General features: G+C 41.1%; 3 protein-coding genes across 7 annotated transcripts in view; 1 reads left to right on the forward strand and 2 right to left on the reverse strand.

Moving 5' to 3' along the window:
• The first annotated feature begins 608 nt into the window (after nucleotides 1-608).
• On the forward strand, nucleotides 609-39,291 carry EMILIN2 (elastin microfibril interfacer 2). 2 transcript variants are annotated; one of them, XM_075416392.1, is made up of 8 exons: nucleotides 609-793; nucleotides 948-1,070; nucleotides 14,655-14,830; nucleotides 17,733-19,667; nucleotides 25,686-26,018; nucleotides 26,580-26,618; nucleotides 34,087-34,221; nucleotides 34,970-39,291. In XM_075416392.1, exons 1-8 carry the CDS (start codon nucleotides 669-671, stop codon nucleotides 35,305-35,307), a joined length of 3,204 nt encoding a protein of 1,067 aa, XP_075272507.1. In that variant the 5' UTR covers nucleotides 609-668; the 3' UTR covers nucleotides 35,308-39,291. The 2 variants fall into 2 exon arrangements, with proteins under 2 accessions (XP_075272507.1, XP_075272508.1); XM_075416393.1 differs by lacking the exons at nucleotides 609-793; nucleotides 948-1,070 and adding an exon at nucleotides 12,552-12,640.
• A 5,509-nt stretch (nucleotides 39,292-44,800) lies between these two features.
• LPIN2 (lipin 2) lies at nucleotides 44,801-89,844 on the reverse strand. Of its 3 annotated transcripts, none has more exons than XM_075416396.1 (20): nucleotides 89,663-89,844; nucleotides 74,450-74,650; nucleotides 71,897-71,992; nucleotides 68,826-69,124; nucleotides 65,570-65,677; nucleotides 61,279-61,402; nucleotides 60,331-60,652; nucleotides 59,990-60,089; nucleotides 58,663-58,850; nucleotides 57,391-57,484; nucleotides 56,948-57,017; nucleotides 56,748-56,837; nucleotides 55,870-55,952; nucleotides 54,602-54,746; nucleotides 53,553-53,701; nucleotides 52,997-53,083; nucleotides 51,507-51,659; nucleotides 50,352-50,466; nucleotides 49,557-49,660; nucleotides 44,801-49,264 (listed from the first exon to the last, which is right to left on the reverse strand). In XM_075416396.1, exons 2-20 carry the CDS (start codon nucleotides 74,639-74,641, stop codon nucleotides 49,120-49,122), a joined length of 2,664 nt encoding a protein of 887 aa, XP_075272511.1. In that variant the 5' UTR covers nucleotides 74,642-74,650; nucleotides 89,663-89,844; the 3' UTR covers nucleotides 44,801-49,119. The 3 variants fall into 3 exon arrangements, with proteins under 3 accessions (XP_075272511.1, XP_075272509.1, XP_075272510.1); XM_075416394.1 differs by lacking the exon at nucleotides 89,663-89,844 and adding an exon at nucleotides 80,913-81,226; XM_075416395.1 differs by lacking the exon at nucleotides 89,663-89,844 and adding an exon at nucleotides 80,377-80,400.
• A 10,906-nt stretch (nucleotides 89,845-100,750) lies between these two features.
• MYOM1 (myomesin 1) overlaps nucleotides 100,751-144,179 on the reverse strand; it is a 73,875-nt gene continuing 30,446 nt past the window's right edge. Inside the window, exons 11-38 of one of the 2 annotated variants that reach the window (XM_075416398.1) lie at nucleotides 143,363-143,504; nucleotides 140,958-141,157; nucleotides 139,272-139,328; nucleotides 138,769-138,893; nucleotides 136,973-137,156; nucleotides 135,772-135,946; nucleotides 133,084-133,205; nucleotides 131,826-132,152; nucleotides 130,053-130,249; nucleotides 129,151-129,277; nucleotides 128,250-128,434; nucleotides 127,081-127,195; nucleotides 122,115-122,271; nucleotides 121,156-121,262; nucleotides 120,990-121,034; nucleotides 117,009-117,145; nucleotides 115,851-115,995; nucleotides 115,176-115,235; nucleotides 114,847-114,914; nucleotides 114,177-114,290; nucleotides 113,421-113,508; nucleotides 112,472-112,510; nucleotides 112,273-112,378; nucleotides 110,303-110,466; nucleotides 108,816-108,852; nucleotides 108,478-108,500; nucleotides 106,803-106,858; nucleotides 100,751-101,729 (exon numbers count right to left, since the gene is read on the reverse strand). In XM_075416398.1, coding sequence (XP_075272513.1) covers nucleotides 101,436-101,729; nucleotides 106,803-106,858; nucleotides 108,478-108,500; nucleotides 108,816-108,852; nucleotides 110,303-110,466; nucleotides 112,273-112,378; nucleotides 112,472-112,510; nucleotides 113,421-113,508; nucleotides 114,177-114,290; nucleotides 114,847-114,914; nucleotides 115,176-115,235; nucleotides 115,851-115,995; nucleotides 117,009-117,145; nucleotides 120,990-121,034; nucleotides 121,156-121,262; nucleotides 122,115-122,271; nucleotides 127,081-127,195; nucleotides 128,250-128,434; nucleotides 129,151-129,277; nucleotides 130,053-130,249; nucleotides 131,826-132,152; nucleotides 133,084-133,205; nucleotides 135,772-135,946; nucleotides 136,973-137,156; nucleotides 138,769-138,893; nucleotides 139,272-139,328; nucleotides 140,958-141,157; nucleotides 143,363-143,504 — 3,596 coding nt within the window. In that variant the 3' untranslated portion in view covers nucleotides 100,751-101,435. The remainder of the gene's footprint in view (nucleotides 101,730-106,802; nucleotides 106,859-108,477; nucleotides 108,501-108,815; nucleotides 108,853-110,302; nucleotides 110,467-112,272; nucleotides 112,379-112,471; nucleotides 112,511-113,420; nucleotides 113,509-114,176; nucleotides 114,291-114,846; nucleotides 114,915-115,175; nucleotides 115,236-115,850; nucleotides 115,996-117,008; nucleotides 117,146-120,989; nucleotides 121,035-121,155; nucleotides 121,263-122,114; nucleotides 122,272-127,080; nucleotides 127,196-128,249; nucleotides 128,435-129,150; nucleotides 129,278-130,052; nucleotides 130,250-131,825; nucleotides 132,153-133,083; nucleotides 133,206-135,771; nucleotides 135,947-136,972; nucleotides 137,157-138,768; nucleotides 138,894-139,271; nucleotides 139,329-140,957; nucleotides 141,158-143,362; nucleotides 143,505-144,179) is intronic. The other variant, XM_075416397.1, reaches the window with a different exon arrangement.

Below are 144,179 nucleotides of genomic sequence, written 5' to 3' on the forward strand. Positions count from 1 at the left end.
GTCGCTCGCAGAGCTTCTCGCCAGCAGCCCTCCCGGGCAGGCCCGGCGGCCACCACGAGCCAGGGAACGGCCACCAAGGCGAAGCGGTGGCGTCGAGCGGGACCGCAGGGCCGCCCCACGGCAGCAAGCCCGCCAGAACCTCCCCGGCCCCTGCACCCCCGCTGGTTCGGGGCCACCCTCAGCCCCGGGACCGCGGGGAGAGGGCACGGCCGGCCCCTCTCTTCCCCAGGGGCCCGACCCTCTCCCTCCATCTGCTTTCAACCGGGAAAACCGGGCTCGGGGGCTGCCGTCGGCCAGCTCGGGCAGCGGGGGCTGCCCCCGGGGAGCCCCGCTCATGGCGGACGAGCGCGATGCGGGGCCGGCAGCCGCCCCTCCGCCCGCGCACAGCGCCGCGGCTCTCCGGCCGAGGGGCGAGAGCGGGGCCGGGGGCCGGGAGCGAGCGGGACCGGGGTCGAGGCCGGGGCCGGCCGTGCGGGGGTGGAGGGGAGCGGCGCCTCGGCCGGAGGGGGGTGCGGGGACGCCGTGGAGGGCGGAAACCGGGTGGGGGGGATTTGCGTCAGTGAGAGAGCTGGGAGCGGGCGGGACGGACGGACGGACGGACGGAGGGACAGACGGACGGAGGGAGCCCGCGGAGAGGCACCGTGCCTCCCCGCTCGCCCGTTCTGCCCATGGAGCTGCGCCCGGGGCCCGCGGCGCCCTGGGGCTGGGCGCTGCCGCTGCTGCTCGCCCTGGGCGCCGGGCTCAGCCACGCCAGCCCGCACCTGCGGTACACCCGGCCGGGCTCCCGCAGCAAGTGAGTACCGCCCGCCCCGGGGGGTGGGGGGGCTGCGGGAGCCGCTGCCGCCGGCGGGGCGAGCCGGGGCGGGCGGGCTGGGGCGGCGTGTGGGGCCCCTCGTCCCGCTGCCTGTCCCTGACGGCGGTTCTCTCCCCCCCCCCCCCCCCCCCAGGAACTGGTGCGCCTACATCGTGAACAAGAACGTGAGCTGCTCGGTGCTGGACGGGACGGAGAGCTACGTCCAGGCCCAGTACAAGTGCGCCTGGAACCAGTTCCCCTGCCAGCCCACCCCGGTGTAAGTAGCCGAGGAGGCGACCCCGGGAGGGGAAGCGCCCGGCCACCCCCTGCCAAGCCCCGGCGCAGGAGCGGGGCCGCGGCCGCTGCGGGTTCCCGGCCGGGGCGGGAGGGCGCGCACCGCCTGCGGGCCCCCGGAACGAAGCGCTCCGCTCTGACCGCGAACATCGGGCTGCCGGAGCTAAGGAGAGCCAGACGGAGCGGCTTGCGGGTTCGGGGCCGGGCCGCGGGGCGTGCGGGCTGCCCGCCGCGGGCACCTGCCGGTAGCGCACCCCCGCACCCCCGCCCGGGTCTGCCGGGGCGCAGCGGAGCCCAGAACCGGTTTTACGGTTGCTCTGCGTGGCTGGCTGGGTGCGTAGCAGCAAGGGAGAGCCAGCAGCCCGTGCCTGCCCGCCAGCCGTCCAGCGAGGAGAGCAGCCAGGGCAGAGGTATTCACAGGGGGTGATGCAGAGCTGCTTGTTTTTCGTTTTCAGCTTTGGGCGAGTGAACTTGGCCATACGGTAGCCAGTAGAGCAACCACCTGCAGCACGGTGTGCTCTAGCGGGGCTGCGTCGGCCCGCAGGTACAGCAGGAGTCTGGGAGCAGCCACATCTCACCTTCTGGTTGATCTCCAGCAAACCCCCTCTCCTCAGTTTCCCGCTTGAGAAGCGGTAATATTTGCTCACTTCGGTTTGAAAGCTGTGGGTGACAAGCACTCTGCGGAGCAGTTTGACCTCGCCCCAGAAGCCAGTGGAAGGACACCCTTTGTGGGCTTAGGCTGAGAGCTGGACTGAGGTGGTGGTGAGGATTCTTTTGCGACAAAGAATAACTAGTTTCTATTTTGACGTGGAACGGGCAGGATGAGACTGATACTACCAGGTCCTGGGTGCCGCTGAAATAGGCTGCAGGCATGGATGAGGCTGCCGCCCTGGAGCCTGTGACGATAGGTGTTGGGCGTTTGGCATTCGAAGGTGCTGTTTTCTGTTTGAGTTGTTATTTTTGTTAAAAAAATAGCTTTTCTCTATTGGAATATATAAACACTGTAATCTGGGGGGAAATAACAAAGGCAGCAGACAGCTGAGTAACACTCTCTTGTGTAATTTCCCTGGTTTCTCTTTGGAGTGTCGAGCTGGCCGTGTTGGATTTCTGACTGAGCTTACGGGCTGTGTAACGGGGTGTGCCCTCTGTCGTGCGGAGTCTCAGTAGTGGAGCTGTGGAGGAGTGAGGAGGGGTTGAAACCGAGCACTTTGAACACATAAATCACCGAGCATTAAGATAAGGAATTTCAGAGGCAGTAAATTAGGATTTTCTTGGACTATCTGCTAGTAGATGATGAAGAAAGTGCAAAGGCATTGCTTCTAGCTCAGGAAATTCCTGAACTGAGAACTGCTTGAGCGGGTGAGATCTTTGGCAGGAGTCAGAAGGGGAAGCCCAGGTTGATCAGGGGGCTGGACTGGATGACCTCCAGAAGTCCCGTCCCTGCCAGATTACTCTGTGGTTCTGTGAAATGGCATTGTCTGTCCTTGTGCTTCTCCTAAACATCTGGAGTTGGCTGCTGTCAGAGAGGGAATATGGGGCTAAATAGACATTTGGTCTCTCCTGCTGTGGCCAATCTCATGGGTTTTTTTTGTTCTTTTGAGAACAGAATTAGATACTTACTGTAAGCCTTTGTTTCCTTAATTTGACCTTCTTTGGTGAACATCACTTATTTTCTCCATAACCATAATGGCAACTGCAAAATAATCCCTTATTCTTAACAGAAAATATTTTAAGTACCTATCACAGCATCAGCTGAATAACACTGAAAGCAGCTGGAATATCAAAATCTTGAAATTTCATTGTGTTCAACACTCTCTGTTTATAGGCTTGGACTTTTATTTTTCTGCCTGTTGCTGGTATACAAATTCTTGTAGTGACAGAGTAAGAAATGAATTAATCCAGAGTGTTTGAAATACATGGTTCAAATCCTGCAAACCCCTGTGAACAGGAGTAACTGAATTTCTGTGAAAAGTATTGCTTAATTCAGTAGGAGTAGTGGTCTGACTAACAAAATGTGTTTATATATGTTTGTTAGCTAATGTTGACTAAAATAGGACAGGAAGGAGCTACAAGAGCAACAAAGAAATGACTGTGAGGACTTCTCTGAAGTGATTCTCTTTTTTCCTTTATACACTTACTTAGAGAAGTTAAAAATGAACTAAATAGCAGATATTCATCGGAATAAACTACAGTCCGTGTGTAATGTCCTTCTGATACCCGTGGTTCATCTAAGAGCTCATTCTGCTGCAGACAGTGGGGACAGTGAGATCCAAATCAAAAAAAGAGTTTGTTAACAGTATCATAGATGTACGGGTTTTATTAGTACTTAAGTACTATTAGTGTTTTTTTTGTCAGTCAGTGGATTTACTGTTGATTTAAATTAGTTTAAGAGTAGGTTTAAAGAGCCCTTCTAATGTTTAGGTACAGTCTAGGTTATGCATAACAATTACTTAAATGGCTTGCTGCTTTTCACATGGGAGTGTTTCACTGCGTTAAACATACCGTGTGCTCCTGAATTCCACGTTCCTCGCGTACAAGAGAGTGTGTGTATTGCAGATATGGATTTATAGTCAGCACTGATTTTTTTTTCTAATTTTTTTTTTTTTTTTAGAAATAGAAAGGTCAGGTGATTAAGCCTAAAAATCATATGCATGCATGAACCCTTTTTATCTACCCTTTAGGCCTGTTAAAATACCATTTGTCTGAAAAAAACCCCCCGCACTGTTGGAATGGCTGTACTTCTAAGAGTGTTAACTGTAATTTCAGTTTGGCTACGGGGTTTATTTCCTGAAATGTTAAGCTGAAATTCAGGAAACTATTACACTTCATTGTTTAAGTGTTTTATAGGTATTTGGGCTTGATAGTGCATTTCCTCACTGAAAAGTTAGTGAATGTTTTGGCTGATTAAAGTGTCAAGGATGAATGTGAGGTGAAGTGTGGCTGCTTGAGAGATAGGAAGAGAGGGAGTAGAAAGAAAAATCAGAAGGGCCCTTTGAAGTATGTTCTCTTTGAAGTATTAGGGGCTCCTGATTTATTTTTCTTAAAACTGTGGCTAGCAAAGGAAGGATTAGTGGGTCATTGGACTGAAAGATACTTATACAAAAATATTAGTGTTTTTACTCACTAAAAAGAACGTGTGTGTTTTGAAATTCGATATTGCTTCATAAATAACTGACCTCTCCCTACTTCTTTTGTTGTGAATTTCCTTTCCTAGCTTGCTTATGAACGGTTTAGTAACTTAATTGGTATGATTAGCAATTTGTAACTAATAACATTGTCTGATTCTAAAAGCAAAATGTGTTGCCCTTCTGGCTAGATCCTACACACTCTTTAGGGTTGTGGCTTTGCTTGGACATCCTTTGGTCAATGTAGCTGCTTCAAGGTAGGATGTTGTTAACTTGTTTGCCTCTTATGCTGTAGAGTATGTTGGGACACCTGGCTGTACCTTAGGTGCTCCAGTTTATGGCCCAGCATTTTTGAGCAAACCCAGTTTCACCAGTAAGGTTTTAATTTTAAAATTTGAAGTGAACTGAAGCAGAGGTATGTTTTCTGGCTTTCTATCTTTGCTACAGAACTGGCAAATGGGACCACCCCGTATGAGGCAGTAAATCAAATAGAAAAAAATTTAGATTAGGAGGAACCTCTGGAGGTCATGTAATTCCCCATAGCCCCCAGCTAACAGCAGAGCTGGCTTCAAAGTTAGATCAGGTTGCTCAGGGACTTGAAGAAGGGGCATTTTATCACATCCCCTAATTCAAGCACCAGCCCCTATTAATTCTGCTCATGTGAGTAAAGGTATTTGTGTGCTCAAGTGTATAATGAGTCAGGTCACCTGTCGTAGCTGGTGGGTAGTGGATTTCATGATTTAATGTGAGCTTCTCATCTTAACACTAATGATAAACATATAATAAGCAAACTCATTATTTCACTAGGTTGTGTGTACTTAGAAAATGGTCAAGAAAATGATGAATGAATCAATAGCTAAATTACCAAGCCTCTCCGAATCTCTCATTGAGCAATATTTTCCAACTTCTTGTCATGTAATACTTTCAAATGACCATAAATAAGCCCGCTGCCAAACTAATCACGGTTTTAATCATTACCAAGAGGAAGATTTAAAGCAAAAGATTGGAATAACTTTAGAGACTGTTCCTGCTAGTTTCCTGCAATCAAAATATCAGGATAGGTGACTGTACTTATTACTATCACACAGCTTGTAATAAGCAGTATTCAATGTTTATTAATAATATTGAATAACAGTGGAAATTTTATTACTGAGAAACAGCTTCCCAGACTTCCAGTTCAGGTTTAATGTCTTCATCGATGTACCATTTTCTGGCAACCCCAGAATGACCTGAGTAGAGCACGTCAGCCCCAGTCTAGGAACATGTAGGAAACCCACATGTAGTTTTCTCTGAGACTGTTCAGCTGCTAGAAATTAAGCATACAGACCAGTGTCGGAGTGCTCAGCACCAGGCAGGGTCAAGCCTAAGATACACGAGTCAGCACAGATCAGAGCCTGTGTTTGCCACTGGCTCCTAGCAATGCATATCTCATAAGAAAAACTTTCAGGATGCACAAAAAGTTGATGAGAAAGTGAGGGCTGTTTAATATTTCCCCTCCAAAGGGGGGTCTTTAGGATTTTTTTTTTCTTCTACTGAGTGTATTTTGTATGAGGCAGAATTTCTTTGTACAGGCTCCAGCTAGCTGACTGCATAGGGAGGTTAGCCTAAGGCCTTGTGCATTGAAAGCAGTAAGGAAACTTAAAAAACTTCAGAACGTACTTCAGTTTCCTGGAGTGCTTGTTTGAAAATCTATGAGCGCCTGCTGGGTATGGTAAACTTTCCTGGCTGTCTCTCGGAGCCTGGGATTGTGCATCTCTGCCTCCACGCACTGAATGCAACGGAGTCTTTCTTCTCTGTGAACTGGACAGGGAATTTTTATTTCACACATCATTCAAGTTTGTTGCAACAATTCCAGAAAATCACAAACTGCTCCTCAGTTCACATTAATGTAAATAATTAGAGTTTTTATGCTTTTGTGGTGTGAGAATTGTGTGACCTGGAGGTCTGGGGCCTCTTCTGTTAAGCACCAAACTGTTGCCAAAACAACAAATTGTTAATTATAGGGAGCTGCTGACCTATTGAAGGCCTGTTTTATCATAAATCACCCAAATAATCAAGGAACATTCTGCACTGTTAGAAAGTGGGCAGTGCCATTTTTACACGTTGCAGATTATTACTCTCATCTGACTTCTTTTTTTTTGCGTTCATGTCTCATCTTTCCTCTCCCTTCTGGTTCACTTTGGACCTGGTGTCTGGAAAAGTATCAGCTGCATTTTATTATGAAAGTTGGGGTCCCAGCTAATGCCAGAGGTACTTGGCCTTTCCACTCGTGTGAGGTGAGAAACTTGGTCTCTGCTGCTGTAAGAGGCAAGTGAAGATGTAGTTAACACATAACCTGTTGCAAAGTCACTCCTGTTCCATCACTGGAAGACTACATCACAGTACTGCTCTACAAAAGTTTTCTGAAATCCTTTTCAAAGGATGATATTTTCAGGGTTCTCCTATCCTGTTTTATTTAGTGGGTTTTTAGTAGCTTACTGTTGGTCCCTCAGCATGTGGTTGACTGGCATAGGTTTATCTTGCAACAAAATGGAAGGAAGCACCATGTAAGGTAATTCAAGATCATAAATTCCAACAACGAAGCTCTGCTTTGAGCCTTGCCATGGACTGTCTGTGGCTGTAAGTTACTTCAGTGCATCCTGTGTCTTGGTTTCTGTGCTCGTAAGAAGAGGATGCCTACCTAGCTTTCAAGAGTGGTCATTCGTGAACATTAAGAGTACTGACATTTTAAACCTGAAACTTACTGTTTGGGCATTTGCTACTGGATTTCAGTGGTCAGCTTTTTCCAGATAAAATCCTTGGCAGCTGAGAGAGAGTGTTAGACAGATGCGTTAATATGTGTGTGTGCGTATGGATGTATACACACAACAACTAGAAATAACTAGTATGAGGCATGGGGGCGTGTTTCAGAGTGTGCAGTCCCTTCATTGTTTCTTCCCAAGAAGAAACATTTCTCTCCCAAGAGAGAAAATTGCATTTTGAATCTCAGTTTTCTGAATAGAATAATTCTGAGATGAGTGACATAAAAATTTACTGTATAAACAATGAACAATGGCACTTCTGGAGATCTTGAATGGAGCTACAAATGAAACCTTGTGGTGTTGTCTGATAAGAGTTGAGCATTTTTGCCTTCTACCAGTTCCCATAATCTTCTGCCCCTCTTACTGGAAAAAAACTCTAAACTCTGCAGTAAAATTCAGCCAGATTCTCTCAGATGTATTGAGCTGATGTGCAGCATTAGAGAACCATGTGTGAGAGACCAGGCTGTAGTGAGCTGATTTGGGCGCCGTGATTCTCTGCTCCTTCCCTGGCACCAGTAGATGAGGGGACAGTGTTCTTCAGAGGTACAGGAAAGCAACTTTTCTCCCTCCATCCTGAGAGCTGATATGCTGGGGATGGAGTAGGAGGGAGGAAGACAAGTTGCCTGTGCCAGGCCTCCATGCAATTTCTTCCAGACGGAAGGCAGTCTTTGCCCTCACTGTGCTTCTCAGGGGGTGGGAAGGGACAAAGCAAACAATAAGCACTGGAAAAAGGACGTAGTCTCTAATGCTCATTCCCATTTATGCCACATTTAGTAAAATTACAGTGCTTTCGTAGTCTGATTTAATTTCAGCACTCTTCACAGTGACCTGGATGGGGAGTTTCTTGGTTGTGTGCATCACAGGCGGTTGTATTCCTGTGGATGCATAGCGCTTTGACTTGTTCTCTTGCTTTCCTTTGGTTTCAGTCCCCATTAATGCTCACAGCCAGTAGCAGTTTTTTATTCAGGATTTAGCTCAGGATAGGTCTTGTGCAAATGTTGGCCATGCTGTATTGTTAGTGCAAACCTTATTAAAAGCACCCTTACATGCCTGTGTGTGCCCAGAGAAGCTTGGCCTCCTTGGTGATATGTGCTAGCGGAGGTCGTCGTAACTTGATGTATTCCACAGGGGTGCCTCAAAATTGTGTTTTTCCCAGGACAAACAATTTCAAAACATCATCTGCTTGCTTTTGAATATGTATATTAGGGCCTGATTATTATGTTATACAAAGACCTGACCGTGGCCTTTTGGAAACTTCAGTTGAGATGGCTGTGACTGGGCCGGCATTCAGCTAGTGGGTAAAGTCAGTGGCAGGTTTTTGAAGGACAAGTAATTACCCAGACTTCACCTCCTGCAAACACGTGTGCTGCCATTCTTTGTATAAATTTTTGGAAAGAAAAAATGCCAGCTAAAGGAAGAGTAGCAGTGAAAAGACAAGACTTTAAGTCCATCAGTAAGAAGAAGCTTTGTGTCTCTAATGCAAGATCAAAATAAAAATTTATTTTGCGGTTCACCGGATTCTTTTTAAATACATTTTTGCTACAGTGTATAATTTGGATTTCTTACTGACTCCTTGGCTTTCTTTCACTGAACACGTAGACTTTTGTTAGACTAATCTGCTCCTGTCAAAACATATTTCCACTGCTTGCTGTAAATGCCTTAGGAGAAACTCTTAGTAAAGCCATACTCTTCTCAAATTCTGCTCATCTGTGAGCTGAAACACCAGCTAGCTGGCAACGCTGCTGTGTGGTAGAAAAAAGAAAAAAATCCAGAGGTGGGATTCAGCTCACCCTAACTTGTGTTGTCTGCCGTACAGGGGGATGAACGTGAGCATGCGAGCTTAGGTGCCTACAGGTCAGTTGAGTCCAGCATGCTCTTTAGGTAATCGCATGTAAATAATGACTTTAGAATGAGATGCAGCCCTGTTTCGACTCTGCTGTCTGTATCAACTATATTTCTGTTGGCCGTAATGGAAATGCAGACAGCTAGCTCCTGTCCATACCTGCAGAGTAGGCACCCAGCATTCAGGTGTACTGAAACTCACTGTTACAGACAGTCGCTAAAAGGCTCTGGGATTTCAGTGGAGCTAGGATTTCTGCCACCATTTGGAGGGGTTGCAGTTAGGCCTGCATTCTTGGGAGACAGAAAACTTGGGATCAACTGGTTCCAGTTTAGTAACTGTGTAGTATAAATGACCGACTTAGGTATATTTTCAGCGGAAGCGTTTGCAGCCTACAGAATAAAAAACACTTCATCAAAATATGATTGCATATATCTCCTAGGCAGTACTTTTGAAGGGTGTCTGTGTGCTACTTCAGCACTCCCATTGCAATATATTGGAGATTTGGATGACTGGGAACATGTGAGATCAGACTATGTAATTTACAAAGAATGGATTTACACTTAATAAAAGCATTAAATAGTGAAGATTTGTTATCTTCTATTTAATAAGACTGTGATTTGCGGGCTGCTGAAGTTATGGGACCTGTTCCAATGAGTACAGAATTTTGGACCAACCTTGAAGTTTTGTGCTCAGAATAAACATTTTATACGCTGCTTATGCAGAAACATATGCTGATTCCACAGTCCCTTCCTCACAGTGAGTATGTGGTGGCACTTATCTCCTTGTGTTTCCCAAAAGATTGAATGTTAATATGTAGTTACAGAACTGAGCCATATGTTTTCCCACCAGTTTCATCCAAATGTTTCTGATTTGTTTTATCGCTATTAGGTGACATTCCAAATATCAGTGCTAACTGCTTCCTTCTGTGGTTTAGCACCATGAGAAAATTATAGCTTGTTCCCTAGTCAGTGTCTAGCATTTGCAGCAAACATGTATTTTCAATTAAGCACTTTCCTAAGAAAATAGTTTTCTCTCAAAGAGAAGGAATATTTGAATGCTATTGCCATACTACACAACTTTGTTTCAGCTGCAGATTACTTTGATATTAAAAGTGGAGATTTGTGTTAGCGTTCTGAATGTGTTTTCTCATTTGATCAGCATGTTGAATTCATGGTGAAGGTAGTAGGAGTTGTTTGTTACAAGGCCGTTGTGGAAAGACTACTAAAAAACAGCTGTTCTTATTTTCTCTGTTGCGAGGAAAGATTAGAGACTGTCTAAATCACCCTTTATTAATGCTTTCTCAAAGAATTATTTCATTTGTAGTATTTAGCCCAATTCAGCAAAATTATATGACCATCATCTTGCGCTGGAAGTCCACTGGAGGTTGGGGTTACTGGGCACAATAAATGCTGGTGTATTGTATGTAACTTTTAACCACATAATAATTTTGTTTTAAAAAAATCTTTAGGACACTATTGAAAATAATTGCATGTATTTACATTTACTCAAATAGTAGAAATCCAAGTCAATGGGAGGAAGGTTTAATGTTTTACTATTTTTTTAATTACATTCCAGCATATACAGGCATTAAAGTGGAGCCTCAGACTTATGAAACTTTTGTGAACCCTTTTGACCAAATTGCCTCACTAGGTAACTATGTAAAGACTCACACATACAAGATAAAAGATGTGAAACTTGGGCATGTTACGTTCTAACCGTGTAACTCTAGCCAGCTGCATAGAGAAGCAACATTTCATCTTTCCTGCTACACTCAGTGCATTCTGTATGTGTGCTTTTGTATGTTATATGTTTGCTGTGACTATGACTGAGTAATTGGATTCAGAATACTACAAATATAAATAAAGATGTGGCTGATTTTTATACTGTAGTAGCTCCCAGTCCTGTGTCGTTAAAATATGTAGAATCACAAATTATTCTCAGGACGCAGTCTGTAGCAGAAAGTTAAGGTTTCTTTTATTAGAACTGTAACTAAGAATATAATTGCATTCAGTGCTGTTAGACTGTTATATTCTAGCAAAATCCTGGAAGTCTCCAGCTCCTCCACTAAAATCCACTGAGCAAGCGAAGTTCTGGCTTTAAAAATGCAACAAGTTTTTTGGGACTGGGAATCTCCTTTGGGCTGGATGCGTGCTGGTGACTGTCGTTTGTCAGTGCATCTGGACGGTGCTGGCACAGTGACACCGTTCCCTGCATGGGCAACTTGCACAGCTGTGCATGAAGCATATCAGCAGCAGAGAAGCTGTAGCAATGGAGCTGTGATTTTTAAGAAACTTTTTTGTGACTGGATTCAGATTAGAAAAGTGTTAGGGTAAGTTTCTGTTTCCCAGCCTTACGTGACTACCCTTGCTGAAGTAAATGGGACTACCTGTGCGATTCATTCAGCTGGGCTGGCAGTATAGAGGAGCAGTAGTTCTTGCTAAGTAAATCCCAGTTTAATTCCTGAGCCATCCATGACTATAGCTGTCTTGTTACCATCGTTCAAGATGTAAACTATGAAAGCTGTTCTACATCCAGATTCTGCAGCATTTTGATTCTAGCTTATTTTTGCCCTAGGAGAATTGTGGTTTAGGATTCAGGTTAGTCTGTATTTGATGTGCCGTAGCTGAAATCAAAACAGATCTAATTCGTGCATTTGCTTGAGCTCTCAGACCTGCAAGAATTTGTAAGGAATAGACTGCTGCGACGTTTTAAAAGTTGTAGGTACGCAATATTTATATTTTATAATTTAGAATGGGAGGATTCTTCTGCAGTTCAAGTAAGTTTCGTATTAAATCATATTAAAACATTTATGCCTATTAAGATCGTGAAAATATGAAATAAAAAAGAGTGAGAATGTCGAACTCACTATTTTTAAGATGGAGTTTGGAAAAATTTTATAACTTGCCTATATGAAAAATAGTAAGCTTGATTTCTTTTAACTTATTTATATTCTTCTTTTGTATTTGGATGTGTCTTATGATTTGTCTGAATGTTGAAGTCATCTGAAGGTGTCTGCATTGGTGAACATGACTACAGAGAAGGTATGCAATGAGAAACTTGCCAAAAATATGATAGGAAAGGCAGACAAGTTACAAGGAAAATCCTCATTTTGTAATTTGAGCAAAGAAGTGCACAATATGCATAAAATTATTTCTTATTCCTTTTATAAAATGTGTTTCAACTATATTTTTAAAACTTTGTGAGGAAAAAATAGAGAATTGTAATGGTGTTTGAAGATAATTGAAATACTGTAATTTTCAGGAAGGAGTTTGGCCCTGAAAGTATAGAGAGGAACACACACAAAGTTTGGAGCAGTTAAGTGTTTTACGGAAATCAGAGAAAAGTATGTACAACCATTTCCAGCATGTGAAAATTGATCTGGAAGTTCAAAGTTTGCATTTCAGTAATGTGGTGGTTGTGAGAGAAGTTGTAATGACTCTCAAAACCACTTCAAAACACTAAAGCATTTAGCTAATCCTGTGGCTCCTCTGACTCTGGCAGCTAGTTGGAAGGAAAGGAATCAAACCCAAAGTACCTACACGAGATTTTGTTTAATTCTTTAGATAAGGAAGAAGGAAGAGGAAGTTCCTGGGTGGCCAGGATGTGTCCTTGCCAATGGTGCCCTCTGCATTGCACTCCTCATTAGTTTTTAAAGCACTTGACCTTGGAGATGTCTGTACTTTACATTCGTAAACAGGATTCGGCAAATGTTTTCGTGAAAATTGCAAAAGATGTGATGAGCTGCAGGGCAGTCTACAGCTGTTTCATATATGGTGTTGCAAAGGTAAAAAAGGATTGGAAACCCACTCTTGAGTTTACGTGCTCCAAGCCAGAATGTGAAAAGCTGACAACCTCAGCAAACCCCTGCAGTTACAAGCAGCTGGTAGACAGAGCTACAGCCTAGACTGTCCCTGCCTTCCTATGAAGATGCACAGGAGCAGAGAATCTAGAGAGGCTTATTAGGGTTAAACTACTCCTCGGCCCGAAAATAGTTGGGGAAAAATAATGACGTCTCTAGTCAGAGTAACTTTTTCCCCTTAAATGAGAAGTTGGAGGTAAAGTAATAATGCAAAAGAACACTGAGTATTTATGGAGTGCAAAAATTAGTATATATTACAGCAGAATTGGGAAAGATACGGTTGGAAAAGAAACTTATTCGTAATTAGTAGTTAACATTTATACCCCACTGCCCCAAGTTTGTTAAGCAGCTTACAAAAGAGGGATAGCAAATGGCTGTCTGATGTGGGGTGTTATATTAAAATTATGTCTCTGAAGGTGAAAGATGTTGAATAAAAAAACACAGAATTATTTCAGCAATTATTTGCATGCATGGCAAGAGAAGTTTTGAAGAGTTAACAGTTAAACTCTTACTCTGGGGCTTTCAATAGCAACTGTTTCACAGTCAGCGTAAGCTTTGAAGATTTAATTAAGCCCATTTGGTAGCTGATCACTGATTATTTTTAAACAATAAGGAATTTTGCATATTAATACAAGACAATGTTTAACAAAACATGTAGCTGATTTTTGTGTGATACCATGGCTGCTTCTGGTGCCCATTCTGTACTGTATTCTCTCTGTCCCAGAATACACTCCCTCTGAGCCCAGCCAGGCTGCCAGAGAAATCTCTTGCAGAGCTCCTGCTGAGTCCTTTGCTGCTGTCCTGTGTTTATTCTGCTGGTATTACTACTTTAGGGACGTCTCAGCTGTGCATTGAGCGCATCGCTCGTTAATGGATGCAAGCTGTTGTTCCAGTCTGAAATAATCTTAAGAAAAAAAGATCTGAAAATGCTGTAGGGGGGTTAGTACTCAGAGAAAGGAATTAATGTAAGAAATCAGGGTAATGTTTTTGTCTCTGTGTGTTCCAAGTATACTAATTTATGGAGGTCAGGTGGCAAATCCCTGTTTCACTTATTTCCTCACTGCTCAACCCAAAATGAGCTGTACCTTAAGTTGATTTAGTTTTTATAAAATAGCACAGCCTCTGCTTATGGTCTGGTGGGTTACCATAGTGTCTGGGTGCAGCTGAACATGCAGTACGCGTACTGAAGGAAAATTATGGGAGAAGCCTGTGATTAAAAAAAGTTGCATAACCAGATTCAGTTTGACATTTATTAACTTTTGAGTGATTAATTGGGGAAATTTAAGGTTGTGTGTACATAATGTGTCTTCAACTTAACTAGTGAAGTAGGCAAGAGTTGATCCCTTTGTTGGTTGTAGCCTTTCATCTGACTCCTTTCATGTCCTTATCTGACTCATGCTCTCAGCATTTTGTCCTTCCCAGGAATATCCCTCCTAGCTCTGACTGTTCCGTACATACGGATTCCGAGGAATGGTTTAAGTGGAGACTGTGGGAAAGACAAATGGGATAGAGCAGGCAGAAACATTTTTTATGTCCAGAAGAGTTGCTGCCAGAGCAGCCCTGTGGGTGGGTTTGCAAGGAAGAGTTGTTAGTTAGAGGAAAAAGGTTTTGAATTTATAGAGTAATACACTGGTGATCACTGTTACTCTCAACAGTGTCTGAAGAGTTGAACCTTCACTTCCCACAACATGTTATCACTCTGCTTATACAGGGAAGCCCTTGTTGCTGTGGCCATACTTGCTCTTCCTGGTGTGGCTGTGTTGAGTGCAGGTAACTTTAAAACCTAGACAGAAATATTTGTTAATTTGGTGTTTGAAGGAAAAAATGAAGCGTATATGAAATTAATTGATTTTCATTTAAAACAAACTGGTTAAATTTTAGGTTTAATTTAAATAGAAGATTAGGTTATGGATTTTTGAAATGCTTTCTGTTTTGGCAGATACCGAACAAGTTTTAGACCTCGGTACACAGTTGCGTATAAGACAGTGACAGAGCTGGAATGGAGATGTTGTCCCGGGTACAAAGGGGAAGACTGCAGAGAAGGCCCAGCAGAAAAGCCAAACACTGCTCGTCGTCCTACAACACCAGCGAAAGCTGTGGTGAAGAAAGGCTTGGGTAACTTTTTGTTTGGATTTTGGTATGCGTGATCACGTCTGGTTTCTTGTTTTTTCTTTTAAGAACCGTTATGGTTTCTATTAAACTCAACTACTGGAAGATACAAATCCATGTGGAAGACACTGTGCAGTGGGAAAATAATAGCCAGGCAATAGCAGTCTTGATACAGAGAATTTCCTGAAGAATAACAAGGAGGTGGGAGTAGAACATTGGCCATAAATGCCAGCTGGCTACTCATGGTTGAAAATCTTTGCATTAAGGTTGGGTTTTTTGTGGTTTCTTCAGTGTTCAGCAAAAAAAAAAAAAAAAAAAAAATCTATTTGAGAGGAATTATTATGAAAACAAAAAAGAACAGGTACTGATGTTAACAATATATAGTGCTCCCTAGCAGTTTCACAGTGTTTTATTTGTTCAAGGGCTTGTGCAGATCTTACAGATTCATGTTAGATTACGTGCCTTAAAACTAAAGGAGTAAGGGAACGATAAGCCTCAATTTTTGAAAAAATATCTTAAAGAGTGAATGATGTTTTTTTGTATAAACTAATGTCTTCTGAAAGGGTATGAGGAGTGCTGTTACTGCATTATTACGCCTTTTCTACGTTAACAAACAATGTTAAACAGATGTTTCCTTCTGAAGGACTTTTTCCCAACATTATTGGAGATTAGTGTCACGTATAGCGCTTAGTCAGATTTCTACTTGTGGCTTTTGTAGTGGAGTGAATTGGGACTGAACACATGGTTTCAAACCAGTCCAATTAATTAGGTACCTGCTTTAAAAATAAGCTTTTTAAATATTTTGTTAGCCCACCTAAAATATTATTTCCAAAACATGATAATAAAACACCGTGATATCTTTAAGTAACTTGCACACTGCTTATGTCTAGAGATTTTCTTTCTGCTCTGACCCTAGAAGAACTATAATTCAGTGCAAAAATAGACCAGTGTGTATGTAATAGCTACACACTGTGTGTGCGTACTTTTTTATTATTAAAAGAATCAGCCACTCTGCCAGTCTTGAAGAGTACATTTGTGACTTCCTACCTTCTTTGTAATGTCTTTACACTGAAATCCAGTTGAAAACTAAGAGAAATTCCAACTGCATGTCCTTCAGACCCTATCTCAGTGTTGCTCTTCACTGTGTAGCTAGCATGCATAGCTTGGAACCAGTGCTAAAATTCTTTTGTCTGAAAGTTTAGCTGTTAACACCACTCCCACACAAAATAGTCACGATTTGATAGGGAACTTTTCTTATCCTTAGTTGTTTATTTGTCATCTGAAAGAGTTATCCTAATGCTAACAACTTGTATGTCTATTTTCTGTTGTATTTAAAGAAGTGTGTTTTCTTCTTTGCTTGTGCTTCTTACCTTCGTTGTTATGTTGTTTTTTTTTAATATCTGTAATACTATGCCTTAACTGCGCAAAGGTCTTTGGAATATGAATTGTATAAAAGTTATCATGCAGAATCACAGTTAGGAATATATGTGAAGTTTACCCCACTGTGCATAATGGCAAAGATATATGGGAGTATGCAAATTAATGTGGTCATGTGGATCTACACATGGAAGTGGTGTTAAACGTTTGTTAAACTAAAACAGTTAGTGGCCTAGCTGCAGGTTTGATTAATATTAGATTATTATTTGGGATCACACTCAGTATCTTGATTTACTAGGGCCTTGTTGCTAGAATCCCAGAAAATAGGACTAGAGGGATCTTGAGGGGTCTGTTTATGGACGTTTATATCAGGATGTTTATCCATCCCTAAAGCAGGATCAGCTATGTCTGCCCAGCCTCCAGTGGTGGAAATTGTGCTGCTCATGTGGACAAGATCTTCAGACATTTCACTTTCTGTACAGCTATCAGGCCTCACCGTCACTTGCTCCAGTGGAAGCCCATTCTTCTTGGCCTGTTCCATCAGTAGCAGATGGGGAAAACAGTTTATTCCCTCACAGTTTGCAGATATCTTTCAGAATATCACTCTTCATTCTCCCCTCCTCTAGCCTAAATAACAAATTACTTTGACTTTTCCTGCAGTTTATACTTTCTTGACCTCTGATAATATGTATTTATTTCTTCTGGATTTTCTACAATTGTTACACGTTTTGCTTGAAACTGAACATCCAGAATTGTACATGGCTCTGCAAAAGAGGAGCTGCCAGTGACAGATGGATTGGAAGGATGGTTTTGGATTCATTAATTGATTTGTGCTAGGTGAAAAGTAGATATGCAGCTAAAAGTCTGCTTTTACTTTTTTAGTTGCATGAGGATGGTGGTGCTTGTGTTATTTTAGTCTAACAGTTTTCGATGTGTAAAGCTTATGCTTTTATACACATTCTTATTGCCTACTTAAATATGTGTCAGATAATTAGGTATTTTTGAAGCAAACGTGACAACTGGAATATCTTGCAGAACCCCACACAGTATATGCATTTGGACCCAGTTCAGCAAAATACTGGAGCACAGCCCCACTTGAGGCACATAAATTATTGACACTTGTTTTCAATGGGAATTCAGGAGTAGCATCTCCCAAATTATTGTTATGGGAGTTGCAGTGGCTCTAAGGTGATTGTGTTGTGCTGTGTATGGATCTATAGTGGTCTGTTATATATGCTATAGCTTACATTCACTGCTGAACAAGAAGAGGGGTTCTGCTTGCTAAAATATTTATTTATTGCCATTGGATCCTGGCAGGAATTCGTCAGTGTGCGAAAACTTTTAGTTTTGAGTGTTTTGATAATGTTTTAATTACAAACTACTGAAAACAAGAATAGAAAAGGGAACAAGCATTATGCAATTTGAATCATTATTTAGCTTCAAAGAAAAGTGAAATTAGTCTCAACTGATCAAAACAGATACTGCTGGGAATATTCACATCCAGACTTTGTCTGTTATTTCCATGCAACAGATGCAGAACCAACAGAAGTGCCAGAACCTCCACCATATGAGAAGAAATTGCAGTTTCTTGAGGACGAATTGTTTAGACTTACACGATCAGTGCTTGAACTTCAGTCCTCTGTGGCAGGTGTGAATGAAAATCTGAAGTTGACTGTCCAAGAAGATGCTAGTAAGATGTTGGTCACGTGGCTGAACAACCTTTATGACCGCCCAGAGCCTGATAGTGCAGTTGGTGGTGAAACAGACACTATTCATCTGCCTGGACTCTTCAGCAATAAAGATCAAAAAGACCCTTTTATTGATTTTGAAATGGAAGACATAAAATCTGAGCTAGCTGAGGTCAAAGAAGCCTTGAAGATGAAGAATGATAAGCTGGAGGAACTGAATGGAAAAGTAAAAGGCTATGAAGGACAATTAAAACAACTGCAGGAGGCAGCACAAGGACCTACAATAACAATGCCCAGCAACAATATATATCAGGAGTATATAGACTCAAAATTTGAGTCCCTCAGACAGGAAATACTGGAAGGATTTGAAAAGAAGATGGCGGATCTGAAGAACTCCTGTGAATACAAACTACAGGATATCCAGCAGCAGTGTGATGACAATGAAAATAACTGTTTAGGAATAATTGATGTTATAAGAGGAAAAGAGAATGACTTGAGGAAAGAAATAAATACTCTCCGAACTCAGATTCTGTCAAACAAGTCCAGTTGTTGCAGGGAGGGTGAGAGAAATGACTTTGAACAGCAGATAAAAGATTTAGATAAGAAGATTGACAGAGTTGCGGAAGCACACAGGATCTTGAACGTCAGAATAGATAATGAAATCAGTCGATTGTCAACTCCAGATCTAGAAGACGTGCTGGGTGAGAGGCTGGAGGAGCTAGATGCGAGGATGAATGTTACAGAACGAAATGCTGAAGAACATTGCTTTTACGTTGAGGAGACTCTCCGCGGTGCGATAGCTGCTGAGGTGGATGAATTGAGAGACTTGTTTGACCAAAAGCTGCGGGCGCTGGAAGATAGGCTTGGTGGCACTATTTTAGAGATCGCTAATACCACAGACCCGGATGGAATGTATATTAATCCTGGACCCATCTTGCCCAGCGACGCAGGATTTGCAAATGAGCATTTTACAGCAGAGATTAATTTCCTGAAGAGCAAACTGCTGTCACTTGAACACCTCTGTGGGCAGAAATGTCAGTCTGCACCACAAGGAATGGAGGAACTTCAGAAAGAGCTAGAAAATTGTAACAACAAATACAATCACTTGCTTTTGAAGGCAGAGAACAACTCTGTTCTCCTGCAGTCTCTAAATAGCTCTCTTAACGAGGAACTCAACTTAATTAAGGGCAACCAACGTGACATCCAGAAAATGCAGAGAGACGTACGTGTTTTCCAGTATAGTCTAAATGTCATGGATAAAGATATGAAAAATCTTCAAGATGGCTTGAGCAGCTGTAGGGAGCAGCTTCTGGGTGTCAATTCTACCTGTAGAAAAACACAACGAGGTGTCTTCCGAAAAATCGATCAAATGCAGAGGACATTTGCAAATCAAACTGCTCATCCCAGTGACAATTGCTGTGGTGAAATGAAAGAGAGACTAGAACAATTGAACGACCATATCCTGAATGATCTTACCAAGTGCAAAGAAAAGACCCAGGGTGTCCAGGACGGTGTTTCGGATGTTGAGAGCAGAGTCTCACGTGTTGAAAAAGTTTGCGGCAAGCTAGACTCTGTCTCGGGTAGCTTGCAGAAGATAAAAGAAGGTCTGAATAAGCATGTGAGCAGCTTATGGAACTGCATCCGTGAAATGAATGGAACTATAGCATCTCATTCCACTGATATTTCTGGCCTGAAAAATTCTGTCCAACAGTTTTATAGTCAGGTCTCCAAAATCACCACGGACATTGAAGGCGTGCTGAAATCTCAGTCTGACACAAGTAAGGTTTTTTTTTTTCCTTTTTAGTGCTGTTTTGTTTGTTTTTCAACTGGCTTTCTTTTCTGAATGATTTATAAAGGAACTAATCATGGGAGGAAAAATTTAGTATTACACAATTTCTACTTTGTTTTTACGGTGACTCTAATTTTGGCTCTTTGCTCTAGAACACCATAGAGGACTTCAAGTGCTTTTAAAAGTATATGCTTATATGCTTTCATGTTTACTTTGAGCAGGAATAAAGAGAGTGGAAAAGCTAGTACTTTTGGATAGTGAGTTTAAAATGTGTTTTAAGTAATAATTATCTGTGGGTATTATTCTAGTTTGTTTGATTTGATTGGGGTTTTTTTTTTGTTTTATTTTGTTGTGTGAGATTATGCTTGATTCCTCAGGGGAAATTGAAAAGTGAATGGAGAAAACTGAAGTCAAAGTAATTCAAATTTATGATAAGAAAGATTCCCTGTAAGTTTTGTTCTTAGCATGAGCTAATGATTAGAATTCAGCACCAACTCTTTGATTTAGGATTTTCACAAACAAGCCCTGGCATATCTTGTGTGGCAATATAAAACTTCTGCTTCATAGCTCTCCCAGAAGTTTGCATTCCCACAACATAGTTGGCAATAGGTGCGCTGCCAGCTGCAGTGTTTTCACGCCTCAGCTGCTTCTGTTTGTAGTCCAATGTGTTAACTCAAATCTACCTTCACAGGTGGTTTAAAGTTTGCATTAGAGTGGCTGAAAAGCAGAGGCACATTCCCCTTGGCTGTGAAATGGTAACCTCAATGCGCTGGTGAACCTTGCCATGAAGGTTTAGAGACCTTACCAAATGCCACTCAATTCCCTCTGCAGTTCTTGCTCCAAATTTCAGCAATGGGTTGTTTTTCTGAGAGAGTCGAAGTTTACAGAGGGAATCTGAGTTCCTGTTTCTGTTAGCATGACGCAAAAACATAGGAACTGGAGATTGTTTTGAAACCGTGCTCTCAGTTCGTTGGTGCTTCTGGTTTTAATTCTATGTATGTGTGAGATAAATAAGAGGCTGATTTCTGTGACTGGCCTTAAATCAGAGGAAGAGGTGCTGAGGGAAGAGCCTGTGTGCTGTTGCAGCTGAAGGTGGTTGGGGGAGATCAGATGCAGGACCGTGGGTGCTCTTGCTTGAATGGAGAAGTTGTGCTTCACAAAAGGTCTGAAAGTAACTGCTTTAGGGAAGAATACCCTTCGCACTCCGAGGCAGAGACTTGAAAGCCTATGATAGATGTGTTTCTTTTGAATGTTTAATTGTTTAAAACCAAATGTATTGCAGTACTTGACACAAAAGTCCTTCTGAGGTGAGAGGCTCTTGTGTGAAATTAAAAAATATACATTTCTCTTCCTTTAAAGGAAGAAGTGAAGGGGAGTGGACGGGGTCTGTAGTTCTCAGATCATTCTTTTGGTGAAATCTTGACTTAAATTCAGCAGGGTTAGGACCTTAACCCCTACATCTTGCAGAAGCAGACTCGGTCCCCGTTAAAATGCAGTATGATGTATATATGTAATCCTATTTCTCATCCATCTTGCCCAAAATAATAAATTTGCACTAGGGACCAACATTGGAGAAATGTCCAAGATACACATAGTAATCTTTCTTCTGCTATTTAATGCAGGTGTTTGAGCGGCCTCATGGGTTGTATTTATCAGCCCCTATTACAATGTTGTAAAGCATGAAGAAGCCTCAGCACGCCTGGGTTTGCGTGAAATAATGCCGTTTCAGGGCAGAGCTCTCCATCCACCGTTGGGCGTTAAGAGCCTATAGAAGTATGCTGCTGCTCTTGGATCTGGGGTGCTCGTGCTCTGAGCATCCCTCGCTGCTGTGGGGTGCCTCTGGTCCCTGAAGGACTTGTGAAGCACATGCTTCAAGTCCCCACGTGTTTCCAATTACAAGAACACTGTCTGGCACGGCAGTCCAAGTAAGTTTTGATGGCTGGAACTGCAGAAAGATTTTGGCAAAAGAGCCTTTTTTGGAAGCAGTTTGGGAACCCCGTTTCATGAGTCGGCATATGGCTTGAACTGTTTTTACATCCGTGATCTGCAGCATCGTCTCTGATACCGACATTATTTGAAAGGAAGGCTGTCAGTCCTGGCCGTACGTCGGTGCAGAATTTCTTAGGGACTATGCTCCAGCGTATCGTAGCATTCAGATGATGTCATTTGACTTAGGAAGGGCTGAAACAGAAACAAGTTGTTACTGATAGCAGTTGTTGAGGGCAGTAAGGCAAGGATAATGTTGCAAGAAATACAGTATAAAATCTTATCAAGCAGTGTAAGCCCAGCGCACTGTAAGCCTGAGTAAAGTCAAATGACCGTGATCTTAGGAATATGGCTGTGTTTTCTTCCAGATTTTTTATTACAGAGTTTCAAGTACCTTAGTCCAAACTAACCAGCCAGGTTAGTGAATGACTGTATGCCAGATACGGACCCAGAGGCCAGAAATGTATTTAATTTGTTACAATTTCTGGTGAAGGTAGTGCAGCATCCTGCCACACACAAGGCAGTGGTCTCCTCGAAGTGTGTAAGGGACCACGCACGATGTGCTCACCCCGGTAATGTCATCCAGTAGCTCTTCATCCACATTAAATGGTGACCGCCCCCAGCTCCACATCTCGTAGGGTAAGTTGTTCTCATTGCACTCTGTGCCTCTCTGTGAGCGCGTTTGCTTTTCTGGGGACATGGAACTGAAAGCCATGTTAAAAGTTAGTGGTCTCTTTTAGCTTACTGCCTGTTTATACAGAGTCATGAAGTTTTCCAGGAATCAGAAGTATGGTCTTGCAGCCAGATACCGTGCTGGGAGTGCAGTTTGCTTTGGTTACCGTTTTTTGACCTGAACTGCAATTCCTCTGGTAATTGTCTCTGTAGCAGAGCTTTGAAAGCAACAGCAAAATGCTGTCTGCTGAAGTTAGGGTCTAAGAAACCGAATGTATGCTCTGTGTTACAGCATCAATAAAGGGCAACGTAAAATCTTAGTGTTGTAGCGTAATTAGTCACATAGTCAATAGGCACCCTGTAAGCTTGTGCAAAATGGTGCTTTGTAACCTAATTGTCAAATCCCTTTGGCATCTGTAAGAAAATTCACGTCAGGTATTCTTGGCTTTTTGTGAGTGTAGTCACAGATTCCTTTACTTGCTAGTTTGTTTTATGCACTTTGTTTCTGTGTGTTTTGGCGGCTGAGGAGAGCATGACTGGGGCAGAACGATACTAGAAACAGACGCACCATAAAGATTCCACCCGCCTCACGCATCCAGGACGCTGCTCATCTTCCTCCCCAGCAAATCCTTCCTCCTTCAGTGAAGTAAATCGCAGGTTAAAGCTGCCTGGCTGAACAAACTGAAAAAAAGAAAATGTTTTTAAGAGGGGGAGGGGAACAAAAGCATTCTTATTTTCAGCTGAGGAGGGAAACTTTTCCTTCTGTGTCAGTTGTGGATGGGCATCTGAGTAGAAGCTGTTGTGTGACATGATAACCCAGTTGTCACTTACACCAGTGATGACAACCGGAGCAGTAAGGACACCACTGCTGAGGACAGTGTTACTGTTCTCAGGTGGGTAACAATCTCAGCTCTGCTCTTTGCCTTCCCAGATAGATGGGAAGGTGATGGGGAAGATGTCTGCTTTGTCCGCTGCTCAGCAAAGTTTGAGCAAGTCCAGCTAGATTCACCCCAGCCTTTTTCAGGGGTTCATTTTCTTATTGCCTTGTGAATTGAAAACACGTGTTATGGAATTCAGCGTCAGGGTAGGGTGGCTTCTAGTGATTTATTGGTACTTGTCTTCCTATGATGCATCTCAGTAGAAGAGGCCAAAAAGCTTGGCAAAGATGGCAGAGCAGATCCTTCTCAACCTACACATACCTGATTACTGGCACTTCAAGTTGAGCTTTGGACAGGTAATTTTAGATTTAGCTTTATGGAGATGTAACTGGATAATTCTGAATATTGCAGTATTGATGTTTCATGCAAGGAAGCGGTTTGCACAGATTACGGGATTTGAGCTGTCGATTGTCATTTAAGGGGTTAGAAAAGCAAGCAGAGAAATGTATTAATTTTCCCTGTGTCAGCCCAAGTTGTTGTCTTAATAAAGCTCATCTTAATTGATTATAGAAATGACAAGTATGTGCATGCCAATGTAAAGTATTTTGTCAAATTGTGTTTTGAATGAGGTTAATGTGAAGATATTAGTTGAAGGTCTAAACCTGTGCCACTGTGGACAGAAGATGTTGCATTAAGTTAATGACTCTGTGAAACAATTAGTTTTGATACTTTAAGCCTTTTTCTGAAAATTTTTATAATTTTTTTTTTTTTTAATCCTGGGATTTTTACGAAGATAGTTTTAATCTATATAAAGTGAATTCCTTTGTCCTCTACCTTGTGGATAGAGTAACTGAGTGAGCTTCAGTCCAGCTTTGTGGTGCATTGCTTGTATAAGTTTCAATTCTCATGACAGTTAAAGCCAGCCAGCAAAGCTCAGGAAGATTTTTTTCTAGCAGGCATATCTAGCGAGTGAACGCAGGTGGTGGGAGACGATGACTTCAGACAGCCTCTCAGTATTCTGGAAGGCTTGCGTGGCCTTTTTATGAGGCTGGAAACAAGAAATGAGATTCACAGGGGCAAAGTGCAGGTGTCCAGTGGCCACGAAACAGGCTGTGGGTTGCCATCGACACTGTCCGGACCCCAGCTGTGCAACACTGACCATATCTGAGTGGCTTGGTGGTAAGCTCTCCCCCAAAGCCACAACCTAAGGCCCTCACAGGGGTCCTCAGCCGTGCAGCAGGGCCGGGGGAAGCCTCACTCCACGTCTGCTTCTAGGCACAGCCGTTCGGTTTAGCCCTAGCCACAGCTGAATTTACCCAGGCTGATTTTGGGCTGTGCTGAACTGAAGTTCTTCGTTCTGACCACTGAGACCTCAGAGCGGTGGTCTTCACTGTGGACCATGGCAAGCATCTCTGGTGTGACACGTTGCATCAGATAAATTTGCAAGGAAACGTTTGTCCATCTCCCCAGAAACTCACTTCCATCCCTGCGCCTAAAGCCATGCTTTAGTCTCGAAATGCGACCAAAATAACCAATGCTAATGTTTAATTTCAAATGAAATTCTAATTATTCTGTGTGAAAGCTGTCATTGCATCTGCTGAAATCTACACATTTGTAAATTCCTGTTCTTAATGTAGTTGTAATTCAGCTTCATTCTTGGGAGGACATTGCATCCTTAAATGTCATCTAGTACTTCATTTTTATGAATAAGCTGTAATTCCTATAAAGGGCTTAGAACTGGACCAGATGCACAAACGTAACCATGTCAGTGCTGTTCAACCCTGATGTCATATGTGTTGGCTGCCCTCCTGGAAAAGTCTGTTAATGGTATCTCTTCTCTTTGAACAATAAAGACTTTTCTGGTAGATTATATCCTAGGGTTCTGCCTGCCTTCATTGTCAGAAAATATTAGTAATGGGAGTACTTGGAATTTTAAGTTTGTTGCTTTTCGAAGTATGGGAAGAAGTCTGTAAGTTGGTGTTCAATTACTCAGTTTTTTTGCTGTGGATACTTTTCTTTATGGTAGTGCTAAAGGGTCAGCCTTGTGCTTGGTGTTGCATGAGTAGAGTGGAAAGTTGGAGCAATGAGCGGGAGGGGTTTGGGAGAACTGAAGTGAAGGTAGAGAGGGAGCACGCGAGGGAGATGGAGGCGCCGGTGGGAACAGGAGTGATGCACAGCCTGCTCGGTGCACAAAGTCCAAGCTGGACTAATGGGTTATTTGACTGCTGCTTGTCCTGTCTCCAGGCTGTCCTCAGGCCTCTCCCTGTGTCACAGGCTGGGGAAGAGGGGAGTCCGTGGTATTGCAAGAGTGGAATGGAGTTTTGCCAGTGCAGTCTTGGGTCTGAGGGGAAAGGTGGCCTCAAATTGAGCCCTGTTTTATTTTAAAGTATTTTTTTACAAAAATACACAATTTTATATGCTGTTTTAGGCGAATACTTCTGTCTCTTTCCTCTTCTTTCATAATCTCAAAGGGCGATCAGAAGTACCACGGCAGCCGTTGCCACCCAGACCACCCCTGCAGCCCCAGCCAGGCATATCCCTGCTGCCATCACGGCCGAGGATACAGCCCCCGCGACACAGGACCCCCCTCCAGCCACTGCAGCCGAGACCTCCTCCGCGCCCAGCGCTGCCGGGGTCAGGAGTGGTGCCGTTTCTGCCCGGAACAACCGGGATCATCTTGGAGACCGGAGAGGCAGGGCCTCCTGGCACTGTTTTAATGTCAGGAAGAGGGCGGCTTCGAAGCGTGGATGGTCAGGCTGGTCAGAGTACCATGCCCATTGCGGAAGGGTATGCTGGAGCACCAGGTGAGAGAACCAGAATAACAGGGGATCACTCCTGTCGAAGTGCAGTGGACATGCCAGGTCTTGCTGGAGGGGTGGCATGGAGATCTGCTGTGCTTTACCAGCCACCTTTCGGCCTTCCGTAGCTGTTGGGAGCGGGCTCATGGCAGAGGTGATTTGTGAACGGGCCTTTGCAGCCTCCAGCTGGCTACAGAAGTAGGGGAAACGCAGTCGGTGCCAGTTTTGTTGCCTTTGCCAAGGCTGCACAAAGTGTGAGGTCAACACAGGTAATGTAAAATCCTTGGTAACTGCAGCAGTCTTTGCCACTATGCAAACTTAAATTGTGTTTTTCTTGCCATAGTGCTTGCAGTGGATTTAGTACTTTGAAGTAAGAATTTGGTTTTCTTTGCCGTGACCACCCCAGTTTAGCAATAACTGAGCATTTCATGGGAGATGCTGTTTGGTAGCTATTTTGATACGTTGCTGTTTGGTAACAAAGGATGCTTTTTAGAGGACTGCAGTGATATTTTGTCAGAATATATTCCATTATGTACTGTGTCACACATAACTACTTTTCCTTTGTAGGATATCCAAAGTTATCTCCTCCTACCACAGACACGCAAGGTAAGGCACTTGTTTCCTAGAAATTCTTTACACAGCTACTTAATATTTATTTCAGTCCCTGGAAGGTCATGGTTGAGAGAACAAAGTGTTGATTTTTAGTATTTAAGTTTAGCATTGATGAAAATCTGACAGATTTTTCCTATACCTAAGCATGAAACATAATCTGCATACTTTCAAAATACGGGGAATTTTGAGATTTTGAAAAATAATTCATTTTGGATTGTTGTTACTTACTTTGGTGTTTTTTTAAATACAAAGGGTTTCTGTTTCCTGGCAAATATCAGTACTGACCTTTTTTTTTCCTTTTAAATGAGAAAATACATATTTCTTTCTGACGATTTTAGTATTTCTTTAATAAGATATGAAAAAGGCCAAGACTAAGATCTTGAAGCGCTGTTAGTGTCTGAGGTAGTGCATGAGTTGGTCCTCCTCCTGGGAGAGTTTCTGGTGTTGCTGGAATCACGAGGGCTTATGTTCCTGACTTTGGGGAAAGCAGGAGCGCTGCCACTGACAACCACAGTTTAAAAAGATTCAAAATGCAGTTTGCTTGGTGTGGTGGGAGGGTTTTATTTTCTGTAATTGTTAATATCACAGTTCATTTATGGATTTCTATGGTAAACAGGTATAAATCTTGTGTGGGACCTACTAGTTGGCCTTGATAAATATGTTGATTAAGTGCTGCCTGCCCTACAACCTCATACTGAAGAGATTGTCAAACCCTGGGGAATGGTATCCTGGATCAAACTGAATATTCCCACACTCTCTTCAAAAAGAATGATTTAATCTAAATTTGTTTAAGGAAATATGAGAAATAGATTAAAATAAAACATCAGGGCTTTAAGGCATCCAAAATCCTACCGTTGGGACTTAGTTTGATGGCCCTAACAAAATCACACATATATATCCTGAAGACTAGTCTGGGGACTGACAAGAAGAGTTGTAAATAGTTCACATTGTAATTCTATATTCATACTATGTAATTAAAAATCCTTCATAGCCATAAACCAATCTTTTTGCATTTGAGGATTGTGGTGGTTGGAACACGCAGCAGTAGGTGAGGCTTCTGGAAGAGGATGAGAAGTAAAGAAATGTTTGTTTATCTTGATGCCAGCAAAACCAATATAGATGTCTAGATTTCTGTGATAAATGGATTTCCTGGGGGTTTTCTTCTACTCTGTACAGCCTGCTGCTCTTTATAGACAGCAGTATTTTAATAAGTTTATGTGAAAACTGTCTGAAACAGTAGGTGGCTGTTAAGTGTTGCAAAGGCAGGGTGCGGCAGGCAGCGCGCCTGTTTGCTGCTGGGTGGAACGAGTTGTAAGAAACGATACCCCCTGGGATCCAGAGAGGTGGGCTTGACCACGGAGTTCCTTTTCCTGAGCGGTGCCCCTGAAGACCTATCTAGATATAAGATACACCTGCTGATCTGTCCTGTAACCCCCGAAAATGCCTTGCAAACCCTGGTGTCAGGTGGTCATAGAAAACAGAGAGGTGAGGATGGTGCAAATAGCCATTAGATTTCTGTGGAGCTGGAGCATCTACACCCACTGTCCCTAATCGTCAGTGTCTGCTTATAAACAGCAAAGAAAGAGAGCATTCTGAGGCAGAATACAGCAGTTAACAGTGTTGTAGAAATTAACAGCTGGGGAAGGGAAGACTTTTGGCATGTTGGAGGAGGAACTTAATGCTTAAATAAGTCATCAAGGAATCCTTAATAGCCAATTTGTTCAGGACTGCAGTTTTAGGACCTTTGCCAGTCTTCACCCAGTACATTTTGTGGCACTGAAATTCAAATTTGAAAAAAGATCAGACCTTCTTGTACTATAATTCCTAAAATAAGAAACTTGTGTTATTAAATGTGCCTTCCGAGCACTCCTTTTCATTTCTGTTTCTGAATATCTTCTGTGATATAAAAGCACTGCTCAGGAAGAAGTTGAGGGCTCCAACTCTGTCCTCTGGGATTAAACAGGTCCACTGCAGCGCTCTTCTTGAATGCTGAGACATGATTTGCATACTTCCGATACTGAAGAACTTCTTGAGTTGTTCAGATTCATTAGCTATCTGTTTGCATGCATCTTACAATATAACTTTATAGGTAGAGATCTTCAAGGACTTACAAGTATTAGTGAGAGAGTATGAGGCACAATATTACATATTAGCTCTATTTTCACAGGCAAGGAGTTTCTGAAAAAGGTAAGTTAAGTGTTGGAACCGAAGAGAATCCACCTAATCCCTTTTAATACAGAAGGAGGTGAAACAATTGTTATTTAAAGAAACATCATCAGCAAATCTTATTGAAGCATAGCAGTTTTACAGTTATGAGAATTTTTGTTTGCTGGAGCAAAGAAAATTGCAGAGGCAGAAGTAATGAATTGGCTGAATAACTGGTCTGGGAAGTGACAAGAAAATGCTTGTATGATCCCCAGGTCATACAACTAGGCAAGGACAGAGCCAAGAAGAGGATTTGGATGTTCTGATCAGCATATAGAGAGGGTCACAGTGAAAAAAATTCACTGAAAACACAAATTGGCTCTCCCACCCTTCCCCGTCATGCAGTCTGCAGTGTTGCTTGTGTCCTTAACCCTGCAGCTACAATCTCCTCTCTGAAGGAAACAGTGTAATAAAGAAAACAGCTGAGCTAGTGAGCCCTAACCACTGTGTGAACGCTGCTGTGTATGTCCGTTCAGATAAAGGGCTAATTTTGGTTTGGGCTTTTTGATTCTTCTTACTTGTCTGATACTCAGCCATCTTTACTTTCTCCATGTGACGCCAGGCAGCCAGCCTGTAGGACATGTTTCAAATTTAAAGGCATGAGGTTTATTGTAATGTAAGATTTATGTTGTTGCAGGTGGTCCTTGATTTGAAGAAAGGGTTTGCTGAATACATAAACTACGCTGCTGTGCTTGTGACGGGTGCTGCTGCATGTTTAGCTCCTTTGGCCATTGTACAGGGGGCAGTGTTCTCATTAGTACACATCAGTGGTGTAGCACAGGGGAACGCGTGTCTGCTGACTTTGAGGTAAAGAACGTGTGGTCACCTGCAGCTGCGCCAGTGGTTGTGCTTTGCTGCTGTCTGCAGGAAAGAACAGCACAATTCACAGAAGCATGCTGAAGGATGGGGCAGGACATGGTTAGTTATGTAAGGAGTGGTAGGTAAGTGCTGGGGCAAACCTTTTGACACTGTCTCCCATAACATCCTCCTAGGGAAGCTCTGGAAGTGTGGGCTGGATGAGTGGACAGTGAGGTGGATTGAGAACTGGCTGAATGGCAGAACTCAGAGGGTTGTCATCAGCGGCGCTGAGTCTAGTTGGAGGCCTGTAAGGAGTGGTGTCCCCCAAGGGTCAGTACTGGGCCCAGTCTTGTTTAACTTCTTCGTCAACGACCTGGATGAAGAGTTAGAGTGTACCCTCAGCAAGTTTGCTGATGACACCAAACTGGGAGGAGTGGCTGATCCACCGGAACGCTATGCTGCCATTCAGCGTGACCTGGACAGGCTGGAGAGTTGGGTGCAAAGGAACCTGATGAACTTCAACAAGTCCAAGTGCAGGGTCCTGCACCTGGGGAGGAACAACCCCATGCACCAGTACAGGCTTGGGGTGGACCTGCTGGAGAGCAGCTGTGCAGAGAGGGACCTGGGTGTCCTGGTGGACGACAGGTTAACCATGAGCCAGCAGTGTGCCCTGGCTGCCAAGAAGGCCAATGGGATCCTGGGATGCATTAGGAGGAGTGTGGTCAGCAGGTCGAGGGAGGTTCTCCTCCCCCTCTACTCTGCCCTAGTGAGGCCCCATCTGGAGTACTGTGTCCAGTTCTGGGCTTCCCAGTTCAAGAAAGATGAGGAGCTACTGGAGAGAGTCCAGTGGAGGGCTACAAGGATGGTGAGGGGACTGGAACATCTCTCCTACGAGGAGAGGCTGAGGGAGCTGGGCTTGTTCAGCCTGAAGAAGAGAAGGCTGAGAGGGGACCTTATAAATGCTTATAAATATCTCAAGGGTGGGTGTCAGGAGGATGGGGCCAGACTCTTTTCAGTGGTGCCCAGCGACAGGACAAGGGGCAATGGGCACAAACTGAAGCATAGGAAGTTCCATCTGAACATGAGGAAGAACTTCTTCACTCTGAGGGTGACGGAGCACTGGAACAGGCTGCCCAGGGAGGTTGTGGAGTCTCCTTCTCTGGAGATATTGAAGACCCAGCTGGACGCGTTCCTGTGCAGCCTGCTGTAGGTGCCCCTGCTTTGGCAGGGGGGTTGGACTAGATAACCCACAGAGATCCCTTCCAACCCCTACCATTCTGTGATTCTGTGATTCTCTTGCTGCAATGTGGAAGGCAGGAGTTAAAAGAGCAGAAAGAGCTGTTACTAACAGACTCACGAGAAAAGTAGCTGTGTCTTCATAATGCAGTGGGTCAGTTACCATCCGCATCAGAAACGCTGTGACTTAGCAGAGCAAAGCTAATGGCTCAGCTGCATTGAGTGCTGGCTCATGGAAATCAGTGTGGCACTGTGCTGTGCTGCATGGCCACCCCAGAAGCAGAGGGAGTGTTTCTGAAAATGAGATATATTAGGGCAAACTGAAGAGTTTAAAAAAAAAAAAAGGCAGGGAGGTGGTAAATTGCTGGTATTTTTGTCCCATTTGTTCTATCAGAAATTATGCGCTTTGCCCTCATTTAGATTTAGGAGTATTGGCCAAGCAGAGGAAATCTGACATATCCTCCCTACTCCTGACATGTGCAAAGGAGTCATAGTGCATACTGACAGATGAATTGCATACTCATGGTCTGTCTTCTGTGTCGATTCGTGAAGAGTCCTCATTCCAGTTGCTGAGCAATTGTCAGCAGCAATCTTGTTATTTTTTTTCTCCTTTCATCTTGATAGAAAATGCCTATGCTGTGCACTGTTTTGTTTTGCTTGATGGTTTGTTTTTTTTTTCCTTCTTTCTCTCCTTCTGGCCCTTGGGCTCAGTGGGAGGCAGGAACTGTGCTGGGAAGGCAAAAGAGAGCTGGAGAACCAGAAATAAAAGTAGCAGATGGGTGGAAGTAGGTGTAACCTAACAAAGGCCACCCATGTGTCTTCTGTGGTCTTTTGACTCCCCAGACTGCGTTATACTAGGTTCGATTGCCATGAGCACGCATACCTGCTCCTGCTTACGTGTATATATATCTCTCAAGTGAAACCTTCTTAAATATGTCTGAAGTAAAAGATTTTTCTTCCTCCCCTACAAGCTGTAAAACCGTGGTTGAATCTTTTGTGAAACTTTTTGCCTGCCTAGAACCTTCTTCATCAGAGCTGTGCATGCAGTTCCTGGCATTTAAAAGCTTTAAAACTTTTCTTCCTGATTTTTATAATTCCACAGCACTAACTGCTTAAATGAAAGCAGTTTCCAGGCCTGGATCTTGCCTAGAGAAGCTGAACTTTGGTCTTTGCATGAAGAAGAGTGTTTGCAAGTGAGGACATGTAGGAGAATGTGGTTTGCCTCTCTGTTAGGTTCTGTGAAAGGACCACTGAGAGCTGTCAGTAGGGCTCGTGAAAGCTTCAGACGGGCACAGTTCCAGCTGGGAGTGGGGAGCAGGGTAAGAGAGCAGAGACACGGTGCGCTCTGCTTGCACCTCCCTATATTGCCCGCTGAACTGATCTGCAGGATATTCAGAGGGGTTTAAGATTTCTCCTTTGGACAAACACAGGTGGTGTGCTGAACTAGGCTGCAGATCTGAAGCAAGTCCAGCACAGCAAACTCTAATAACTATTCTAGCAATCAGTGCAGGAAAATCCTGAAGGAAGCATGGTGAGCCAGGGCAGGAGTTGCTCCCTTATCCAGACAACACCATAGCTACTGCAAATGGAGAGGACAGAGTTTCTGGGCAGGCATCAAATAGTTTCTGCCATCTGTGCAGTAATGACTGCGGCGGAGAGAAACCTTTCCGAGTGAGCCAACAAGAAGTTACTGAGGTGCAGTTTCAGCTGATTTGAGTCTCTGGGTAAGCCGAGAATACAAAGAGATGCGTTCTGTAAGTAGCATGGTGTTAAGGTGGTGGAGCTTTACAGAAGCTGCTTAAGTAAGTAGGCTTCCTGCAATTAATTTTGGTCCTTTCAATCATCTCATCTTAGCTCACAGGAGTACCTGCAGGCGCACTGGCAGGTAGGAGTAATGAAAAAGGGCTTCTGTCTGTTTTCTGAGCGTGAGACAAAATAGTGAATAAAGAGATTTCCAGAGATACACGAGGTAGCTGGTTACTAGCCCCCGAGGGAAATCAAGGTAGTTATTTGCCATTTCTGAAGTTGCAGGCATGTCTTCCCCTTGTCTTCGCTTCCTGGCCCCCCCATGCCAAGTTATTCAGAAAAAAAGTGGATAGCAGAGCATTTGTATGTCCACATTTTAGATAAAGTTTTGTCACTTTCTAGCTTCAGTTTTGAAGTGCTATGATCTGAATTGAACATTGGTTGCTGATGGGCATCTCAGATTGAGAGGAAGAGAAAACTAAACATTTATTTTAAGGGAGGCAGAAGAAGGAGCAGAGGTGAAACAGCGCGGAGAAGACAAGGATCCTAACCTGAACAGGGTAGAACGGAAAGACCAGCCGAGGACAACTTTAGGTGTATTCATTGTTTGCCCAATTGCCTGACCAAAGCAACAAGAGTTGACTACTTTTAGCAGTGTTCCTGCCTTAGGGGGAATGTTCTAGAGGGAAGGGACCTAAAATGGGACTAACAAGTGATTGATCATTAAACACTTGCCATTAAGTCAGTCTGTTAAAAGTAAAAATTTGTCTTAATTGTCCAGATTGTATCTCGTCTAACAGCAGTGTTTAGCTAGTAGGCAGGTAGCCATGATAAAATACCCAAGAGTCTGTCTGATCTGTTGAGAAAAGAAGAAAAAATTGTGGAGTGAGAAGTACCCCAAAAGAGAAGTGCAAGAAAGAAAAGCGCCAGTGGTGGTTCTCTTTGCTTTAATACCGAAGTGTTACTTCTTGTAGCTATTTTCACTGCCCTTCGGCAGCGAAGGTAAGAGATCTAAGCTGTGTGCAGCTTCTCAGCATGACTAGGAAAGCTGGCGCGAGCCATACACCTTATCACTCCTGTTGCCACTGTGATAGGGACGGAGACCGGAGATGTCCGAGGGCAGCCTCAGTCCTGAAGAAGGTCTGTGGCAGAAGCATTGTTGAATTGAGGGGTGGCAGGATTTCCACTGCCAGCATTTACAAGCCGTGTACCTTTTCCTTAGAAGCTAAAAAAAAAAAAACAAAACCAGAGGCTGTGGCCAAGGAGGGAATTTTATGGTGCTCAGTAAACTTTATGGTGAGACACCTGGGACCTGGGCCAGCAATACGTATTCTGCTAATTCTGGCATCCCACAAGTGCCAGGGTTAGTCCAAGTGGAGTATGTGCAGGAAGAGAGACACTGGGTTATAAACCATCACAGGGAGAGGCGGTGTTGTCATCCTGATGTGACTCTGACTCATGTTGTTACCCATTTTAGGACCTGCTGCTGCTGCGGCCTCTCTGGTGTCATTTTCTGCTGGGCTCACGCAGAAGCCTTTCTCTAGTGATGTCGGCGTGGTTCACTTTAACAAAGTGCTTGTGAATGACGGGGACTATTATAACCCCAATACAGGTAACAGCCAAAGCAATGGACCCACAGAGGTGCCAGATGGGCAGTAGAGTGGGTTGCCGGTGCTTGATGCTATCTCGGGCCTTGCTGGCACATTGAACAAACCAAATAAGTCCATCTAAACCAGACACGCTCAGGCAGAAGCTTCCTGTGGACGTGGACAGGCATGTGCTCTGCCCCTGCTGGTGTTCCACAACTGCCCAGTGACACTGAGGCCCCACTGCCCAGGACCTCTGCTCTGCCGGCACAGCTGGTTGTACTCCTCACCCCGCCTCGGCCAGCAGAAGTGGGGGTCCTTGCGCACCCCCGGCACTGCAGCCCCGGCAGCCGGCTTGCCCCGGAGAGGAGAGAGGTGATAGTACAGCCTCTCCAGGAACGGTGACTGCCGCCTCCTCAAGCAGAGTGTCATGTCACTTGGAGGTGTTCGGCGTGCATTAACCTCTGAAGGCCCTGCATAGCATGCAGGTGCCCCTCGCTCTTCACCCAGCTCTGCGTCACGGCAGCTGCTGACGCCGAGAGGTTTCCAAACATGGACAAGACCTGCGTATGTCCTGACAGACGGGTGGGCTCTGACACAGAAGCAGCAACCCTTTGCCTTCATGGCTGCTGTCGGTTGCTCAGCTGCCCAGGCTGTCCTCTGTGCGTAGCAGTGGGTAGCCCATGTCGCTTTATGTTTGCCATCGTGCTTAGAGTGCTCAGGTCTCTCCATTTTGAGTAACTCAGAAGAGCTCAGCCTGTCTCTTTTCTGCAGGCATTTTCACATCACCGTATGAAGGGCGCTACCTGATCACTGCTGTGCTGGCGCCGGAGAGGGACGAGTACGTAGAAGCGGTGCTGTCCGTCTCCAATGCAAGTGTGGCTCAGCTCCACACAGCTGGGTACAGGAGGGAACTGCTGGAGTACCACAAACCTTATTCGGGGAAACAGACCTGTGGTGGTCCTGGGACTTTCCACCTTGTTCTTCACCTCAAAGCAGGAGATGAAGTAAACGTCGTCGTAACAGGAGGCAAACTGGCCTACACAGACTCTGATGAAATGTACTCCACGTTTAGTGGAGTTCTCCTTTATCCTTCCATTTCTCATGTTTAGGTTTACTTTAAACAGGAGAGAAGGGTAAGATATTCAGAAGAAATTAAGTGTAATAAAATTCAAAGCTTTAATATATTCATTTTATATATTTGATTTCAGTGATGGGTTTATAGGCTGTACTATTTCCTTATCCCCTGTTTCCAGAGGTAGCTACAAAAGAAGTCTCTAGCTAAATTAACTCCTTCCCAAGCCCTTGTTTAGCTGTACAAGCAGAACTGTTCAAACAACAATTATGTTCTCAATAGATACTTCTCCACTGTGCTCTTGCTATTCCCTATGAAATTGCCTTTGCAGTCTTCTGCCTAGTTTATCAAATTGTCCCCAGTGTATCAAAGTTTACATCTCTGCCGAAGTTTACAGTTGTGGTCAGCTATGTTCATGTTTTCAGTCAAGCAAGGCAAGAAACTGAGGTTGTATTGGACATGGCTGATGACAACTTAGTCCTTGTGTTATTTAATAATATGTTGAGTCAAGTGCATTTACATAAACAATTTGTTCAATGCAGTTGCTAACCATGGCGGTGCAAAGCAGAACAATACTTATCTGCATCAGTTTTCTTTTTTCTTTTAAGGGCCAAAGAGCCACGGTGAGTGACCGATTCCAGTCAAGCGGAAGCAGCTATGCAGGGAGAAATGTAGCTTGCCTCAGCTTTCCGCTGGGCAGATGTGAGCATAAGGTGCAGTTGTTACTACTGAAAGACTTAGAAGAGTTATTTTCAAATGATACAGTAAAAAAGACAATCAGTTAAACGTGATGCTCTTGAGATTAAAGCCTGCTGCTTGAAATGAATAAAACAGGCCAGAAAAACCAGAATCGCCTGTGTTTAGCTAGAAAAATGGTAGTTTTGAAAAGTTTAAAAAAATTTACAAAGTTTGTTTCTAGCACTCCTACAGTATTATTACTGCATTACTGCTTTGTTGCATTGTAGAAGACAAATCAGAAGAAAAACTGTTGCCATAGGAGCCTTATTAGCCAGTGCTGTCCAATGCACAGACCAAGCATCTGCGCTGAGCCTTTGTTGTAACACCCTCCTGCACTGGTGCTTTGGCGTGAGGCTTGTGTTAACACGCAGCATCTGTATATATGGATGAAGCAAGTTTCTTAGCTTCAACAGCTAAACACATTTGGGGCAACAGTATTTTATTTCTCATACCAGCCACTCCTCAGTGGAGGTAACAGAAATGATGTTTTGGCTCTTTAGTTAGTGTATCTTTCACGGCTGAGAAAAAAATCCAGCTGCGCTTTACTGAGAGCAGGGCTGTTCAGCTGTCACCTGTATATTCTTACATAAACTGATCTTTGTAATGCTCTATTCGTGCTGCATAGAGCTGCATTTATCATAGTGGCTTGTGTAGCGTATTTTCCTTCTTACAGATCCAGAACAGCTGTTTATAGCCTCAGAACAAACAATTCCTTTAGGTGAAGGAAGAACTCCCCGTGCTGTGAGCAGCACAGTACATTTAGCTGAAGCCCTTCCCATCTGAGGAGGTCAGATGAAGACTTAGGCCTTTGTTGCTTCATTTTGGAATAGATACTCCCTCATAGCTCTGTTTCCAGGCGATGAGATGGGGCCTCCCCACAACAAAGCATCACATCCTGGAAGCTGAGCTGCTTTTGAGAAAAGCAGGCGGAAAAAGCTCTCTCTCCGCAGAGGAACTCTGAGTCAGTCCTTACGCAGCCAGGGTGGCACTGGGGGAGCTGTGAGCACGGGAGGGAAACGGCGAGTGGAGTTTCAAAGCACCTGGTTTAGGAAGATCTCTCGCCGCCCGATTTTCAGAAGTGACGGTGTGACTGATAAGCAGAAGCTAGGATGGGACGTATTTTGTAGCAGGAAGGCTGCTTCTGTCAGAGCAGCTGTCAGGCGGTAGCCAAAGATGTACAGTGAACTTGCACTTCACAGCTGGGTAATGGGACCCACCCCCGCCCCGCTTCCCTGCACGCTTGTCGTGACCTGTGCTGGAGCACGAGGCATTAGCAGGCAGTCAGCAACCGCCTGCTTGTTCAAGGGGGACTTCATTTTCTTTTGTCCTAAGTCAACAGTCCCTTTCTGTCCCGTGCCTTTCTAGGTCTCAAAATCGAAGGGACAAACAGGAACGACGGGCTTCTGTGTTTTCAAAAGCCAATTACATCAACCACTTTTTTTTTTAAAAACAATTTCTTTTTATGTACAAAAGCAGGAGAGGCGCTTTTCCTTTTAGAATATTTTTCACTTTCCTCCAGAAAGCTGTGTTCTCTAAGAAGTTGGCTCCAGACTATGCGTGACTCAAGTATCGTTGGATTATTGTTGCCTGTTCTAAAAATGACTCATGGAAACAAACAAAATGAGCTGAGTGCTTAGGGAGTCCTAGCTGGCAAACACAACCTTCCCCCCCCCACTCCCCCCTTCTAAGTGAGACTTTCTTAAGAATCAGTGTTGCAAGTTTAGTGCTAGAGTTGCAGAAGTTGTATTGTCCAGTTCTTACCTAACCGCTCAGGTAGATTTCTGAATCCAACCCACAAATCTTCACAAGCCCAGTTCTGCTAATGGGCCACCTTCTACCAGAAAGTTTCTCCTTGTGCCCAGGATCTGCTGGCGCCGATGGTGAGATTGTTTGAGCCTTCACAACGCGGCATAACTGGTATTTATACAGGGGTGTACAGCATTCCCAAACTGTGGCACAGCAGGGCTCAACCTCAGCGGCGTATTGTGAGGACGCCTTTTAGAACTTTTTCCCATCCAGCATCTCTAGCAGCACTGTGGCTAAAGCCATGACCTTGGACAAGGAACCTCTGCCTTAGATCGCTGCCTTTGTTGAGGGAGACTTGAACCTTAATTACCACGTCCTTGGTAGTTGCTGTAATGGGGGTAGGTGGCCCAGTTCCTCCTGATGAAATTACTTTCCTGGAGCTTGCAAGGTGGAATACTCACCCCTCTGGGAAGACCACAACGGTGTAGCCCCTGAATAGCAAAGGGAGGGGGAAACCAGAGTTCCAGTCTCTGCTTCAGCGAATGCTTGGATAAAACATTCATTAAAGCTTCAAGAGATTCAGGCACAGACACGTCCATGGGCCCTCTCAACTTCACAGGAAGGAGCAAGAGCTCTGCTCCAGAATACCCTGAACCCACAGACGGAGCATTTACATCTTCATTAGGAATGGTGAACAGAACAAGGAAGTGCCTGCACTGAAACATTTCACAGTGTGGGTTCATGATTTGACTACCACATCCAAGAGCATCCACAAGCTCAAATAGGAAACATAAGAATGCTTAAAAACTCCCAATCCCGTAGGTGGGAGCTCCGAGGCCGATATGCTGCCTGTTTCATAAATCACAGGGCCACCTCTTAGATCTGCTTTGTAGTAGCTGTGTAATGCAGGGTGTGTGGATTGTGAGCTTCTTAGGCAAAACAGTATCTCTTGTGCCAGGTGCTCCCATCTGACATCAAAACAGGAGGAAGACCAAACCACACCAGATGAAGCTGTACAGACGTGTGTCTGACAGCCCCTCAGCCAGGCACGAAGCAAGGTGGTTTCTCAGGGACTGTCCGAGTATCAAAACCAGCAGAGACTCCACAGCAGCACCACTTGTGAGACAGGGAAATTCCCACAGCCAGGTCAGCAGCAGAAGACAGCACGCCGACAGCCAGAGAGACTCTGCTCTGGCGAAACACACTAAGTGTGTTCCAGAGCAGCTATGGGGAAAGGCAACAAAGCGACGTATCACTCATTCGTATCCACAGGAAAGCTTGGAACAAAGCCAATTTTCACCACCAAATGTATAAAAAAACCTACCTCATTGACAGAAAAAGTACCTGGCAGAGTACAGAAATGTAGTGAGAGCATGCAGGGATGTGACGAGGAAGGCCAAGGCTCACCTGGAATTGAAGCTGGCAAGGGATGTCAAAAACAACAAGAAGGGCTTCTTCAACTACATCAGCAGCAAAAGGAAGGCTAGGGACAACGTGGGGCCGCTGCTGAATGAGGCGGGTGTCCTGGTGACGGAGGATGCGGAGAAGGCAGAGCTAATGAATGCCTTCTTTGCTTCAGTCTTCAGTGCTAAGACTGGCCCTCAGGAATCCCAGGCCCCGGAGGTAAGAGAAGAAGCCTACAGAGAGGACGACTTTCCCTTGGTCGAGGAGGACTGTGTGAGGGATCGCTTAAGCGATCTGGATGTCCACAAATCCATGGGCCCCGATGGAATGCACCCACGAGTGCTGAGGGAGCTGTCGGATGTCATTGCTGAGCCACTCTCCATCATCTTTGAGAGGTCCTGGAGGACTGGAGAGGTGCCCGAGGACTGGAGAAAGGCCAATGTCACTCCAATCTTCAAAAAGGGCAAGAAGGAGGACCCAGGGAACTACAGGCCGGTCAGCCTCACCTCCATCCCGGGAAAGGTGATGGAGCAGCTTATCCTGGAGGCCATCATCAAGCAAGTGGAAGAAAAGAAGGTTATCAGGAGTAGTCAGCATGGATTCACCAAGGGGAAATCATGCCTGACCAATCTGATAGCTTTCTACGATGACATGACAGGCTGGGTAGACGAAGGAAGAGCTGTGGATGTTATCTACCTTGACTTCAGCAAGGCTTTCGACACAGTCTCCCATGATATCCTCCTGGGGAAGCTGAGGAAGTGTGGGCTGGATGAGTGGTCGGTGAAGTGGATAGAGAACTGGCTGAATGGCAGAACTCAGAGGGTTGTCATCAGCGGCGCTGAGTCTAGTTGGAGGCTGGTGACAAGTGGTGTCCCTCAGGGGTCAGTACTGGGCCCAGTCTTGTTTAACTTCTTCATCAGTGACCTGGATGAAGAGTTAGAATGTACCCTCAGCAAGTTTGCTGACGACACCAAACTGGGAGGTGTGGTAGATACACCAGAAGGCTGTGCTGCCATTCAGCGTGACCTGGATAGGCTGGAGAGCTGGGCAGAGAGGAACCTGATGAGGTTCAACAAGGGCAAGTGCAGGGTCCTGCACCTGGGGAGGAACAACCTCATGCACCAGTACAGGCTTGGGGTGGACCTGCTGGAGAGCAGCTCTGCGGAGAGGGACCTGGGTGTCCTGGTGGATGACAGGTTAACTATGAGCCAGCAGTGTGCCCTGGCTGCCAAGAAGGCCAATGGGATCCTGGGGTGCATCAAGAAGAGTGTGGCCAGCAGGACAAGGGAGGTTCTCCTTCCCCTCTACACTACCCTGGTGAGGCCTCATCTGGAGTACTGTGTCCAGTTCTGGGCTCCCCAGTTCAAGAAGGATGAAGAGCTACTGGAGAGAGTCCAGCGGAGGGCTACAAGGATGGTGAGGGGACTGGAGCATCTCCACTACGAGGAGAGGTTGAGGGAACTGGGCTTGTTCAGCCTGAAGAAGAGAAGGCTGCGAGGGGACCTTATAAATGCCTACAAATATCTGAAGGGTGGGTGTCAGGAGGATGGGGCCAAGCTCTTTTCAGTGGTGCCCAGTGACAGGACAAGGGGTAATGGGCACAAACTGAGGCACAGGAAGTTCCGTCTGAACATGAGGAGGAACTTCTTCTCTCTGAGGGTGACGGAGCACTGGAACAGGCTGCCCAGGGAGGTTGTGGAGTCTCCTTCTCTGGAGATATTCAAGACCCGCCTGGACAAGGTCCTGTGCAGCCTGCTGTAGGTGACCCTGCTTCGGGGGGGGGGGGGGGTTGGACTAGATGACCCACAGAGGTCCCTTCCAACCCCTACTATTCTGTGATTCTGTGATTCTGTGACAGTGGAGATATTTCCATGCTGACCACTCAAGACAATGAGGATTTTCTGTGGTACTCCACCACATGTCCTTTCAGTGTACACCAGGTGAACTGCAGCAGCTTTGTGCAGTTCTGCTGAGAGCCTCTAGTCAGCTCGGTGATGCCAACCAAAGGGTCAAGAAGAATTACAGATAGTCAAGGAAACAGAGCGAGCTGTGAGCAGAAAGCACAGGAAGGCAACTTGAAATAAAATGCCCCTCACCACCCAATGCAGCTTTAGAACATGGAGGGAATGCAAGGTAAAGGGCTTCCCACCTGCAGCCAGGAGATTCAAATCAAGATTGAATTGTTTCCTGAGGATACATCATGCATTTGGAAGCGAGTTATATCTGCTCAGCAAGTCAGTCCTTATGTTACAGCATGGTAGTGGATATGAATCTATTTCACCAAAACTACAGAAGTATTTACAGTCTCACCTTGGAGACAGGAGGCATGTGCACTCCCCCTGAGACCAGCTCAGCAGCTACGCTTGGGCTGCTCGTTGCTCCCAGGTCATGGCAGAGAGTTCGAACTGTCAGGTTCCCAGGAACGCTTCAGGGCTGCATCCTGTCATCGCAGGACAGGCGTGCACTCCATCCCGCACCAAACCTCCTGCAACGTGCCCTGGAGACAAGGTGCAGAACAGCTCTGCCAATTGTTTGCATAGGAGAACATCTTGTAACATGTTACTACATAAGCAGGTTTTGGCATTTATCCATTTTGCTATCTCGATTGTGAAAAAAGGGACATTACTGTAATTTTTCAGCAAAAAGAACAGCACAAGTGAGAGTATGCTTTATGTGTGCACTTGTATACATATATTCCTGTACAGACAGCAAGAGTGAGCAGTATCCAGGAACATGAAACTGTGTGATGGAAAATGACTGCAGCTATGTCCAAATAAAGCCTACCTGTTGTGTGATGTCTTGATGCTCTTTTGCTTTCCAGTGAATGCAGCAGCACCGAGCCATAATTTTTGCGTTCTCTTCCACCACCTTTAAAACTGCAGTTTCTGGCTCCTCAGTCAAGCTTGTAATGTGTATTATAACTGTTTATTCAGTGTCAAGCACTGTTACAGAGGCTTTGTAGTACACAGTACAGAAGTTCTGCCAACACAGTTCTTATTGGCCTTAGTTGCTCATTCAGTGCCCCGATTCCTGGCGAATGGAGTGGAAGAGAATAGACTGAAACCAGCTGGAAGGGACCTACAATGATCCTCCAGTCCAACTGCCTGACCACTTTAGGGCTGACCAAAAGTTAAACCATGTTGTTAAGGGCATTGCCCAAATGCCACTTAAACACTGACAGGCTTGGGGCATCGACCACTTCTCTAGGAAGCCAATTCCAGGGTTTGACCATCCTCTCAGTAAATAAATGCTTCCTCACGTCCACTCTGAACCTCCCCTGGCGCGGCTCTGAACCATTCCCACCCATCCTGTCCCTGGATCCCAGGGAGAAGAGCTCAGCACCTCCCTCTCCATGTCCCCTCCTCAGGAAGCTGCAGGGAGCAATGAGGTCACCCCTCGGCCTCCTTTTCTCCGAACTAGACAATCCCAGAGTCCTCAGCCACTCCTTCCAGGACATTCCCTCCAGCCCTTGCACCAGCTTTGTTCCCTTCCCCTGGACATGTTCAAGCACCTTCACCTCCTTCTTAAATTGTGGGGCCCAGAACTGCACTCAGCGCTGAATCCAGTGGGACAATACCCTCTCCTGACCAGCTGGTCAGGCTGGGTTTGATGCACCCCAGGGTGTGGTTTGCCCTCGGGGCTGCCAGGGCACGCTGATGGCTCATACGGAGCCCGCTGCTGACCGGCACCCCCAGGTCCCTCTCTACAGGGCTGCTCTCCAGCCACTCCTTTCCCAGTTTTCACTTGTGCCCAGCATTATTCCGTGCCAGGTGCAGAACCTGGCATTTGGACTTGTCAAATTTCATCCCATTAATCACAGCCCAATGCTCCAAGTCCATCTAGATCCTTCTGCAAGGTCTCCTGTCCCTCAAGAGATTCAACAGCATCTCCCAGTTTGGTATCACCAGCAGACTTGGTAATGGTGCATTCAACTCCTGCATCCAGATCGTTGATAAATATATTGAACAGCACTGGCCCTAGGACTGAGCCCTGAGGAACACCACTGGTGACCAGTCACCAGCCAGATGTAGCCCTGTTCACCATAGCCCTTTGAACTCTGACCTTCAGCCTGTTCTAGGCTGAACAGTTCAGGCCTTGTTGCTTATTCTCCCCAAAACACGTACAGATGAAGTATCATCAGTAGTGGGTTACAGGAGTAGAGAACAGCAAGGTAGGAAGAAGGAAGAAAATTAGAAGGCAGGGAAAGACTGGAACGAGAGAAATGACTAGGCACCAGCTCTCAGTGCTGGGGTGAGACCAGCAGCCACCCAGTCCTTAAGAGTTCACATAAATCTGTGTCGGACAGTGAAACTTCCGGAAGCTCTGAGCTGTGCCCCCTCCCTCCTGCAGCACCCAGAGCACCTGCCCAGAAAAGCCCTCCGAGGAGCCAGGTGCATCACAGCTCAGCTCACCACCGGTCCAGGTGCAACAGGTACTTCCCAACCAGAACAGTGCCGGGCTGCACTCGCAGCCTCCCAGGGCTCGCCAGGTACCACCCGCAGGGCCCAGCTCCAGGAATGGTGCCCTGCACACGTGTGGGAACGTGCCCGTTCTTGGAAACCATGATTCTATGCTGTACACATCAGAGACAGAAAAATCCATTCACCACAAACCAGATTACTCCAGGAGGTGTCCATTAGGGTAAGACGGACACAGGAGAAACACCACCAGCCGAGAGATGTTTTTGCAACAGATCTGAACCTCTGGCACACATGGGACACACCACCCTGCCCCTGCTTGCACTGGCCCAGTGGCACACTGCACCCAACAAACAAGGGCTGAGACCTGGTGTGACAGACGGGCACCGAAGTGAGCACGATCTGAGGAGCGAGATGCCCTGCGTGCGAAGGGAAGGGTGCAGCGTGTGAGCAGAACCATGAGGGAAACCCAGCAGAAAGGGGGAGAGCTGCTGAGGCAGGAGCTGACGGAACTCGAGGGGCACGCTCTGTGTCTGGGCACAAGGAAAGCACGCGGGTGCTGGGCGCAGCAACACAAATGAGACGCAGCGGAAGGAGCAAAAGGCACAACGTCTGCACCTTGATGCAGATGGGTCATGCTTTTACATGTGACTGAGACGGTTGGATTTTCTAAGGTAAACTGCTAGTTAGTTGCATTTACCAAAATCAGCAAGGCACAAGGAAGAGTTAAGTTTCTAATGAAAGCTTGAGGCCCCTTTTTCACAATGGTCTCAATTGCCTCACGCAATTTAACAGCTGTCAGGTAAGACAATACTCTGCCTTGAAAGGAAGATGTAAACTTGGGTGGAATTAGGATAAAACTCCAAATTAGGGCAGATTTACAAGAGCTCAAACTCTGCCGCTGCAAGATTTTATCCAAGGCAGCTTGTGTATTCCCAAGCCGTGCATCTGTTACCTGATATTCTGTATTATTAATGCATGTTTGCTTTTCATTATAACCCAGTATTGGTACTGGCACACAACATAAGTTTGATGACAGCAGTTATTTATCAGTCATACAAATACTCTGAAAACAGTAAACCAAGTGTAAGAGAAAGCAAATGTACATAGTCCTTATGAGAGCAACTTGAATTCCATGTAAAATATGAATCCAATTTATATAACCCCACATTTACTAAGTTAGCAACACAAGGATGGAGTTCCCAAGTACAAAGTAAAGAAAAATTTTAGTTTAAGTTTGTTTATTGTGGTAACATTGTTCTGAACATCAATAAACATTGCACTGAAGTGTGGGTTACTGTACCCAAGATAGTCCAGTCTTAACAAAAACCACTGTACTGGTATGATCACAGATTTGACAATTTTAAACACACTACCTTATTAGTGATTGAGTTGCTTAACAAATATTCCACATCTTCAACATAAAAATGAAACAAGTGATTGAAGAGTTTTCCCACCCTCAAAATAAGCCAATGTTTTAACTTTCATCTGGAAGTAATTAACGCTGAAAAAAAATCCAAAACAATTCCATTCTATTCAGCAGAATTTAAAAACTAAAACTTCTTCAGGCAAAAGTGACACATTAAAGGCATCTCAAATTCACTATGTATTTTTTATGTTTCATTATGAACTTGCATTACAGTCATTTAAACAACTCTCATTCATATGACAGCATTTTCTAGAAGACTTGTATGAAATATTAACACGAAATCTCATCTCTCTTGTCTTTACCGTAAGCAGATTCAGAGTTTGCTTCAGAAGTTCTGTAAAGGAGTTGACACAAGTGTTAAAACTTTTCCAGTTCAAAAAGAGTTTTGAAAGGAGTATACGATGATGGGAAGCTAAGGATACGTGAGCCAAGACTGCAGATGCAATTGTATACTGTTAGGGTAAGAGCCCAACCTTTTGGAGTACAAACATGCTTGGTACAGTTAAAAAAAAAAAAAAAAATCCAGAAATGTGTACCACTGAAGTTACTGATCTTTAAATAGTTACAGAAACGAGTAATGTCCAAGCCACTTACAAGTTTTGAATTGCAATGTTCCTTATTCATTCCCAGACAGAGGCTGAGTCAACGAGACCTGACATGGTTCCAATGCTAAGAGGATCTGCATCTTCAACAACACAGTCTTAACAGGGGTGTGCATGCGCCTACGGACACACACGCACACTTAGAAGTTCCTCTTTCACAGAAAGAATGATTTAGCTTGCACTAATTTTAAGTAAATATAGCACAACTTGTTCTCAAACATTAGTTTCAGGCCACTTCTCTCGACTAAGGTAATAAAGGACAGGCTAATGCATAATTCTTATTTAACCCACTTCCTATTAATATTGCAGCACAAGCCCACAGTTTCATAGTAGTGAGATGTCTTTTCCAGAGTCAGTAAAGTGCCCAGCAGTCCAAATTACACCGCTATGCAATGGCAGGTACAGTGCCCCCATATCCTGTCCCTAAAGAGGGTTAACAAACTATCTGAAAAGCTTCAGATACAAGCCAGATTTAGAAAACAAAACAAAACCCCTGCCCTACAGGTATCAGAAATACTCAAGAACACTTTTACGCTTTATCAGAAAAACAAATATCAAAACTGTAGCTGTTACAAAGCAAAAAAGCAAAGTTTTTAGCTAAGCAACTTTTTGCACCTCCCTATAATGCAAAGTAACAGGTTAGCAGGAGGAGGAGCTCTCTACAACCACACAACTCCCACGTGCCTACCAGCTCAAGTTACATGCATTTGGAGATACACCTGATAGTATGTTTCCACACTGCTCTTTTACTCAAGTCCCCACCTTAAAATCCACGACTTATGACAATCTGACAAAATGAATGGAACCAGAGAGAAAAAATTAACCAAGTAAAATGTCAACCAAGCAAGATACAGCCAAACGTTGGTAACAATCTGTCCCATTTGGAAACCCATCCCAGTTGCATCAAGTGCTTTTATTTTTAGAAAACCTGTGTAATACCAGGGCCACTAAGAGAAAGTTAAGCATGGTAAAGAAAATCTTGACATCTACAAAGAACTGTTTTAGGAGAGGCAGCTTCACTCCTTTTATGTAAAATAGAATCTTTAGATAGAATATATAATCTTGTAATTAAAATACTTTATTATGTTGGATTCTTATCTATCTATTTTTAAGTATTTAAGTGACTTAAAAGCTCAAATCCCATTGATATTCAAAGCACTTAGTGATCACAAAAATTTCCATTTCTAATGAAATCTATGGAATAAAAGGTAAGATAAAGGAAAAAAATATGGAATGATGCTTGTAACCTTCTGACAGTTAAAAAAAAAAAAAAAGGGAAACAAAGCAGCAAGAGCAAAATGTCCGTTGAGTTGAATCCCGTGAAACCCACGTAAACTGTGGTGACTGCATCGGTGGCAGGATCAAGAATTTGCCCAAATAGTCACAGAAAGTATTGTTCTCACTGTACATGAACAAGGATGCCTTTCAATTCACTGACATGTGTGGCACACCGTGACGGGTATGTTTTCTTTCCCACTCTTACTCCTGCTTTGAAAGAGGTTCCATGTTGATTTTGCTTGGCCCCACTCTTTACTTAATGTTTTATAAACACAGGAATACGCTAGAGTTTTATAAAGGAGGGAAAAAAGTAACTTCATTTGTATGGTGATCTAAAAATGATCCCCCCAAGCAGTTCACCAGTTGCCTAGTGGTAGCTGGTGTTACATCAGAACTGTGGGTAAAGACTACTCAGCCTGATAAAGGAAAGAAAATACTCTGGGGTGGTGTGGTTTAAAATCCTCCGAAGTTGCTCCCTTGCAGGTAGCGAAGCACAGAGAGCTCCTTTCCCACGCTCAGCCCATGTAAGCTGAAGCCAAAAGGCCTGCCCAAACTGTTCCTGGGAAGAGCAGCCCCGGTGCCAGCACCGCAGCAAGGTGGCCACACAAACACCTTCTAAAGGTCACGAACGCCTTCAAAAGGTCACTCACGCTTCCCTGCACACGTCCCTGCTCCCACTGGGAGCTGCATATGGGGAGAGCTCACCCTGGCGCTGGGTGGAGATGCTGGATGATTTCCCTGGAAGGATCTTCAATGCATGGCCCCAGGAACTTGCTTAAGGAGTGACAGAAAAGACTGTGTGCCCAGAAAGCCCAGGACTGATGTTTAAGTGACTGTAGTCCTTAAGCCCTCTGGGCTGGTGGAATGATACGCTCTCACCATAGATCTGTCCAAAGGAGGTTAAATGCACTAACTCAACTCAGAAAGCAGAACTACCTTTGCCTTCAAGTGTTTCTGGAGAAAGAAATACCAGCTGCTTTTCCAGCTGATGAACACCAGACTTGGAATGCAATTTGTTCACAGGCTCTGATCTGAACCTGAGGAATGACCAGCATGATGTTTGTGAACAACCCAAAACAAAAAAAAAACAAAAACAAAAAAAGGAAAAAAGAAAAAAGGGAAAAAGGTAAAAAAAGGGAAAAAAGGGAAAAGAAAAAAAAAAAGGTTTTATTCTACTCTGCAGCATTTAACCATTCTCATACCTGGAATCTCACTATTGAGCTGCATTTCTTTCCAGCTATTGAAAACCTGCAATACAGAATTCTGGAAGGACCTGCAGTAGACAATGAAAAAATTAAATACATAGGTTTTTTTTTAGTATTACAATTCCCTGAATATAATCTGTACATACATTTTACTGGCCTACACAGCACACACATACGCATCATCTCTGTGTTGAAAAAGGAAATAAAAATGCCAGCTCCCCAACTCTTACAGAAATGTTCAAGATTTTTCTTGAAAGAGATTTAACATGACATAGTGCAGCCTGAAAGACAACTTCCATTTTAACAAGCTGAAGAAATAGTTCAAACATTGCATGTAAAAAAAAGTAATATGCAAAGTTAGTTGGAGCGTGAATTGTACAAGCACAGTCTTGTACATTAACAAAAGGCATATTTACATTGAAAGAGGAATTTTAGGTCTTCAGAGTCTGACAGGCTAGTAATGTCTACACATTTTCTGTATTTAGCTGAGAAAGAGCACACGGGTCTTAGGTTCTGGCTCCTTTCAAAAACAGTCTAATTGCCCATCTGAACATTAGACCCCCATTTTTTATTAGTAGGTCTGACATTCTATTTGGCAGTTTCCATACACTTTTTGGCTTCATTTTGGAAAATATACTATTAAGACTAATTAAAAAAAAAGTCTGTTTACAATAAGGTCTGTATTGACGAAAATGCAAAGTCATAGTTTACCTCAGCATTTAGTCGTCCTGAAGCACTTGGGTACCATGACCACCAATGACAGGCCAATCTCAAGTGCCTTAGAACAGATTATATATAAAGACAAGTGATAAAGAAAGAAACAAACAAACAAAAAGAAACTCCACACACAAAAACAGACAGTAGCTTTGCATTTTCTTTGTTTTAAACCAACAGAGTTAAAGTGATTTCTTTAGTAAGACTTATAGTACCAGTATATAAGTTAGCAACTTCGTTAAGAACATTCTTCACATTTAAATTGAAGTTGAGTAGCTGAATATGAAATTCCATCTCCAGGTTGGTAAGTATTTTTCAGGCCAGGTCATCCATGTTAAGGTTAGGAAGAGGGTCTCTCCAATAGCAAAAGGAGCTGAATTCTGGGCATGGAAATGCAGAACTCTGTTCTTTATTAAGCAATGGGAACACATGTTCCACAAGCTCACTTAGTCTGTAATACCTATATGAAAAAAGAAGAAAGACCATTATTTAACAGTCTACTCACTGTTCACTTGTAGCCAGAAAGGAACTTTAAAAGTCTGGACCAGAAAGCTTTAGTCAAATCAGGCAGCACTACTGCAGAAGCAATTTTCAATTTTGTTTTGCCAGTTTATTTTTCTTTTCAGAAAGTTTCAGTCATTTTCACGTGGCATATGTAATAGGAGATCGAATCGTCATGGTCACAAATGCAATTATTTTGTAATCTCATTCCTAAATACTCTCTTTAGCTGAAATAACAGAAATGATCTTACGAAGATTTGTTTCCCTTAGTTCGTTCTTGGATCAGTTCACCCTTTGGATTCACAGTAAATATTCTGCAATCTGGAACTCCCACTTGCATGTAGGCATATACATCCTGCAAGAAGTATGAACAAAAGCACATGCTTCAATATTTCCTTACTGAATGTGATATAATGAACAATTTCTTGAAGGAATGAGAAAAGCTGACCCCTTAAAAAAAAAAAACAACCCTAAAAACAACAGCAAAAAACAAAAAAAACCCCAAAACACACACAGACCACAACAAAACATTCCCCCCGTCCCCAGATGCTAAGTTCCTGTTCCCAAGCCTAGGACCACAAACACGCACAAAGTCTACGCCACACAATACCACTCCTTGCGACAATATTCCTCTAAAAATACCACCTTCCCCTCCCCCCCCCCTCGTTCAATGACGATAGCATTGAGCTGCAGGGAAAATACAGGAACCGTATGATAGCAAAAAGGATTGAAGACTGAGGAGCACTGAATTAATACCCTTAGGTTACAAAGCTGTCAAAACTGCTGAAAAATAATATGGAAAGGTGGCACATATTTAATAAAATCCCAAGAATACTAACACAACTTCATAACTTTTCTCATACAAGCAGTTCTAGCAGCTTTTATTTAAGGTATCTGCCTGTGGGTTTTCCTGACCAAACCATGAAAGCACCAGTGTCCCACTTCCCTATTCAAATTTAAATAGACACAAAAAGAAAAGCCGATTTCTTTTTGTTCCCAAGTACTTCATGTGTTTTAACGCTTCAATTAAAAAGGCACAGACTTACATTGGGCCTGTTTCCAAAAGCAGCATAGAAAGGCTGTTTACTGGGAGCAAACAAATTCTTAATATCATTCAAACATTCGATTTTGAACTTTTCAGGCTTCTTTTCTATTACTTCCCTAAAATAAAATTACAACAGTCAAATTCTACATCGTGATTTGATAGAGAGTATCCTCCTTCCCCCATTTATCTGATATTTACATTGTCGTTGCTTCCTGTTGCTAGCATAGGTAGTTATATAGACATTGGTATACCTTGGTTTTCCAAGAGTGATACAAGAGACAACAAAACATTTGCTGTTTTCCAACATCCACAGTAAACAACAGGTGAATAACCCTGTGCAGGCTAAGTAAATGGGATGAAATTCCCAGCTGTGAAAGCACTATGAGAACTGCTTTCACTGTAGATGACCATCTGAATCACAAAACCTAACCAAGTACAGATAAGCTTGTTATGACTCCTGTCTCTGACAACAGAGTGCGGAAGGCCTACTAGTGACTTTAGTGGAAGTTACTGCCATTGGTAGCCATGAATCAGTTGTTTTTACTAAAACCCAAGCAAAACCAAAAAACACTTTTCCACTATTAGCTCTTCCCATCAAGAGCAGGGGGACTATGGCTGGTTCGAAAAGATCAGCAGAGTTGAACCTCAGCTGAACTCCATATTGCTTTTTAAGTAGTCATATATGGAGCATTCCCAATATTGCCAGACCATTTCGTATGACAGTCTGTATTCCCCAGCTTTTGTTTCTTTTCCCTCTGTCTTGTGGACTACAATCCTGGCAGATATACTTGAAAAGACAAAATTGTACTGATATAAGCAAAACCTAATAGTAATCAGTCATGGACTAGAAGAATGAAGAAAAGAGGAATTGAGCTGCTCTATTACTGATAGTTTGTGAGCTGTTCTGTAACTGGTATTTTGTGTTTTGTAGCCACTTCTAACACGCCCACAGAAACAGAAGTGTTCTACAAGTGAAATTCAGAGAAAACAAATAGCTTATAAATGATCATTAGAGGAACATCAAGTCTCAGTAGCAAATCTAGCACAGAGCGGAACGTTTAGTCACAGCTATAATGGTCAGCATGCCAAATCTTTTTAATCTGCTTCTCTCTCCGAGATGGGGAGTGAACCGATGTACGGAATCCCACATGCTTACCTATGAAAGGCAGAAAACAAACTGCTGGGGGACAGCATGAGAGGGCCCCTGGGGAGAATTGTTCCTTTGTCATTCACCCAGTGCAGGTATCCTCTGGTCATATCTGCCATCCCAATGGCACGGGCGGAACAGTACAGAAACTTGTAGCCATTTCTAGAAAAGAATTATCAACTCAGGTCTTGTTCCTGCTGAAGACTTTCTTTGCCAACTTAAGTATGCGGTAACAGCAATGTCCCGAGGCACCAGTTTAGGTATCGACACGTTGCGGTGCTGTGCACACACACAAGGAAAACACTGTTCCACTGCTAAAAATCTGCAAGGCATATAATGGTTTAAATACACGACTCAAAACTGAGGAACAGCAAACGCAAAAAGAACAGGATGGTAATACTCCAGTTACACAATTAGATGGATTCAATTGCGTTTAAATAAGTGCCATTGGTTTTATCCAGCTTCTGCATCAGAGAGTGAAGGACTGATAACAAAAAGCATTCATCAAGCCCCTAAACTTATCCTGTAGACTTTGTATGTTCATCTTTTATACAGATTTGTACACAGTTACTGCCTGCACAAAAGCTTGAGTGTTTACATGTATTTTCAAAAACCTGACTCTATTTGGCAAATAATTCCCAAACTACTCCTCTGTTATGCACCAAATAACCTGAAATTTGTTTTGTATCTCCCATGGACTACAAGGGGCCACAGACGAAACTTAGCTCTATGTAACAGAATGAAGGTCAACAAAAGATTCCAAGGCCCCAAATATTTTTGCGGAAGAAAGACTACTAAACTTAAAAACAAAGATAAAAGCTGATTACTTCAAGTGGACAATGAAGTGTTTAACAGTTGATCACCCTGTGAACCTCAGTAGCAAGTCGAACCCAGAGAGGGGAAGGGGAAATTGCCCTTTTGCCAACTTACTGTTCTACTGAACTGCATCGGCTTACATACCAGGCCACCAACCTTGCCTTTGTAGCAGTGGCAAGTTGTTAACTAGGCTTGTTTCCGAACATGAAATCTCTACTAAGGAGCATTCACTTGAGTTTAGCAGCAAACACATTAGAACACAAAATACTGATGCATCGGAAGGACATTACTTAAGTTTGAACTTGCACTGTATCGTGTTTGTAATAGGCTCTGCAATTCACCTGAGTTGGTGGAAACAGACATATACACGACTGTTTGAGAAATTACTGCTATTACGGTTCTTTTGTAGTCACAACAGTATTACAGACAGTTTTTAAAAACTAAAATGCAAAATCAAACCTTTGACAAGGGAACTAATAAAAATGGTGGCTTCAATTCCTCTAAATGTATACATCTGGGGAAAATACTTTGTTTTGTTTGTGAATGACAGAAGTAGCTCACTTCCCAACATTTAGACCAACAAATTGTACTAGATTGCATAATTATTAACAACAATCCAATTGCCTGCCCAGTAATTCCCAAATTCCAGAAAACCCTAATTGCTTCAGGGCTTACATACTCACTCATTTATGGAATGATAGAGTTTTGCAATGCCCTGATGGGTCCAGTCCTTGCCAAGCTGAGGAAGAATCTGTCCTAAAGCATCAGACCTAAAAGCAAAGTTAGAGATAGCTGATACTAAGTATATGAGTTTTGTTAACGACAATTACTAATGAATATATATTTATAACGAGTATTTACAGAAATATCCTGCAGAAGGCCCCTAACCATTTCAAAAAAAATCAGTAACTTCTCTAGGCAGAGCAATTAGTGAGGCCATACAGCACAAGTCAGTCTCCAAGTTAAGCTACAGCTGCTAAACCTGGAGAAGTCTAACTGTAAGGGCAACAGTCACTGGTAAACATTATCACCATTGCATGATTCTTAAAAAGAGCATTTTTAGTTTGCTGTAAATGCTTTGATTTTAATTTGTACTTGCAACAAGTGTTTTTCATTATGTTAATGAACATCCTGTAGTAGCCTTCTTAAACCACGTCTATCTTATTTTGAAAAGCAGGACAGGATCAATAAGGAAAGATAAAAATATCAAAGAAAAGAAAAAAGGCCAGTGATGCTTACTTGGTTATTGTTCCATCAATGTCTGATATGATGATTTTATCATTCCAGTTCCAGAGATATATTGTTCCCGCACAACGGCAAGTCCCTTGATACTGGGTTGTAATACTAAATACAACATCATTAGGGCCATCTCTGAGCTTCAACTTCGCCTTTGGGATCAACCAAAATAACTGAAAATGTAAGTTGCCCTCACTATAAAATTTTTAGAATCATAAATAAGCTACAAAAAATGACTCATATATTCTTCCTCATCTATTTTGATTAACTCATCAAAAAGCAAACCATGATTTAACACTGGCAGAGTTTTGCTGGTAAAGTCACTTTTGTAGTCTGGGTACATGTATTTGTCCATAGCTCCAACAGCTGCTTACAGGTGCACTGTAGCAGGTGTACTTTAATTCTTGCCATTACAGTGGACTTACAGTAGTATCAAATGGAAATCCCAGTTTGCTGCAGTACACAACAGTATTTTCTACTTAGTGGATGCTTTCCTCAAAATTCTTCCCTGATAAAGACCATATATTTTTGGACTTGATGACCCACAGAGGTCCCTTCCAACCCTGAACATTCTGTGATATTTAGACAGTAGCAGAACTAGCTTGTTAGTCTACAATGAATAAACTGCATGCCAATTTAAATGTGCATTATTGAAGTGGTAAGATCCCAGGATATCCAAACTGCGGAAGTCAATGTCACTTCCTTGGCAACATCTTAATATAGAAGTTTAACTAGAGAACTTTGTAAGAAATTATTATTTTTAAATCCAACCACAGATTCTTAAAAAACACAACAGGAAGAAAACTTTTAAAAAAATCAAAAATTCCCTACAGCTGCCCACACTAGCACTGGAAAATTCTTTAAATACCTTTCTAAGTTATAAATTCTACCATTCTTTTTTTCTGCTGCTAGAAATGTAACCCAACGATCATTTCTTACTTTGTGATATGTATTTATATGCCATTTCTGAAAAGCAGAAAATGTCCAACTTTTAGAACCACACAGAGTGGAATTATGAAGCATCCTGTGTACAAGACAGACATGCCACTTACTATTTGGTCTGAAGACAGTCTAAGTGACTTCTTATAAGATGTAATGTTCCCATGGGTTGGGTGCTCTACTGGGGCAGAATCTATTTTCAGGGATTCCTTCAACTCCTGTGAGGTTTCATCACTAGAAGAATCATCTTCTGGAGGTCTAATATGACATCAACCAGAATAAATGTAAGCTACAGAAAATCCTTCTTTAATGGAGTAAGATTCTTATGCAAGAGTAATTTCTGCTGATGCTGGGGATTTGCTACTAGCCTGATAGCACAGATTAACAAAGACCACGGTCTAGTGAATGCTCAGGTAAAGCCAGTATATGCCAATAAGCAAATAAGACTTCTAATGCATGCTAGTATTGGTGGAGCTCTAAATGTTACAATTACTAGCTGGCTCCACACATGATGAGTTTAGTAAAGACACATGGTCAAGTGATTACTAACACTGTGTTGATGAAGTAGGGAAACTGCAGGCGAAAAGGGATACTGAATGAGTAACAGTGTTTTGTGTTTTAAAAAAGTTGCTACAGCGACTATGTAACTTTAACTGTAGGTGCAAGTTAGTGGAGTACCTCAGCTTTTAAGGTTATTCACAGACTTATTTCTCTGATGATTAGATTTCAAGATTAAAAGCAGCATTTAATTCCTCTGCAGTATTCAATCACGAATATATTTAGTTTCTTAAGGACACCAACAACACAAGTATCTTTGTAAAATCATGGGAGAATATGAATATGTATAATAAATTATCTAGACTGGGACAGTTTTGTGCTAAATACTACTAGTTTTCAACCACAATCTTAGGCAACTTGTGCACTGTAATTAATGCTATTTTATTGTTTCAATTATTTAATGTTACCAAAAAATGCATACAGTTTAAATTATTCATACAATATTAGGCTTTTACACCAAAAAAACCCCAATTACAAACAATATCTCAGAAACAATGCCACTACATTTACAGAGTGGTGGCCCACTGTTAAAGGTTACCATATATCTTTGTTGTTCTGTCAGTTATGTTATCATTTAAGAAGTAAACACAATAGCATTTAGGAAATAATTGTAGTGTATTTGTAGTTCCTGCAATGTTAGCTGCCACATTATTTTGCTGAATTGTTCACCAAACACGTCAGGTTTCTCTTCAGTAACCTAAAGGAAAATGTTTCTTCCCACAGTAAATTCCTACTGAATTCTTCATTAAAAAAATTAAAATAAAAAAAATAAAGAAAAAAGACACTATTCAGTCCACAAAATAGTCTTCAGACAGGAACACACCTACTATTAACTTGCTCTTTTATAGCTGCTGGCAGTTCACTCGCTCTTTGCGTCTCAGTTTTCCCCTCTTTTGCCTCTGGTATCTAAAGCAACATAACAATAAAAAACGTACTGACATTTTAAGCACTTTAAACTGATCCAAGTGAATTCATAGTTCACACTTAAGCAAACAGCTAACAATACAGTACATAAACTATATTAAGTCTCAAAACTGCTCATTCTGTAAATTATTCAGCAAAAGGATGCTTATGAATAAATGCTCCATCAAAGCTTTTTATTATTTCAGGAAACAAAACTCTGCATGCCTGAAGTTGAGAACTACTAGTTTAACATGATGAATTTAGCATTAAAGGAGCTGTCAACCTCTAAGCTTATAAAATTCACTTTTTTTGCAGGAAAGTAAATTTAAGGCACAAAAGAAAGCTTAATTTAGTCTAAAATGGGGTGTCTCAGCATAACATCTGTTATGCAGCACAGCACTTGTTTATTTCTGTATACATTCTTAAAACATACTGCAGTGACTGAAGAGTAGTTCTGACAACTGCTTATGGCTTACAAGAAAGAATACTGTATTTTGAATAATGATATGATAAATGATATAATATGATGAATAATGAATTTAAGAATACTATGCCACAGATGAATACAATAAATTTTGTTGAAGCAACTAGTAATGGTGAATAAAGATGTAGTATTTAAGAGTAAATATACAGAAGCAGCTAGAGCTACTGCAACACTGAGTAACCCTCAGCTGGCAATCAGTGACAGAGCTATGTGAGCAGTGTTCTAAGGCACTTCTGACAAATTACAACTTTTAAATTTTTTTAACAGCTAAGGAAAGGCGGGGGGAAGAGAGAATCAAAATAGGTCTCAGTTACCTGTTTAGTCATGCTTTCTCTCTTGCGCCAGAACCACCACCTTCCAGACTTCTTTGGCATCTTTTCTTTGACCCAAGACTCGACAGTAGCCTGAAAAATTAGACGTGTTTTTAATTGGTATAGAAAAACAAAATAAAAGAGATAATAATGTGTTATTATATACAAAATCTTTTTTTAAAAGTATACATGCATCTATTTACCTTGGGCAAGCTCTTCTGAAAGACCTGCAAACTCAGAATCATTGGAGCAGCCAATGCCCAGTTATAATACCTGTTTTAAAACACGTTATTGATAAGATATTACAAAACCTGATTAGAGGTCAATAAATATCAGTCTGCAAACTGCCCTTTTGTTGATGAAAATACATATTTGCTGTAAACAACTAATATTAAAGTTTTCTGCAAGCAGAGTTATTTTAATATATACAATTCAACATCAGTGGTAATTGCTGAAAGAACTCCCTCACTTCAGTTAAAGCTACATTTAATACAAATCTTCAGTTCAAAAATCATTCTCTCTGAGACTGAGAAACAGATCCATCAAAAACACAAATTGCAATGGAAGCTGAGAAATGCACTCGCTTTAAAGGGCAGCTTTTAAATGAGATCTTCTATGATCTAATTACACACTATAGAGAGTTTACCTGTTATAAATCCTTATTACCAAATTAGGATTGTCTATGAGTCCAGGGTTTTCAGCAAATTCATGATAAGTAATAATATGCTCCATGAATTTTTCTGCAATAGAAGCAGATTTTAATTAAAAATAATACAAAATCCCAAGATGTCTGGTTAGTTTGTATCTAGGAAAATGCTTTCTGTCATTTCAGAGTCTTTGCTGATCTTACAATATCACTCAAGATTTGCCAATATGGCCTACCTGTCAAGAGTCTTGTGACTGAATCCTCAGTAACAGGGAAAGCTTCATACCACTTACTTCAACAGTCACAGTAATGAAAATTAAGAAATTAGAAGAGAGGATAAGGAGGAGGTAGGAACTAATTCAGTTTGCAGGCTGGAAAAGAGAGCCATACTTGTCTAAGTTTTCTTTAAAAGTTATTATGGCAGCTAAGGGACCTACATACTACCCTAAAAGCGGAGGGGGAGGCATGTTGTCAGCTTTTCAGGGTTTTTTTTAGTCACCGACTGTTAATCGCACTTTCATGACTAGTGACTATACAGGTTTGCAGAAAATCATGATTCAGTGCAAGACCCCTGCAAGGAAGACGTAGTTTTTTTTGAATCACATCCAATATTACTACCACTTTATCGAAAGAGCTGTTCTGAGCCTTTATTAATAAGCAATTCAATTTCACTTAACGCATTAGAGACTGGATGACCATTTAAAAAAAAAAAATATACTAAAACCGTAGCAGTTCATGAAAATTATGTGCTCCTAGAAGCTCCCTCAAAAATGCATACGACTTCAATATTAAAACTAACCAGAGCATTAAGACAGAAGAATCAACTGGTAATAAAGCTCCGGGTTAAACTTTTAGGATAGGAAAAGCAGAACATGAGAAAAGATAGTCCAACACTATAGTCAAAAACTTTTCTAACCACTTAAAAAAACGTAAAAAAAAGAAAAATTATCAGGCAATTGGAAAAAATACAAATTGTGAAGATTTATATAGGACTAAGCATGCAATTGCAGCCAGAAACAAAAGTGGTTGGTCAGATATGCAATATGTAGTGCAAAAAAGGAGATGGAAAGCTTCAAGACATCAAGTGCCCTTGATTAATTTGAGGTTAAATTCTGCTATCTCTGCTTGGCAAATCGATGAGAATTTTCTTTTCTCAACAGGAGCACAATAATAAGCCAAAGCTTTGTAAAGTGGAAATCAGAGCATCCAAGCCACTTCATGTGTTTAGTTGCCTGAGCTTTATTACTGTTTATATTTTAGTCTTTCACATACCTTTAGAAATCTCTCCATTTTCATTGAGACCTCCACAAAGTGAAAGCGTAACATCAGGCAGGTCCATAGCAGAATCAGACAAGCACTCTGTACCACTATCAGCAGCAGCACTTCCCACTGATTGGGGCGACTGGGAACCAGAAAGAGTGTCTGACTCTGTCCACTGCCTGAAGCCTGGATCAGAATCACTAAAGAAAAGAAGACCACATTTCCTGTAAGTATTTCACTTGCAAGAAATTGGACAGATTTTAGGTTACAGAACACACGATTACTCAAACAAAAATCATGTTGCTGTTGCATTTCTTTTAAGATTATTATTTCATTTTTTCATACATTATTTCGCAACATACATTTAAAACCAACTAAACAAAAAACAGACACAAACACCCGGCCCAACCCTTCATAATACTGGCAGGTTGACAGTTTCCAGTTCTCCCAACATTCACCTAATTGGGAAATAATCACATTTTTCTTGCCTGCAACAAAATTGGATTAAAATGAGGAAAAGATCCTCAACATTCTATTTTTGCAGAACAATACTATGTCCCTCAATCTTTACTAGAAAGCTGTAGAATACAAATAAAATGAAAAATGACATTGTTTAATGTTTTTAGAACACTGTAGGTTTCGGAGAAGTACAAAAAAATATTGCATTGTCATCTAAGATTAGAGTTAGTAGTTGATGCCAAGTAATGTAATCAGTAGATACTGAAAAGTTTAGAATTTTAGTTCTAACATGAACTAACAAACACTTTTTCCTTGTGAAGATGTATTTTTACAGAAGTCTTCCTAGACATTTATTCTTTTGGAGAGTATTTTAGGAGTATAAAATGCTTGATTTCATAAAAAAACAAGCAAAAGTGAATTTTGAGACTGAGCTGCCTTGCATGACGATGTCATGGAATTTTTTTTGTTGGTCTTTTTTGATACTGATTAAAAAAATGTTGGAAGGGAGGTACAGGGCATGCAAAAAATAAACTCAAGGTGTGCTTATCTAGGGCTAGCAATATGGCAAACTAGAGTACTGGTGCAAAAGGAGTGTGCAGTTTAAACTTTCCCCCTGTCTGTATTTGCAGAACGTACACATTCTGCAAAGATGAAAACTCTCAGTAAAGACCTCCACATGATCTTTCAATGTGTTTTTTGTCAAATCAGAACTAGATTTTCACAATAAGATCAGTAGTGATTACTCCACAAAAGCCTAGAAACCTGAAATCAAATTATTTTTATCAGAACTGGCACATAAACACTAAATCATACATGTAATAACTCACATAGTGCAATTGCAATATAACCCTAGATCCACAGAACCTTAATTCAGAACTACCTTTTGGGAAAGTAAAGTGCTGCAACTTCAGGTTCCAAAGCCTTTAGGTCCTCCAAGTAAATATCGTCAGGCCCCTGATGATGACTTCGCTTGTGGACCCCTGTTAATTTTCACAATTAAGATTACTAAGATGAAGCTATCCAGACACATTAAAAAAAACATAGTTGTGGAAGATTCAGACTTACTTGTAGCATTTATAAATCCAAGAGTTTAATTATCATTTTAGTCAGATAACACTTCACATAGCAAAAATTGAAAAAAAAATTACATTTATACTTTTTCCACTATGGCCTCAAATTTGGTAGATCACAATGAGGAAAACAATCAATTTTATTACATACCTTTCTTTTTTGAAGGGGAGTCAACTTTTGCTGTTGGCTTTGTTTCTGGTAAAGGGTCCACCAACAGTCTGGAATGATGATCAGCATCTAATGGCAATGGGTCTTGCGGTTCTACGATTGCAGAAGCAAGAGAATCTTTAACATCCATCTGCTTAAGCAGAGGATGAGTTCTTGGCTCAGGTTTCAGTACTGTACAGACAGAATCTTTCACATCATCATCATCTTCAACTTCATCAGAGCTGAGGATGACCCTAAAATGAGTCTTCTCCGATGGAGTAATGGTAGCTGTTCTGGGATGTTCCAGTTTCTCTTTCTTGCTTATCTGAAAAACACTCTGGTTAATCCTTTCACTTCACATGTTTGTTTTGTTCTGTTCTAAACATTAAACTTGTACTCCTGGTACAAGTCCTGGTCACAAGTAAACCAGGTGAGAATGTAAACGTGTTTTAGCAACATAAAACACATCCCACCTTATTAGTAAAATTCCCAGCAACAGAAGCTTCAAACTTATTTACAAGTTCAGTAAATAAACTGGCATAGAGGAAGTGCTGACTTGACCAAACCATGTCAAGAAAAAAGCATAAATGTGGACATACCAGCGCTTCTGTACATGTTAAATACCAAATTTACACTAGCAAGGCTACAATTCCTCTGGAATGAACTAGAACTTCACCCAAGATAAAGGAAATTAATTTCTAAAGTTGCTTTCGTCAGTTTCTAACTAAAAATCAAAAAAATTCAAATTTTTACTGCCAGTTTTCTGGAATTACTTTGCTGACTAGCTTTTGAACTCAACAAATTCGACTATCTGCCAGACACAAGGGGGTGCTGCTTTCCTATTTCAGCTGAATCATTCTGAGAACAGCAGCAGATTTCCAATCTCTTAGGACACAATTTCAGATATGCCAAAACTCCGTTCACAAAGTTAGACACAATAAATAAATTTACCTTGGTTGATTCTGGGAATCCTCCCCATGTCCATTCCATGTGAGATTCAGATCTGAGCAAGCTCTCAGCAGGTTTAACTTCTAGTTCTGAATCACTTTTCGGGCAGACTGGCTCACAGAAAGGGCTAGCAAATCAACAAGAACAAAAAAAAGCCACAGTGTTTAAAATGCATTTGTTGTGCAGCTACTGTTGGTAGAGTTTTCTACAGCTTAACAGAGCTTCAATTATTCGGCAACATGGCAAGAAGCCCAGCAGGGTTTTCAGACAGTGAGAAATTAGGTTAAAACCAAAATCACATTAAAGGAATTACATAGCAATCACCCTAAACAGACTCCTCCACTATATCTGCAGTGTAGGTGTACCTCTCCCCTCAGCCCATGTTCCATTTTTCAAACAGAACACAACAAACCAGAAACATTTATCTAAAAGCAAGACAGAAATTAGCTTCAAGTTCCTTTCCTCTGCTAAAATACAGCATTTACACTTGCTATGCCAAGACCTGAGTAATGAAAGTCCTGCAAACCTAACTCACAAATGTATGAAACATCACCAGTTCCCAATGCAAGGAAAACATCAACAAGACAACTTAGGAGAGGGAAGGGCGACTATTTGAAAACTTCCTTCAGGTCTGTCTGGACTACACAACCTTTTGAAGTTCCATCCTATTTTTCCTACAGTGATTATTACCCATAACTCAGAAACAGACTCCTGAAGTTTATTTTAGCCAAGACTACTTTTAAGCCAGAAAAACTCAAGTCTACAAAATGCTAGAAAGATGTGATTTCAAAATAATTTTCCTCTTAGGGGAATTCCTCCTTTAGGGAGAAAAGGAAACACAAGAAGTTGTTTTGAAGTAGTGTTTAGGGCTGGGACAGGTCCAAGCCTACCCCTTTCTTAAACAGGACAATTATACTGCATATGGTAGAAATGCTGCTCTTTTTACATTTTGACATACATAGTGTATTTTGTTTTGGTTTAATATATATATAAATCTCAATGTTTTAATTTGAATTGTGGGGACTAGAACTGGACGCAGCACTCCAGCAGCATTCTGAGCAGCGCTGAGTAGAGTGGGATGGTCACATTTCCATCTGTGCTGGCAATGCCCCTGCAGATGCAGCCCAGGATCCGCTTTGCCTTTTTTGCTGCAGCAGTGCTCTGCTGGCTCATGCTCAGCTTGCTGTCCACCAGAGTCCCCAGGTCCCTTTCAGCAAGGCTGCTCCGCAGCCACACAGACCCAAGCCTGTCCTGGACTCTGCGGTTACCTCATCCCAGGTACAGGACTTCACAGCTATCTTTATACTTGTTGCACTGGGAAAGGTTTCATCTTTATATGAAAGAATTTTTTTTTTTTTTACAGCATAATCCTTCACTGGAACAACCTTCCCAGGGTCACGGGAGGTTTTCAGTTTGTGTCTGGACAGGGTGCTAGATAATCTCATCTAGTCTCCCATTCCCACGAAAGGCTGGACCAGATGATCTTTCGAGGTCACTTCCAACATGGGCTGTTCTATGATTTAATACTTAAAATTTTGCAGTAACCCCTACAGGTATTTAATCTATGGATTTTTTCCACTTACAAAATTTCTGCAAGAATTGGTTACCTAACAGAGTATCACATCTGAAACTTTCTGGAGTTTTGTGGAGCCAGGCTTTTGCAGTGTCATACAAGACTAAACTGATCACGATTCAGACTGTAAAAATAGACAGTACACACATCAGATCACAACCCAGACAGTAAGAATCCCTCATATTACTCTGAGGTACACCACAAAATCCAAGATAGCAGGACATTTAAACAAGTCTAGTGATGATTCATCATCTCACTGTCAACTTCCAGCCTTCATCACCCAAGGACACAAAAAGAAAACCACTTAGATTTCTTCCCCTTAGCTCTCTTTTGACATTTTCATACAGAAATTACATTTTCTGTACTGTTTGAAGGGCTTATTTAAAATAACACATTGATGAAAACACATGTACATATTTGTTTTCAGGAAGAACATGAACTAATTTTTCCCTATGGACAGAATTATTTGTTGCGCCTACATCACAAGTCAACTGGAAGGCATGCAGACATATTAACCGGTTTCTAAGCCTAATTCTTAATATTTAGCAGTACCTGCAAATGACCAAACACTTCAGGGCTTTCAGAACCTAGGTGTGTTTCATTTCCCCCAAAGCAGAAGTTTTCCATTATCATTCTCAGGGAGATGTCTTTAGTCAAAAGGCCCATGCTTGTAATAGCAATCTAGCCATGCTAACATAGCTTGTTAAAGCAAGAAGAACATTGATGGTATCAGATATCAAACAGTTAATGGTTATGCCTTTTGGTTTTATTATAGCAAGTAGGACAAACAGAAGTGTCCTGATTGAAAAGACTGAGGCTATTATGTTCCCTTAGCTCCCTGCTGTTGTGGGTTCTGAAGAGCACAACAACCAACCTCAGCTAAAAGGCAGTTAACTTTTCTATATTGCCAAAAAGGAGGTTATTAAAACCTCCTGTTTCTCTTTCACTGTACAATGGCTACACTACAGAATCTTTTCTTGGAGGCCTAGGAGAAATAATTTCATGCAATATTTCTCTTCTTCTAGAGAGAGTCCCCCACCGAACACACACAACCCTCCTAAAGAGGAGAAGGAAAATCGCCAGTTTCTCTCTTAACACTGTATCCAGTACTGGACAGCTTCTTGTTTAAAAAACAAACAAACCAGCCACAACAGACTAGGCATCTCACACCATGCACAGGCAAGTTGTTAGAGCAGACTATCCCTTAAATACGTAAAGAGAGGAAATAGCACTGAAAGGGATGAACCATTGTCTCCCAGATGTAACCTGCTAGACTATGTTAGCTAGAGTTTTATAACCTGAAAAGGAGCATCAGCCTACATTGATGAAGGTCTCTATGCTACAATTAGCTAGATGATATAATCCATATGACACCATGTCAATCCTCTGGGTCAAACACTGTGACTGCTTTGCAGTCACAAACCACAAAACTTTCGGGAACATTTGAAGACTACACCTCATTAAGTACAATTGAGGATGTGGTTGTCAGTCCAAACCATAAAAAGGAACGATAATGGGATTTCCTGTCCAACTGCTTCTGTTCATTAACAAGCTATTCACTAGGGGAATTAGCAGGCACCAAGCATGGCGTGGGGCGTTCAGACTCTGAGGCCACAGCCCTGGAAACACCTGAAGCAGAGAGGTTATATGCACTTCAAAAAGCATTTCCTGAAGCTTAACCTCTTCTATTCTGCACTACCATCTATTGATACAGAAGAACAGGCACCTGTGCAATGAGCAGCTAACATGCAATAACGGGCATCATGCAAGGCTGACCAGCAACCTTCACTGACACTGTGAATACATCTGCTACGAGGTAGAGTCCTCAGTGAAACTTAAAAGCAGTAAAACTAGACACTCCAAGACTTAAGACGAATCAAGATACTGCTCAGCATGCTATGTGCTATATAAATATGCCCTTCCCTGCACCTAATCCTCAGGAAAAGTACAAAATTTTCCTGAAGTACTACCACATATGTACAGAATGTTTTCTTCTGCCAATACAGACAGATGTTAGAGTGGTGAAGCCCAAAAAGTGAGCCTTGAAAAATCTAGAAACTGAATGCAAGAGGAATATAATAGCATGAACATCAGAACTGAAGAGCTCGAATGTATAAACAGAAGTGTCTGAGTCACTGTAACTGAAAACCGACTGGCGAGCTGTATTATGTCATTTGTAAGAATCCACAATCAACTGATACCGTTTCTGGCATCTCCGGGTACCCAGAGACACCAGAACTCCAGTAATTAGCAAATCCTCTGCTCTGAAGAGGAATATGATTCAAGTTTAGGATGCAGCTTTACCTTCAGTAATTTGCATTATTTCACCTGTCAAATTCTAACTTATATACTCAACACTTCTGCTTTATGGCGTATCAATTGTTGCTTCTGCTAGGGTGAATCATAAGGAACATACTCATCTTCCATACTCTTCTCAACCTAAGGAAATCTTATTAACTGTATTTTCTTTCTTTAACAGTGAATTTTATTATTAAAAGTTTTTTTATTTGAGAGAAGAAAAAAAGACATAAATTTTGTTTAATACATACAGTAAAATTACCAAAGTTCCAAGTATCAAATGATGCATCTGACACCACAAAAGCTAGGCATTGTTTGATAGTTTTACAGATCAGGGAGAGAAATTAATAAAAAGGCACATAGCATTCATGTTTTTATAATTATTCATCATTATACATATTATGACATTACAAAGTGACTTACTTCTCCAGAGGGGACCAGTCCCCATCAGATAACGGGTAATGATCCTTTGAGTGATAAATCAAAGATTCTTTTTGCTCTTCACCCTTTGGTGACGAATTTGACGATCCTCTGTGGAGATACACGAGACATTAAATAAGTCAGCTATAAGAAATCTGCATTTAAGAAACCTGCATAATTCAGTTAGAAAAGTTACTTATGTTATTAGAAATCCAAAATCAATATAAAGAAGCGTGTAGCGTAAAGAATTCATTGTTTACAACACACCTTTATATAACTTAAAATGTATACAAAAATATTAATACAGGAAGAATTTTAAAATCTACTACACCTGAGACACAGTAAGTTAATACTGAAAAAGTCACAATAACATAAGTGGTATCACTCTCTACAGCCAGCTAATACTACCAAAACCCAAAGATGAACACAGAGATTTACACATAACCTTCGCTATGTAAGCCTTAGAATCACTGAAAAAGTTTGATAGAAAAGGTAGTTTTGACAACGCACTTTATGGCTGCATATTTCACAAATTAAAAACACTAAGAACACAGGGGTAGGTATTAGCCTCACAATTTACCCAGGAGCTTACAAATTAACACAGACTACAACAAGTAGCTAGAAGTAGTATACTTTTCTGAACAGCGGGGTTTGAGTGTTTGTTTTGCACTGGGAAGTGCAAAAGCCTAAACAAACAGTAAGACCCATTCAGCAGACATGCGTTGTATTTGACAGAAGTCCCTTTTATCATAAGTACTTGAGATCTTTTTACAGCTTTCTGAATTTAATGGAATACCTAGCTATTGTCAGGATACAACTAACTTGTTTTGATGTTAGATCAAGGGCATCACGGCTATACTGTGAACAGAATAACAGGAAGACAAGCCTGGAATCTGAGTGTAAAATGCAATATAAATTAAGCCATTACTATGAAAGAAAAAAGAAAAACTATTTTTTCCCATTAGCAGCACATTTGCACTGGACTTCTGGAATGCAAATTTCTCTTCTGGACTGCGAAAAGGAAATATTTCAACCTTATCTATTAAAATATGTAAATGTTTAGATTTTACTAACATATCTAGATCATAGTGAGAAAAAACAAAGGACATATTTTAAGAAAAGTTGCATAAACACTTGGAAATTGTTTTTCCCAAGGAACAGGAAACAGCATGCTTTCCACTTTATAAGAATAGAACTAGATAAGACATTATATACTGGAACCTGTGGCTGAATTTTTGACCTTCCTGTATGAACATCAGCCTCCCTTCTCCTTTCCCAGTTCCAATTTGAAATCTGAAGTTATGTCTAATAATAGTTACATTTCCCTTTTTTTTTAGTCACATATTTATAAGTAAAAAAATGAAAACCAAACCAAAGTTGCTGATACCACCTTACATTCCCACAGGATGTGAAACAGAAGCTTGTGAACTTTTTTCCACAACCATATCTTTAGCTGTGAAGAAAATGGTGTATGCCTATTGCAAGGCATTGCGTTTCCTGCCTTGGCAGCCCACTGGAAGGACTGTGTATGAACTCCACTAAGATACACAGGCACGAACCTACTGTCTCTGGGCTTCCATTACTACAATGTATTTTTCAGTCCTGCATTTACTTGCTAGTCACAAGAAAATAGCATTCTTTTACAAAATCTTCTTCCTTTCACATCGTAATGCTCTTCTCTGAGAATGCATTTCTACTGCTATTTCTGTTTATATATATAAGAAGTGGCTTACAAATACAAAGCACTTTCAATCTTCCTTTCTAAAGAGTACAGAAAATAAAACCAAAGTAACCTTTCTGGAAACACCATGGTCTGCTCAGCAATGACTAAACATTTGACATTTCAGTCAAACCTACAATTATTTATTCAGCTTTAGTCAAATTAAGATAATTGCTAGAACAGCAATTTGAATTCTGAACACTGGATGAAAACAGCCATTATTGGCATGACATTCCTAAATTCTTCATACATTTATAATAATGTATGAAATAAACAATTCATGGGTTATATTTTCTTTCTTCCTGTACTTGACTGTTATTTTTATTTTTGATGGTTTCACTATGATAAGTTATTATTTTCTTAATATTCTCACACTGAAGACTGAACAAAGATCTGGCTTTTCTTAAACTGGAATAAAGGAAACATCACAAACTAAAAAAAATGCCAACTCCCAGACTTCAACAGAGCAGTGAATATCTAAATGACAATTCCTTGACATAAATACGACAGTGAAAAAATAAGGCAAATGAACCAAGAAAGACACAGACATTCCAGAAAGCACTTTAAAATCCAAATTTTGTTGGTTGTGTTTTATTGGTCATAGCTTTGATAAGATTCATGTTCTTCTGTTGCACTAACCTTTCTGACTGGTACTTACTAAATTTGAGACTCCCTTGAAGACCCAACCCATACTGAAGGATTTTTTTCAGTTATACTTCATTCTCTTATACCAAAACATTCTTCCATTTCCCAGACCAAATCTTGAATTTATTCAGACAGTACTACATTTAACAGTAATGCTGTCCAACAAAGATGCTAGCTTTGTCTAAAAACTAAGTCCACTTCTTTTGTTAATCAGCCTAAGAAACTTCCACCGAAAACTGATGAGTAGGTCTCTCCTGGATTTTAAGCATTTATATGCGTGATAGTTTTCTTCTACTACTATAATCTTTCCAATTACTCATATAAACTTCTTTACTGTAGTATGTGCTACCACTTTACTGCAAGCTCCAACTTACTAATAGTTTATCCACTTCAAAATACAAGACTGATTTCCCCCCCCCGCCCCGGCTTTATGGCTACACATATGTAAAGAATTCTCTTTAATAATGTGAAGGAGCATTCATTTACATAGCTTTCAGTTACCAAAGTAAACCTCAAGTCACAGAAAAGTCAAATTTAGATGTGGTGTACTACAGACACTCCACACTGCAGTTTATGTAGTATGTTTGGTAACCTCTACAAGATCACTCTGCCTCAGAGAAATTACACAAACAACTTCTCAGTCACACAACAGATCATGACAACACATCTTCACCAAATGGACTTAATTGGATTTCATGTTAACAACAAAATGGCCAAATGAAGTATTCTGTAAAGATGTGGAAGATCACGGTTTGGAGATTCGTTTGTTTGAGGAAAAGCCTACCCATAGCCTACTGAAACTTATGCATTACTGGCATAGACAAAAAGTACAAGTCACCTTTTAAATGTTCAGTGATAACACTGAAAGCAGTCACCAAGTATTTGATAGCTTACCTTAGGGGTTGAACACTTTTTTCATCATCTGAGCTTATTTCCATTTCAAAAATCTCTTCCGTCCCAGTAGAAGAGATCTGATCTTCCTTCCTGCTCTCTTGTTTGTATTTCTTTCTTCTTCTTTTTTTCTTTTTCACAGAACCAGGGGTGAATACAGTCTCTGTCTCCACAGAGTGTGGAATTTCTGAGTTTGCACACGTCCTCTCATTTTCACCTGATTTCAAATGATTGTCAGTGTCTTTAAAAAACTGGTCTTCAGTGGGTATTGGAGATGTTGCCAAATATGCAGGAACTTTTTCCTAAGAAAAAAGAAAACAACAGCCTCATTTTTTTACTTTGTTTTGTGCATACAGGACAGTCATCAGCCACAGGTTAATCCTTGCATCTATATTTAGACATGAAACCATACAATAGCCCAGTGATATGAGGCTGACATCCAGAAAGGAACCAAGTTCACTAGGATTACAAAAAGTTCACAAAAATGAATGTTAGTATTCTTACACTTTCAGACATATACAACTGATTTTGCTAGCAAAACAAACAGTCAGTGGAATGTTGGTTTTTTTTTTTTTTAAATTATCTGCCCTTGAGCACACCAGTTCTATCCATGCTTAGTAAACGTGTTAATAAAAATAGGCTAATTAAATCCACTGCTGCCTATTTATTTTGAAACAGATCCATAGAAAGGTGTAGGTTCAAAACGACATCTGGAAATCATCTGATCCAATCTTCTGTTGAAAGTAGGGCCTTAGGTTAGGTTATCCAGGGCCCTGTCAAGCCAAATGTTGAGTATTTCCAGTAACAGAGAGTCTACCACTTCTCTAGGCAACCTGCTCCTTTGTTATCTTGTTCTCTTGGTGAAGGGCGTTTCTTCTATCTGGATGGAATTTCCCCCTTGTCTTATCACTGGGCATCCTTGTGAAGAGAGTGCCTCCATCTGCTCTACAACTACCTTGTAGGTACTGCAAGACTGTGGTCAGATCGCCCTGAACCTTCCCTTCTCTTTGCTGGAATTGCCTGTATTTAGCCATCTTTCCTCCTATGTCAACTTCTCCAAACCTCTGATGATCTTAGTGGCTCTCCGCTGGACTCCCTCCAATTTTCTATAACTCCCCTGAACTAGAGAGACTGGAAGTTGCGTAGGAGAATCCCACATGCCTCTATCTGCTGGCTGTACTCCTGCTGATGCAGCCTAGGACATATGTGCCTCCGTTGTTGCCAAGGCACACTGCCAGCTATTATTGAATATGAAAATCAATTTTTCCATGGAGTTAAGAGTTACCGACCAAGTTTTGTTCCACTGGTTATAAACTAGGGAAAAGTGGAGAAAGGAGAACAAAATACAGCCATATACAGACAGCACTAGTAACTCACAGATTTTGCACTGTGAAAAATCTCCAAACAAAACGGTAGCACCTAAAATAAAGCAAATGTCCTATACAACTAGCAATAAATAATCCAGAATAACAAGACCAAATTAAAAAAAAAAACAGAAAAGTTAAAAGAAAACTGGCTAAAGATGTCTGAACTTCCTGATTTACATGAATTGAGGCACGTGGTGTTGCTTTTAAATGTCAAGATATGCAAACAGCAAAGACTGACCACTTGGAAGAACCTTTCTGAATGCATCAAGAACTCCATGAGAGGTTCATCGTTTATACCTTAAACATAGCTTTTGAGAGGTGACCACAGACATGTTGATCAGTACTAGAAATACTGAGAGGAAAAAAAAAAGAAAATGTATAAAAGCACTAAAAATAGCTCAGTCCTCTGCTTTGTGACTAACTCCATCTACAGTTTCAGCATGAAACACCAGTTTTCCAGAACACAGATCATACACAGATAAGGCACTCTTGTTCTAGATTAAAATATACTAAGCAAGGGCAATAGCTTCTTTAAAACACTGTACTGGGGACAAAGGTAGTGGTTAACACCCTCACCTCCTGAAAGCCTTAAGAGTGATCAGTTCCCATCAATGACTGACACAGACTACAACTATAAAAAACTGCTTTCGGTTTTGATTTTAATCATGGTGTATGCTAAAACAGAACCCAATCTTCCTTTCCCTTAAGTGTTATGAATCCCTACCCCAACTTACCACTCAGGGTCTTAATGCTTATTTTCTCCTTCCACTTTAAATTGTATTTAACTCCTTTAAAAATGAGAGTGTCCTCCAACCCTCCACAGTAAAGAAGTAGTGCCCTAAACTAGAAAGTGGATCAACCTCATTTCCTTGAAAGACTCCTGATTCCTAATAGCAACAGAAAATTAACACTTCAGCTTCACAGAGACACAAATCTTTTTTTCTCTCCTCTGACTGTTTTCATTAAACATCTTGAAACTTTTTTGGTTAGATCTTCTTTCCTTCTGTCTTGTTGAAAAATACCAACAGATTCAAAAGTGATCAAACAAAAGCTCAGGACTGACAAATATTGTGATTACATAGGTCCCATATCCTTAGGAAATCACACTAAAAATGAACCATTATTCCTGTTTTTCAGAGGCTTATTAGCTTCCAGCTGCAATACGTTCTTGGGAGATTAATTACTGTATTAGAATAAAAGAAGAAATCTCAAGTTGAAGTTACTGTTAACTGGTGAAAGTTTCATAGACAAAATTGTGAAAAACCATGCTAAAAATTGTAAGACAAATTAAAAATATGCTAAAATAGACAACCTTCACTAGTATTGAGGTCAGTAACACAAGCTGTAAGAATTTAAGGCAAAAATTATAAGGCACTGCAGTATGTATAACTACAGTCAACAAGAATGAATATTCAAAAACAACGTAAAAAAAACCCCAACAAATCTTTCAAATAATTCTCTAATTAAAAAAAAAAAGTGTTAGTCACTTTACAGTGTTTACTTTTACTGTGATATTTGATATCACTTGTAGCAGAACTGTACAAAACACCAAGCATCTTGGCAGCATATGAAAGTGATGTTAAGATTCAGTCACAGAAAATCCAGCTTTCATTAAAGTTACAATATTGCCAATACTATATTAAGCATTTTTTACACATTACTCTGTTAATACTGCATTCTAGCCATCATGAAGCACAAAGCCCTTACATTTTCTTCCTCGGTTTCTTGCACAAAGAAAGCTTCTCCATTGTCACCCAGTTTCATATGAAGATCAACAGCATCACCATTAATTTCTATATCAATCTGTGGAAAAAGACAATTTAATGTAAATAATTCATCGTAGGGGAAAGCACGGACCTCAAGGCCCACTTCACTCAGAGTAAATTTTGCCCCATTGTATAATCATGTCTCTCTCTGCTCCCTCTGTTTTTTGAAGGAAGTCTGCTTAACAACGATCTTTATTTTGTTAACCTGCAAAATACACCATGCTCCTAGCAGAGCACCTAACACCTACAAGACTGGAAAGAGAAAACACCAAACTACCTGAAGACTGAATCTCGTTCAACTAATTTGGAGAGCTACAAGCATAAATAATAATAATTGATCTAGTCTTTACTTCCTGGAAGAATGTTGAATGATTGAGACAGTTCGTGTTCATACGTTTAAGGTTCAACCTGAATGGAGCTCTAGTAAGAATCTGAGTTCCGAGTACCAAAAGTTCAAGACAACAAACTGGAAGCTTCCTGAAGGCAGACTTTGCTTCAGTGGGATAGAGATTTGCCACAATTATTTCTGCAACTCAGGTAACGTTGTTTCAGATTTTCCTGTTCGTAGGTTTATGGGGATATGACACACGACCACAATCCTTCTGTGACCATAGTGCTTTTGTCAGAGGAAGAATGTTTTTATTCTTATAAAAAGGTACTTTAACTGAGATTGCATTGCACAGGAGGGAGAGATTACCCTCCCCCACATATACACAATAAAATGAAAAGCCAAATGTCTTTCTAAAACCAAGATATAACTACTTTACTTCCTCCGCTTTGTGAAATCTTGGGCTTCCAGTTAAGTTCCACCCCAAATATTTCCAGAGAAAATGTGTTCAAATATTCAGGTAAAATTACCTTATTTTTCAGTGAATTTGCTCATCTAATAGTATAAGTATCTCTGCATTTAGCTTAGCTAATTAAAAATAATTTAATACTTGTCAAGTCGAAACACAATGGACTTGCCTTACTGTAGAAAATGCCAATCTTGAGACTACTAATTGGTCTTAGCCTCATAACATGGCAAAGAAAAATGCATACACAACACAGCAACAAACATTCAGTTGACTACTGAGAGAATAGTCAAATGCAGAATGGCAACTCCAAGGATGAAGGGAGCAAGAAGCAGCAGCCATGCACTCAGGCGAACACTGAGAACTACGCTGACAGCCTAGTAAAGCGGGTACCAAGAGTAGATGTTTCTACTATTCAACAGCTTTCTAGAGGTAACTAGAAGCTGAAATTCTCTCAGATTTTGTTCAACTTCTCAGAATTGTAATTAAAGACATTAAGCAAGCTCAAGTTTCAGACCGCTCCTGTTCCAAGTTCTCACTTGCTCAGACATTAGAAAAAGTACAGCTGTATCACCTCTCTTGTACCTTGCTGAAAACCTGTTACAGAACTGTTTAGGAAAATCAACTTTCTGTCATCAGTGTGCTCATTAAGAAAACCACTAGCAAGTGGGAAATCAAAACCAAAAAAATGGAACAAGAAAACTGCTGCTAGCCTGTGTCACTACGACAAACCTACAACTTTAAAGCACGTAACTCCCAGTTTGACCATTAACAAAAAAATGCCCTAACATAACTGCTCTTTTAGTTGCACTTTATTCTCCTTTTACAACCAAAATATAAAAATGGAGGTAGTTTCCTGCAGCGTCCTTTCACTTCTTAGAAAAACAGCATATAATCCCAAGGTTTTATGATCTGTTTAAATCAATCCACCCTTTGGCAGCATTCCCACAGGCAATACTGCCATATAGAGTACTCCCTACTGAAAGTAATGTAAAGTCTCTCCACAGTAAGTCCATGTTTTAGTCAAATTTACAACCTAATCCGACTCGCTCCCTAGGCATGATTACTAAAGCCTATGGAAAGGTGGTGGCAGGACAATCCACTCTGGTAGCACCACAGTCTCAGACTGGTTGGATAGTGAGTTGTACCAGGTTCTCTTTCAAATTCGCCCATAAGTGAATAAAACATCAGTCCCAGTTTTTATTTGCTTGTGGATATTAATAACTGCATTTACTACCGCATATCAACCTTGAACACAGCTAACAAGGAGTAATATTTACAATAGGTCACCAACCCTTAAGATATGCTCTATTCATCCTCCAGACATTCCAAAAATAGTTGCTTGCAACATCAGGGATCAGTTGAATGGCATTAAGCATTTCTTTCCCAGCATACTTAAGAGTAAATAGCCATGTAAACATTTTAAGACTGAAGTCCATATGTCTATATTATTCTTCTTTTACAGCTCAAGAGCTGTCAAAGCTTTCCTCTCACAGTATTTTTTCGCAGAGTCCTTAGATTACCACAGGAAGTTCTGTTTTGCATTTCCAAACTATCACTCTCTAAAACATACATGAGAAACTGCTCTGTACTAAATTGGCCTGCTAACTTGGTATGTGGGGGGCTGGGGAAGGAAGAGGGGTGAAAAAAGGGAATGCACTGGTATTCAAAACTTTGTTTTGCCCACTTTCTGAACTTACCACTTTTTCTTTAGAGCGCAATACACCAAGCTTCCCAAATCGGACATGAAAAGGAGAACACTGGTATGTACCATCTTGCTGCCGGACCACAATGACATCAATGCATCCTGAAAGGGTTGCCTGATTAATGCCTTTGTACAGCTCCTTCACAGTAACCAGGACTTGTCCTGCAAGTTGTCCTACGTAGTTCATAGTCTGAGACTAAGGGAGAAGAATGAAAAAAGGTAAATAAATATAAAAAACATCAGGTCTTTTAAAATCAATTTTTTAAAAACATCTAAATAGATGTGGAACGTCATTGACCAATTACTCCAATTACTGTAACAAGCTTTACACAAATGCCTTCATGAGTCAACAGAATTGAGCCAACTCTTATACTACTAACAGTCTAGTTATAAAACCTATGCTTAATAGCTTATTAACTTGAACATATGATTATTTAAATACTGTAAAGTAAGTTTTGAAGCATGCAATTTTTAAACCCCAAAGCCTAGACTCAAGTAATGCTTAATTACTCAGATAAGCTACAGAGACAAATTCTTCATTCTCTGAAGACTGCTTATTTAATACAACTGATACTCTATTGAAAATGGAGATAACTTTCTGATTTTTAAGATTTTTTTTTTTGCATCCTTATATACAGTTATGTAGAGTGTACTACATGTAACTCTTCCTTTACAGCTGTATATTTTAAAAATGGCTGAGTCACCTTAAAGACATTATCTAAAGATCTAATGGGAGAGAGTTCAAGAATGAGTTTAGAGAAAACAAATTTGGAGGAAATCCAGTTTTCTTCCTATACAATGAAAGTACACCACCAGTGAATCTATTTTCTGTGAAACAAGTACTAAACTCTCCTGCAACATAAAAATCACAAGCTTGTAGAAACCTTTCTTGAAAAGCACTGCCACTGACCTTTAGAAGTTAAAACCGAAGCAAGCAAGACTTTCACCTGTGATAGATCATACCAGGTATTCAAAGTTCCTGAGACTCTCCCACTAGCTTCTGACTAAGTAAAACTACAATACCTATCACTCATCTATAGTTAAAACGTATACTTCTCTAAACAGCTTAATGAAGCTTGTAGGTGCCTGTATTTAAAGCGGCTGAAGTAAAGTTTGCTCTGCAAAAACACAATGAACGTAGCAACATGACCTTGTCCTGAACACACTTCTCGTCCATGAAAAGCAGATGACTTGCCAGCTAACAACTATTACTTCCACAGAGATTACAGCCAAAAAATAAACACTAAATTCCAAATAATATATTTTCATATGTGAAAAGCAAGTCTTAACCAAGTTTACACATTCATGCAATATATTAAGTGTAAAGAGTTACCCATCAACTACTTTCCACAGGTTTCACAAAGTTTCAGTCAAGAAAAAAACAAATATTTTAGAGTTTTTTGTGGTTGTTCATACTCCTGACATCAGAAAACCAAAAAAGAACACTATGAAGTCTGTGAAGTGAAGGAATCTTACTAGATGAGAGTGGGGAATTCGGGACAGAATACAAGGAAAGGAAGACGCACACAGTAAGATGATGCTGCTGCAGTCAAATGGGAAAGAAAGAAAGAAGAAATATGAGGATAAACAAAGAACACATAGCATCACTTGCTGAACATTCTGTCTAATGCATTAAAATACTGAGGTGAGTGAATTTTGAATGACTGCACGTCTTTCAGACTAAGAATACAATGTGATCTATGTGATCTTTAGTCAAAGATCTAAATGACTAAAATGAAGTCTGAACATTTCTCTGAACATCTGAGCTTTAACAGAAAGATGAGGAGAAAACATGAAGGTGTTCACAAGGAAACTTAAGTGCAACCCTTCCTCATTTTGCCCTCTCCTGCCTCCCACCCAAAAGACTGCTACAAGCTCATTTCCAATATATCCAAGCAATTGCATGCTTCTTAAGTTAATGGTAATATTTGGAAGAACAAAGAGCTACTGCAAACAAACAAAAGACAAAACACTGAACCCACACTGGGGCTTAAATTTAAAAAAAAAAAAAAAATCTATTTTAGGATATTTCTACAAAAAAATCTACAGTGAATTTCTTGTATATTTGCTAACCTATTTTTATTAGCCTTTGAACAAGGTTTAGGATTTTTCTTGATGCCTCTAAACAAAACCATAGAGCACTACAAGAGTTCTTCCTTCTGATACTGCTTTCATTATCTATGTAAGTAATCAATTATATCTGCTCTGAGCCTTCGAAGTCTTCCTTACAGTAACACAGGGTATACGGCATTCATTCAAAAGGAAGCTACTTTTGTAGCATCTAACAGTACAAATATAATTGTCAACATGCAGGAAATCTAAAACTACTTTTACAGACTTAGAGCAGCTACAGAAGTATTCTTCATCTCAGGCCTCTCAAGTCTAACACACATTACCTACTCACATTTAGATTTAGAAAAATAAATCCTTCCTCTCCATGAGACTTCAAAAGGAAGATGAGGGTTTTCCAACACAGATTTAAAACTGTATTGAAATTATCCACAGAATTACTATGCTAGGTAACATGCTAGATAATTTTCTCCTGCAGCTTTTCTACAACGTGGTCGATGAAGACAGAAAGAACAGACTGTCATTGAGTGACTACTGAGACTAGTAGAATGAACTTCCTATCACTATTAGTGATTAAAAAAACTCAGTTTCATCTCTAAGTAGTTTCATGTAATACTATGAAATTAACTGCTTGCCAAAGAAATAATAGCTCACTCTTGCTAAAAAGGGGAGGTCTCACTTCATCCCTTCCTCATCTAACCCTCTTAATGATCTGATTTTAGCTCACTGACAACTGTCAGAAGTCTACCCATTTTTCTGTTGTTTTTGTTTGATTCAGGGGGTTATTAAGTTAGATTAGCTCAGGAAGAAGAATATGACAAACACCAGTCATGAGGCACACAGCAGCAACAGAGAGCTAGGAAAAAAAAAAAAACAACAGTCTAGGGCAGGGAACTGAACATTTAAGCAAGGTATTTGCTGCATCTCCTGGAACTATAATCCAAGATAGAAAGGTAGCAGTATCTCTGCTTTATTGTTTAAGCAATCAGTCTTCCCCGACAATGGCAGTCTATCTTTATTCTCAATCTTAGGAAAAATTCTCTAACAAATAGTCATTATCATTCATGGCTATACCTTGGCCACTTCCAAGAGGAGTCTATGGTATTGACTTGCAAAGAACAGTTGGTTTCATGTCACCAAGGAGACTGAATTTGTTAAAAGAAATGTTTGGCACAATCAAGAATAGAAGTCCTTAAGAGAGTCTCCATTCCATGTATTTCGTTTCAGTGAATAGGGCTTGAGAAGTGGACATCAGCAAGGCCTTCTCTATCATTTAAATAGCAACTGTTTAAAAGATCAGAATTTCACATCAACTACTGAGAATTGAGTCCAGTTGATATACAATCTATTTTTCCTCACATACACGCTAACTGACCTTGCCTAACCACAGAAAATCACCCAAAAAACCTCACAAGACTGAAGCATTCACCTATTTTACATATATTCTTGCTTTCCTGTAGCAGAAGTTCTCTTTCATATATCGCAGTTATATTTCTGTGGGTCCCAGTACAGCCACTTCTACAATCACACATAAACAGAACAAACTCTCATGCGAAAAAGTTATGAATTCTTGAATCTATTGAGTGTTAAAAACAATGTTTATAAGGAAAGAAGCTTTTTATGATCCAAGTCTTAATGCAAACATTGTTTTGTACATTGCAAGTAAACAAAACTGTAGATCAGAAACTAATTCATATTATTGCTTATCAAGTTGTAGCTCAGCTTTTAACATAATGGTTCAGTTTCTAAGACAAACATGTATTTAGCAGGGTTCAAAGTGTAGCAAGCAAATGATCAGACAGAAATAAAGTGTCACTACACATCTGAGAAACATGAGATGTTTAATTTATCTCAAATGTCAACAGAACCCCAACTAGGAGATTTTAAAATCTTGAGTTTGTTTGGTGGTTTGTTTTTTTTTTTCTTTTTTTTTCCCCTTTAAGTTTTACTGTAAATTGCTGGAAAACTTGTGGTGAGCAGTACTGACTGATTATAGAAAGGAACAGTGTAAAATGTTATTGTGTTCATTCTTGTAAATGCAATAGAAATAGCCTGATCACAGAATAACTGGTAAGACAAAGTATTTCCTCAATAACACTTTTTATTTCATCCTTAGTAAGTATTTGTTGTCACTGTCCTGAAAGCAGAGAAAAGCTGAGAGCAGTATGCCTGCGTAACAAGCTAAAAATTACGCCAATTTCTAGTTCCGCAACTCAAGCCAGAAGTCTGATGGACAAGACAAGCTAAGAGAGGGCAACGCAGCAACATTTCACAATACTGTTTAGCTTTTAAGTTTTATTTATTTTGATATCCAGAATATATACATTACCTGACACAAATTCCAGAACAGTGCATAAAATCTAAAGTTACTGTAGCTGACCAGTACTTGTTCTTCTAGGACAGCAAATTAAAAGGCTGTCAATACCCAAGAACTCACAGCAGTGACTTCTGAGGCTCCAGAGAGATTGATTTTTTAATCAATGCAAAAATGTGCAATATTTATGCGTTACTACCTAGTTTGCAAAAATTCTTATCTCTGAATTTATTAATACTACTAAGCTAAGTGCAACTGTAACAGGAATGGACAAAAGGATCTCTCTGTCTTATACCACAAAAAAGATTTTTTTTCTGGCAAGAAGCCATTACACCAGAAAAGCAGAAACTGAAATTGCTTTTGTGCTTTTGAGAGAGTGCACATAAAAGGAAAATACACAATAGGAAAAGAAAATATCTGCTTTGGAAGTTCAAAAAATAAAAATAAAATTCTGTGCCTCCATCTATAAAATACTCTGATCAGTTAAACTAAAATCAGCCCTGCGTATGCTGGTTGACTTCCTCACGTTACAGCAATGAGAAATAGAATAGCTCTCAAATAATGATTAAACGGTATTACAACTCAGATTAAGTATCTAACATGCTCTACATTACAGATAGCCAAATCTTCAAAATTTATCACCAGGCAATGCTTACATTAGCGTAACTTGATCAGGTTTTGTGGATAGGAATTATATCTACGTACCATTAACAAAGATGTTATTTTGTCTGCTGCAAAACCGAAGCATTTTCTTGAATGACTTTGTTATTCAGTAATATCCATATACAAGTGCAAGATACAAATTTGTGGATCGCCTTCTCTTTGTGTTTTCTGCGCATTTGGAGTACTGCTTTAGTAAAGGTAAACTGCATTTGTTGTGTTCTTAAAGCAACACCTTTTATATGAGTGCACTCCTATGAACATGACCACTACAAATGCCCAGTTCAACAACAGAAAAAGAAGTGTGCAAGTTACTCAAAGGCAAGCTATCAGATTGCTCTAGAGTGATACAGCTTTGGAGGGCATGAATTTTAATTATCACTGCAAAAAGAGTTACTTAAGTGTAGATCTTAGCTTACATGAGAGTAGGTACTTATATATTCCATTTCTTTTGAGATACATTTAGAAGATTAAAAGATAGTTTAAAGCCACTTGATGTAACCAGTAAAAAAGTTGCATTTGTTTCAAGAGATGAGGTAGAAAAACACAATAAAAAACATGCATAGCAATGTCTTCCCCCAATTTGTCTCATCTTGCCTGTATCTGCATATATATATATATATTTATGAGGTAGGAGCTTTCCTTAACAAGAGAAAATATTTAGCAAGTGTTTTACTAGTGTTTTGGTTTCGGCTGCCGCCGGCAACAAAAGCGCCATGCGGCCGCCCCTCCCCCCGCCGGCGTGCGGAGGAGAATGGAAAGAAAGAGGCAGAAACTGGTGGGTCGGGATAAGGGCAGTTTAACAGAACAGCAAACAGAGGGAACAGGAACAACAATACAAATAAGGAGAAAATAAGACACAAACTCGCACAACAGACCCGCTCTCCCGGACAGGACCGGCGCCGCACCCTCCCGAGCTGCGAGTGAGTTCCCGACGCACCGCCCCCCCCCCCCCCCCCAACCCAGCGTGACGTCACATGGTATGGAATGCCCGGCTCTGTTTGGCCAGGTGGGGTCAGCCGCCACCCCCTGGCTGTGCCCCTTCCTGGAGTCCGGTGAAAATTAACCCTGTCCTGGCCAAACCCAGGACAACTAGTTTCTGTCTTGTACCCTGCAAAGACTGGGGGCATGGGGAGGAATGACCATGTGAAATAGGACCATCAAGTCTACTCAGCAAAAACAAGTAAACAAAAACATATTTGCTACTAAGTAAAGATTTTAACTGAGGTTTAGGATTGCTACTAGCACTGCACAGAGCACTTATGGAACAAAAATGTGAAACAAAGGAAGTCTCTTGAATGCTTAATTAAAGTCTTCCACCTACTATTAAATATAGATAGTCAATTTTTAAATATTTGAACTATGCTATAGGAAATTATATACCTATACTTAGCCATAAATCTATCAAACTCACCAAGATTCCAGAAGGAACCCTTTCATGGGTAGCAGCAACACTTCTACTGAAGTTATCTTCACAACCATCCTGTTCTGAGAAATGCATCTCAGAAAATAAGAAATGAACCTTCCACAGTATAGGTAAATACAAAGCTTACAGCCATAACAGAATGTTGTATCAGCATTTCTTCTCTTTCCATAGAAGCAGAAGAATTATGTAAATCTTCTGGTCTCTCAGAGAAAAATGTTTGGTATACCTTCCCACGCAGTATTATGACTAAGAAGGAAGCGCTTCTTCAAGTGGGCTCACATAGAAACTCCCTCACCAATAGGCTTTGCTTGAAATGTCACAGCCCCCTGCGCTCTTTGAGATAAGAAATAACATGGGCAGACTTTGCCATATGTTTGCACTGATAGGTAATGATCTTGTTTTACACCAGGTCACGTGACTTTAGCTGAAGCTCCAACGAAGAGAAACAGGGATTTAGTTAATGATTCTTAAGCAAAGTCTACACTAGCTCACTTGCAGACTTTTCACCCGCTGTTGCAACTCCACCACCTGTAGCAGCCCCCAAAGCCCTAGTTCAGCCAGCTACACACCTAATTCAAGAACGCCTGCTGCCACTCCAGGTGCCTGATCCCTCCATGCTAGTCGTGTTTTATAGGGCAAATCTGATGACATTTCAGGGTATGGTATTTGTGGGCTATTTTCCCACCTTTTGGAAACTGCATTATAACAGCAAAGAGACAAGTGACCTAGTACCAAGTTTATACTAAACCATACCAAAAAAATGCACATCAAGTAAACTTTTTTTCCTGTGGAACTTTTCCTACTTTCTTTAAACTGAATTGTTAAAGCAGTGTAATTTGGGTGCATGGACAATACATACAAGTTTACTGTACACCTAGCTCCACAACTGAAAGAATTAGTTTTTGGATCTGAGGAATTCTGAAATGTCATTACTTCTCTAAATAGTATCCTGGATAGGGGAAATAACTGAGGAAGTGTAGTAGTATAAGGAAGCAATTCTACCCGAGTGGGAGAGACATTCTCCGAGGACCACTAATATTCCTTCAACACAGGCACATTCTCTTTACCTTAAATCCAGGCATCTCCTCCCCACCCCCACGGCGTTACTTTGTCTCTGCTACAGAAGACTGTGGAAGACTACTTCTTGAATTACAATCTAAAAAAGAATCTAAGATCCTACCACCACCTTCACTCTATCCTCCTCTAAGTTCTGTAAATTCATGCATTAGGCTCTGATGCAAGGACAATGAATCACATTCCTGGATGCAGCCAAATGGCTTTTAGGTTTCCAAAATAATGAACTACACTCCAGGCCAAAACTATCTCAGACTGGATGACAAACTCCTAAATTGAGTCTTCGGATTGACACACCTTGCGGTAAGGTTCCAGTAAGCTGCTACCATCTCTGGGCCCTCTCCTACACACAGAGTTAGCTCGTATTTAATATGGCTCTTCACAGGAAAAATTACTGGGTTTGTTAGCAGACATGACAAGTATTTTCACAGGATGTTGAGAAGTACTAGACATGCTCACTTTTCCTCTGCTTGCTCATCATTTCTTTTATCATGTGTGTTCCATTGCAATATGGTAAAAAATACACAATTTTGAGCAGAATGGAAGCCATCCTTGTAATACAGTGCTTCTTTTCAAACACTTTTGACTTAGCTTTACGTTATTTACGTTGTGTACAATTTTCTGTTCTATCTATTCTATTTCAGTATTGTTCAGTATTTCAGATTGACGTTATTTTCTTCAAAGCTTCTAAAAGCGTTTTAGAAGATAGCCCTTCTAGAACACCAATAAAATTGCAGTCACTGCACAGGCAGTAAGGTAAAATTTAGACAAGTAATAAGCCTCCTTGTCTTTTATTTCTCAATATTAATAAGGTAAATAAAACATAATTCCCTCTGAGTAAGTTTAAATACTATGTCATTTACTTGTAAATTGTTTTAGTTTTTGTTTACCCCAAATTTGGAAAGTATTAGAAGCAATGGTTTTCATGCATCTTTAATCCAGCTCTTTGGTGGGCGCAGATTTTACTGTGGTTTAGCCTCAGAAAGCACATACGAGTTTTTCAGTAGCCTCATGCACGTTAATACTGATGACAAAGGTCAATCATCATCCTATGTTCTTTTTTTCCTCTGCTCTTTGTGGGCCTACACATCTTATCCCATTGCTCATTAGTCAAAAATCCCTGATGGGAAATATAATTCCATTTTCAAATGGTACTTTTCTACAGTAACCTTCATAATATATTTGATTGCATTAATTCAGTTTTACAGCATCCCAGAGCCACAGTATTATTTTATTCACCTATGCAATGGAAAACTGAGGCCAGGAGATTAGGAATTAAAAATATGGGAGCTTTTAGCACAGTTAAAACTTGACTTTGCAGAGTTTCCCCTCCATATTTTACCTCTTTGCATATTCAAAACATCACTTACATAGGCTATATTTGTAGCTGCTAATCAGTTTTACGTATCCCAGACAGCCATTACAAAAAAAAAGTAATTTTCACAGGCCATTAGACTAATTTTTTCATTTAAGTTACTTGATCATACTGTATAGGAACTATAGAACAAGCACAGCCAGAACACAGCTACAGGACTTATCCCCCTACCTTTCATGTCATTCTAAGTTCTGGAAGGAAGGAAGCAGAAACCCTACAGACATGAGCTTCTATCACTACACAATCATAATTCACTCTGAGATCAGGATAAGTTTGCTGAGATGAATGAATGAAACAAATCCTTCTCTAATTAACATATCCAAGTAGATATAGCAAGTATGGGACAACCTTTGTCCATGTCCCATATGTCTCCTTCACCCAGCCCCACACCATTTTACATACTATTAACTAAGAGTTAAGCACCACAGTTCTCAGTCTCACATCCCATTCTGACATTGGAAAAGGTCCTTTCTCCCCAAGCATCAACTCTGATTCCTACAATCCACCACACTTTATTTTCATGCACTTTTTACACTTCATGTATCGGGCGCAAAGTGGAAGAGTTCCCAGTTTTCCTATAGAGATTACGAACATCAGGCTGGGACTGAAAACACTTTCCTGTGCCCAAGTTCTTCATTTTTGCCCCAGTCTGAAGCATCTGCTTACTGAAACTGGAAATAAAGTTCTGATCATTCCAGCTTATGATAAACTACATTCAGTACAGCATCTTTGTTGTTTTTAACTGCAAAAGTCTACCCATCCTTATCATGGACTTTTAAGCCTAATTCAAAGGCTAATAACTTTGCCAAATTAAAATAAATTTACACATGAATGACAGAAGACATACTGAATGAAGACCACCTGCCTCACATCCCTTCTGAAAGGGACACGAGAAATTTTAAGAGAAAACAGCTAGTAGAGTGGAAACCTACCATCAAGTTTCAATTCTTATAAAAAAAATGAATGTATTTGCTAAAATGTTCCATATAAAGGCTGAAGGTGGCTAACATATAACTTGGAATTTAATTTTCTATTTCAACAAAGTTATGTGCAACTAAAAATCAAGTTCTGCTCAAATATGCTGAAAAAGACTAAAAGCGCGTTACCTGTTTTCACCTGCAATTCCCAGCCACCCAAAAAATTAAAAAAAAAAAAAAGAAAAAAAAAAAAAAAGAAAAAACCCTACCACAAGTAATAATAGCATGGTACAAGAATCCAAGCAGACATTAGAGAAACACTAGTCATACAAAAGCAATGCACTGCCCACTAAACTGGTGGTTAAAAGTGAATAGAATCAAATGTCTAGTTTTCCATCTCTGATGCAAGACAGTAAATTCAGCATCTTGAAGATCTCCTGTTAGGTGGGGTCAAGAGCCATTCAAATTAGAGTATTTTTCAGTGCAGCTTAAGTATGTTTTTTATCTCTAAGGAAAAAAAAAAGATAGCAAGAAAGGAAATCCGCTGTTTACTTGGACTTGGCCCTTTTGTAATGTGTCAACAGTTGTATCTGTAGAAGCTACTATGAATCATCTGATTCTGGTATTATGGCATCTTCCTCTGCATTACCTTGAGCGGGTTTTTTTTGGGTTTTTTTTTTTTTTTTAAGGTTACTTTTTTCCTATTTACAAAGAAACTTCAGTGAAAACAAAGAATTCTTTCAGAGTCCATAAAGTGAGTTTTACTGTTAAAATCATCAGTTCAATCAAAAACTCAGGTTACATGCACACAAAAAGTTCTTATGTATGTGAAGACTTTAACTTCTTTCAAGGTACTGAAAAGAAGAAACTGGCTAATCCCAGAGCTCGCCCCTTTGGAATCCACACAGGCATATCCCACACAAGTGCCTGCTACAGTTTCCAGCAGCACAGACTCTTTTACAGCCACATCATCCCTGGCGGAACTTATTTCTAGACATGTACCACAGAAACCAAAGCTTCTGAATACAAATTCCATCTATCTCATTTTTTGATGAGACGAGAGAAAACAGATGAAGCTTCTCCAGCACGTTTCTAGAAAGCACTAAGCATTCCCCTAATGTGCAATCCCTTATCTTGCGATTTTCTCCACTTAAAAATGTTTCTTTCCAGGCACTGATGTGCCTCAGGTGTATTTATATTTTCTTATAATCTTCCAGGATCTATAAGCCAAAGCAAAAGAACAGTGTTGTATTTACGCATGAAATGCATCCTAATCTGTTAGCAGTGAATAATTTGGTTACCTTTAGAATGGATACATGAATATATGATCTGAGACTAGTATATATTTTGAAGCTGACAACAAAGAACAGAAATATACTTATTCTGAGAAATACACATATGGAATACCCAAAAAGCTCTAAATATAGTGTATATAAACAAAACTTTTTTTACTTGATAGACTCTACGTACTGTTGAACTGATGAGCATGTACCAAAATAGAACATTCATAAATTTAAATCTGCATATGAGACTTGGCGATTTTATTAGAAAATCAGGTAAAAATGCTAGTGTTACAGAATTCCCACAAAGGTATTCATAGCATGAAATGTTGGGAAGGGGAAAATTAGGTATAGCTGAGCAAAGCAGCATATGGTTACTCATTCACCAAACACAATTTACCTGCATTATTTAGTTTTAATGAACACTGAGATCACATCTATCTGAAGGACATATCTTTTCACCTCTAGTACACCACAGCCTGTCTGCACCATCTATACAGGACATGACAAACCTGTAAAGCAGCCTCACAGATTTCTTGTTTATGTTACAATGCACACTTTTCATTTGGGGAATGAATGGCTTTAAGTCACCACTAAATAACTTTTTTTTAAAAAAATCTTTGTATTTCAGTTCACATCACAAACTACATTCTATTGTTAGCCAAGCCAGAGACAATTATTTCCATTTCTAATGGAATTTCAGCTACAATTCATTACTAGAAGCACTTCTTTGAAAGAATTTTTGCAAAGAATCCTTTACACCTCTCCTTCAGAAGGCCTTTCATAACCATCAGTACAGAAGTACATTTCCTGAGGAAACAGTTATGCAGTCTAAAAAGAGACAAGTAAACCTGAAGACATGGCCTAAGACTGGCTTAACATGTGCTGGCTTCAGCCACATAGACCAATACAAAAATGTCACCTGATACACTGGAGACTTCTCTATTACCGCTTTGCATATTTACATTTCTGGTATGTAACTTCAGCACTTTGGATAAAGAAATGGGCCAGTTCTTCAGCTGAAAATCATGTCCGTTCACTCAGTACAGATGGCAGCAATGTGGAAGTGTCCCTTAGTTTTGGGAAAAGAGTGACGCAGGACAACTTCTGGTGGTTAACATCAAATTACGTTACTGCCAAGCTGAAAAAACCTGGTAGCAACAAAATACTTAATTAGGAAGGGGAAGCTCACATCCTTTAACTGAGAATTCCCTTGAAATACAAACACAAGAAAAAAGAAGTTTCTGTCCAAATTAAAAAATAAAAAATCCCCCCAAATTGTGCTTGAGCTCCGTCCTCAAACACACAATCTGGCTTGACTTGGCATGACAGTTTCACATTAGATCAGTCTGCCTGCACAAACCGAAACGTAAGGACTAATGTTACTACATACTAGAGTGTCTATAACAACCAAGATGAGATAGCAGCTAGGTTGAATAAAAACTCATTTGGAAGTGAAACATTCTGTGCAAAAGCAGCAACATTTTTACTATGCTTGAAGTGGCTAATTTTATTTACAGTTTTAAAAAATGTCTGTCTACCTACACAACAGTGAGATATTTCCAGAGATGGCATCTTTGTGTTACTACAGAACCTTAAAACACAATTTCAATGAGATTAAATGTTCGTAAAGAAAGTACTCCCGACCAGCACTGCTGGATGCAAAAAATCATTGGGATACAGTATGCTACTATGTTATGTACTCAGAATTTGCCCAGTATGGGATGAAAACATCTAATGCATATGATCTAGACCTGAATTTGATCACAAACATACCACCCACTGTTTTGTATAAGCCTGAAAGCTTTTTTGCTGTGGATATGTGTCACATGCAGCACAATCTCACACCAGAAGGTGTCCTTTCATCCCTTTTCAGACAGTTACATACAATGTATTTGTAATTCATGATATAAGCAATTACTAGAAGTTACTCTACATACAAGCCAACACTATTTTACAAAAAAAAAATCAAACAAAAAAACCCAAAAACATGGCATTCTAATTCAGCACAGATACTCTACGATCACACACAGACAACGAAGGACTGTCTGTTTTACTATATGCTGTGATCTTGCACTTAAGATATAAAAGACTGGAAAAGAAGAAAACTGTGATCTGGAGTATTAACCATGTAAGCATCTTTCAGGAAGAAAGAAACAAATGCAACTAGTTTAACCTCTGCTTTTGACAGAGGTTCCTAATGTGGCTTTGAACAAAATCCTTTCAGCTTTATCTGATCTAGACTGCAAGTTCTCTGGGGCAGAGACCAAGTCATAAAGCATACAATGCAAAGTAGGGCTATTCTGGGCCTCAAAATACCTAAGGAGGTGTCCAGTGCAGTAAGCGCAGTTTATAGTTCCCTATAATTGATCATGACTTTACAATAGTGGAAAAAAATGCTGAAAGTAGGGAGAAAGGACAAAACGTTCTCTGCACTACAAAACTGGAACATTTTACATGTATGTCTTCCAAGTAAATAAAGAACTAAACTTCTTTTTGTAACAAACCAAACTGTGAAGTACTAAGAATAAGACAAGTTCAAGCACCACCTCTTTTACAGGCAATGAAAAAACCTAAACATTTTGATATGCCTAACTGAAAAGTTATGAGCTTAAAAATGAATACTTTAACTGCTTACGAGAGCCTTTCAGCACTATCTATTCCTACTGTAATTAAGAGTCATACCAGATAACACAGCATTTCATTCAAAGTTCCTGACATCCTGAGTTCATTTAGAAACTTTTTAACTTTAGCTTATCAGTTTGATATTCTACTCTATTGTAGCAATACGTTTTTATAAACAGAGCACCTCACAGCAACTTACTCCACTCAAGTGAAGAGATCTTCCTTGATTTTTGTTAAGAGATGGCAAAATTGTTTACACTCCCGTGTATGTTCTGGGATGCAAAGAAATTACAGTAGGGGCTAGGAGAGAAGGCACAATTGATGGCCCTGGCTGGAGCAAGTTGCCTAGCACGCAGTGGTTCGGTATCTACCGAGTGACTGACACGCCCACTCTTTCAGTAACACAAAGTGAAGGCATTTTGTGACTTACGATTTTTCATTCTGACTAATGAGAAGTGTGCATAACACTACACTCTTCTTCCTCCTTCAATATATTTTGGAAGCATTAAAAGCTCAGTATCCAAAACTGTTCTGAGAAACCCAAACAAACAAAAAACCCCAACCCAAACAAGCGAGTTCTTTAGGATTGTCTATGATCTCCTCAGATGATAGCCAAAATAATCCCATATACCATTATGGGATATGGCCAACAAAATCTTCCTTCTAACAGCAATGGAATTTTGTTGGAGGGGGAGGGAAGTAATCAGACCATGTGCATATACAAAGTGCAGGCAAAACACAGGTATATTTGTGACATCATTTTGTTGGATGGAAATGCACACGTTTAAACACCATATTGTCTTGTTCTATCAAAAATTATCGATGCCTGCTACATGTACTCAGTAACCACTTAACGGGCAGAAAAAGGCAGCTCACAAATTAATTTAGACGTGCACTTGGGCAAGAACTCAGAAAAATCCAGCGATTAACTCTTCCCACTCCCTACACCAGCAGGGGTAAACAGAAAAAACACAAAGGAGGAGGCGGCGGCGAGTGCCCGGCAGGCACGGCGAGTTAGCAGCCCGGGTTCAAGCGGCGCACCGCCCCAGCAGGGCAGGCAGCGAGGCACGTACCGCGACCCGCACCGCCCGACGAGCCGGCCCGCGCCCTCGGGCCCCGGCAGGACCGGGAGGCGGCGGCGCGGGGGTCACCCGGCGCTGGCCAGCGGGGCGAGCGGCGGCCCAGACCCCACCTGGCCGGCCGGGTGTCACGGCCCGGGCTGCGGCGAGCTCCGGGCAGCGGCTAGTTAGGGAGGGGGCTCACCGGGCGCTGCTCGGAGCCCCCTTCGGGGAGCGGAGCGAGGCCGGGCCGGCGGCAGGGGCAGGCCCCTCCGCCACCCACCTTCCCCCGCGGCCGCCCGGGCTCGCTCGGCGTCCCCCGACACCCTCTCGCCCCCCGAAGCAGCCATCCCGCCCCCGTGCGCGCCCTCCCCGGCGGCCGACTTGGCGACGGCCCCTTGTCGCTTACCTCCGGCGAGGCCCGGCGGGCGGGACGGATGGAGGGGAGCAGCCCGCGAGCAGCGGCAGGCAGGGAGGGGGGGGGAGGAGGAGAGGAGAGCGGGGAGAGCCGCACGAGCCGCGCTCGGCTGGATGCGAACTGCGCCAAGCGCCGGCTGTTGGTGCAGCGCGCGCACGTCCCCGCGCGGGCGCGCGCGCGCGTTGGCGGCAGGGCGGCAGGAAGCGCGCCGCCGCGGCGCGGGCGAGGGCGCGCGCGGGCGCCACCTCAGCGGCGCGGTCCTGCCTCGCCCCCGGGCGCCACGTGACCTCGGGGCGACGGGAGGCGGTGGGGCGCGCGCGTCGCCGTTGCCGCGTTCGGCGCCGCCCCGGGGCTCGAGGGAGCGGGGTCGGAGGCGGCGCTTTAAACGGCGGCAGCGGAGGGGCGCAGGCCGTGGCCGCCGCGGCCTTGCTGAGGTGGTCACCCGCGGCGGGGACGGACGGGCGGCCTTCCTCTCCCGTCCTCCTCCTCCTTCCCCGGCCCCGCTCGGGGCTGTGGCCCGGCCTGGCGTCGTTGTCGCGGAGCGGCGGCTCGGGTGACGCCCGGCGGCTGCCTACCGCGGTGGGTGCCCGCCGGTTCCCTTAGGCGCTCGGCATGGTGCTCTGCGCGGCTATTTATAGCCGCCGCCTGAGCGTTAACACCCCGTGACGGGGACGTTTCAAGAGAAACCCCCGGGTTCGGGGCGTTTGCCGCTTTGCACGCCGGTCCCTGCGTCCCACCCGAAGGGGGCTGGGGAAGAATTATTTTTTCTTTTCTTAAATGAAAGTGGAGAATTGCAAAATGGAACCGCGTGCAGCAGGCCGGGTACGTGTTTCAGGTCAGCAGCGGCGTTGCCCGTTGCTGCCGTGATTCACGCCGCTGCGCGCTGAGGGTTGGCGCGTTCCCGTGTTGCTGTTTACTCGGGTCACACTACTGCCCCGAGGCCCCAGGTGATGCGGAGAGGCAATGCCGGCTAAGCCGGAGTGGCATGCTCATCCCAGACAATTTACAGCGTGGAAAAGGGAGAAGAGAAGTAGCAGAATTGGAAATACAGTTTAGTTTTCCCGAATGTTAATTCAGTGTTTTATCACTATCCACACTACTTCTTTATTTTACTGTACTTTTTATTTGTCTGACAATTACTCTTTCATCTGCCGATATGTTCATGAGGGTTTTGTTAAAAGCCGGCTTTGCCCCACTTGCTGTTAGAGCCATTTGGGGCTTTCGCGTAGGTTTTATGCAACTGTCAGGTAAGAAAACACAGTAGTTAACAGTATTCAGTGCAACTGACAAAAAGGCATGCTAGCATGCAAAGTCGTGTGCAGACAAAGTTTAGTGTGATAATCCATGTATCTCTAAAAATATTCTTGACAGTCTTTTGTACCAGCCCTACAAATGGATAAGAAGATCTGTTTATTCATCTGTACCTCCTGGTACAAGCTGCCTAAAAGATTATGGTCACTGAGTTTGCTTATTTGCAAATAATATATTTAAATCCCTTTGAGCATGGAACTAAAAAAATCTATCCCCACATAACATGCAGGCTGGATTTTTAATGAAAGCAGTTCACAGAAGAAGACACAAACACGAAATTGCATGTATAGAGTGACTATGTTATCTGTATGTAAGAAGAATGCACGGTCAGATTTCATGCCTGCCCATTCTGATGATGTTGTTGTTGTATCAGAAATCCAGAGTCAATTGTGGAACACTTCCCACGACTGGGGATGCATGGATGCGACACAGACTCGGGGAGCAATTTTCCACCCTTCAGTGCAACCATGTTTCAGCTGCAGCAGTTTTCTGAAGAGGCCTCCCATTTGAGTGTAATGTCGTAACAATAATTACCTAGCCACATTAGCGTAACAGCAGCCTGCGCTTCAGCTAGTGGATCATTTCCCTGCTTTACAGAGTTCCTTATTCGGCGTCTTCGTTGCTTAGTTTGTGAGGGTAACCAGATCGGCGGTTGCTCTAACAGAATATTTTTGTTTGTGTTCCCACGATCTTATCTTTGCTGGTCATAACAGCCAGTGATTTTTTTAGTTGGGGGGATTGTCCTTTCAAACACCAGACGGCCCTGTTCACAGGGTGATACAAGGTAGCGGCTGTATCTCTCATATGTCCTCAAATATGAATTTTAGGCTAGATCCTATTATAAAATTAAGCCTAATACAAAAGCAGGCTAGCTTCTGAGGTGGCAGAAAAATCTTTACCTGAAAAGGATTACAAATTGGTAAGTTGTACTTTTCTATTTCAGACCTGGAATAGGGGCTTCTGATTAAAGAGCATTTATTTGAAAATGCAGTGTTTTCCCCTTAGGTAACCTTTTCCGTTCCAAAATTGTCATCTCCAGAGAATCAGAAGGCTACAGAAGTAGACAGCCCTCAGTATTTTCCTTCTGTATTCTCTACTCTTTTGCACTTGCACACAGAAGATTACAACCAAGCTGTAAAAATGGTCTCCATTCTCCACGGCTGTATTAAGTGAGGTTTGTTTCCATTCTGAGCGCGTGGAGTTACACACGTAGTGGCGCAGATAGGATCTCTCCACATCTGTGCATGATTTGCAGTCCTGGTTGAACCATGTCTCGCTGGTAGTTAAACCAGGCCCTTCAGGCCACAGGAAACCTGCCACCTCATTTACGTTCATTTTGCCTTTTCACCACAGAAGTCACTATTATTTTCCCCATCAGGGACAGGGGAGGGTGTCATGAGAGCAACCGCTTGTATTTTTCTCCTTTTTTTTTTTTTTTTGGTGGTGGGGAAGTAATTTGAAAGCATGTTGCCTAGAGCCATAGGTAAACCAGCAGCTCTCCAGCTGTTCAACTACCCGATCGTGTCTGGCAGCAGTAGTGTGCGAGAGAGGGAGCCTGCTTGGGGCTAGGCAAGAAAGGACGAAGGGTCTCCAGCAGGTTAGGACGCAGGGTGCCACGGTCTGGGAGGATACAGGGTGCTAGGCATGACTTCAGTGGAGCCTCAGACAGTTTGTGGTTCTGCAGATACTGGGGAGTTGGAGGTGCTGGGATGTAGTGCTAATCCCCAGCTTGCACTGATCTGTGAGTGCTCAACATGTTGCTGACATTTGCAGATGAAAGAAAAAATGGCCTTTTGCTTAGTTGTTACTGCAGTTGAAAAACAATGTCTTTGGCCACATATGGCAAAAAAAAGCTGACATCGGTGATGAGATTTTGTTATGTCATTTCGCCTTTTTTGTGTGCATGCAAGACCCAGAAACCATTGTTTGGAACAGTTGTTTATTCCATACCCACCATCACCCCTGCTCATGTTACAGCAGTCAGGATATCCTTAAACGTTTTTTTTTTAAATGTTGTTTAGACTGTAATATTTTACCTATAAATCTGAGGGACTCCCTATCGCTGCATCTTTGTCGTGACTTGCACATATCCTCTTAGGAGTGTTTAAATAACTTATCTGAGATGAGAATGACATTATGGCAGCATGTAACAATTTAGTTAATTTTATTTTTTTAATCCCATTTAACAGCTGGGAAAAATGAGGAAAATTACTAGCAAGGATTCGTGGCTGTAGCTGTACCCTGAGCCACCAAAATATTTAAGCACACGGGTAGTCCCGCTGTAATTGATGGACTTGTTTGTAGGTTTAGGGTGTTTGGTCAAGTCAGCACACTCAGGTCAAGTCTCATGTGAGCAATATTTCTCCATTTTTTGTCAATCATTAGCAGGAGTTTCACAAACCATCTTCTGCCAATAGATATGATAGGGTTTCAGGCCTCCTGTTAAGAGGTTCCTTGTCCTTGCCAAAATCACAACCTAATTAAGTAGGAGGTTTTATTCTGCTGCTGTTAGTGTGAGTAATGAAACAGTAAATGGAAATGACTGTATCAAATAGGATGGAAGGTAGAAGACACAAGATGGAGAAAGAGGGAAGGAAAGGTGTTGCATCTGAAAATGTGCAGAATAAGAAAGATTACAGGAAAGATATTTCACATGAAATGGGAAGTGAGAGAAGGGGAAAAGTTGGCAGAAGATTGCAGCCAAATCTGGTGCCTTCCTTCCTTTCTTTGTTACCGGTCTCATCCCCTCACCACCTCTTTCACGGGGCCTTCATCTCCAGAAACCCTTGTGGAGCAGAGCAGTTTATCTTAACATTTTTCTCTTTACAGCTTGTGTTGCTCTTTTCCCCGGTCAACATTTTACTTCAGTTCTTAAAACTTACTATCCTTTTAACAACACAAGCAAACTTGTATGGAAAGATTTGTTTCAGAGGTCTGGTCAGTGTAAGTCCAGCTAAAACGGAGTATCATTTGTGTGTTGACCTTACAGTTACTGTTCAACGATACCGAGCAGAGGTCCACCCTACGCTAGTTTAAGGATGATCTCACTTTGGAACTAGCTGCTTCAAAGATTAAAGCTTTATATATTGTCAAATTATGGTTTATCAGCCTCAGACCACAGACAGGTCTTCCTCAATAATTGGCTAACAAATCCAGAACAAATTCTCAGAAGAAGTCAGGGACACCTGGAATCACAATGCCTTTACTACGATGGAATACAAAGCCTATTTTTCACACCTTCTTTCATCTTCAAAACTCACCCTTTGTAATTTAGGAAGGTGATTAGATAATATACCTTACATACAACACTTTGCCACCCTGTTAAGTACAGTTGTTACAACACAAGAAAATGAATTTATAATAGAGTTAGAAAGTTGAACATAGAGAGTAATGTGTGCTGGAATGGAATACATGGGCAACGAAGAAGATATTAACCAGAAGTGGCACTTCAGATAAACATTACAACCAGTGTGTGCTTTTAAATATAGTGAAATGGTTCTGTGCGTTTGATAGGACATCCTGTTGCTTGAGAAGTAATTTGCATTCTATCATTATGTGTTGGACAAAGACTGAAACAAGTTTTCATAATTATCGTGGAGAATAGAGTATAAATTGTGCATTTAGATCGCAAGAAAAAAATTATTCAAACATGGTAACTTAATAAACTTTAATATGCTAAACAATTATGTTAAGATTAATTTTTACCTTTTTGCTGTACATTTGTGAACAATTACAGCGTACTCAAAATGAAAAAAAAAGGGGTTTTAATGTTTGATATGTTTATTTGTGTATTTCATCTGCATGCATAACAACACTATGCTTCTGGATAAGAAATAGTTTCCAATAGAACAATTCTGATGTGACTGCATTTCCAGCTTTCTGGGGAACCATCCAAGTTTAACAAAAAACCCCCAAACCCCTGTGCATTTTAGTTTAAATTAAAAAAAGGATTTCCAATAGGTTTTAAGTGAAATATCATGAAAATACTGATTTTTCTTTCAGCAAAAAGCTAAGAGCTGATTCTACCACAATGACACCAAAGAGAGATCTGCCATTGGCTTTATGGTGAGCAAAATGGGCTTTGTAAGGTTTGGGACATTTTTAGAACATTCTCTGTCATCCGGCTTGTTTTCTGTTAAAACCAATGAAAAGACCCCTGTGGCATTTTGCAGGAATTGGATCAGTCGTACATCTGTTCTATATATAACTTACACACTGCCATTGGTGTTTGTGGGAGATAAGCTCCCAACCCAAAGGAGCTGTCAGAGTGACGGCTTTTTAGATAGGTAAGGCAGGTTGGAATAGTTGCTGTGGCAAAGGGCAGTTAAGAGTTGTGTGAAACAACCTGCAGCTTTGCAATGTTTTGAAAGGCCAGGCTCTGTAACTGTCTTAGCAGAGTGATGTAATTGCACATCTGTAGATATTTATTGCTTTCTGTAGCAGTTGCATAAGAACCTATGTGCATTAAGGTTTTAATTTTAAAAGTCTCCTACCATGGAAATGCTCCTTACCGCATTTCTGTGTGGGACTTACGCTTACGTCGCTCGCTGCGGGGCTATTCCAGTTTTCTACTAATTAAAACTACAATACATAGATGTAGAACAAGATGTAATGTAGAACTGAATCAAACTCTGTGTGTCAGACAGTACCAAAGTCTAGTAGGATGGTTTTAGTTGTACTTCAGTCTGTATTTTAAGTTTCTCCCACCACTTTTTTGCATAGCAGTCAATATTTTGATTTGCCTATTTTTTTTCTCTGTTGCATCCCACATCTTTCTGTCACTCAGAATGGACCATCCAAATTATTTAAATGCTTTACCTTGTTTACAGAAATGTTATTACTCTAACTGCCTCCATACAAGCTCTCTAACTAGTATTTCGTCAGGAATCTTTCTGTTGGTTTTAAAAAGAGTTGAATAGAACTGTGTTGGAATTCTACTGTAAGGAAATTGATTTCTTTCTATTAGAAGTATCAGTGTCTCAGGTATTATGCATTTACATGATGTTAAGATTCTTTGTTTTTCTCACGCTAACATTTCTGTAAAGATCAATTTCTAAGACAAGATCTTATTTTTATTTCTTGTATTTAATAATTTCTGGTCACTTAAAAATTGAATTTAGCTTGCATATTAACAAAATAAATTCTGACTTTTTTTTTTTAATTGGTTTGTTTTTGAGATGGAACCCTGCTTCTTCCAAGGTATCTAAGCATCCACAAACGAGTCATATTTTCTGATATCCTCAGTACATAAACATGTGAATTAACACAGTAATGAATGTGAATGACCACAGTAATGATTTAAAGCAGAGATTCTTGGCTTGTATTTATTCCTCACTTACATGGACCACAAAGCTATGATCTCTTCTAAGAAACCAGTGGGTCTGATCCTAGTGAGGGGAAGAAAGGGAAGTGTTGGGCTGAGTCACTGAGGGGAAGGAGGATGGTGGGTTTAGCAGGTCTTGGGAGCAGAAATGTGATTGCTGTAGCAAAAAGAGTGGAGAGAAATGAGCATGTGGGGCAGCTGATACTTTGTGGGTTAATGCTGTGTACATAGTACCTCACCAAGGCCAGGAGGGAATTAATGGAGAGGACTGAAAAGCAGTCTTGTGAGCCTCGGTGGTAAGAAATGACCAGATGCCATCCCGATCCACCTGATGAAACAGGTATCTATGAAAGAAACTTGCATCAAAAGAAAACCTACCTATGCCCCCCCTGCATCCATAGCAGGCGATTGTGTTTCTGGAGATCTTCTCCTGTGGCCAACTTGGTCATGGTGAAAAATACAGCCCACATGGCAGTAAGAGGACTGTATGTATGGTTTCCTTGAGAAAGTAAGCGGGGTCTACCTCAAGCTGTGATGGCCTACAAATATCAGCTAACAGAGCCACATACCTGATAGCAACATTCTCTTACAGTGTAGTAAGTATGTCAGTTCTGGACAGGATTTGATCTGGTAACCTCTGCTTATCGTGGACATTTTTGAGTAATTAAAATCACCTTGTCAGTACCTGGATCATTGTTAAGATACTTAGAAATGACTGCAGTGCAACTAATCTGGTACTGAGACATAAGTGCCCATCTACTATGCATTTAAAGGTATGAAGTATTACAAATTTTGTAAAAAAACACTAATAAACTTTTTGTGTTAAAACATCATGGCTAGTCTACCTCCCATGAAATCTCAGCTTGAACTTATTATCCAGATCGTAACAAGATGACATTCGTCTTTCAAGAACAGTGGGGTTTACTCAGGCTTTTTTTCCACTGATTTCTTTCCCTGCCTATCCATGCTGTCTGTGGGCTGAGGAACCGTTTCTGCTACTGCTGCCTTTCCATCAGTCTTCTTTGCTGCTCGCTGGTTGCTCTTTGTATCCTTTTCTGTTTCCACAGGGGCGATTTCATTTGGATCAGGTGTCTCTTCTGTAGCAATAATTTCTTCTACATGTGGCCTAATAAAATCTGATTTAGGAGAAGTAATAAAATTTCCCTTGTATTTACTCTGCTCAGCAACACAGAGGTACATAGAGTAAGATTTTGCTTTCACATTGGTTATGACCTTGTCGTGTTCTTTTCCCATACCCGTATAAAGGGATTCAGTATCACAAACAACATTACTACTTTTTACAGAGCCAAAAGCAAGCCCAGGTCTTTATGGTCTCTAATTAAAAAGATTAAGGGGTAGATCCTGCGAAACATTTACAGACGTAGATAATTTTTTCTCACATAAGTCACCTCATTTACAAGACTGCTCAAAAATGTCTAGATTACCCATCCCAGTAAGACAAGAGAGGAAAGAAATGCAGTTAAATATTTGTTCTTGCCTTAGGAGCAGAAAGGGGAGGGGAATAAGAGTATAAAATGTTCTGTCAGCAATGGTAGAACATGTATACACCCTGTAGGCAAAGAAGGAATACTGAGGCAAAAATATGTAAAGCAGATGTTCTGATAATGTTGGAATTTAAGCCTTATTTGGAGCTAAAATGCTCAATGTGAGGGAGTTGTAATTGTGAAGAATAAATCAATGTCTAAGTAGCAATTATATAGTAAGAGTCTAAAAGAACAGTAAAAATCTGTAATATAGAAGAATGCTGAATCACCAGAGAGCTTTTAATTTTCCACCCTTTCTCTAAATTGGACAAAAAAATGGTCACTTGTAATTCCAACTTCACCATTCAATATGGACATAAACGTAAGAGAGAATAATTGATTAATATCAAGTAGTGGCTGTATGATTAGGGTTTTCTAAAATATTTTGGCATTTATAGTCCCTTAATTAGCAAGGCCTTTTTTGTTGTTAAGTGTCAAAGGTGTAGCTGCTGAAAGGAGTCTCACTTTGGAAAATAACACCATCTGCATATATATACATGCTTAGGAGGCCTTTCCTCTGCATTCAGAAATTTGAAAGTATTTATTACGGCTTAAAAAACTTTCATCAGTGAGGTGAGCCAGGATGAGAACTCACAGCCTAGTGGAAAGGTGATTTGAAAGTGCTGATTTAAATCTCTTTCACTGAGGTTTAACCCAGCAATTCATACTTTGCATTTATTGTTGATTAAAAGCATGCATACTGTAAACTTGATTGTTTGGGACCTGAGAAATATTGATTGGCACAGACTATTAACTGCGTAATGTTTAACAATTTTTTCATTGGAGCAGAAGACCACAAAGGTGAAAGTGCTCTTACCTTTCTTTTCCTCTTCCTTCCGTTTGCTTACTGTCATTTTTTTTTTCTTTTTAGATACAGTTACATTATTTTGATCGTGTCCTTGGACTGTGTCAGTCTGTCCTGACACAGAAATCACAATCACCTGAAGCAAAGCAAGAACAAAAAATGCACAAGCAAGAAATGTGGATGTGTCACAAATTCAGCCTGAAACCACCGTAACTGAATCCCATTTAGAAGCATCTATTACTCAAATTTTCAGAGACACATACACCTTCTGCAGCAGAGAAGCAGAATCCAGCCTGTTATGTGGCAGACGGCCCACTTATGTTCCCCTGTAGTTCTGCCAAAAAGAGGGAGGCAGGAGGATGGAGTTTTGAAGACGAAGTAGTAGAAATAAACTGCTGCCAAAATGCAACCGTTATTAAAAATATGCTAAGTAGTAGACATTGGTTATCAGGTGTTGCAAGGAGCATGTCATGTTCTTGTTTGCATTCTGGAGGATGGAAGAGATGTGACACTTGCTTTTATAGCGTCTGTCCTGAGACCAAGACGGAGTGACCTGCTTCTCATCCTTGATTTTGTTTCATATCATACTAAGCGGAATTATCAGATGACTACATCTCAGATTACAGATATTCTCACTGTTATATTTTGAACAATAAAAATTCAGCCATTTTACTTTGTCTTATAAACAGCTGTTGTGACTAAATATTCTGAACTTTTTTTTTAATAACTGAGATGTTGATGCATTGAGGTATGTGATTACACATTTAAACTTTAAAATTGCAATAATCTCATCAAGACTGGTAGCTGAGTTTGAAAATTTTCAGGAGATAAGGCTGCGTGAAGACTGAACACATACACTGTTCATGTAAAATGTTGAAAATATTAGTTATACATAATTTCATCTTAAAAATCACTCTGATGTGAAATCTATTCTGGAAGAAACAAAGGCTTATACCAGATAAGATGCTCCTTGAAAACAGCGGCACTATTCATGGATAAAGTTAAGCACATGCTAAAATGTTTTTGTAGGTCATAAATATCATCTAGGCCTGGATTTTATTTTTTATTTTTTAATTATTAAGATCATAATCATTAGCCCTTTATAGAAACTGATAAAAACACCCTATTCAAATATTGCAAAAAATCACCACTTTCACCATTGATAACTGTATTGACTCTCTTGTTACATGAGCCATTAAGAATTCCCTTATGCATCCACTTGGCCTTTAATATGAGCCGACAGTAAGCCTCAGATGACAAGGGTTTAAGTGAGCATTAGCTGCGAGCTTACTAGTGGCATCCTCAGAGAAGTGCCAGTACTGCAGCAAAATGAGTGCCTGGGCAACTGTGCTATTTCTATAGTCACAGCAGCTGAAAATGGCAAGAGAAGACATGTGAAAGGTGCACACAGATCATGCTTACACCAAAAATATATACGTTAGTTCTTTCATGTGAAGAATTGTGCTAATTAGCAACTGGGCTGATAATTGCTTCGGATCATATATATATATATATATATATATATATACACACATGATGTATACGGACATACATGTACATTCTGTTGCCCTTCCTGAGGTAATAATAATCAGTGGCATTGCTGTAAAATAGCTGACACAAAGTTTTTAATCTGTAGAAGTGTGTTCAAAGATCTGGATGAATAGCTTTTGTCTGAAAAAAACCACTCTTTTTCTATGTTCCAGTGAAGATTCTTTTTGTATCTTTGAAAGATCTTGAAGAAATACGTTATTTCTGATCTCCAGTGTTAAGTTTGGATGAAATTAACTGAGGTCTCAGTCTAAAAGTTCTTACCTAACACCCTTAAATCAAAATTCGTGAGCAGGTCCATTGAACTGCCTGAGATGATTACTGTGCCTGAACCATGTTAAGTAGAGATGTGAAGCAGTGAAGGTCTGGACAGAAAGGTGTGAAGAGATGCCATTGTGGGTTTTGCCGTGAACAGTAAAGTGAAGATTAACAGGGATCTAAAGGAAAGCTAGAGGTAATTACAGTGGTGAAAGCACGGAGGTACTAAGACACTGTTGTGCACAACTACCAGAGCCGTGACTAGTAAAGCAAGACACAGTGAAACAAGCTTGTGACGGAAGGAAAGAAGTGAATTCAGTTTATTTGTGAAAACAGAGGAGAGTTCATACATTTTTGCAGACACACACACACACATTAGTGTTCTGGCCTCCTAAGCCTAATTTTCATTTATGTTACAGTACTTTTACCCCAACTGGGCAGATTAAACAATATTTATGGATGTAAATGACATCCATATTAAGGCCTTTCTAAATTAACACAGCAATACAAAGGGGCCTTAATGTAGACGAAAACCAGCACTAATTTCTCCATGATTTAATTCTCTAACACATTCCATCTATGCTACTTTACCAAAGTTGGAACAAATCTAAACTGCTGCTCAGAAATGCCTCGACCATTTTTTATCTTTCCATCTACCTCATCAGTTGCCTCCACTGAAATGATTCTTCATGCTTTCCATTTTTGTTGTGTGGTCAAATGGTGGACCTGTGTTTACAGCCAGCATGCATCTGGCCTGGCAGAAGATGCTGCAGCTAGGTTCTGTGAAGTTAGCAGTAAGAAAATACTTTGGAAAGGCCCTGTTGTCCCTGGCACAATTAAGTGTATTAGAAGCAAAAGTGAAGTAAATGGAAAAATCCAAGACCGCCTGCTACAGCAGAAAGTCATTTACACACAGAGATTATGTCAGCCTAGCATCCAAAATCTCCCCCATACTTCTGTTTCCTAGTCTTAAATTCATGCTTTCATTTTCTTATCTTCTTTCTTTTTCTCTTGCTCAGACTGTCTCTCTTCCTCAGGTATGAACACACTTACAGTGACATCGCTGGTCTCTGTGCCATACTTGTTCTTCACCACAATGCTGTATTTCCCAGAGTCGAGCGTGGACACAGTAGAAATGGTAAAGCTGACATTTTTTCCAGATTCAAATTTCAGGGTGCAGTTAGCATCTGATACAAATGATTTTTCATTCTTCAGCCATGAGACCTCTGGGCTAGGATCTCCCCAGACAGTACAAGAAAGATTAAGCGCCTGTAGAAGAAGTAAAAAAGGATTATAAATACAAGTCAGTAAATATTTGCTGTGTTTTTTGATGCCTGACTCTCCAAATGTTCCACTCTTCATTTAGCTTCCTGCTTTTAGTAAATGGATGCATATCATCATCAGTAATCAATAATTTTTGTCAGTCTTCTGTATCATAAAGGAAAAGAAGGAACTCAGTAAGGAAAAGAAGGAACTCAGTTAAATCAAAAACTCCATTAAAACCTTTCAATATTTTATGGACCTTCTTCTCTCATAATCATTAGTAGAGCTTTCTCCATGCATACTGATTAATATAAAATCAGATATTATGTCAGACCTGAAATGAGAATTTGAGGAACTGTCAGGTGGATTTGTTTGCGTTAAGTTCACTATATATTTGCTGCAGAAGTAAAGAAAGTGTGCCTGCCTTTTTAAATAACTAAGAACAAAGTGTCCCTGGCATATTTTGTTTAATTTAGGATCTTCTTAAACTATGCCCTGACAGCTCTTCCAACAGGCTTGAATTGTTTTACGCACTCCTGTAAAACTATTTTTAACTGGAATCAATTCAGGCTTTACCCTTTCTTTGGTGTTTGTATAAGTGTTTCCCTTTGGTGTTAGTAATGTTCCTAAGGGCTGAATTCAGTCCCATCAGACTGAAGGAAGTATCTTCATTGTCAGATAGCCAGTTGTTGGAGAAATCCCTGGCAGTTGGATACTTTCTGTAGGCTGGTGAGTCTTATTGTGCACACAATGTCCAGGCCTCCTTTTTTTGTTGTCAGCTGAAAAATTCGTATCTGGGAGACACCAATACATATAAATGATTGCCTCTTCCAGTCACAGTGCCATGGGAATCTTCTCAAAAGAATTTGTGAAAATGAACATCACGTAGAGTCAAATGTTAAAAATGTTGATATGAAACTTCAGTGGTACATAGGCCTTTCTCTGGACCTTTATCTAAGAAGGAATCCATTTATGTCTATGTATTAAATAATACATTGGCCCAAACTTAAAAGTTATTCAAAGTAGAGCTGGGGTTTTTTAATGGAAATTGAAGAACTTTTACTTCAGCGAACATGGTCTTCAGAGGTTCACTAGGAATGAACTAAGTGATACATAAGGAATGGACAAGTTTCCACTTGACTGGAATCAAGTGTCCCTTACTTTTTTTTTAAAGGCTTTTGATAAAAATACATCAAAAATAGAGACAACTGAAGAGCACTCACACTGTTGGCCATGTAGGCTGTCATGATAAAAATCTACCGTGAGAAATCTGTTTAATAGGCTACCTTCCCTTCACCTCTCTGCTTCTTGTCTGGTAGCATGATGGTGGAAGATGGGACAGAAGACAGATACCCAGAAGGTTGTTGAAATGAGTGAACAGAAAAAACATATACCTCTATAAAAGTGAAAGATTTGTGTACCTCTGACAACAAAGTAAAAATGAAATAAATCCCACATCCCCTAAGGACCAAAATGAGAACAAAAGGGAGGGTGAAGTCTTTCCTCCATCAACAACACATAGTTCTTGGTACCGAAGGAAAGGCAGATTCCAAGTGAGAGGTGGTTACGGCGTGGTGGAAATGGCCTCTATCTCATTTCCTGCAGCATCTACAGCTGGTGACCACGTGGGGCTGTTGGCTGCTTTCTCTCATAGCCCATTGGTGTGAATGTGGTTTTCATTGCTATATCAGTCCATCTTTTTGAAAAACAAGGGGAAGACAAGAGGTTTTACGTTTCGCCCTCTTTCTTATCGCTCTCAATACAAACGTACCCTCAGCCTCAGCCAGGTGTTCCATGTGGGTCTCTTCAGGTGCTCAGTATTTCTTTATTGTCTTCTGATTCTCTAGCAAGAAAGACATCACCATCGAGTGGCCCCAGCTGCCACTCCAAGATGCTAATGAGCTGATGTCCGTGTCCAAACAGCTGTATTAGGGGCATCATTCAAATCTCAGGTGTTTGAAGTGGTGTCAGTACTGTTTAATTCAAAAAGGTTCAAGCAGCAGTGACTATTCTTTTTTTCTTCTAAATAATTCCTTAAAAGAGCTGCATTTTGATTAACCTTGCATCACTGCTTTCTGTTTTGACATCTGTGCTCATCTTTATCTTCCCAACTCTTATTTATTTTCCAGCTACTAATACTCAGAGATATATCGTATCATTCACCACGCAGATGCTGAGATCTTTGGTTTTCCTGAAGATAATTCCATAATTATGGAGCCTTAGCCAAGGAGAAGTGATCACCCACTGTGACTGCACCTATCTGTTTCAGATTTCCTGTTCTTTGGGCAGATTGTTTTTGCTCGTGTTCATAAGTTAATGCATATCTTTATTACTCACAGAAACCCCTGATTATAATGCTGTATTCAACCTGAAATTCGTATCCTGGTATAACAGTGTGTCCTGTCCTCCTGAGGGCAAGAGGTACCTTCCCTCTTCAAGATAATCCCCGTTTTCCAGGAGTTGTCTGGCTCTGATGATTGTTGGGGAGGCAAGGGAAGGACCAGAAACCTGTCTAGATGTGGTGGTGAATGAAATCTATCAGGAGATCTGAACTATCTAAAAAATCTTGGTGACTAAACCCCATCTCTTTGAACTGGATCTCAGTATTTCAGAGCTCCACACAGAAGTTCTCATGAGTCCAGAGCTGGGGCATTGAGGGATGTGCACTTGGCAGCAGGTGCAAGAGCCTTTGTGTCCCCCCTACCTTTTCTGCCTTTCACTGCAGATTATCACGAGGAGAGTAGTACAGGTGGCAGAGGGAAATGTGTCCGAGTATTTCAAGTATTGCTGTTCCTCTTGCGTACTAGCACAAACTCATTTTCAGGGGTGGGTTTGGCTAAGATGCCAGTGAGTGAAGTGAAGCAGCTCAGTCATGGGAACCTGCTCCCTTCTTCCAGCCTACCTGTGAGGGCACCTGCCACTGTCAGAAGGGTAGAATGGGGAATTGGTGGGGAGGTGGATGCAACGTGTTGCTTCTAAGTCTGAAAGTGCCTGTCTATCAGAATCTTAAGCCTCTCCCTTTAAAAATAAAACCCCTTACTCACATACAGGCCTTCATTTAAACAGCCATTTAAATTAATTTGGCCAGCTGTACACAAAACTTATGCTAGTATTCTCTGTCAGGTCAAATTCCTCCCTAATATGAACTGACAGCCTTTTCCAATTATATTGCACTGCTGAAGAGCATTTATGCCTATCAGCGGAAGCCTCTTAGGCCATCTGGAACGCTGTTTGATTAACACTGGGTAAACAATAGTTCATTCCTTCTCACACATATCCTTCAGCTCACATGTAAAAAGTAATAAATAGCATCATGGTCACGGTGTGAAGTTAAAGTTTGAGATATGCGTATGCTTGGAAGTTCAATCTAGGGGTACCAATCTGTTCATATAACTCTGTAGTTATGGCTACACTTGTGTTCAGAATCAAAGCTTGTGATTGCCAGTTCTCTGCTACCTCATTTACTGTTTTTCAAAATCCTTGATGATTGTGCAATTTGCGTAAGTTACACAACAGCGGACTGCTTTGCCCTCTCTCCAGCATGTATGCAAACAATAGACAGACGAGCCAACACCACCCAAACAAGCGCTGTTTTCCCTGATTGCTCTCTGTCCTACTCCGTTTCTCAAAACGATTACCTACTGAATCCAGAAACATAAGGTCAAAGATATTTGTCTCAAGTTCTGGGAGTTTTTCAGTCACTTATTCAAACATCACAAATGTCCTTGCTGTCAAGGCCAACGCGTGTCTGAGTAATATTTGGCAACTCATTTTTTACAAACTCCCTTTTTATAAACACTACACATTTTGCTTTAGTGAACTCATACTCTACTTGGTATCAACCCTCTTTTGGCAGAAAGCTTAAAACTGATAATAGCCACACAAATTTATCCCCTGCCAAAGCAGTACGAGAATCTCATCTCCAAGAACAAGCCTCTGCAAATTCAGTTTCTTTGTGTCTTCTACCCACAGTTACAATACTCATAGGAGTGCTTCTTACTTTTACAGCATTTCCCAAACTGCTAAATCCTTTAATGAAAGGTGTAATCAAATGTTCTTTCATTTTGTAATGCCAAGATACCTAATTTTCCCGTAAGTGCTGCAGTCTACTGTCTGTTGGCTATGTTGTATCTTGCATTGTTGAGTGATTCAGACAGATTTTAGATGCTTAGCACTTGTGCTCAGCTTATAATCAAATACTTTTAACACAGCTGACCTACTTGCCAGATAAATACAGAAATATCAGGAAGCTCTCTTACTGTAGTTGTCATGTTATAGGTTTTCAATAACATTCACGTGCCCTATTTCAATGTTCTCACGTGCTGTAAAGAGGAACTGGCTAGTGGCAGACCAGCGGGAAGTGACGAGCAGGCACTTCTTGGTGTCAGCACTATTAAGCAGCAACTTGTGCTGGGAAAAGTTTGTGAGATTGAGAACTGACTTTCTGGGTCATCTGTTCTGTGCTCAAGCGTCGATGTAGCCCTGTTCCTCTGGGAGTGCCTTACAATAATCTTTCGGCCAGACTCTGCTAATATAATCCAGTGTAACACCAGTGACTTCTTTTGACTTGCTTCCCATTTACCCTGATGAAATAGAGAAAACTTTCTCCTGGTGTCTGGATGAGAATTGAGTTGTTATGGTTTACAACTTTTACACCCTTTAAAAGCCAGCCTTGACAGGTGTGACTATCTTGCCACATTTCAAGGAAGTTAACTGCAAAAGACATAGAATGACTAGCTGTCTTGCAAAGAAGGAATTCAACTTCCCTGATACCCTGTTACCAAAAAATCTGTGAAACCTGTGCATGAATTTTTAAAGAGCTGGTTATATAAGGAGTTTTAGTCTCAGCTCACATTGTCATCTCACTTTTGTCTAATGCTTAAGAAAAGACACTGCCCTGAATACATAAACCCATCTTTGCAAGACCATTGAATTATGTACAGAAGGCAGGGGATGAATAAATAATATAGCAGATTTTAAAGATGGAATCTTTAAAAAAAAAGGTGACGCATTTTCCCATCGTTGAAAGGCAGTCAAGCTGTTGGGCTGTTGTGCAAAGCTTCAGTCAATTTACTGTACCTTGCCCTCCTGGATGGTGACAACATCGGGCAAACCTCCAAGTACCCGTGCACGATCTGGAAATAAATAAACGTAATTTTCTTTAGTGTCTCAAAATCAACTGTGTCCCAGATTCTGTTTCCCCTCTAGATCTTTCCTTTTATCTCTTTTATGTACAACTTGTCTCTGGTATCTGTGCTAGCAGAGAACTATTCAGCATTCTTAGCACACCATTTGGACGCTGAAAAACGTTGAATTCACAGAAAAATGTGTTAATAGCTGGTGTCAGTCACTTACAGAGGGGAATTAAACTACATGTGCTGTGTCCTGCAGATTTTGCCATCAATTCAGTACTACTTCTGAGTGCACAAAAAAAATCTGAATTTTTGAGATCTGGCACTCTAAATTTTTAGTGTCATAAACTAAAAATGTTGTGTTTCCAAAGGGAAATGAATGACAGCTAATAAAGTGGTGAAGATTAGGTTTTGGTCTAAATACAAAGATGGTCTCAGTGACAGCACTGAAATACCACTGCTTTGTACCTATCTGGGTGTAAATAAGATTGATATTTGGGCTAGTTTTAAGCTCAAAGTCTGATCAGAATCATATATAAATACAAATAAGCTGATCACATCCAAGCTTTGGTGCACTTATTCCGGAGTATGGGTTTTGTTCATTACAAGTCTTGGTGGACCCTGGCAGAGGAAGGAAATGACTACACAGAATGTTCCCATCTAATGTATTCTGTAAAAGATGTGCTCTGGAGCACAGAGATAACAACCTTATGAGACCAGGAATGGGACTGTGTTACGTCAGCTAACATGCCAGCCCCTTATGAATGGTCCAGGGTAAGAAATTAAATGCCCAGGGCAGGGCTATTACTGATCACTTTGTGCCTTCTCAACTGGGACTCACAGGGATCGCTGTACACTTCCAAACCCTGCTCGTTTTGGAGTGTATGTCCAGGAGGAGTTAACTCAGAGCCCTCTACACATTTTTCTCCAACAACTTTTCAAATGCCATTTCTACCCTTGTTTTTATACAGGTGTGAAAGTCATCTGCAGTGGGAGAACTTTTTGATGTGTTACAGTTTTTCCATGCGTTTTTCTGTCAATAGGGAGAATACCGAGCTTAATAATTCAAGTTGAATTCTAATGCTTTATTCCTTAAGTAATTATTACATACTTTGGTTTAGTTGCTATGTTGGAATTGACACGCACATGAAAGTATCAGGAGATTCAGAGATCGGTCTTCAAGCAATGCAAAAGCTACTGTTGCTTTCTTACCCGTCTCTGTATGCAATGCAGAACCACTTGACATTTTAGATAGTTCAAAACTAGCCAAGTGATTTCCTCCATCTTTGAGAACAAAGTGACTTTTGTCCAGATAACATGCATGAGAGATCTCAGCAATAAAGATCATTTTTAGAGAAGTAATGAGAAGAGGAGCTTAGACTGGAAAAATCAACATAACCCATAACTATTGTGTGATTAGCTGCGATGTGTACCAACGTTAAATCACTAAAAGGTCACTCCCCTTGCTTGCCCTTAGTGTAAGGACAAATTCATCTTAGGATGAGCACGTGCACATACAGATGTATACATGCCCTCTCTCTCCTGACACACAACCTTCTTGGAGAGGAAGAAAACGTTCATGAACAGTTTATTGTAACTACTGTCAAAGAAGGCCCACTTACTTTTCTCTGCAATCGCAGCTTGCCTGGAGTTGAAAGAAACAAAAGGAAAGTGCAATTTCAGTTAAAATTTACTTAGAGTGATTGAAAAATAGCTTATCTTTTTAATTGCCTTTAATCAGTTAAGGAAAAACTCTGTCATCATTTGACAGTACTGCTTATTCTTCGTTACCTAACTGTTACATAAGAATCGCACCAAAGAAGTCACATGCAAAACTCCTACAGACTGCTGTAGGACTAAGATTTGTTTCACAGGATATATTTAGCTCCAGCACAAAACAAACAAATACTTCTGTTATTTTATGGCTTTCTTTACTTTATTTACATGCCATAATACTTACTTTAATCTCTGGAACTCAGCAAAGGCTTCATCAAATGCTTTACAAAGAGAAAATTTGATTTTAAAGGCAAGTTCAGAGATAAATTATCACAACTTCAAATTTAGAATGTAGAACGAAATTAAAAATGTAGACATCATTAAAGAAATATTAGTGTATGGATGCATGCATATTGTAGAAGCCCTAAACTGCTGACTGGTTCAACTGATAAAGGCCATATTGTATACAGCAGCTGTTGTATATACATATGCATGTTGTATATACGAATGCATAAACACACTTTTTTTTCTTCTAAATGTCAGGCTTTGAGACAAAGAGATAGCGGGAGAGCAATGGGCTGAAGCTATCTCAGGAAACAGAGGAAGAAACCCACAATACACCACCTAAATTATAGCTTATGGCAGTGGTCTCCCAAACCTTTTTGCTTGTGCACCCCTATAGGTAAAAATTTTTTGAGCATGCACCCCCAATATATTTTTGTTTATTTATTTATTTATAAATTATATGGATGTACTATTGAAGTTCTCATATTTTCTTCCTGCATCCCAGCAGATTGTCTTGCACACACCCCACTTTGGAGACCACTGGCTTATGGAATACAAAAGATCTGTGTTTTCCAAGTGCTTTTCACATCTGCTCTGCAGCATCGCACTGAGGGCCATGAAGAAACCAGACATCAAACTGCTCTCTCCTTCATAAATTCAGGCTAAGCTACCTGTCGGAGGTCAACCTCTCCTCTTTGAAAAGTAAGAAGAAATCTCTTTTTTTCAGAAAGTGGGAATAGGGCACAGTAGGAGCAACATGGAGATGATCACAAGGTTACTGCTGTTGCGCAGAGCCTTCAGACCCAAAGTGAAGCTTTATGGATGGGAACAGCTGGGAACAGAAACTGAGCAGTTTGGAAGGAGTTAATCTGTTCCCTAGGATCTGAGAGATCTTTCAGAGTAAAAGCTTCCACAGTCAACCCAAATAATTTTAGCCATTCCCCCAACAGCGCTTCATCGTGCTGATGAAAGGGACCAGTCTTGACATCTCTGAAGAATAAGGAGCCCTATTATATCCATCAAAGAAATGGAGTAGGAAAGTAACAGAACAAACGTGTCCCTCCCTTCCTCCTCCAAATATTACTTGGAAGGGAGAGATACAGAAGGCACTCAGTGCTACAACTTGTATTTAAAACTGCCAATCAATGCCAGCAACACAAGGGCTTTTGTAAGATAGCTCAGAAACTGGGCTGACGTCTCCGTAGGCAAACTGCAAGCGGGTATTTGGAACAGGAAAAAGCCGTTCGCAATTTATGACCCGAGAGCACAGGCTGGGGAATACAAATTGCAGTGTCCCCGCAGACACTGCCAGGCTGCTGTGTACACACAGAGACCCTACAACCCAAAGGGTTAACAGGTCTGTGGCAAGATCCTGCTATAGATGCTCCTGCCCAACCACAGCGTGATGCCCACATACAGATTGCGTTAGCAGAGGGAATGGCCTACCTTGTCCAGAAAGATCCACTGTCTTTTTGTGTGCTGTTTTACCATCAAAGAGTTCCATTGTGTATTTGCCTTTGTCCTGTGGAGTTGGCTCATTGATCTGCAACCAGATCTGCTCCCCGGTGACACCAGTCTTCACTCGGTCTGTAAACCTAATCTGGGTATCGCTGAAAAATACACAATATTACGTTTTCATTTCACTGGAGTATAAATGGGGTTTGCTCATGAAGAGTCACTGAGTATGTCTGCAGTTACTAAATGATTTCCAAGGTACTATAGTATGCCACCATATTTTGAAACTTTTGAAATCAAATTCTGATAAAGCTGTGGGCCAACAGGGCAGAACTGACATGACAGTCTTTCCCTGTTCAAGGTCCAGCTCTCCTCAAAGCTTGCAGCAAGGTTATGCATCATAGTCCATGACCTGAGCAATAGAAGAGTTATACAAATTCAGAACCCAGATCTCTGAAGGGTAATCCACACATCCTCAAATGTTCATGTTCTCTTCTTAGCACAGGTTTATTTCTGCTTGGGCAAAACAAAACTATCTAGGGCTGTAGCTACAAAACTTTTGTCACACACTGTCGCTTTTGTCACAAATGGTGTTTGCCTAGTCGGAAGTTTTTCTGATGCTCTGCAATGTTTTGGCATTTCCCATTAAACATACTTTGACGTAAGTATATCTTCTTCCACAAAAAATTTCAATTTCTCAGCTTCCTAGCTAAGCAATTGCCCTGGATGAGGAAAAGATATTAGTCAAATAAGCTACTGGTTTTCTTTTTATCCATAAACTGATAATTTTGAATATACTAGAGGGTCAAAGAACATTTTTACTAGATTAATATGATATGCTTCAAGACTAAATTAGTTACTAAAAATTAGAGAAAAGAGAGAGAGAAGGAGAGAGAGCAAAAACTAAGAGAGAAGGAGAAATCGAGAATACTTCGTATTCACTTACAGTTTTGAAATGCTTAGGACTCCTGTGATACCAGGTCAACATGGGTGCCAAAAAACAGGAAAACCTCAGACTGCTTTCATTTCTCTGACAGTGTTGGTGGTTAGCATCAGTGTCAATAATTACAGCCAGGCTGCTACAGCACATCCTGGGTATACTGTGCCTCATTTACATGAGCTTTACTGAGAGATCAGTAATTCAGATTCCATCCTAAAGACAAACTAGTACCATGTCCACAGGAAGTGAAGCAGCAAGAATAGTAATAATAGATTTGAAGCAATTCAAATATGTTATTACTGTTAAATCAAATCTAAGTTGTTTACTTCTCTGGGTTTTCCAGGGCATGCTGTTTGCGCTGGCTGAGAATGCACAGCTGTCTCGTGGATTTGGATATGCAACTCCCATTAATTTTATCGGGAGCTGGGCATTCAAATTCTTTTAAAAAATCTCAGTTCTTCTGTTTCTCTTGGTTAGGTTCATAGCTCTCACAGAAGGCGCTGTCTGGATTTTACTTCCCCAGGCACATGCTGAAACTTGGTTTGCCTCCTAAACATGAACCCATGCGTGAAGAGGACGTGCCCGCTTGTCCCAGTTTCTGTGAGTTGCAGCTTCTAGACAAGCAGACCTCTAGGCTAGGTATCTCTGAACCCATGGAGCTGGCCTGCTTTAAAGCTTGTCAGTCTCAGGTTATATTTGCATCACTTCTTAAAATTGGTTCAGGGCAAGATGCAGCTCCCACATGGGAGGTGGGAAGCGTGCTGAAGCAGCACAGCTCTGATGGCATCCCGTGGCGTGAGACTGTCTGTCTCACGAGGGAAACCTCAGGAGGGCCCTGCACCACCAACACCTGACTCTTGTACTGGTTTCACATGGCTGTAATTCACTGAAACTAACTCATATGAGAGAAGGATTCATGAGAGACGAGAAGAAACCTGGGCCTCGTCTCTCTCATATATCCAGGTTCTGAGTCTATAAAACCAAAATTGCACTGACTTTTGCAAAGCTTTTACATACTCACTTGTGCACCCAGCCTACTCTCAGATCTTCCACATAATAATTAACATAGGAGTACAGTCTGATACCCTCAGCTGTGCTCTGGATTTTCAGGTCTGTTGCAGATAAAGCTGAAAAAAGAGCACATGGTTTTATGCAGCCATGCAGCCATTCACTGAGTGTCACAATGAGTCATTCATTCGAAAAGAGAATTAAGTGCTTACCAATCCTTCTGCATACTTCATTCATCAGATCTGCAAAAGCTGTGGAAATAAAATCCAGAGACTAAGACTCTGTGTCTGCAGCTCAAGCACAGTCAATAATAGGACAAGCACTGGCTCTGAAATATTCTCCCCAGTAGGTCTGAAAAAGAAATCGGACCTATCCTATAAAGCGTATTAGAAATCTAAGTAATGCAGAAATATAGCCTGTTATTCCACAATTTCCAGACTTTATTTAACAGCAGCCTTGATGAATACTGCCGCAGCTAAACAAAACTATTTATCTTAGTCACCGCATTCTCCCAAAATTATACAGAATCCAGATGCAATAAGCTACATTGCTGTCCTACGAGGACAGGCTAAGAGAGTTGGGGCTGTTCAGCCTGGAGAAGACAAGGCTGCGGGGTGACCTTACAGCAGCCTTCTAGTACCTGAAGGGGGCCTACAGGAAGGATGGAGAGGGGCATTTCATAAGAGCGTGTAGTGACAGGACAAGGGGGAATAGCTCTAAACTAAAAGAGGGCAGATTTACATTAGGTATTAGGAAGAAATTCTTCACCATGAGGGTGGTGAAACACTGGAACAGGTTGCCCAGAGAAGCTGTGGCTGCCCCCTCCCTGGCAGTGTTCAAGACCAGGCTGGATGGAGCTCTGAGCAACCTGGTCTAGTGGAAGATGTTCCTGCTCATGGCATGGGGGTTGGAACCAGATGGTCTTTAAGGTCCCTTCCAACCCAAACCATTCTATGATTCTATGATTCTATGATTCTATATTTGAATATTAGTTGAAATGAAAAATCTCAGTTTTACTAACAAGATGATCTTATACAGAGGAGGAACAAAGCCACAGGAAGGTGCCACACACAGTTGCCTGTGTTACCCTGAACCTGCTTGCAGGCGAGCAGTCTGGCTGTCAGCTGGTGTGGCTGACAGCGTGCAGAAAGCGGCTCTGACCTGTGTCCTTCAGCTTCAGCTCGCTGGAGTCCTTTCCTCTGTCATCCTTCAGTATGACTTCATAAGTGCCAGCATCTTTCTTAGAAAACTGCAATATTGTAACAGTAAAACTATTCAGAATAGTCACTGTAGAAGAATATAGATTTTACTCCTGAACCCAGCTGACGCCCTGTCCCCATCCCCAGGGAGGTGCTCCATGCCCAGGGCTGGGGTTGCCCCGATGCCCCCCAGCTGCCCTGCTACTGGGATGGGCCTTGGCTGGGGGCTCCTGGCCTGCAGCCCTGGGGGACCACCCGGCCTCAACGGGCCCTAATGCTTGTTCGCTTCCTCAGCCAAAGAACAGAGAGCAAGCAGATGAAGTGGTGAAGGCAGATCACACCCCGCATCTGCAACAAGGCTGGGTACAGACCAGACCTCTCTGGTGACCCTGAGAGGGTGGTCCTCTGAAAGACTGAGTGACAAGAGCTTTCCAAATGCTATTCTCAAAGTAGATGTGGTCTCATTCTGTTGTTAAACTGACATGCAAAGGAAGTGACGAGCTTATTATCTCTTCTGTCATCATTTCCTGGAAACCTGAACGAGCAGCTATAGATAGACATTTGCTTTAGCTAAAACACAAACGCATTGCAAGTTTTTCCATTTTTAAAACCCACTTCCTTTTTTGATTGTTCTGCTGAAATATCAGATTAGATCGTATCTTTCATCTGAATGCGTAACACTAACTTCAGCTGAGGGCTAACAAGGACAGTCACTCACCTCTGATATCAGCAGAGTACACACGCCATCCTTAAAGTCATGTTCTTCATCTACCATTATCTCCCTGTCATCTTTGTACCACACAATGTGTGTTTCCTTCTTAATATTAGCCACCTGAGATGGATGAAAACCACATTGTAATTATTCTCTTCATTTGAGCAGGGGAAATTAGTGTTGCATGGGTCAGCCTGTTCGTGTGTCTCATAAAAGAACAGCAAGCTTTACAACTTGACTGCAGTGAGTTGTTGCAGGCCTTAATTTAAAAATGAGACATGCAAGAAGGAAAACAGCAGGGATGAAAAGAGAGAGAAAAAGACTGCCAACATCTTCAAGGAGTCCAAGGAACCAGTGGGTCCTGTCCAGGGGATTTCTACAAGCACAAACAGGCCAAAAATGAGAAAGTCCCAGGATTCACGAAGACCTGTCATTCCTATCCAGGTGGCTGACAGACCTGAAGAAAAAAAGTGCATGCTATTTTCCAAGGTATTTTGTGACAGGCAGTGAGCAGGTGCCCCAGCATGGTTAGCCGTAAGAGGCTCTGTTGCTATCCAATGTGCTATTGGGAGTACGGAAGCAAAGGGAATGTCCTAAGTCCCTTTCCCACCCTCACTAAGTAGTGGTAGGTCAAAGTGCTTTGGACATTGTACTCAGTGTTCTCCTTGCCCCTTACCTTACATTTCAACATCACATTACAGTCATCGGTAACTTCCCATCCCAGTTTATCCACAAAATGAGGACCTGTTTAAAATTACAGATATATTTTTAGGGATCACATCGGTGGTATTCACAATACAAAACCAAAGAGAAATGTGTTTTTCTTGACAAGAATACTGTTATATTTTAACATGGTTTGATTTTTCCTATTTCTCCTTCAGAAGGTAAGAAATCATATTACAGAACAAAACCATCTATTTCAAATTAACATACATAAATATAAACAAACTCTTATACTTAACAAACGAACACGTAAGTGATTCTTATAAATGTCTATATTATCACCTTGTTTCCTGTGCCACTCTTTTCTCTGGAATTCTGCTTCATCCCGCAGCTTCTTGAATACTAGGAATTAAAACCAACAATAAATAGTGAGGTTAAACATCATGTGCCATTTGCATGGTACTGACTGTCACTATGGCTGCTCGGTGCAAAGCTGTCCTTTGGAGGTCGGTGAGAATCCTGCCATAGGGTCAGGTTTTCAGGGAACATTTCAAAGTGCCAGAAGCTGACTGTGGCTAACCCAACTTTCCTAGCTGCTTCCAGTCATCAGGAGTTTAATGTGCCATGTTTGATGAAGTGTATTCCCCAATTATACAGCTAGTCTTTGCTCCCGGTAGGAAGGCAAACGAGCGGCAACGGAGTCAGCAAGCTCTAAGAGGTGCAGCTACTTGTTCCCACCTGAATGGGCGTTTTACATGGGAAATTTAGAAAGAATCCATAGAAATGTAAACCATGACAAGCTGCAATATTTTACATTTCTACAACAAGTCCCCTTCCTCCCAGCCCTTTAAAAATAGCAGTTCACACACATGACCTGTCCTATACAAGGCAGGCAAGCACTGTGACATGAACCACTGGAACACCTGTTGGTATTGAAAACAGTGGAAAGTGAAGATGACAACTGAGGTAGGCTCAGTATAATTTTTCCAGCCTACTGTGCAATATAGATTAGCTTACCATCGCCAATGAGCACAAGGCTAGATTGATTGGTTGCTTTTCCATCCTGCAGTTGGAAAGTGTAAGTCCCTTCATCCTTGTCCTCAAGTTTATCCATAATCATTTCAACAAGGCCGGTCTTCTGGTCCACCTTCATTTTATATTTCTTCAGGAATGGAAAATAAAGCAACAGTTAATGGATGCCAGAGTCAGAAAATATTTGTCAAACATTTGATGGTATCTTTAGGTGAAATTTTATTTTCTTTATTCATATTCCCACTATCTGTAGCTCCAGCTCTAAACATAAAATCAAATAAATAAGATACCTGTTAAAGGTGAAGTATATTTACTGGTGCTATACACACATGTGACATTCCTGTTGTATGGTGACTACTATGTTCTCTGTTCTTCTTGATTAGCAAGGTTTAGATTTGCATCTCTTCAGAATAACACTTTGAGGATGATTATATTTTTATAAGTTTTTGTGTAGAATGCTCCAACTCTGCCTTCTACCTGATATCATTGTTGCAACAAAAGCATGCCATGTCATGTCCTTGGGAGTAACAAGTTCTGCTGCTGGAATCAACCACTTGGGATTTTCTCCTTAACATAATAAGTTCCTCCAAACAGTGAAGAGAAGTGAGAACTGAGCACAGGGGTATGCTGGGGCCATAGACAAAGGAGATCGGATGAATCTGGGCTACTGCAGTGACTCCTTGAAGACCACAGTATTTGCTTACCTGAGGCTACCTTATTGCAGGAACTCTCATGGTGCCCACTAGTTAACAGAACATGTGGTACTCACGAAGGTGGCAGGAAGTCATTTAACTCCACTTTACAAACTGCATCCTGCAGAATTCAGCTGCAGCACAGAGTTACGGACAAAGTCTTTCTAATGATGCTTTCAATGACATGTTTTTTCTCATGAAAATGCATTAGTGTGGAACACTAGTTGGAAGTATATTGGAGAACTCCACTTTACAAACTGCATCCTGCAGAATTCAGCTGCAGCACAGAGCTACGGACAAAGTCTTTCTAATGATGCTTTCAATGACATGTTTTTTCTCATGAAAATGCATTAGTGTGGAACACTAGTTGGAAGTATATTGGAGACAGAGGCATTAATACTCATTGATGATCATAAAAAGGCAAACACATTTACACAACGAAAAGGCTTACCTCTCCATTGAAAATCTCTTTGTCATTAAAAACAAAGTTGGCCTTTGCATTGCCAGACAGTTTTTCAGCTTGCAACCAGAATCTCACTTCTCCTTTTTCCAAAATTTCCACTGCCAACTCGGAGATAAGTGGGACAGCTACAAAGAAGAAAGAAAAGAATGAAGCATACACTTTGCCTGTGCCCCAACAACCATTCTCTTATATAATTGGAATGCCACTTCTTCCTTTCATACTTGGATACTGTATGCAAGGTAACTAGCTTATGACAGCTCTTCACATAGACAGAATGCCTCTGCATCCACATATACATAGGATGACAGACAATATTTAATCCTTTTATCCTTCAGTCACTAGGTCTGTACAGACTGGAAGTGTTAAGGATTTGAGTTATGCCTCTCCATTCTAATACAAAGCTAAATCTATTTCCAAGCTAAACTGCAAGTATCTCTGCAGCATGATGTGAGTCTGTGTGGCGCAGACCCATGTTTAATGAGTCGCTTAACAATGCTACTGTAAGACAGTGAGTTGACTCAGTGGGAAAAAAAAAACAAAAAGCACCAAGCACGAAGCCAAATCAGAAAGTCAGCTGCTGAGCTGCAGGTTGGGAGATTTTTGTAAGCACTCTGATCCTTTGCTGGGTGGAACCTCTGTCTCCCAGAATTCACCAAGTATCTCAGCACACCCTCAGTCTCTCCAGTACATTTTGTTTACCTATGAATAATGGAAATCTCCTGCATATAGACCAATTCCTTATGTTAGTGGGAAAAAAAAATCATGTAGAGTACCGCAGGTAGTTTTAGTAGGTTTTTTTCATTTTTTTCTCGTTCCTTTTAGTAGAAGTCCTCAGCTTGCTTTCACTTTGCCTTCTTGTTAGGTTATCTTAATCAGCAACATTAAACATGAGCATTTAGACTGATGTTGGGGCATATTGCTCATTTTATTGGCTTCCCTCATTTTTAGCTGCCTTAGTGGATGCTCAAATTTTCAACAAAATCATACTCTAGGGAGGACGTATGCTGTATGTGAACTCTACCCCAATCTCCACTTTCACAGCAGTGTAAAGTCTGCATTGCAAAGGTGTAACATGGAACAGATGAGGACAATGTGCAAACACATTGCAAAATGCTTGATGATGTAGTCTGGTGATAGCGTCAAGATACACCTCCTCCCAGGCAAATCCCAGAACAGGGTTGTTTCTCCCTTCCAACAGAAAACCTGTTCTGTTCTATTCTATTCTATTCTATTCTATTCTATTCTATTCTATTCTATTCTATTCTATTCTATTCTATTCTATTCTATTCTATTCTATTCAGCTCTGTGTGTGCAAAGGCCCAGCTACAGCAGGAGAGGACTGGGACTGAGGCAGTGTCTAATTTCTCTCATCTTTCTATTTGCATCATCCTAAACGATTGGAGTGCCTTCTGGAGCAGAGCTGCCATCTTACCCCACTGCCAAACAAAGTTGGGTGGTGAGGACCCCTGCGTCTTCCTTTCCAATGCTCACCCCTTACCCACACCTCCACCCTCCCACACCCACATGTATGCTTTTGGAGCCTGAATGGCACAGGACCTGAGTCTGGTGAAAATAAGGCTTCTGGGAGGCGAGGCAATAGTCACAGGAAAAAAAAGAGAATTATGAAGAAGGCACAGGCTTTACTAGAGAAAGGAAAATAGTTAAAAAGGAGCCTGGAGGGACAGTGTTACCAGGTGGGAGCAGGACAAAAAACAATCCCACAGGAGTGTGCCCCAGCAGTGCACATGGTCTGTGTGAAGCTTCCTCACCCAGTGCATGACTTTGCTCGTAAAAAACAAAAGGAGCCTCATGCCTTGCATAATTTCTCAAAACAAAGCGACTGAAATGCTGTAGGAGCCAGTGGAAGCAAGAGAGAGAGGGTGTGAATAGACATCAGGCTGCACCGCTTTTGTCTCACTGTCAGCTCTACAGCAATTTTAAACCCCTACTTGATTTGCATGCAATTAACTATGAATATCTTAGTCTAACATGGAAGAGAGGAAAGTATCTCAGAAGCTGTTAAATAAAGGGCTGAAAGGATGCAAAAGGATTCTTTTTTGAGGAAAAGGCTGTTCACTCCCCAGCGCAAAGGAACTGGATAAATCCACGTTACCGTCCTCCATGAGCAAAAGTCTTATTTTAAAATATTTCCATAAGCATCAACAGACAGCTGCTTTAGGCATTTTCCAGCCATCATGCTTACGAGGTTTTACATCCTATTTGTATAGCATCACAAATTACCACAAGCACTTGACAGGGAGTCCTCAGGCAGTTGCTAAATTGAAGAAGTAGAACAATTTATTTTTACCTAGCACCAATATATTATTGCACCCATACATAGTTACATTCTGTAAGGCTCCGTTATTCAAGCAACCCATTTTCCCACGGAGTTATTTGCTGCAGATGTTTCTAAGCAGAAGTTACAATTAAATGCAGTTCAGAAGTACAAACAAAGCAACATACAAGAGCTCACATGGAACCAGAAATGCCTAGCAACTAATATTTTTTTAGAGAATTTGGATAAGCCTCAGATAGATTATCCAGAGAGATGACTAAAGTTTCATGATCCATAGGAGCTCATTATTATATTTCTAGCCTCAGAGCCAAGGCCAGATGTATCTCAAGCCATATTTGTAATTTTTTTTTGCAGTGTCCACAGGGCCTAGAGTAGCCAAAGCAAGTAAGACAGTTTCCTCCTTGAAACATTAGGGTATGTTCTTCAGTGATCTCCCTTTTTGCCTGTGCCTTCTGGAACCTCATGCACAGCCAGAAGTGCACTGTTACCTAACATGATGCAAAAAAGACAACACTGTCTGTGTCCTGAGGAGCTTATTTTGTGACATTAGTTATGAACACAAAGCGTGGAAGAGTACCAGTAAGAGAAGGGTGGGGGCAAGTAAAAACGTGCGACAGCACTAAGGTTTTGTGGTGATGACTGACTATCAGCGTGAAGAGATAATTTGGAGGAAACAACTGGGAGGAGTGGGAGTAAACAAGGGGATGCTTGGGTGGTCTTTAAGCTGTCAAAAGGTGATACAATATGTTGAGAAGAGTAGAGCTGATATGGAAAAACACAGAAAGAAATGAGAAAGAAAGATGATGTGGGCAAAAAGACAGGCCATTTCTGTGGCCAAGCTTTGACTGGGCTGAGAGGCACAGTGTGGGCTGAGTTGGCAGAGGTGCCAGCAGTGCGTGCGCAAAGCTGCAGATGTTAAAACATAGGGAAGAGTTTTAGTGTCCAAAATGAAGAAGAAGATAACATAGTGGGAGAAGACGAGACAAGGTTTAGGTCTCATCTTGTTGTGTGTTTATACAACAATTATACAATCCAATTTATTACTATTTATTATTTCTTTTTCAGTTATTGAAGTTACATTCCAATGAAAATAACCAAGTTGTGCTACTACCAGGATATCACAAAAGTATGGGAGGCCTGTGCAGTTGACAAAAATACCATCCCAGTCAGAAGGAAGGATGTTCATATTGTGAACACGTTACCAGAAAGAGGAGGGGAATGAATTTCAGCAGGAAAATTCTGTGTATATAGGTCATTACAGCTGAACTGACTACAATTGCCTGCTTTGTTAACCTTAAATTAACTTATGCTAACTGCAGCTGGAGTTAGAGAATTTTTCAAATGGCGGTTTTCAAATCAGATTAGGTATGCTGAGTAAGTATAAAAGGCTGTTCTGCAGAAGAAACAAAGCTGATGGGATACTCATTTTCCATCTGTTATACAGACTTATTATATGCCTAGACTGGTAGCCTGTAACAGATCAGGAAGAACAGCAGTAATACACAAATGTACTGGAAGAAAGAGGGGGAAAAAAAAGGAATCTTAGATTTTCAATTCAAAACCACTTTCACTGGAAATTACTGTGGGGACTTCCCTACCTGAGGGTGGCGGGAGCTTTGTGATACCCCACTGCATGCAAAACTCTCCCCTACAGACACGTTTGATTCACTTACTTGGGAACTTGTGTTCATGGCTCAGAGCAAGCAGGCGTTTCATTTCTGTGAAAGACATAACAGAAATAATGTAAGGTGTGCATGCCTTATACATTTGAGAGACACAGCAGCAGGGAAAAACAGATGTGAAAGTGAAACAGGCATGCTGAATAGATATTATGTCTACCTTCCTCATCAATTGTGTAGCTTGATGAAACTCCATCAGTGTCTGTAACAACACAAGAGTAAATTCCCAAATCATCTTCTCCAAGATCCTTAAAGGTAGCTTTTGACCTTTAGGAAAAAAAAAAAAATCGGTGAGGTCAGTCTCAACCAAACCCCTCCTTTATGTCTCTAACACCAGATGAATATAGTCTTGTATTAGCTCTTGCTCTGACTGAACAGGCCAATACAGGGCTCTGGCCAGTAGAAACCAGGGTAGGTCCTACCATGTGTGGTACAAATGGAGATGATGCAACTCTTGCTAGCTCAAGCATGCTTAAAAACATGTCATCGAGTCTTTGATAAGCGTGAAAGGATACTGTAAGTACAGGCTGATTCAACTTTCATGCAACACCAAGAGTGTGGTGTGCCACCGCTTCTTTCTGTGTGGTTTCTAGAACTAGAAGAGCATGTAGGCAGTTCAGAGGCTGAACCTGTGCATTTGTGATTTCTTCCTCTCTGTTAAAAGCCTGAAGAAACAGAGTAGGCTTGTACAGCATTACGGAAGTTACCAAATCAGGCCACGGTGACGCTGTCAGAAGAGAGTCCTGCTTACTCCAGCACCTTCGAAGATTGCAACAGTGTTACATGTCAAAAGTATTTTGCAAGCAGACAGATAATTTTAACCTTTGGAGATTTAAAATAATAACAATGGGAATAATAATAATAATAAAAACAATAATAATTTGCCTTGATTGACAGGTTATGACAGAGCACATATTTTCTCTCCCTATGCCTAAACGTAACTAAATTGCTTAAGCAGAAGGCCTGACTCATTCTGTGCGAGCTACAATTTCTAAATGGCCTTCCAGAAACAGAGGCAGATATAACTCTTACTGAGGTCATGCATCCAAAAGGATGGGTTTCTGTGACCAGCCTAGGTCTCTCAAACATGAGACTATTGCTGCCACCGAGGGTTCTTACTTTCCGCCTTTGGTATCAATGCTCAGTCGAGAGTCATCCTCAATTGGTTCATAATCCTTGGACCAAACAAACTTAGAGTGTGGAGACATCTGATCACATTCAAAGTTCAAGGAAATTACTCCATTGTCATCTACATCAACCACAACTTCCTTGGTTCCTGAAAGAGTAGAACAAGGTGATTTCGCTTTCTCAGAGAAGCCAGCAAACAAATTTATATAGGTATCACTCATAGGCTGGATTAAGCAGATCCTTGCCATTTTCTCAGGTGGCACATAAATTGCTGCAAACATTGGTGTCCTCAGTCTTTGATTCACAAGATCAGGTCTTATTCTAATCCGTAAAAGTAAGGAACAGATTAAAGAGCATTGTAAATCCACTGATTTATTTGAGCACATCTAAGCATACATGAGAGTTATGATATTTGCTCTGGAAAAACCTGAAGGGGAAAAAAAGAAGCAAGCCTCTAAATTCACTAAATGTTTGAAATATTAAATAGCAATATTTTCCATGGTAAGGGATAGTCAGAGCTGTCATTCTGCATCATGAATTTCTTATTCCCTAATAAGATAACCAGTCTAAAGGGAATATCGTGCAAATGCGGGTGTTTGAAGAAGTGCAGGAGGTAGAGGAGGAAATAATCCAGGTGCCCCATCAGGCTTTACGAGTGCAACTGAGGCATATTTTCAGCGACTCTGGCTTCACTCCGGGAGGTTGGTTTAATTGCTGCGCTTGGCATCTGGCCCTGCCGCTGTCTGCAGTGTTAATCCTGGGCCCACAAAAGGGAGTGAATATTTGCAATTAGCTGCTTAAGTCGCCCACCCTGTTTTGCGAGTACCTACAGTCCTTGAGCAGGGTAAGGTAACCCAGTTTGTCATTTAAAAGGCCCTGGGGGTGAATCCCAGATCAGAAACCTGAAAGGACCCCTATCTTGCCCTCTCCCACCCCGGTGAAGCTGAGGAAATTTCATCTGGGATTCAGGTAGCTCGTCAAGCTCGTCGTCTGTGGCATTAACTTTCATTTCAGCAACTTGTCTGAGAATGTCAGGGCAAGTGTGTGCACTGAGAGGTGCTGGAGAACATCCAGCACCTTTTCCAAACAGCTCTGAGCTGGGTCTCACATCTGAATAGGGCACTCACATTATATTACTTAGCCCAAGACAATTCTGGGCTGCTCGGAATGCTAATGACACACTTTGTCCATGAAGTATTGTACCTTACAGAAAAAAGCCTTATTGCTGACATTGAGATAAAATTCTTTATTTTCAGCATAATTCTTAATGAGCCTCAAGCGTACAAGGAGATTTCTGTGTTTCGTCATCCTGGTACTATACACGTCCTTTCCAGTACTGTGAGTAGCTCCTGTAATGACAATTTGTGTACACGCAACTTTCTTAGTCTTTATAATTTGCCATAACCATTTAACAAAAGATGAGATTAATATTCCCATTTTGGTACTGTTATTTACCGGCCCTCACAGTAATGAAGCACGTTAATTACCAATATATAATAAATGAAGTCTAAGGTCTACGAATATTTTACTAGGCAGCAGCATATTTGCAAATTTTTTTATAATTTTATTTATTATATGCAAATTCATCTTCTAACATTTCATAAGAGTTTAGTTTCCTGTAGATCATTAGCACATGAATCTTCTGATGGCTGTTTATGTGATGTGAAAAGAATTACAGCCAGAAGGTTAATCTGAAGGACAGAATCTTTTATATTTCTTTTAAAGTATTGTCATTATGATAACAATGCATAGCATTTATTTCCAGAAGTGATGATGGCGTTTATCTGTAATATTTATGGATTTAAAAAAAAAAATCTTTTAAAATTACTGACCAGAGGTCTCCACCTATCCTACAAAGTGGAACCAAAGAGGCTGCCATAGTAGCAGCAGTATTAATTTCTCTCCTCCAGATAGCTTGGGGGTTTCAACATATCATCCAGAGCTTCTCTTAAAGTCATCATAAGAAATAAAATACTTAGATGTCATATCAAATCCCCATTTATCTGAGTGTTTTATTGCATTGAAAGGAAAGGGATAACATGAAGGTAAAGCAGACAGCTTCAAAACACTAGTGATAATGGCATCATTTTGAACACAGCTAGTCAGAAAAGTTGAATGGGACAGGGTTTCGTTAATTTATGAGGTTCAAGCCTTTCTCAAGTGACTGATGTAGGATCAGAATCTAATTTTGCTTTGCACCAAGATGCACAAGGACTAAGGGCAGCAATGGGGAAGTGTTGCAGTCTGCTCTTGGATTTCCCCTGCTTCCTGTGAGATGCCCACACACTGAAGTGCTTTTGTCTGAAGACAACGTTACAGCTCAAAAGTAGCCTGGATAGGTGTTTTCAAACAAGAGAAGGTGGATGCCAAGTATCATATAATTATATTTATACATTTCACTGGATAATAGGCAACTGGAACCATTTGTATTAAAGCAAATATTTTCATTCAGGAAGTTATTTACTGACATTGTTTGATTAGAAAGCTCAGTCGTCTGGCAATTTTACGCATTTGCCAAAAGCAACATTCCAGCAGGAATTGTCTAGAGAGACATGACAATGTTTTGTCTCTGTCCAAGATGGTAATAAAAGCAGCATTCACTGGACAACACCAAAAGACTTGTGGTAATTTTTAAAAAATGGTACAATTGTTCTTGAGATCTGTGTGGTTTGAGTGAGAAAGGTGGAAGCCTGCCCAAGAGACTGCACACTGAAATATATTTTTTAATAAGCCTTTTGTCCTTTCTTAACACTTTTAAGAAGCTTAGTTTGGTGGATGCCATATCTGCCAATCTCAGCTCAAAATATGGGTCAACCAGATTTGGCCAAGTAAGTATTTTCAGCTTCCTTGAGATCTCACTGGGCCAAACACTGACTTTCCTGTGATCCCTCAGACATCACACCACCTATGAACCCAAGTCTCACTTGCAAAAAGGCCGTGATCCTGAGATGTACCTTCTTCTCTAATGGTGAGGTCTGTAAACCAAATGTTCTGCTCAAGGTCATATTGCCAGGTGGGCAAGCGCCTCATTTGAATGAACACTGAAAATGCTGTACAAATTATTTTTTTGTCATGATGATCATCTTCACAAGAATTTAAGTTTGGGTGGGTTTTTTTTATTTTTAATTACATGACCAATCCTTTATTTAGTACACTTGAAGATTGTTATCATAACAAGTTTTTATCAAAAATTTTACAGATAGATAATTAACCCTCAAGGAAAATGGATTAGTAAAGCCAAAAGTTTAGTACTACTACTGGTTTGATTCTCTTTTTAGAAGTGGTTGCTGTATCTAAGCTGTTTTCAAGAATAAGTTGCAAAGTCTTGCCTTACTCCACTTCCAGGTGATGGATTTAGTGCTAGTGCTTCAGCGGCTTGTAGATCTGAAGTTATGGCTACTATATTTTGGAAAGATCCTGTCCCAAGCCCTTCTTACTGACACACCCTTTTTTGTCCTCATATCCCAATCTTCCATCTTCTCGATGTACCATCTACTCCTTCCCGTCCCTTTTCCCCATCCCAGCCTCACTCGCAGTCGCCCCAGTCTCCCCACTCTGACTTTTCCAGTTCTTTTACACACCCAGCTTCAGACCTCCTTTTTCAGACCTTCTTGACTTACAGCCTCACTGAGAGCTAACTCGAGGCTTCTTAGGATTTTTTCTGCCCTGGTCATAAGGACCAGGCATTTATGGGAGCTGGGCCAGTTCTGCTGCAGGAATAGGAGATGTAAAAATGGACCTGGGAGTCAGAAACAGGGAAAATATCCCGGGGAAATGCTCCTGAGGCAGCCGGGGTGGGAATGGGAACTGATGATTGTCGGTGATGTCTGCTCAGCACCTCACAGTCAATACTATCCCGGATAAACCCCGCCAATTTCTCCAGGCAGGAGCAGAGATCAGCCTGATTGTGCAGGCAGGGTAGGCGGCTGTTTGCCCAGGCAGCCACCTCCTTCGCCTGTGCCCCTACACTGCTGCCCGTGCTGCCCCAGGCCCCCACGCTGCCCTGCCTGCCCGCTCCTGCCTGCGTTCCGGCTCTTGTAGGGCGCTTAGAAACCTTTCCAGGTGGGATCAGATAGGAGAGTCTGCAGTTGGAGGAAGGGAACTTGCCAGAGGAAAAGGGAATGTATGGTGGATCCAGGCTGGTTTGTACCCTGGTACCCTGTTACGTCATACTGACTTTATACTAGATTCGGTCAAAATATCTGGGAGTTTGTTTTTCTACCTTGTAGGACCCTTCGCTTCTGAAACAGTCTGTAGATGAGTAAGTCACAAGCCCTTGCTTGTGTTTTCTGTTAGGGACTTAGTGACAAAAAAGGTGTTGACTCCGATCAAAGTCGCCTATGTTACCTGTATAGCTAAATAAAACTCAGGGGTTTTATGATGTTCCAGGTATGGAGATTCTGCCTCTGCACTAGTTGCCATGTTTCTTGCTGGCATTATGGACACACTAGAGCCAGCCTTCAAGGATGACCCCAGCAAACACACTTGAATTCCTGCTGAAGGTGATCTCCAAACTGACTTCAGTACATTTTTAAAGCCAAAGGAAAAAAGTTATTTCTTTTACTCTCTCCTCAGGTACATTACAAAAGTTAAAGAAAGGACAGAGATAGAACATGAACAACTGGTTTACTACAGGAAGGCCAAATTCCACATCTGGAGAATGTTTTGGTTGAGCTGATCTTAGTAGGTCCTCTGCTTATGCATTTATGTATAGATATATGCAAATCTTACAACTTTATTGTATTTTTATATTCCTGAACCTGCAGTTACGGTAAGAAAATCTAGTCTGACCTTAAAATAAAAAAAGAAAGTAAGATATGACCCTCAACTCATCTCCTGCTTGGTAAAAAAGTTTGACTCGAGAGGTGTCAGACTGTTCACATGCAGCCTGTATGTAAACACATCGCACAGGAACCTGTTTAAATATGATGAAAAAGGGGAAGTATTTCTAACAAACCTGGTCGTGTTTCAGCTACAACAGGATCCGTGACTTCTGATGGTTTCCCAACACCAGCCTGGTTTGTGGCCCGCACGCGAAACACATAGCTCACACCTTCTTTTAGGCCACCTATCTGGAGGAAGAAAATGCACATACGTGCAAGATGTGATTTAAACACTGATTTTAATTTTACACTTCTTACAATTCCAGTCTGGATGCTTGACAATTATATTTCCTTTCTTTTTGTTTTGCTTCTTTTCCAGCTGACAAATATTTCTTCCTCATGTGTTTTTTTTTCAATTCCAGAGTGACATTACTAATGTTTGACTTGCTCCTTCCTTGTACGCACAGATAACATTTAGATAGTGTCATTACTGTCATTGATTGCTTTGTGAAAGGAGCATTGTTATTGGAACAGGATGTTTTTAACTCATGTACATTGACCTCTGAAACAGCATAGTCTGAAACAGCAGGTAAATTCTGTCTTTTAAAAACGAAATTATCAGGGTAATAAGTGCCGGCCACACCTATTTAGAAACAAGAGGGCATTTAATTGTACAGACTTAATTGCAGTGACTTGAAGAATCATACTGACATCATAACACCTGCAAATAGTCCTTGAAAACATATATGAAAGGATCAGACTTAAAAGTGAGTTGTCTTTCAAATATTCTGAAAAGCATACAAATGGCAAACCTACCTAAGATGTATCTTTAGAACAGAGATACAGCTGGTCCCTTATTTAGAAATAAATTATTTATTTAGTCCCTTATTTACTTCTAAATAAGTACAAAAAGCTTGAGTTTAACTTGCATGAAATGGGAGGAGAGGGTACTTTGTATTAGAAAGAATCACCTGCCACATTATCACATCTATTTTTGTGCCATCTGTGTGATACTTATTTTGTTCTTTGAGCCAGAAAATGCTAGGGTTGCCCTCTGCATTCTAAGAATAGTATTTGCTTTTAGCAGTGCTTTCTTTTATTTTTAGGCTTGTCATGCTATGTTGCCTTCTGAATTACTGTCTTGTCTGACTATACAGGCATTACACGTGTGTATCCTTAGCACAACATAAACTACTATGTATTTCATTAAGCGGAACCATGATCAGCTCAGGATGATGCTATTGAAGGCTGACTTCCTCAAGATTATACTGTTATACCAGTATTTGAATCTTAAGCTATTTACCTTCAAGAATTTCTTTTGAAGTGGCTTCTCATTGACACTTCTCCAACGTTCCTCCTTTGCTTCAGTTTCTTTCATATCAACATAATAGCCAGCTATGGGACTACGACCAGTATAAACTGGTTCCTTCCACAGTAAAACCAAAGAGTCCTTCCTAACTTCAGTGCATGTGACATCATGGGGTGGCCCTGAAAGATGAGAGTAAAAGTTTGAGTTGTGGTATCAAAATAAATCCCAAAAAGGCTAATACACAAGACCAAAACTAGACACCATGTTGTTACATTCAGAGCTGACATAACACGTGCAATATAAATACAACCTATGCCTATTAAAAAGACTAGCCCAAAACCCAATCCAAATTGTTGAGATTTGGTATCTTGATCAAATATTCATGAACAAACAAAAACGACAAATAATCTCCAAATTCAGGGAAATAAGTTAATTATTAAGCCAATGTGCTGCTTCAAAGACTGCTCTAAAGTCCACTGAAGCCAACGGAGGTTGTTCTCATTCATTTCAACAAGTATTAAAAGGCCAGCAATCTGGCCTGGAATTGATACATTTAGACAAGGGTTACAGGAACTCATTCTTCTCTGCCTTGTACCTTAGACCGGTATTTATGTCTACCATTTAAACTAGGAAGCAAAGTGGCAGACACAGTACAGGAACCAAGCAGGAAACATAAAGAAAATACAAGCTGCTTGTAAAATGCTACTGATTAAAAAGGGATTGTTTAATGCATCATTGTAAATATACTAAATCAAAGTGATGGGGATTCAAGCCTGGGTATGAACTTCCGTGCCGGTTGACTCCCCTGGAAACTGAAGGCATTGAGAACTTAGATAATGGGTCACCGAGCACCCCTGGTCTGTGAGTAACCTACAGCTCCCACTCAGGATCCTACCAGGTACAGCAATGGTCCATTCTTCACATTTGAAGGGTTGGCTGGGCAGGGAGGGTGTCCCAACCCCAGCCAGGTTAGCAGCAGCCACCTGGAACTGGTACACCATGTTTTCCTTCAGGTTTTGAATCTGCAGAATCAGTAAGATGGAACTTATCAACTTTGGGTTAAGGCTTTAGAAGAAAGTCACAATGACAATTATTGAATGCATGAGCATGCTTTTAAATGGCTGAAGACATGAAAGCATAATTGCCATCATACATAAGGCAATAAATATCTTGGCTTTTCCTCTAATCAGTGGTGGAGCATACATGAGTTGTCTTAGCATGCTCAAATTGTAAACCCCTTTTCCTATTGATAGACACTTTAGTAGTCATGGAAGGAGCAGGGTATTGCTCAACAATCATACTAATCTGTCTCGTGATACAGAGAAAGTTCACTTAAGGCAAGAGTTGTCCTCACAGTGGGATGAAACTCAGTCCTGGCATCGCTTTTCATTTGTAAAGTAGCTCAGCAAGGTTGTAGCTAGCACTATCTCTAAACTGGGTCGAGAGCTGCTCACAAAACATAGCTGGCACAGAGCTGGTTCCAGCACCAGCAAGCACTGGGGTAGGTCCACCAAGCCGCATAGGAATGCCATTTGTTGTGAAGGCCTGACTTACAAAAATTCAGGCTGTGACTAGGGCAGTGCATTCACAGATGACAGTTGGTGCCAGACTAACAGGTAAGTGTACAAATAATTTTGCAGAGAAATTTACCAGAGCTAAATAAGTTTATCATCATGGATATAGAACCCTCTGAACAGCAGTCCATACACTGAATCATAATTCATCCCAATCTGTCTTTGAGATCTGCTTTGGAAATTTTGTCAGCACCTACAGCAATAACAGATGTTAACCTCTTACCCTGTATGCCCTCTCGCTGATGGCCTTAATGTTGGCCTCCATCCATTTCCCAGGAACTCCGTCAACCACTTCACGATAGTTCACGTAGTAGCCGGTAATTTCAGTTCCACCAGTGACTTTCGGTTGCTTCCATCCTAATACCATCGAGTCACGAACACTCTCAAGTACCATGATGTCATAAGGTGGAGATGGAGCAGCTGTTTCAATGTGAACCATACATGAGTAGGAAGTAATATTTCAATAGTCAGACTGGCACTCAATTAACGTATTCAGGTGGCTCCCATCCTGCATTTCCTATTTATGACAACATTTATGTGGTCAAAGGAAGCTTCTGGAGTTGGAATAGGAAATGCAGGATAAAAGCTTCAATAAGCCAGATGAAAAAGTCCAAACTGCATAGGAATTAATTTTCAGGATCATTTGTTTTTTGAGAAGCAAGCTGATACGTAGTGAAAGACTGTGTTGCAATTGCAGCTCTGATGTAAGTGATCAGGACTCACTCTAAAACCGTGAAAAATAAGGAACCAAAACTAACATCACAGGAAAAGTAAAAAAAATTGTAGATGCAATGATTTGTTTTCTTTTGCTGAAAGCAAACTCTTTTTCACACATACAGTATTCATTGTAGTTCCTTTTTTTAATTGGATCCACATTCTTCCCTTCCCAGAATGCAGTTTATCTGTTCATTCTTTTGTTTCTTTTTCTTTTAAATTTACACACTGTGCAAATTTTATCATTGCACCCATCACATGATCTTACCTTAATGGAAGGAAGCATTATCATAAGCACTGTAGACTGACCAGCAATGGAACATGTCTGTTACTGGAACTTGTGTTAAAAAACTTGCTGCATAATCCTCTATTTTTAATTTTCTTTTAACAATACAGAAGTCATTAACTTCATCCCAACCAATTTTCTTCTAACGCCTTTTCTATATCTAGTGGGGAAATGCTTGCCCACACCCAATATTTCATGTACCAGTGAAGAGCTCTACTTGTGACCCTGAAGTCCTACTTTTGATGGAAATCCTACATCGTATACATTTCCTTTTTTCTTTCATGTTTTATCTCAGTGTCAGCCAGCCCCAGGTGCCTCTAGTTTATTTTCTGTTCAGTGCTTTGCACAAGCCTTTTGAAGTCTCACTTCAGAGGGCTGGGGAGGAATTCAGTTCACTGGCCAGGTACCAGGACTTAAATGAAATTCAGGCCCCACATTTCTCAGGCATGATGTGTACTTTGGTTCTGGCAAGATAAAACATGATTTTCTGCATGTGCCTTCAACTTGATAGGTTTTCCTCATTACCTATTGCTGTCAGTCAGACATACAACACAACATTCTTGTCTCAGAGGATAAACTGTAGCTTAGGCATAAATCCACAAAGGATCTTCATATATCCTAACACAACACAGATTTTCATGCTTACCATTATAATCAGATTTTGTTTCCTTCACATGTACGTAACTCAGAGACTAGGAAACAAGACTTATAAGAAATTACTGAAGTGATTTAGGAATAATACGGTATCTTGGATTCATTAACATGTAGTCAAACAAGCTATTAAATTAGTAAATGGATTATATGTTTTGCTTTCAGTAGCCATTAAGTTTGTAAAGGGGTCTCCAATACCATTACGTGCATAAAGATCTTAACAGAGAGTTGAGCACGTAATTAACGTCTCTGATGGAAGATGCATCACTGGGGAGCACATTTATTTATGGCATGGCCGAGTCTATGGATGTACCAAAGCGGTGAAATCTATTTATTAACTCTCACCTATATCTTTCTTCTTTGTCACCTTTTCCAGTGTCAAAAGATCCCCGGGTCGAGACTTACTTGCCTGCTTAGCAGCAACTTTTTGTGGTGTAGATGTGGTAGCGTCCTTAACCATTTCTCTTGTGTTACTGTCTCCTGTACTCCCCAGTTTGTCAGAGCTACTGGGTAGTGTGTCTCTATTAAATTTAGCATTGCATTTTAGCAAAGCATCTGTGTCAAAGATAGGCTGGGAGGACTCATGCATGCCTTCCCAGCTGGCAGTGCGGTCTGTTAGTCCACCAGCTTTACCACTCAGTTCAGGACACACACCGTGAAGCAATCCTCCCCCTATAATTGCCAGAAAACAGCAAAGACATTTTGAATTACAATACATTCTTTTTTCTTCATTTAGTCAACAGAATGAAGAAATGCATACTGTGAACAATACAGCCAAAGTATGACAAATCACAGGTTTTAGGCACAAAATGTTAAGCTTGGATTCACAAAAATTTGAAATGCATAGAATACCTCTCAACCTGCTCACAACTAATGCTTTTTTAATAATGTCTACTTTTCAGAGCAGAAGTAATATGGGAAGTTAATATTAATCTTCATTTGCTACAATTCTTTTAGTATGAGATCTTCCAAGTCATACTTCTGATCCTTACAAAATGATCTCACAAAATTGCCATAGGCAACATCTCTCTGCTCTAAGGTTGTGAGGTATGCAGGCTTGACACAAACGAGAGTGAGGATGTTGCAGACATACAATTTATTCTAGCCCAATGATCTCATTAATCTTTATGGATTAGTTCAGGCAGTGGCAAAGAGAAGTAATTCATCGGCAAAGGAAGAACACACAGGGTTATAGAAGGTTTACAAAAAACGCATTGCACTGATTACTAGGTTTAAGTATGGAAACAAATTTCTTAGGAAATTACTATATAGGATGGTGTGTGTTAGAGGTGATAAATACCACATTACGCAATCAGAATGATATTCCATTTTCCAAGATACCTATGAAGTGAACTTGGCAGTGCTCTTTCACAGTGCTTCACAAGAAACACCTGAAGAAGACTGGATGGTGAAGGTGAACAGTCTACGAGAGTCAGTGACTGTGAAACTATGGCTATGAGACCATAGAATCTATGGACAAATTATTATTTGTGGACAGGATTGTAAAACAAAACAATTAGTTACAAATAGTTGCTGAAAACATCTTTACTTAATTAAAAAAATCCATATTTACCACTGAAAAGAGCAACGGAAAATAGCTTACCAATGGCTGCTTGGACTTCTATAGGCTCCGAGTCCTGTGAAAATTCACTGAGTCCCGCTGCATTAACAGCTCTGACTCTGAAAATGTACTTCTCACCATTTACAAGCCCATGGCAAATGAATCTACAACAAACCAGTAAAGGAGTACTTAGAAAGTATTATGAAGTAAATAAAAATCTTAAGGGGGAAAAGAAAGCATTTCTTCCATAAAATTTATTCTGATTTCTGAAATCTGAGGATAAACCATGACCCCAGTCACTTAAACGAAGCTCAGAGAATGCAGATTGTATCTAAACACCTCGCTCACACAATGAAGATAATGTCTAAAACCATGTCTCTTTAGATGCACCGTTTACCAACACTCTTTCCTTCTTAAGACTAAGTTTTTGTGTTACCAGAGGGTCTACCTTACTTCCGCTAGTATATAAAATCCATACTTCCTAACAGAAACAATGCAGAAATCTGCAGAGATAAGGTCTATATTTGCTTGTGGGATATCTTCATGACATAAGTAGAAGACACCGGTAGCACAACTTCCCATCATAAATGAAAAATTGCTGTGTTCAAAAAAATTACAGGGCATTGTACAAGAGCTAAAAAGTGTCCCATTTTTTATTTCACTTTCTTGCTTGTGTGTATGACACAATAACCTAAGTTAGACAAACTTTTTTATTAGAATAGTTTTTCTACAGGATTGCCTAATGGTCACATAAAAAAATCCTCATAAATTTTTTCTGGTGTCCATCCTGAAAGCAAAACATTTCCCAATACAGGAATAATTTATTTTGGAGAAATAGTTTTTTCAAAATGTAAATATTTTCTTTTAAAAAAGATTTATTTTCAATAATCATTTTAAGTGTACTTTATTTCATGTTACTATTATTTAGTTCTACTTCATACGTCATGTCTCGCACTACCAACTGTGACGTTACGCAATGACGTACAAAGCGAATATAATGTGGGAAACAAAATGTTTTTCAAAACCAAAATTTTATTTTGAGGAAAGAGATAAAACTCGAATCAAAATTTTCAGAGCATAATTTGCCCTACCCATTCTACCAGACATTTCAAAATCATTTGCTTTCACTAGGATGCGCGCAGAAAATAAATTTCAAAAGGTTAAAATATACTGCATAACGCACGCTATAAACTACAGCTAATGCTTTTGAGATTGACACAACCAGATAAACCAAGAGTTAACAGACAGCCTGTGTCTGACTGCATCATATATTATATCACATTAACTAAAAATGCAGTGATAGGAACCTAAGCCCTGTAGTTACATCAAAATACATAGTAACTCAGAACAATAATTTTATTTCTGTGGTGAATAAAGACCAGGTTTCATATTGTAGAATAAGCAAACAGCATGAAACTTCACCAACACTTGATGTAACCACAATATAAATCATAGAAGTATATGTGAAAGTATATAATATTGGCACATACAGCTGTTGCAATAAAAATGCACAAAAGAATACTTAAAGGAAATTGTTGTGCTTGTGTTCAAGCAAGTGGGGTTTTAGGTACTTTTGATATACTAAGCATTTACAATGCCTTTCTAAACAATAAAGTTGGTCCAAGAGTATTTAGCAGAGCCTTACTTACTGTAATAAGGGTTCACAGAATCACAGAATCACAGAATGGTAGGGGTTGGAAGGGACCTCTGTGGGTCACCTAGTCCAACCCCCCTGCCGAAGCAGGGTCACCTACAGCAGGCTGCACAGGACCTTGTCCAGGCGGGTCTTGAATATCTCCAGAGAAGGAGACTCCACAACCTCCCTGGGCAGCCTGTTCCAGTGCTCCGTCACCCTCAGAGGGAAGAAGTTCTTCCTCATGTTCAGACGGAACTTCCTGTGCCTCAGTTTGTGCCCATTGCCCCTTGTCCTGTCGCTGGGCACCACTGAAAAGAGTCTGGTTGTCATGGATAGCAATTACAAATAAGCATAATCAGTCATAACAAGCATGGACTGCTTCTGGATTGACATCAATCCATTTGAGATCATGTTCTGCAATTATCCCTTTAGACTCTGAAGATTACATCCTTATTCAAACAAAACCAAATCTGATTTAGCTTGCAAAGTTTTAAATCTTGATTGTTTTTTCTGACTAGAGATTGAGCTTCCTGTTGGTAAGGAATGTGAGCTTGTAACCTATATTTAAGAGTCTGTATTCATATCTTGATAATTGCAAGTGAAAGAGCAGTTAGAAAGTAATATTGTTAGCATGATATACTCCACATTTCCTCCTGACATTCTAGATATACAGTCCAGAAATGTTTACAGCAGTGTTCTAAAACAAAGGACTTTGCTTCCAAACATTATGCAGTTTAGTTTTCCACATTTGTAACTTCAGTCATTCCTCTCTGTACTGTTTTTCATCACACTAATAGGTTGTACAGTAGCTAAAACTAGCAAGCTGCTTCTCTTTTCTTCACTAGCAATATCTACGTTTCCTCCTCTTTGACTAATTTTTTCTAATATAAATCTGATTATAAATTCCTTTTGGGCAAGAACTGCATTTTTAAATAAGTTTTTGTAACTTCTGATGAACTTAACCTTCAAGAGTGATTCCAGCCTGCTGGCCACCTCAGAGTGATTGACTCTACTACTGCTAACGGCTGGAAAGCACATATACCCAGTAAATCAAAAACTGGTGACCGTAATTTCCATTCTTTAAAATCCATTACCTTGTGCCTTTCACTGGATTGTTGTTGCATGGTTCCCAACGACCAGATCCAACTACACTTGATTCAATGTAGTACCCAACCAGCTCCTTGGCATCTGGGGGTTCTGTCCAAGTGACAACAACTGAGGTGTCTGTATTCCTAGTTGGCATAACACGGCCAGGAGCTTTGGGAATATCTGTGAGAGAGAAACATAAATAAGCTAGTGACCAGCCAGTCAACATTTCTGAATAAAAAAAGAGTGACATTCTATTCTTGATTATATTAGCACAACTGATACAGATTTAACATCCTCACATTCCTCTGATTTCAGTCAAGTAACCTGGTGCAACAGGAAAGGATCAGTAGGTTCAAGCCTTTGGTGGTGAGGTTCCTCATGTCTCCATTGCCTATGGTTATAGGTATTTCCTTCTAATTAGATTTAGTTTATTCCCTTGCGCTGAACATCTACATTAGAGATGTAATTTGGAGCTTTCTAAAAGGCAAAACGTGTTAGATGCACACTGAAGGATTTTGTGCAGCCTACAGAAGAAGTCAGAAACAAATGCCCCTGTTAAACAGCAAAAGGCATCTAAAGTGTTTTTCAAGAAGAGCTGTTTTAGTCTTCTCCTAAAATAATGTAGTTCACGTGCATCAAACTGCTCTGAGAATCCAACCAATATGAAGTAAACAGAGACAGTCTGGGAACCGGATTCAAATCTGCATTGCTGTTTGGAAACAAATTGCTAATGTAGACATAGCTACTGAAGCTTTACTGTGGTGAACATCTTGGTTTGTCTTCCAGTGGAAACAGTCTCCGCATTTATGGAAGTATTAAATTCTTCACTTTTGTTTAATTTGGCAAACAAGGAAGGTTAAACTCTGCTGTTGTCTGGGCTTATTTTAAATAAAGAATCTAAGTAAAGCAAAACATTTTTGCGCTTCCTTGAGTTTTCATTTTCTTTCACTATTTGCAGCCTTTGAAGTTCTTGGCATCACTATTTGAAGCTTAATTCCCTTGATTTGCATCTGTCATTTGACTGTACATTAAAGGTTCAACAGTCCAAAGCAAAATTATTTCAGCTAGCCAAAGGGAATAAATCATGAACTACTCTTCGTACATGAATTATTTACTGGGCAGCTATCTGTCTTCAGACAAAACAATTACATCATAAACTGAAAAGATACCATGCAGGTAATTCAGTACACATGACCACAAACTTACCGAGTTTGTCACCCACCACAGTGGCTTCAGTTGCTTCTGAAGGCTCACCAATTCCAGCTGAATTGCAACAGCGAACTCGGAAGCAGTAGGATTTGCCTTCAGCCAAATCAAAAACTGCAAAGCGAGGAGACTTCACAGGAATCTCAGTGTTCACCCTTTGCCAGTCCTCTGTGCCAGCAACGCACTGCAGTCAAACCCAGAAACTGCATTTGGAACGAAAGTGTCTGAAAGCTCAGTGTCTAACTCAACAAAACTTTCTACCTGGACCACAAAATGCATGTCTGCTGTGGAGAACAGGGAGTCACATTCCTTTTTTGGGTCTTTCCACAGAATGAGCATATTTCAAAGCTTATGAATCTGCCAGGTGTCCACCTAGTCCAGCAAACATACGTGAAAGCTTACTGGTTTTAATATATCAAAGCTAACTCCTCTCCACGGCAAGGAAGTCATGTTATTAACAACTACATCCAGTTCTGGACCACTTTCAAAATAAGTTCTGCAGACATTCAACATAGAATCACAGAATCATAGAATCATGGAATGGTTTGTGTTGGAAGGGACCTTACAGATCATCCAGTTCCAACCCCCCTGCCATGGGCAGGGACACCTTCCACTCGACCAGGTTGCTCAAAGCCCCATCCAACCTGGCCTTGGACACTGCCAGGGAAGTGTTGAACATGTTTGAAAGAATGAAACTTCAATATTACCACATTGCTTCTAGATGCGTTAATTAATATTTTATATTAATTCCAGAATTAATCACGATCTGACCTTCATTTTTCAGAAAAAAAATAACGTGGAATTAATCTGTGAATTGTTTTTATTTCTGGGGCTAGAAGCTCTATGTATCATGATCACTTATACTGTTAATATTAGTGATTAGTTTTTACCTGTGATTTACATTAAGGATAATTTCAAGTAATGGGTCTTGGTCTCTGAGAGATTTCAAATTTTCAGGAAGGCATTCCCTGACTATGTGACATTAGTGCTCAGCAATCAGCATGCAACAGTGTATTGAAAAGCTTTCTTACATGGAAATTCAAAATTCATGTATTCATCCTCTCTAAGTCTGTTGCTAAGTGAAACTCATTTATTTATACCAGATTTCAGAGATGAAAAACACATAATAGGAAGATATTTATGTCTCCCATGGTGACACCTCTAGACTGGCAGGGAAAAGCATTGATAAAGAAGTTTGTGAGCGATGAGATACAAGCAAAACAGGTGATGGCGTGAAGAATTTTCTAGGCTAGCAGCCATGCAAAAAACATCTCAGAAAAGCAGGACACTGAAATTAAAACATTCTGTTCTAGAAAAGAAGTTTTGCCATCTTTGTTGAGTTAGTGAAGCGAATGGAAAGTTAATGTAGAGGATAAACATGAAAAGGCAGCTAGAGGAGAAAGTGCTGATGCCAAGAAACTCTTGCAGAATGCCTCCATCCAAAATGTTAACAATCTGTCCCACCAGACAAGCTTCATTTATCCAAATTTCATTTTATATGTATATATATATTTATATATTTTAAAAAAATATATAATATATATAAAAACTATATATAAAAACTATATATAAAAACTTTGCTCTGTGCTTTCTCATTATAGAGGGAGTTTGTCAGCCTGCCTACTCCAGGGTATGTCAGTGACATGGTTCATAGAAGTACATTACAGTGTGTGACACATCCTGCATTTGCTTTCCTATTTCCCATCTTTCTTTTCTTCCTAGTTTATCTTAATCTACAGTAACTGCTATCTTGATGAAGTATACCACAACATGGTTAAGATTTTGTTCAATTTCACCTTTTCCACAAAGTACATGATACCCTCATGGCCCCGCTGTCCAGGAGGCTTCCAGCTAAGAACAACATAGTTCTTAGTGGCTTCAGTAACTTGGAGGTCTGTAGGTGGACCAGGAACAACACCCTCTGAAGAACAGGGGAGAAGAATAGGAAAGAAAATTGGGATTTAAATCCTTCATATTTGCATCAGAATAAGTGTTGTAATTAAAGTATAGACAAGTATTGATATACCTTGGCACCTAACATTTTTTAAAATGTAGAGTTACAAGTCTTCTAAATATTGGTTTTAAATGTCCTTCTTTTAACTCTAAGCATGCTTATTTGTTAGGCCCTGAATAACGAAACCTCACCTCAACAACCACGTTGGGAGTTATTCAGGGTCGCGTGACTCTCAGAACAATGAACTTTGGGTGTGTGCCAAAGTCCACTGAACTCATTGGGAGTTTTTCTAATTACTCAGCCAGCTTCACATTAGACTTTTGTGGGCAAAAGGGCTGCGTTTACCTGCAGGTTCTTCCTCAGTGACAATAATCTGTCCAGTCCAGGGAGCAGAAGGGTGACCTGAAAGAGATGTCAGAGGTATTACAGACATGGGACACTTCAGGGACTTTTACAATAACAAGAAAACCAGCTCTTTCATGGTTCAAAACTAACAATGGCAAGATTCACGTGAGCTCCATTTTTGGTCACTGCTGTGACTGTTGCTCAGGTAGCAAGCTAGTTACCCAAGCTAGTTGCAGGCTGACTGGCTTGAACATTGAAAGCAGCTCAGCAATCAATACAGCTAGAAAATTTAGCCCACTGAAACATCTATTTCTTCCCAAAATGTCACTGAAGTCACCTAGGTGACAAGCAGAGGTATTTGGCTCACTCAGCTCATCGTTTTCAAAGAATTAACATCAACTTTATTTTCTGTACTCTATTCCTTTGGTTTAACAGCTCACTCATTCATGGAACAGCCAAATTCCTGCAGGCTGATCTTTGTCTCTTTTCAACCACTTTCCCTCGCATTACCAGCTTTCAAATCATGGGTCGCAATCACAAACAGAAATGGCTCAGCCTGACTCAACATATGATACAGTTTGCGTGGCTCTCTCAGTGCCTCTACATTATGATCTTATTGCAGTTACGTGTTCGGCTATTAACCAGGCCAATGCACTTTTCAGAGATAAATTTTGCTAATGCTGTTCTCCACCTCCATGTGCTTCACCTATGTTGGCTGATCTGTTTTGGAAACGTGAGCGGAGAGGGAGCAGGTGGGGAGAAAAGAGGATCATGAGGGAATGAGAGGAGGAGATCTAACAGGAATAGGCCACCAAGATGACACTTCATCTCCTGAGACAGCTTCCATACTTGCCATTGAGAAGAGGCCTACCCCAGACTTTGAGTTTCACACGTCTGTCTGAACACAGTGTTTCCTGGCAGTGGCAAACCTCCTTCCTCTGGCCTTTTGTTTCTATTTTGAATGGGAACCTTGATCATCTGACTGCAGTCTGTAGCTTGCAGCATTATCTACAGTAAGACATCCAAGCTGGGACTGTGAGAGCCCTGTAGCTTTGCATACAAAAGCCCTTCACATTGGACCATTTTAAATAGTAAAACTTCAGAAGCAAGTAGAAATAATTGGATTTTAGGCATATGATTTTGGCGTATGAGTAGAGAGTTGGATTTGGAAGGAAAATGTCTGGGACATTGCCAGGCCACAGGACAAATATCCGTGACTTGTAAAATGTTATCATTAAGGCAGAGAGCTTAGGATTGATTGCCTGTTGAGCTACCCTGGTATAGTGCTGATGCTACTGCAAGACTTTGATTGTCACATGAGCACAGAATCAGCCACCCTTGCCTGTGCCACAGAGAGAGACAATTCACAGGATCTGTTCAGCTTTTTTGTTGGCTGAACAAAAGCAAGTCTCTTCAGGCAATTAGCTTTCCTGTGCCTTTTCCTCCCTTCCTGCAAGTTCAAAGCATAGCACCACAGCCAGCCAAAGCCATTTGAGCAGACAGAGCACTGTGTGCAAAGAGCACTGAGATGATTTCTTCTTGGCAAAGCTCTCTCCAAAGAATATTTTGTTTTTGCATTGCTCCCTCTAGTGGGATTTCGAAGACTTATGAGTAGATAGTCATACTTTTTTTTATGAGTTGTGACTTCTTGTACCTCTCAGGCAACCTGCAAAAAGCACATCTTACTTCTAAGCCTGGCTCTGTCAGCAGGATCCAGAGCAGCTACAGGCTCTGACACCCGGGACGGTAGGCTAATGCCAGCTTTGTTCACCGCTCGGACTCGGAAAATATAGGAACGGCCTTCAATCAGACCAGTGACAGGAAAACGAGCAAACTTCACGGGAGTCTCGTTGCACTGAGTCCAGTGGCTGGTGCCAACCTCACACCTGAAAAATACAAACAGCAAGACAATTTCTGGGAAGGGAAAAATGCAGACTCGGTGCACCCACCCCCCTTTACAGCTCCACCATTTGTTCACGTTCATTGGGTGGTCCACACCGATTTCCTCAGCAGCGTTATGTACTGGTGACCTCAGAGCAGCTGCCCCAAGGGGTCAGGGCTGAAGTACCGTCTGGGCATGCAGTAAATCCCTCACAGCTGCACCCCATCTTTCCTGAACTGAGGAAGGGACACCAGCAGAGCTCACCTCACTGTTTAAACCCTCCCAAGTGTGCTCCAGGTTGCTTAGGGAGCATCTGCTTTAGCATACTTGAAGGGACATGAAATACATGTCTCTCTTGCAGTTGCCAGAAGGCAACTAGTTCAGCTTTCGTGCACGGTGCTCCACTGTACAACCTGCAAAATGATGGGCTTTATGGGATGTGGAGACCTCCGCTGTGAGTTCCGTGACCAGCCCAGCACACAGAGAGCTGTGACCGGGGTTCACGTCAGGCACCGAGCCGGACCCTGCCTCAGACACTGCCGAGGCTGCCCAGGGAGCCTGCGGTGCGGTGGCCGCAGCCACTGCTGTGACGAGACCCGTCCGTGACAAGTGCTGGTCCCACTGCTGCGAAGCCTCGCGCCTGGCAGGAGGCTGTTTTCTGGCAGAAGGGAGAGATAACCAGCAGCAGGGAGGGACCACGGCGACTTCAGCTCAGGGAGACAGGAGGAATCTGCAGGAACAGCATCCCAGTATCCAGCAAGACGATCAACAGGAACATGAACTAACAGTTTGGGAAAGACTTTTTATTGCTGCTGAGATATCTGCTGAACTGAATGTTACAGTGCCCGCTCAGATTTCCTGGTAGATGCAAGCATCCCTTTTCTGGGAATTGTTACCGTCTCCACCGTCCGGGTGGTTTTGTGGTTCTGGTTTCTGCTTGGGGTGAAGGATGCCTGAGCTTCGCCCATAGCGTTAGCACAGGACAGTCCTGCTGCCTCAAGTGACCGGCTCACTCTGTGAGGCACTTAGGGGCTACCCTGGCTGAATATTTGGGTGCCTGAATGCCTTTAGTGGGATCGAATACTGGAGAGCAGTAACACAGCTTTGAATTTAGAAGCAAATGTAGAATAAAGGAACTGAACACAAGAGAAAAAGCAAAATGCCATTTGTCTTACAGTTAGCATTAGCATCCCTCCATAGCCTAGTTTTAAAATGAGATATTATTTTTCAGGGTCTAGTCCGGTCTTTTGTTTTGAATTTTTCAACTAATGTTAAAGAGCTGTGGCTTAGACCTAGCACTATGTAGTTACAGCAGCAACTGGCACTCCTAAGTTATCACACCAGTTAAATTACATTTGAATTGAATGTACTGATGTTAGATTTGTTTCACTAAGCAATGCCCTCTTTTTACACATATATACTTTATGTATATACAATGGTATAATATCGAGTCTTTTTTAATATATATATTTTTATATATGTATAAAGTATTTGGCAGTTTTTTACATGCATCTGAATAAGCCCACAGGAACTCCAGATTATTGATGATGTATTCTGTTACTGAAATTCAAAAATATATTACCAGCTCTGAAAACTTCATTGCACGTCTCAAAATGGTGACTGAATTTCTTAAATCCCAAGGTTCTGGAGCCCTGCCACTGTGTGACACATTCAGTTTTCATATTTTTAAAAATTATTTCCAATTCTTCTCGTTGCAGAGAAAAACACACAAGCATGATCTGCATGTAGTTTGTGAATTTAAGAGTTTGGAAAACAATGGCATGTAAAAGAAATCCAACTCCCTTTGAGATAATATTTTGCTTTCTGGTACGTGGTAACTATTTGGAAAAAGGCAGGAGAACACTGTTACAGAAGGAGCCACAGCTGCCTGATGAAGGAGCCAATCTTGTAAGCTACCAAACTGCAAAGCCCCGAGGCCTCTCAAGCCTTATGGGAAGCAGCGAGGGCTGAGCTATGCAGTGACTCGCAGAATCCTTTGTAGGTAGTTAAATGAAGCCGGACGTAACTACTTCCATGAAAGTCAGATCAGGCCCAGCCAATCTAAAATAAAAAAAGTAATTTTCTTCTGGCCAGTATCAAGGATGAAAATAACAATGACCAGTTTATCTCATGCTTTTCAATGTGCTTTTAGGCTTTTGAGTTAGAATGAGCAGCAATACAAATTCTCCAGTCCATCGTTCTTACTGACCTGTCAATGAAATAGCCGAGGATGGGGTTTCCTCCATCGACAGCGGGCTGCTTCCAGGAGACAATAACATAATCTTTGTTGGCATCTAAGCACTGCACATCCAGTGGTGCACCAGGAGCTCCAGGGATTTCAGCATCAGCATCTGTGAGGATGGAGATATACATTTCCAAATGTGAATCACAGCTCTTTCACAGTTATCAATCTTTAAGGGCCGAACTCTGTTCCTATTGAGCCAAAAAAAGAAGTTCCATTACTGGCTTCAAAAAGTATTTGTTTTTATATTGCCAGTGTTTTTCTAGGTTTTGGTTTTCTCTTTGCCACATTTACAAATGCTTAATATGTTACAGCATCCTGTATATGTAATTCACCTAGGTATTTTAAATAAAACTAGTAATATGCATTCTGGTTAGGTAGCTGCTAGAGACATACCTGAACTAAAAACTTGGCAGACTATATATTTAGCTGCTGTTCTACTTAGGAGAAGAGGCTGATATCTTGCCTTACAGCCAGGCAATAGCTCAATCAAAAGTATTCACCCATTAGGTGTACAACACTGAATTAAATACCTTAACTCCACACACAGTCCTTCATTGTTTCTTTTTGGTTGGCTCTGGACTGCGAAGGTATCAAAAACTTTTGAAGTTTAATTATACTACACGTGCATTATCATTGTGGAATGTAACCTTCATAAAAATGAGTATATTGTTGCTTTCAAGTGTTAATCATGAATCTGCGACTGCTGGTGTCGAAAGGCCTTGACTCCAGCATCGGCTTCTGGACACATCTTATCTAATGCCTTAAAAAACAGAGCACAGGC

The sequence above is a fragment of the Opisthocomus hoazin genome, chromosome 3 (assembly GCF_030867145.1).
Source record: "Opisthocomus hoazin isolate bOpiHoa1 chromosome 3, bOpiHoa1.hap1, whole genome shotgun sequence".
NCBI lineage: Eukaryota > Metazoa > Chordata > Aves > Opisthocomiformes > Opisthocomidae > Opisthocomus > Opisthocomus hoazin.

Bases quoted from the DNA above. Each gene is read 5' to 3' on its own strand.
- EMILIN2 (XM_075416392.1), top strand. From the start codon at position 669: ATGGAGCTGCGCCCGGGGCCCGCGGCGCCCTGGGGCTGGGCGCTGCCG. The intron at 794-947 runs GTGAGTACCGCC...CCCCCCCCCCAG, and splicing joins CGGCCGGGCTCCCGCAGCAA to GAACTGGTGCGCCTACATCG. The intron at 19,668-25,685 runs GTAAGGTTTTTT...ATAATCTCAAAG, and splicing joins GAAATCTCAGTCTGACACAA to GGCGATCAGAAGTACCACGG.
- LPIN2 (XM_075416394.1), bottom strand. From the start codon at position 80,999: ATGCATTTCTCAGAACAGGATGGTTGTGAAGATAACTTCAGTAGAAGT. The intron at 71,993-74,449 runs GTAAGTTCAGAA...CTTTTTCCACAG, and splicing joins TGCGCTCTAAAGAAAAAGTG to ATTGATATAGAAATTAATGG. The intron at 53,084-53,552 runs GTAAGCATCACT...CTTTGCTTTTAG, and splicing joins ATTGATGGAACAATAACCAA to GTCTGATGCTTTAGGACAGA.